A 128,805-nucleotide genomic window follows, 5' to 3' on the forward strand; every position below is an offset into this window, starting at 1 on the left:
ATTTTTACATTGTAACCGTTTCACACAAAAAAGATATAGATTGTGAGCAGCACTTTTTTCAATTTTTACTGTCACTTTATCTTGTTGCCTTCTCATTTCATTGTATTTTTTTTTTTCTATTTCTTTGAAAAAAAATTTCTGACAATTGCAGTCAAAACTCTCTTTACGGTTTTGTGCATCTTTATTCACAACCAGTCTTGGGATCAATTTTATAAACCATAAATAGAAAAACAATTTTTAGGGAACCAACATGATTGTTTTTTTTTTTTGAAAAACCACAAAGACCGAGTGGAGCATTCGGTCTCCACTTTTTTTTTTCTCCAGACCGAATGCTCCACTCGGTCTCACCATTTTTTTCAATTTTTCACAGATTCGGCCACATAAGATCCGAATAATCCTTTTATGTATATGTATAGAGAGTGACTTGAAATTTTAAAATCCAAAAAGTCGATCCGAACCGTTCATCTTGTTTTCCATATTAATATGTGCTTGGAGACCAAATTTTACATTTTTCTGAATTTTTTTACTATTTATTAAGCCACTTTGAAAATTGTTGATCCAACGGTGGCTGCTAATTTTACTGTTTTGTTAAGCCACCGTTGGATCAACAATTTTCAAAATGACTTAATAAATAGTAAAAAATTTCAGAAAAATATAAAATTTAGTCTCCAAGCACATATTAATATGGAAAACAAGATGAACGGTTCGGATCGACTTTTTGGATTTTAAAATTTCAAGTCACTCTCTATACATATACATAAAACATATGCCACACCGTTTGCCCATGGAAAAGTTGAAAAAAGTTGAAAAAAGAGTGAGACAGAGTGGAGCATTCGGTCTGGAGAAAAAAAAAAGTGGAGACCGAATGCTCCACTCGGTCTTTGTGGTTTTTCAAAAAAAAAAAACAATCATGCCGGTTCCCTAAAAATTGTTTTTCTATTTATGGTTTATAAAAAAATTCCCCAGTCTTGGTAACACTTCATCCCATTTAATAAAATAAAGTAGGGGCTTCGAACTCTATTTTCACTCAAAAACAAAATAAAACGCGTACGCACAACATATATAGTAAGGGTGTCAATGGCATCCTTTTACTCGTTTATCCAATCCGTCCAATCCGTATTCGTATCGTATCCGAAAATACAGATAGAGATCTTGTTGTTCGTACAATAAATTTTCGTCTATTTGACTAATTTGCAAAAACATACAATTATTGAATTTTACGATTTCTTCTATTTTAAGATTATGTAGGTTCAAGAAGAGTTGGAATTGCGATGTAATATGTTTGGACAGAAGAAATCATGAAGACCTTTATTAAGAATATAAATTGTAAAATCAAAAGCTTGGTAAAGTAAGTTTGAGGCTGTTTTTACAGAGGGAAAACGTTGGTAACGTTTATAAAACGTTGGTAACGTTTATAAAACGTTGCAACATTTTAAACCTGTCAAAAACGCTGAAGTAAAAGGTTGATCAAACTCAGAAATAACCTAAAACGGTGTAACGTTTTCATAAAACGTTGTAACGTTTTAGGAATAGTAAAAATGCTGGAGCACAGGCTTTCTGGACGACCTAAAACGTTACAACGTTTTTACAAAACGTTATAACGTTTTAGGATTGTCTGTATCAATGTTAAAGTCAAATATAAAACGTTGTAACGTTTTAATTAAATCTGAGCTTCAAACAATTCCTTCTTTTGATCAAGATTTTACAGAGCAAAACGTTATGTAACGTTTTGGATGAGTTAGCTGAGCTGTCAGAAAAGTGTAAACCTAAAATCGCATTATAAGCTAAAACGTTGTAACGTTTTTGGGAAATGTTGTAACGTTTTAGCTCAATTTGCTCAGTTTTGAGCTGTCTCTATAAATAGAGCAGTGGGGTTTCTTCCCCACTAATCTTAGCCGACCCTAATTAATTCAAAAGCGATTTTCTGAGAGCTTAGCCTACTCCATTGTTGTGAGAGCTTAAAACTTCAAAATCCCTCAAACAACCTCAAACCCACTTCACTAATCTCAACTTAGATTAGGTTAGATTGATCTATTGAGTGTTTTTCTTGAGTAGCTTGAACTAAGAGACCTTGTTCTCATCTCTTTGAGTTGGCCGTTTGACTTCCCGTTTGGTGTGTAAGGGCTCAACGGTTCACAAGTTGTAATCCTTTCGTATTGGGTAATAGAAAGGCGCATCACTCAAGGTTGCGAAGCCCCGGAGACGTAGGCCTTTGTTTTGCCGAACTCCGTTAACATCTCGCGTGTCAAATTTCTCTAAACTCATCTATTTACTTTCAATTGCAATTTAATTTCAGTTTTTGAGCAATTAGAGGTGCCCATTACATACAACAGATCTATCTGATGATTTTCATTCCGTTAACTAATCGGATACGGATAATAATTTTTTTCGTTATCTTATCCGTTTTAATATAAAGATCATTTAAAAAAAAAAATTATATATATATATATTTGTACAAAGATGAGATATAATAAAAATTTTATATTTTATTAAATTTTCATAATATAAATTAGTTATATTTATTATTACTTTTTTATTTTAAAAATTATTTTATCAAAAACACAAGAAAATACAAATAAAAATAAAAACTGTTTTTATTATCATAAAAGATACGGATATAAAAATGTAGACCCGTATTCCACCCAACCCATATCGTACCCGTTGACACCCCTAATATATAGCAGGTAGATACCAAGCTTTTCTACTACCAAAATTCGCAAAAGCGTTGATCATTTTACAACATAACAATGTGAAACGAAATATATAGATAGAAATGAAATATATAACATTTACCCCATCACATTACTCACACTCGGGTGGAGATAATTTAAATATAAATTACCATATCTTAATTAGAATCTAAAGCCAAGTAAAAGACCTTCCGACAACACGAAAGGAAAGCATTAAACAGCAAAAAGGACATCGAATATATCACATGTTTACATCGAAGGGGAAAACAAGAACTGTCTAAGCAGATTAAGGTCCCATGCCAGGGCCCGCGGGGTAACCGGTCTCGACTGTCGGTTGGTGTGCGGCACTGGGCCTAGCAGTACCGGTTGTCAATCCGATTGGGCCGGTGTGGGCCACCCCTTCCTCAGCAGGGCCATGCGACGAGTGAGTGCTGCGTGCATGCTCTCTGACGGCTGCATTGTGCTCCATTGCTTCATGTTTTGCCAGCTCAGCCTCATGGATCCTTGCTTGCTTCTTGTGCTCTGCCATCTGCTTCTCTGCTGGGTGCTGGGCCGTCGCTTTCTCTACCTGTTTCAAGAGTTTGATAATTGTTGGTGATTAAATACAATTATTTGATTATGATAAATGATAAATAATTAAACAACTTAATTTGTGGTTTTGGATTCCAATTTGTCTAAATCAATATGTAAGGAAGAAAGGCAGAAAGCTCTTGAACTATGCAATCATTAGTAAGACAGAGAGTGACCTTTTCTTCTACGGTGGCTTTGGTTTTCTCCATACCGGCCTTGGCGGAGGCGCCTACATTGGCGGCCTTCTCCTTCATCGTCTCCGTTGCATTTTTTCCAGCCTGCATCTTTCCTCTATTTCTTCTCTCTGTTTTGCTCTCTCCGTGCCTCGCTCCCTCTTTGCTTCTGAATTATATTTTGATTTATTTTCCCTAATTAGATCTTCTGAGCCTTGGGCGAAATGAGAACGAGCCGTTTGGATTTCCGAGTCCCGAGTTGTCTTCTCTATCTTGGGAACGATAAGTACGGATATCGAAAGGTATCGCAGTGAGGACACGTGGAGAACCCCACGGTGGACGTGGCAACAGATTCTCGGCGTCTCGGGTCCCTCGCTTAGGGGCACGTGTAGAATCAATGCTTTTTTTTTTTTTCTCTTTTAAAAGAGAATGAGTTTAGATATATGCTAAAATTCAAGTCGGCCGGCCTGGTGAGGAGTAAGGAGTGAGGCCTCAGACAGCCCATAAATATTGGCACAACAGCCGACAATACAATTTTGGACCTGCCAAGTGCCAACTCGTGATTGTTGTGCTACTAGTCGGTTAGACGGTGCAAGCTAAACAAACAGATCACGCTAACTGCATAATAAATAATGTTTGCATTTGATTTAATAAAGATAATCTATATATGCGGGACAGATGATAGAGATTTTAGCAGTTACTTGTCATGTCAGATCACTAATATTTGTTTTAAATCATTTAAAGACATGAATTGGCACACATAATATAAATATATTCTAATAGAAAGAAACTTGAGAAAAATATTCAATGTATCTATATATGATTTAGTATAAATAAAATTTATATACAAGTAAAAAAATAGAAGTTAGAGATACCTGGTACGTTTTGATGATGTTGGGATGATTATATGCTCACAGCGCACTTTGTAAGGGCGTGTTTGGTGGACATATGAGATTGGGAACGGGTTTGAGATATGAGCCAAAAATAAATTATCGGTTACTGTACACATAGGAAAAAAAAATTCAGTTCCCACGCGAACAATAACGCGAGCAAACACACCCTAAATGTATTCTAGCAGTTTTTATGGATGCCAATATACCGTCCTTATCGGCCTGTCGCAATGCCGCCCTTCGCTTCTAGCATAGATGCGATTTGGGAGTGCAGCAGGGATGGCATGCACTATAATCGGTAAACCAAACAAGGTCAAAACTGAAATTTTGCTAAATCGGTAAATCAAAAAATTTAGATTGTTAACTTCAAGCTTTTTACTATGTACGTACAATGATTTTTTTTTTTTAAGAACCATAACATCTATGTACTTAATAATAATTATGATACGTAACATAATTTTAAGAACCAGTACAAATGTAGCAGTTGAAATTTTAATGACAAGGTCATTTTTTCTTATATTGAATGTAAACTGAGTAACTGACATGTCTCTCTTTTTATATGAAGTACATAGATGTCCTGGTTCATTAATGGTTGTGATTAGTATAGATGTATGTTTTATGTTTGGATGGTATCAAAGTAGGTTGTTGATGACATGTGCGTAGGATGATGAAAATCAATTGCTTTCATTGACTAGGCAATGCTGGGAAACAATCCTGGGAAAATCAATTGCTTTCATTGACTCTCGAATATGTATATAATTTAGGCCTATCAGTTTTAAGCTTCAAAAACCTTCAAAGTTCACATATAAATAGTCCCCTACATCCCCACTGCATCTTCATGGTTGGTTAGAGCCTTCAAAGCACAAAAGAGAGCAAAAACGTCCATAATTCAGCCCACAGAAAAAAAAAAAGCAAGGAAGAAACATAGTTTTCCACAAATATCCTCATGAAACCGTAATATAATGAGCTTCAAAAAATTATGAGTGACAACCTTGTTATGCTATTCCATTAACCAAGTTCTCAAAATACTAAAACCATCCATCCAAGCCATCGAAGAAGTTATCATGACGTTCTAATAACGAGAATGAAGAGCAATGTGGCTTGAAATTTTTTGATTAATTTTCATTCTCTTTTAGTTGCTTTATTTCTGTTTTTTTCTTCCTTCTTTTTATTGTTGCTGTCAAGCTTTCTTATCCCATTTTGTAACATATATTATCGTTGAAATAAAATTTTGAAAGCTAAAATTAGTAGAGACCAATTTATCGGATGAATGTGGTGCCTAACACCTTCCACCTTTATAACCAAGACACGAACCTAGCTTATCCATGGGCATATATAAATTAGATTGTGTATTTTCCGTTGTATAACGGGTGGCGACTCCGAATAAAATTTAAATCACATTTAAAAGGTTGAGTCGAGCGTTGGTTTCGTAGCACGGTAGCTACAGCGTATCAACAAATCTCTGGCCATAACTGCGATTCCTTACGGTAGGGTACATGAGGTGTATAAGGTCATGGTGAGGGGTGAAAAATTTTCTGTAAGGCTTGATCAGCCTAAGACTGGAGTATACTCGTAGGGATTTCAACTATAAGGTTGTTGTTAAGAATAACAACAGGGTTGAATGTGAATGCTAGAAACACCAATTGACTGGTGTACCATGTTCTCAATTCATGCGGTGGTCCGAAAAATGAAATATGATGAGAATTTGTACATCAACCCCATCTATAGTTTTTCAATGCTGACACAAAAATAAGGTGCCTGCTTCGAGCCCAAAGACAACCAACATGACTAGACTCGATACACGGTCCGAGGATCATCCCGGAGCGAAGACTGATAAAAAAGAGAAGGAGACGACACAACGACATACCAATGAAAATGAACTGTATGCAAGGTTAGAGACTCGGACATCAAGCTCGTCGTGAGACCATTAATAGGAATGCAGCAAGTAAAATGCATGATTTAATTATTTACATATACTAATTTTATTGTTCTCTCTTGAACAAATACTCATTAATTTATATTTGTTTTACTTGTAACGTAGAGGAAGCAGCAAAACAAGCAGACACAAGACTATCTTTCTAAAAAAGAGCAGCAAGAGATTATTTTTCAAACAAACGCCTACGTTAATGTTTTTTAATTTTTATGTTGTTGTAATTTTAATTTGTAGTGACAATTCCGATTTTTATTTTTGCGTTTATGTTGTTTTTCAATTTTAATATATGACACCTACTATTAGTTGTTTAATTAATATATCGTGCGACATTTGAAAAAAAATTAGAATTTCAATATTCTTACTTTCCATTTGACAGCATATTCTTATTAAATAAACAATTGCCAAATAAAATTTCACATAACTAAAACAAACAATTATAATAAATAATTTCAAACAATTAAAATAAATAATTTCAAACAATTTAGAATATAAAGCACTCAAATAATATTAAATACGAACTATTAATTCATATGAAATAATAATAACTAAAAAACAAACACTAAAACACACCAAAAAAAAAAAACAAAAGTCGCCAGAAAAGTAACCTGAAAATGAGTGCAAATTGCTAAATTTTATAAATTTTTTAATATTACTAAAAATTTCGGATTTTATTGAGAGGAAAAGGAGAGAATATATTACGCCTTCATTATAAAAAAAAAAAAAAACTATTACCTCTGATTTGATGATTTTTTTTCCTCATCAGTTAAGGCAGGAAAGGTAAAAATAGAAAAAAGAACTCAAATCTAATTTCATAGAACCTTTTTCGGTTAGTCCAATATCCTATCAGTTTTTTATAGAAATATTATTAAAATAATACGTGATATTACATGCATGAGGGGTGAAATTTGATTTGATGGAAAGAATCATAAATTGAATTCGGTGCCTCAAGGGAGAGAATTTTCGATTCGAATTCTTTAGGATCACTTATCACACACTTACAATTTTTCCTTCACAAAGATCTGTTTTCCAACCTAATTTCAAATCTCACCCATGTGAGATATATCAGACTCAGATGATGCGAATTAAACCCATGTGCACTCTCTCCTCCCTATTGTAGCACTATTCTCCTTTTCTCTCTCTAAGTCCTACCCCAATTGACAATTTTTGTGTAGCCATTCATGTGGCTGTGATGCTGAAAGTATTTCCAAATATTCAAATTGAAAATCCGGTTTTTTAAAAAGACACCGAAATGAATTCAATTTCCGGTTCTTTCCACCAATTAAAATTCAATCCCAATTCATCTATAATTTTATATTATTTTAATAATATTTCTATGAATAAAATATTCTAAAATCTTTTTCTTTTCTTTTTTTAGGGAAATTTTGGACTTCGAATCCTCTGTTACTCTGGGCGAAGAAATTTTCTGCTCTCTCAGTCACTGTTTATGAAACCGGACACTATTAAAAAGGCCGATCACTTTTAAATTTTAAATTAAGAGTTCATTTCAAATTCACACACAATAACTCTAGGAGCGGAAAATTCTGGACTCAGCAGGGCAGAGGCAGAGGATTCGGTTCAGAAATTTTGAGTATCGAAACGAGCAGCGCCGGACAGTAGAAACTAAAAGAAACGTTTGCAATGACGTCATCTGTCCGCCCTTTTTTGCAATGACCAGGACAGAAAAGTATCCGTCGTTTTTGTACTTTGCAGGACCAACACTTTTCGTGGAATATCTAGGAATTCGTATCCTCTGAGATATCTCAAACTTTGCGTGACTTTTTGGAAAATCCCAACCGTTTAAATACTCTCTGCACGAATCTCAAAGCACACATAATACTGACCCCTACATCACCCCCGAATAGGCACCGGACACGTCGGTCACGCAAAAGTTGAGATATCTCAGAGGATACGCACCCGAATATCTAGGCGACTAGGCGTATGTACTATCACATCCTCTCCATTACCTGAAAAGTGAATCTTTTACAATTAGTGAATCCGAATCGTTCTTTTTAACTTGTCACGAATATCAAAGCTCAATATAGTCCGAATTCCAAACGGTTGAGATTAAATCTAACACCGCAAAGTGAGCTGGATCCTATATGGTACCTGGGTGGAGCTGGATCCATGATATGTAACCTAATGGACAGCAAATCTCAAATTTAATATTTCTGGTTTTTATGATTTTTTTTTTTTTAAATCTTGACAGTGGTATAAATTTTTTATGATTTTGTCAGTTGGCAGGAAAGACACTTCAACAGCAGAGTCGTGCGTATTGACGAAAACATTAAATTTTTTAATAAATAAAGTTTAGGATTAGGTTGAGCTAACTAGAAAAATAGATCTGCGCAATTATTTTGCGAAATGGGTCTATCCAGCCTGCAAATAATTTTGGACTTCTAGTATAAAGTGTGATTTCCTCATACATATTTAACTTTTTATTTAATTCTATAAATTAAAAACTCGAAAATAAAAGGTTAGCCATTGGCCGTTGAGAGCTGGGAGGGTCGGATTTGACAGACCTATCAGATTTAATCCAAAAGAAAACAACTCGATATCGCTTAAATTAATACAAACTATCCAGAAAAATAGAAGTTTGAGCTGCACGCTGCAAGAGTAGACACGAAATTGTTCCAAACGGGTCGAAATTTCCGTGTACGGGTTTTCAACCGAAACAAGCCGCCCCCGCATCTCGCAGGTCAAAGGTCTTATTGAAATTTTAGTTTTATTACCCCAACAAAGAAAATTGAAAGCGAATTAAAAAGAGAGAATAAATAAACCAAAACAGAGCTACTGCAGCCTTGCTACCGGTAGCAGTAGTCAGTCGACAAATCCCCACGACCTGTCGCACTGGCAAGAGCTTCGCCTGTGTTGAAGACGACCTTTTGAATTGAGAACGATAAGTGGTTTGATTTCGCTCAAGTTGTATCGAATCTGATTCTCAGTTTGTCGCGTCTTAAGACGAGTGGAGATGATGCGCCGATACGCTTCAGATGTTTATCGGCTTCCTGATTTTCTGGTATGAATCCTATGCTGAATCATCTATTTTCCTTTTTTTTTAGCGACATTAATTGTGTGAAAGTTGGTGAAGTTTTTTTTTTTTATTTGAAAATGAGTTTTCCCTTACCTTAAGTTTAACATCCTTACTTTATTTTCTGATCTTGTCAAATAATTTTTCATCTATTTGTTTAAACTTGATTTGCTCTTGCTACATGCTGATTACTGAATTGTTACTCAAGCTAATTCGTACTATTTACTGTTTTGAAATATTTTGAACTGGACCATCGTCTCAGATTCACTCGCTGCGTCTGACTTAGTGAAGAAGCTTGGATTCTGCTAGAAAGATCTGTTTTATGTTAATTGAACCAAATCAAGTGAAATAACCAATTGTCCTTTATTTGTTTCATTATTCAATTAAAGCCATCCACTGTTTATTTGATTATGAGACATACTCTGTATAACCTGCAAATGAAATGATTGCTTCATTACTATTTTGTTTAACAGGAAAGGTATATTTGTATTTAAGCAATCAGATGACGAAACACGAAAGGTTCTTTTACCCTTTATAGCGAATCCATAGCAAGACTCATTTCATAGGGGTCGTGATCTATATTTCAATTTTTGTAGGGTTATAATGCACCGACATAAGGTTTTTATTTGTTGCACTTGCAAACATTAGTTTCCCTTTCCCTCTAGAAGCTATTAGAGACAAAAAGTTGGGATTGTTATCACTTTCATATACAGTTTCATGACCATCTCAAACTTTCTCTGTCAGGCTAGCACTTGTAAACTTGTCAGAGCATTTTCCACTTCATATGCTACCTTGCAGTCCTCTTCAGAAGAAACTATACAAACTGAAAACACCGACAGCAAAAGCAACAGTGACAGCATTTTAACTGATTCTTTCGGGAGGTTTCACAACTACCTGCGAATCTCTCTAACAGAGCGGTGCAACCTTCGGTGCCACTACTGCATGCCAGCTGAGGGAGTCGAGCTCACCCCAACTTCTCACCTTCTCTCCCAAGAGGAGATCATCCGCCTCGGGGCTATTTTTGTCAGCTCAGGGGTGAGTAAGATTAGGCTTACGGGAGGTGAGCCTACTGTCAGAAAGGACTTAGAGGACATATGCTTGAGGCTATCAGGCCTCAATGGGGTTGAAACAATTGCTATGACAAGTAATGGGGTGGTTTTGGCAAAAAAGCTGCCAAGGCTGAAGGAATGCGGTTTGAATGCTTTGAACATAAGTTTGGATACTCTAGTACCGGCCAAATTTGAATTTATGACAAGGAGGAAGGGGATGGAGCGGGTCCTAGAGTCAATCTATGCAGCTGTTGATATTGGGTTTGATCCAGTGAAGGTATTTTTTGGGTTCTGTTACTATAAACCAGCACAGTTCTGTTGTATAAAATATCTCTTTAAGGTTATTGTGGATAATTCCCAGCTGTTAAGGTGGTGTGATGAGCAGGTTGTTTTTTGTTTAATAATTATGCACCAATAAACTAAGACAAGCAAATTAGATGATATGTACCTGTTCGTATGGTGTTAACACTACGGGCATTTAGTTTTTATTTTCCTTTTTTTTTGGTTTCATCTCATGTTTGACTATTTTGTAAATAAGTTATAAGATTGAGAATTAATTGCAAACATGAGAAATGTTTGTGTCATTGCAAATAAGGGGAAATATGCACCCATAGCTGCAGTTAGCTATATTAATAGAAAGCCAATCATAAATTTATTGTCTAATTTTTTAAGTTAGAGCTGGTAAAACATCGAGAATTCTGCAAATAACAAATATGTAACTGATTTTTATGAATAGGTGAATTGTGTGGTGATGCGAGGGATAAATGATGATGAGATATGTGATTTTGTGGAGTTGACGAGAAACAAGCCAATTAATGTTCGCTTTATTGAGTTTATGCCGTTTGATGGAAATGTTTGGAATTTCAAAAAGCTGGTACCCTACGCTGAGATGATGGATAAAGTGGTAAGGTACAATTAAGCTTTTTTATTTTTATTTTTTAAACTGTCTACCATTTCTTCATGTGGTTCTTACTTCATACAAGTGTTCGTACCAAATATAATATACTTGTTACAAAGAAAAAGAAGAATTGATTAATCCCAAGAAGAAAAAAAATGAAAAGGTATTGAATTGAGATATCAGTGGTACTAGCCTGTATAACACCTGTGGCAGACTTTGTCCATATATTCATTTACTTATTTCTCTTGCTCGGCAGTGCAGCCAAATGTGTTTGGTCAGGAGGTTCTTGGTGTAATTAAGTCAGTTGTATAACAGATCATATTTAAGTCCAAATTAGGTTTATAGTGAACAAGATTTTTGTTTTTTTGCTTTTGTTTTTTCTTTTATGATAAAAGTGGTACCGTGCATTAGCAGTTTCTCATTAATTGAAACCAAAATTTACAGCCGCAATTTACGAGTCTAAATTCCCCTATTTTTACCCTTTTCGATATAATCAGGACCCCATCTCGTTCTCATCCTTTTTTAACTAACCCATATCCCTTTATTTGCTCCCTATATTACACATTTATAACTAGTTCACATCAAAGCCCCTCCAATTCTTTGTATGTACACTACTATGTACAACACCTTTGTTATATCCTATTCTACGGTGAATGTCTAACCCCTGGATTCCTTCCCCTTACAATTACTAACACTGCTGAAAATGCTCAGATTCTTTGTATGTACACTGCTGAAATTGTTCAGATTCTTGTTAGTTTTAGTATCATATTAACAGTAGTTTGAACGCATTGATTTCAATTAGATTTTTAATTGATCTGTTGCCAAAAGTAGGGTTCTTTTTGTTTTAATTAGTAACCTCACTTTCATTTCTGTTAGCATGAATCATGTAAATACAATGTTTTAGTTAAGTGTTTAACAGAACATATAGAATATACAATACAACCCAAAATACAACCACAATAATTAAGTGTAACAGCAAATATTGAATAGTCAATACAACACCAAAATACAACTACATTGTCCTACTCTGTACCCACCAAGTCTGAGAATTTTCTCTCTACTTGGTTGAACTGCTGTGGTTATCCTTTGTGTTTTCAATGTTGATCTCAGTTCTTGTGGTCCATTCATTCCAGTGGCACATTAACAAGTGATAATCTTCAACCATATCTGAGTTTGCCATTAGCTAAGTTGATCAAGAATGGTTGTATTTTCTATTTGTAATCTTTTTTCTGAACTCAAAAGGTTTAGGAAGTTTGTTGGGCAAAAAGATCGACTATTTCTTTGTTGGGAAATTCTCTGCATCCTTCTCTTTCTTCTTTTATTTTATCTTTTCTCCATTTAAAAAATTTAAACACCCCACTTATTGTACTTGGTTATGCATTACATTTTTATATATTCTTTTTGTTTTGTACAGAAGCAAAGGTACAAGGACATAAGGAGACTGAGAGACCACCCATCTGACACAGCCAAAAATTTCAAGATAGAGGGGCATTGTGGTAAAATTTCATTCATCACATCCATGACTGAGCATTTTTGTGCTGGTTGCACCCGGTTGAGGCTGTTGGCAGATGGAAATTTCAAAGTGTGCTTATTTGGCACTTCTGAGGTAACTTACCTTTGCCCTGGATCATTTTTTTGTTTTAAAAATGTAAATTGAACCTATTTGCTAGTAGTCATTTTGCTACAAAATGAAAGAAAAAAAAACATAGATAAAACCAATGACATCGTTAACACCTATCACAATGATCACCTGTTTGCTTTTCCGAAATGTCCAACAGAAATGTCTCTCCCTGATCAAAAAAATAGTAAAAGCAATTAAAAAAAATATATATCTATAATTTGCTGTCCTACAATATTTTTATATGTAGATCAAATTGAGTAGCTCAGATTGACTGATTGAATATTGGAAGTTGAGATTTAGACTTTAGAGCTGTAGCACCGGTAGATCGGTGCTATGCATAGTACCATAGCCTCACTTGAAATGAATCCTTATTTCTAAGTTCATATGATCTAATTGACAAGAAAAAATCTAGAATAATCTGAGGAGAAAAGGGACAGCCATTCGTTCATTTTTATAATGCCCAAGCCTCCTTTGTCACAAATATTTGTACTAAAAAAAATTATGAAAGGGGTTATTTTCTGTGTTTTGCAATGTTAATACATTACTTGAAACAATGTCAATTTTCTTAATTTGATATTTTTGCAATAACAATTCTCTCTTTAAAGAAATATGGATAAATATATTTTTTTCTTTTGACAAATTGTGATCTTCATGTTTGCATTGAGAAATTATTTTTGAAATCTTTATGATCTGTGTCTGTGACCATCTTTGGCAGGTTAGTTTGAGAGAGCCAATTCGAGCTGGTGTTGATGATCTTGGTCTAAAGCAAATTATTGGTGATGCAGTATGTGCATACGCTTGTCCTTTTCTTTAGTTATTCATTGTTGTTTGATTGACATTTCATACACATACCCACACTTAAATATTTTAATTATGAAAAATCAAAAGCTCTTTTTAACTAATGCCAAACAGTCATTTTGTCTCCCTTAGTCTCTCTTTAGACATATGAAGGTGCCTGTACTGGGTCTTTAGCAGAAACTAAGAAGGCAGCATTTGTTATAGGCCCACTCAATGTTTAAGGCGTAACTAAGTACCATTACTGCAACTAAGCAAACAAAAATTCTAAAAAAGCAGAAATATAAAACAGTGAGTTGTTAGATTCAAGGACCTCATGACACCAGATCTCACCATATCCCTGCTACTTGATTCAACAGAAAAAGATAATTTGAATCTGGGAGTCCTGTACTGTTACTCTCCAGCCATGCCCACTTATGTTGTCCCAAATGTGATTCTTGGGTCAAAAGAGAGAAGATTCTAGAGAGAAAAAAATGAAAAATGGAAAAACAAGAAAGAAAGTTGAGGTCATACCTGTAGTGCTGATACTTTGGTACGTGCTGGCTGTAATTGCAATCATTGATTCTTCGTAGTTTGCATGTTTAAGCTAAAATAGGAACTTCTATTTTTTTATTTTAGGTGAAGAGGAAGAAAGCAAAACATGCGGATATGTTTGACATAGCCAAGACAGCAAATCGACCCATGATCCACATTGGTGGCTAACTTTACGGTACCTGTTTTTTTTTTTTTCTCATCACTTTTCCTTTGTTTTATTTTGATATTGCTGTTGAAATTGCCCAGCTAAGGTCCCAGAAATGCTCAAGTTAAAGCTTAGCTAGCTACAGCGGGCTAGAGAAAGCACCTTAGATTGTTCTGTACCGGTAGTTCCCCAAAACTGGCTAATTGGAAGCTTAGACCTGTTCCTTAGAGCATCTCTCTTCTTCAAACCTACCTTATCCTCAATGGAAGAGAAAACATGAGAACTGTTTACAACAGGAAAATAAAAATAAAAATTAGAAGCTAAAACTTATATGCAAGTTTTTCCTTTTAACTTCTTTATTTCTTGATTAAACGAGACCTTAGCATTCGAGCATGGCAACTTGATTGCAGTTTTATTTAAAACTATTTTTGCTTCCAGGGGATAATTTATCAGAGACAACTCATGTACTAGATGGAATCTTCACGTGAAGTTTATTTAAACCGGGATATGATTATATGATCCTGCCAAGGTGGGAATAGAAATCATTTTTGTGAAATATTCTGATCGTGTCTTAAATCTTAATGTACGTGCTTGTATGCAAATAATGAGAGTATTGACATGAAGTTTGTATATAGCTCAATGTTGATACAAAGTATCAAATGCGCGTTGAAATAAAAAGTAATTGTCACTTTTTTGAAAGGTCATTTGAAGAAAAGATATTATTTTTGTTAAATAATGTAATCGTGTCTTAATATATGTGCTTATATGCAAATAATTATAAGAGATAATTTCTTATATAGCTTTATAACTTATGTATTTTCTTATTTATCCTAAAGATTTGAAATATTTATGAGTAATAATTGCAGGTCAAGTCACCTAACTATTTAATATTTATATAAGATTTTTTTATTCGAGTTTTGAACATGTAACATTTCACGCAGAGGACATTGTCTTTGTCACTAGATGAAATGCCAATTCTTTTTCTTACAAGAATAAATGCAGAAGCGAATCCAAAGAGGTCTAGGAATAAGCAAGTGTCTACCCTAAATTATAAAACTTTTTGGAAATCCACTAGCATTATATGTTAGTGTTTACCCGTGGTCTAGTAGAAAAAAAATGGTTCACTGAGATCCCCACCATGAATAGGAAATCATGGGGAAAATTTGAGAAAAATGAAGAAGGATATGTTATCTTGTTCATAGAAAGAAAGGAGACAAAAAAAGAGACAAATGTGACATATGAGATCAACATTTACAATTTAATTAAATGTGCCAGCTTTTGATTTGGAGTGCAAGTCCCGTAGGGCTCTATCAATCTAGAGCTTAACACATTGCAATGGGATTGTAGTTTATTTTTAATTCTATATTATTAATATTAGTGAATATTTGAATCTTGTCTTTTGTCTTATTAAAAATTTCTTACAAATTAATTATATAATACATTTCTTATTTTTCTAAAACAAAACATATTATTTTCGAAAAATTTGAGACAGTCAATTAGTATAAGAGAATAACCACACGACACTACCTCAGAGAATAAACCAATTTCTTGATTGTAATAATTTGTCTTAACATAATTTTTTATCAATTTTTTTTTCTATTTTTTTAGTTCAAAACAAGCTTCTGCAAAACCATACCTATAATATCTTGTGTGCTAAAAAGAAAAAAAAAAAAAAAACTTGTTTTAAACTCTGGATTTTAAATAAAAATTTCAACATAAATAATCACGTTATGTTTTTAAAACTAAAGATATATAATTGTGTCTAATTTTTTTCACACCAGTTTCGCAGAGATTGCTATGTTTTATGTATAAATTTTAAATTTGAAAATGTGTGCATTTTGTGTCTACCTTTGATCAAAATTCTGAATCTGTGCAGTTGCTATATTTTTTTTTCGCACTGTTCTAATTTGCATATCCGCCCCTAATCATTCAATTTAAATGATAATACATAAAATTTATCATTAGAAAGTAATTTACCGTTTGCTTTATATAGTCCATTAAGTTTTACATATTTTAGTTTTTTAGTCTTTTAATTTTAGTTCGTACATCATCTATTATATAAAGTTGCTCATTTTTATTTCTTAACTCTCTAATTATGTAAATATATATATAAGAATAAAATAAGTTTATTAATTTAGTCAAGCAATCCTAGTCTGATAAGTAGAGACTTAGACCATCTAAAAAACTCAATTGAGTTTATAAATAACTGTTAATCACTTTTTAGAAGCAATCAGGAAGAACGGAGGAAGGCACGCCTATTCAATGCCAAATTGCGCACCTGGAGGTTGAGAATAGGCTCAATCCAGACTTCTTTATCGCCTAATTTTGTGTCTGGAACAAAAAGGGACTTGGAGAGGTGAGACGGAGGCTTCCCATTTTTTACTGGTAAAACAAGTTGCTGTCAGAAGATAAGAGAAGATGTTACAGAGAGGTCCCCATAAGTTCGTTATTTGCGAAAGAGAGAAGCGAACGCGCTTTATATTTCAGTATTTAAATTAGATCTTGTTATAAAATAAATATAAACAATCATAAGAAGAATAAACAAAATAGAGAGGAAAAGATGATAATCTCTTTATTCATACATTTCTCATGTGTGTACAATATAAGATTACAAAGCCTCTATTTATAGGCTACAAATTGTAAATGAAAAATTCCATCTAAATAAATGGAGAAATAAATTCCAATAATAGTGGCCATCAATTCCAATTGTAGTGCATGGAGTAGTGGGAATAGTGGAGAATGAATGTTGGGAGTTATGGACATCCACATTAACATTTTATTCATAACACTCCTCCTTGGATGTCTATTACATAAGAATATGCCTCATTAAAACCTTACTAGGAAAAACCCTATGGGATAAAAACCTAGTGAAGGAAAAAGAGTACAATATTCTTCTAAATACGCAACTACATCCTTACCAGGAAAACCCAGTGGGAAAAACCATGGTTAAGGAAAATATAGTGCATATTAACTCCCCCTCATGACAACATCAATCAAGATCTTTAAGTCGGCGAACTCCAATATTACGAACTAGTTTTTCGAATATTCCAGTATGGTGTGCCTTAGTGAATAAATCTGCTGGATTTTTCACTTGAATGGATTTGCTGAACATTAATAACATTATTCTTTTCGAGATAGTATGTGAAAAAGAATTTTGGTGAAATATGTTTTGTTCTATCTCCTTTAATGTATCATTCCTTTCATTGAGCAATACATATAATATTATATTCATATATGATCTTCGGGATCATTTCTCTAAAAGACAATTTACATGTCTGACGAATGTGTTGAATCACAGATCTTAACCAAACACATACTTGACTTGCTTTTGTGTATTGCTAAATTTTCTCATAGGTAGCAAAATATATGTTTATTTATATGTCAATATCTTCGCGTGAGAGAAGAACTATATCTTGCTAATAAATTTACTATAAATGGTATATCATATATTGTATGCCCATCAAGATAAGTGCTCATATTGCACTAAGATATGGTACTTCAGGACCAAATAGTTATTCATCATTTTCTCGAGGTCTAAATGATCTTTATTCACATCTAATGATCTTACAACCATCGGAGTGCTTAATGAATGTTATTTATCCTTATAAAATTATTTCAGCACTCTTGCAATATAATTTTCTTGATGCAAAAAAAATATCATTTTTAAATGTTCAATTTGCAATCCAATGCAAAATTTTGTTCTTCCAAGATCTTTCATCTCAAATTCTTCATTTAAATAATTTATTCTTTTGGAAGCTCTTCAGGAGTTCCAATGATACTTAGATCGTCAACATAAACTGCAGTTATAATAAAATCATTTATATATCTTTTCATGGAAATACATGGACAGGTCGTATCATTCTTATATCCATGTTTCAATAAATATTCACTTAAATGATTATAGCATATGCGTCCATATTGCTTTAATCGATATACAAATTTATTCAATTTAACTGAATAATGTTCTCGAGAACCTAAATTACATGCTTTAGGCATCTTAAATCTTTCAGAGATTTTCATATAAATATCATTATCAAGCGAGCCATTTAAATAGGCTGTAACAATATCCATTAGGTGCAAATTAAGTCTTTCATGGACTGCCAGACTAATTATATATCAAAAAGTTGTTGCATCCACCACATATGAGTATATCTCAAAATTCCACCTTTCTCATTTTATTTTCTCTTAAATATTCATTTATATCCTACTGGTTTTATACCTTGAGGTACAAGGACTACAGGTCCAAAAACTTCTCATTTTTCAAGAGAGTTTACCTCTACCTCAATTGCACATTTCTATTTTGGCCAATCATTCTTTTGTCGACATTCTTTAATAGACTTCTAGTCATGATCCTCAATATTTATTATGTTTAGCGCTATATTATATACAAAAATATTATTGATATCAATTTTATCTCGGTTCCATCTTATTTCATTCATGATATAATTTATCGAGATCTCTTTATTTTCATGAATTTCAGATACTTGAGTTTCTGCTGGAACTCCAATATTACTTATAATTTTATTCTCTTCTGGAGTTTTATCTGAAATTATCATATCCTCGACTTGACCATTTTCATTCTTTGCTCCTTTTCTTTTTCGAGGATTTTTATATTTTTAATCTTTGGAATCGATTGCTTTTCCACGCTTCATCCGTGTTATAATTAGTCTGTCCAACAGGGACACCGACTTTAATTGGAGCATTAGCAGCTGGTACATGTGATTTGGTCACGTTCTTTGAGTTTGTGAATGTGTCTGGCAATTGATTCACTAACCTTTGCAAATGAATTATCTTTTGAACATTTAGTTCACATTCTTTAGTACGAGGATCAAAATAAGACAATGAAAATTCATACTAATATATTTTTTTTCCAGCTGATAGTTTTCTCCCCCTAAGGTTGGAAATTTTTATTCATCAAAATCACAACCGGCAAAATTAGCCATGAATAAATCTACCACTCTATTATATATGGAGATTCAAATTCAATATAAATTCTCAATTTTCTTTGATATCCCATTTTAGTGCATTGTGGTGGAGCAATTATAACATATACCGCACATTCAAAAAATTATTATATGAGAAATATTAGGTATGTGACCAAAAACCAATTATAAGGGGAAAACTTTATAATAGCTAGTTGGCATGATGCGAATATCATATCTTCTTTTTATATACGAACATCTACAGGATGTTCAACATTAATTTCGATATTGTCTAGACGTATTTTCATAATTGAATTATGCTCTTTAATCAAATCTATTGAGCAAGTAATTTCGCAAACGCTAGGTTGCGATTTGATAATAAACATACATGTAACCATCTTATTGATGCATCAATTAAAATCATAAAATATTCAAATGGTTCACATGTTGGATATATTGTTCCACAAATATCATATTGTATATGTTCTAGAAATAAAACCAACACAAAAAAAAATTATCAGATTAAAGAATCTTCTAGTTCTTTGATGAATGTTCATAATTATCTATTATTTTTCGCATCACTATTGATCCGGAATGGTCCAACCGGACATGCCAAACTATAAACATATTCTTGTATGTAAACTTCTGGTTTACAATAACATGTATTTCAATTGCACTAATATATGTGTAGTACAAGTCAGAGAAAAAACATATGCAATTTATTTTCAATATGCATTGTTTTTCATATATTCAATATTTTTTCATTAGTTGTCTCAATATGATATCCATTTCGGCAGATATTCTTAAAACTTAACAAATTTATTTGAGACTTACAATAATATAATACATCATCATCAATATAAATTTGTATTCCTCCATGTAACAACAAAATAACTCTTCTGGAGCTTTCAATCAATTTTTTTTTTATAAAAATAAATAAACACCATTTCAACAATAATCAATAATAAAAAGAATAAATAAGTAGTATTTAAAAAAAAATTAAACATAAATAAGCAAATTTTATCATACATTTACATTTTTTTATGCACTACAATCAATATAAATAATAAATAAGTATTAATTCATTTTTCAAAATAAAGAATGAACAACTATTCATTTTTTATCTTACAATTTTCCGTAACAACATAAAAGATAAAAATTAAAATTCCACCTTATATTTTAATACCTCTAATGAAATAGATAAGCTTCTTTAAGGCATTGTATGAATAGAAACGAACAAGCTTCTTTTAGGGCATTGTATTAATAGAAAATTAAATGATTTATGAAAATAAATCATCTCTTTTCAAATAATTTTGTATAAGTTTGATATACTATTTTTTTTTTCAAACAGTGAGGGCTCAATTTTTCATAAATGTCACCTATTTTATATATCTCTTTTTCATCATTCAAATAATGTTAAATCATTTGAATAAATTGAGTTTGTCCATAATAGTTCAATATAATGTTTTGACGTATTACAGGTACATTGGCGTACGACAGGTACATGACTAATAACAGCATGAATTTTCTTATTTGTCATTCTCTTCATTTTCTAATTATTTCTCCACTTCTAGTGGTAATTCTTTTTGTTCATTTATTTTTCCACTTCTAGTGGAATGATGCGCTTTTTCTTCATTATCACGTCCATATCTAATAGTTTGTCCATCATATTTTTTCCACTTCATGTGTAATTATTATTTTGTTCAACCAGAACAAGACATGTGGCTTCAATAATTTATTATAATTGAACTTCAGGTCAATTGATAAAATTGATGAAATAGCTTCAGGCCAATTTCATTAATATAATTTATATTCATATGGCTTCGGGCCATTTCATTATCATAATATAATGTAAAAGATAATGTATAAACTCGAAATATTTCTTGAATCTTCTTCGGGAAGAGTACATCAAAAAAAAATCCACATCATATAAATCTTATTGAAATCTTCTTCAAGAAGATATATTGAAATATTCTCATATTAATTTTTGTGAGCCACATAAATCTTCTTCACGAAGATTAAATTATTAAAAAAAAATATGAACATCACATTAATTTTTCCATATTATTTAAATTTTCTTCATTATCTTTCCACTTCAGGTGAAAATATGTGTTTTTGTAATAATCACCATGATAATAAACTCATTCTTGTCCACGTCCACAAGTTTTTTTTTTCAAATTTATTATTATATATTGCTACATTTACTTCAGGAAATGAAGCAGAACCAATTGAATTATTTTGTCCAACAACTCGTTATAATCTCTTCAACCATAAAGAGATAATAATTCAACTTAGAATATCTTTAACTTCTTCAAGAAGATTAAATTATTGAAAAAAAAATATATGAACATCATGTTAAATTTGTGCATCATATAATTTTTCTTTATATCTTCTTCAGGAAGATCTTCTTAATATCTTTTGAAATCTTCTTCAAGAAGATTCAATTATTAAAGCAAAAAAAAAAATATGAACCACTATACAATATTTGTACATCATATAAATCTTCTTCAAGAAGATTTTTCTTTTAAATCTTCTTCGGAAAGATTAAATAAAAAAATGCACTTCATATAAAATTATATGAATCATACTAAACATCTCAAAATAAATATAAATAAATTGATAACTTATTTCATTTAGCAATTACTAGGAAGTATTATTTATATAAATGAAATTGAAATAAAAGTTATTAAAATTACCTCGAATCTTCAACTAGTAGAGCTCTCGTGCTGATAACGTGTTATAAAATAAATATAAACAATCATAAGAAGAATAAACAAGATAGAGAGGAAAAGATGATAATATCTTTATTCATACATTTTTCATGTGTGTACAATACAAGATCTGTTATTTTCGTAAGTTTGTTTTAGATTTAAATGTACCTTTTTGGGCCAACCGCTTAGGCCCATGTAATAGATCTTTTATTAATATAAAATGCCTACGGGATTCTCCTTCATAAAAATTAAAATAGTTTCAGCCTTTTAGGGATACAGACGCTCTTACAGGCTTACAGCAGTGAAATATTAAACAAACGTTTCCCAGCGAATCTAGTCTCCGTCGTCCACAGCCCAAAATGTAGTGGATCACTAAAACTGCTGTCATTTACCCGCCAGACAGAAACGCTGTTCGTACCGGTCTCGAGAATTCGGCGAACTTTAAACCCTAAATCGCCTCCTCATTCTCTCGGCCGCGCCATATTCTCTCCTCCTCTTCGGGCTCCAATTGTTGTACCCTATTTTTGCTCTTTCTTTGCTCCGAGCGACATCTTTCATTTATTGCTAACTGTGAAGAGAAAGGGGCAGAGGATCTTCAGAGAGAACGGATGGTCGAACACGTGGCGGCCGGAGAGGAGGAATATGCCAGTGACTCCGAGGCCTTTTCTTCCGTTTATTATGTGCTCGACTCTGTTCGCAAGGCAAGTTTTTACTTCAAAGTTCCTGTTAAATTTTGGAAACAAACAGCAGCTTGTGGTATTGTTTGTTATCGTTTTCAATTTATCGGGGATAAGCTTATTGAGGCGTGCACCGAGATTAATGGGCTCTGCGTTATTTCAATATCTGTACAATTTTTACGAGCTTTTTTTTTTTTTTTTTTTTTAGAAGGCATATGCCCGTTTCATATATATGAAACTGGTAAATTACAAGCAAAGATCAATGTTTAAACGTGCCCAACGAAGCATCCCTATTAAGCAGATAATAAGGCCTAACAAAAGCAATATTATAGTGCACACAGGCACTCAAAATAACCCAAGTAGAAATAGGCAGCAAGCTTAATATATCACAACAAAAAGCAAGCTTGCAGATAAGTTTGATAAGAACATAAAAAGTAAAACAGCCTTTAGACTTCATCTTCAGTGCCAGTAACCCATTCCAGCATCAAGACATCATCTGGATCCACCACCTGCAAAGGTATTGCATCAATATCCTGTGGAACCCAGTCCTGCACTGCTGTTCGGATCTCTTCCTTAGTATTACCTGTCCAATAATCCACAAGAGATAGAATTTGTAAGATCAAATTGCGTGCTGTGTAAATTCTGGTGTTATTGAAACACAAATCATTACGATGTTTCCAAATACTCCAAACAACTGCACAAGCTACTATAAGAAAAGCAATTTTCAAACATTTGGGTAGATTAGATGCAAAGTTTATGAGATCCTCTATTGATTCCCATTGCTGATAAAACTGGCGGCAAGATCCCATCCAAGCCCACACCTGTTTAGCATAAAAACGTCTAAAGAAGAGATGATTAGAGGTCTCATTACAAGTACAGAATTGGCATATAATATCTCCTGTCCACCCTTTGTTTTGCAAAAAAATTTTAGTGAGAATTCTATGTTTGGTAACTTACCACATGAATGCTTTAATTTTTGGGGGAACCGGGAGATTCCACTAGGTCAGAGTATGAGGTGGCAGCACCCCTCGAAAATTGAGAAAATGGTACATGGATTGAACGGTAAATCTACCAGTGGATTCCCAACTCCAGGATATACTATCCTGTTCATGTGTGAAGGATACATTACTGATGGTATGCAGCAATTGAGACCAATCGTGTAAGAGAACACCTCCCAATTCTCGTCTAAATATGATAAGAGATCCTTGAGACAGGACAGTTTCTTGAAGTGTAATCATAGGAGTAACACATATGTCAAAAAGTAAAGGGAAAGTATTTTTCAGTGCACAGTTGGCATGCCAAACATCATGCCACAGACTAACCTGCCCCTGACTACCAGGTTCTACCGTAATGCTCAATTGACTTAGCTGTTCTTTCTGAGTGATGGCTTGCCAAAAAGAGGAGTAAGGCATTGGATGGGGGGAATCGTAGTATTTTTCCTTAACCACATCCTTCCACAAGCTATGATATGTGGGATCTTTAAATCTCACAATTTTTACGAGCTAAGTGACCTAATTGAGCTCTTAGTTTTTTTTACTTTTTTTTTTTCATTTTGCAATAAAACGGGCACCATTAAAAATTCGTACGTAACGTCAAATAGATTTTCCGTGCTATATCATGTCAATGCAGTCCTGTTAGTTAAATTCAGTCTTAGACAGCTTTGTTAAAGGGAGCTAATATAACTCCCTTATTTTAATTTGCTACAAAGCAACTGAATATCTTTTTGAGGATCTTTTTAAATCGAGTCAGTCCCAAAATAAATGTTCCGTTCTGGGTTATAAGCTCCTTAATTTGAAATTTGCAAAAATATATTTATTCTCTCTACAATGCAACCTCTAAACCTTAAAATTTCCTGTTATTATTGAATTTGTTTTTCTCTCTTATGTTGATCCATCTTCCCATGTTTTGATTATCATTTTTCCTGTTATTATCGAGTTCGTTTTTCTCATCTATATTGATTTAACTTGCTATGTATTGACATTTCTTTTGATTATGTAGGAACCCAAACTCGTGGATACCGATGACAAAGCGCAGTACGACTACTTACGAAGTATTGTGGACCCCTCTGCCAGATTTGGACCTGATGAGGAGGCCTTGCTTACGGTAATTTTCATTTTATCTAGTCTTTTTGTGGCTCCAGTTGGGTCCGTGTATAATGGTCTGTACTCGTAGTACTGATCTATATATTATTTGTGCAAGCTTACGGATTTAAATGCAATTGATGCTTAACTGTGCAAAACTGTGTAACGATTAACTAACCGACCTGCCTTGTAGAGCATAAGGCTATATTTCAGTAACAAATGTTCCTTACAGTATCATTTAATTCTTTTTATTTTTTTATTTTCAAATTTTGCAGACAGCATTGAAGGCGATGGCTCGAGCTGTGTCAAGAATTGATACCACATACCATGACTCTCTTCTTAGTAATGTAAAAGATTTTGGAAACTTTCTTATGCACTCTAATTTTACTCAGAATATTATTGATAATTATGCAAAGCATGTGAGAGAATGTACTCAAAGAACCCTTATTTTTATATCATTCATGTAAAGAAATGGTTAGGTACCAAGTAGTCTTGCTATCTGTTATGCATATGGAGGGTTATGATTGATACTTCATACTTCTAACTTGAAGTGAAATTTAAAGCAATTCATTTTATCCTAAACTGAAGTTCATTTACTTCGTAGGTATTTCAAATGCGCATATGGTTCTTTGGATTTGATACAAGGACTGCTTTATTGGAGTTGATTATTACCTTGGTACGTTATTCATGCATGGTGACATCATTTAACCTACCTTCAGTATCACCAGCTGGTAAAGTCCCAATCAAACAAGTTCAGCCACCGAATAGTAATTTATTACTAGGTGGCTGCAGGGACTGGTATAAACCTAGTGCTGGTCAGTTCTTGGCTGGTACATTATCAATGATTCTGCAAGACACCAACTAGAATATGAACCAGGTGACACCAGACTAGTTCATTAGTGGGTCAATTCTTATTTTCCATTTTTGTTTGTGCACTTTTGGCTCTTCTGGTTTGTCAGCATTAAGTATGAACCCGGTAATGCCAGACCAGCTCGTTGATGGGTCAATTGTCACAATTGATGTTTCTTTTATGCAAAATGGGCTTGGTCTGTTTTAATTTTTTATTTACCTCTGGCATACTAAAATTGGAATGCGCACAAGATGTGTGCTTCTGTTCTGGAGTTAAGAACATTAAAAGTTGCTCATGGACAAATTATTTAGTTTCTGTGAGCAGAAGTGCAAGAAAAGGAAAACACTCTTCCATTTTATGTACATTTACCTGATGTTTCATGCTGCACTAATGTTTAGAATTGTTGTTTCTTGTGACTGATATTTGAGTATTGTCTGTACCAGGCAGCGGTGCCGGACAAGTACCTGGAGGGGTGCTTGCACATGCTTGTGAGCAACTTTGCACCGCCTGAGAGGGTTCTGAGGTGGCTAGATCAGCCTAAATGGGTTATTAGGAAGAGGGAGATTCACCAAGAATTGCATACATGTTTGCAATATATTTTCCAATATGTTCCTCTAGCGGCTTTCAAATTATCTCATGCCCTTGATAAGACCATGCCACGGCCTTTTGACTCGAAGGCCGTAAGTTCTTTTACTCTCACCACTAAGTTGTATTCACCTTTTGTGGTTACTTGCACTTGAGGTTAATGTTGAGGCTTAAGTTGGAATAAATTGAATTATGCACAAATTTGGAGTTAAATGGGGCAACAGAATCGCCAATTGACTAATTGAGGGTTAATGATGGCAAAATTCTATTTAGTTGAGGGTTCACTGAGCAATCAACGGTTTTGGTGGAGAATTAGTAGTTAATTGAGGTTCAGTTGGGTTTGTGTGCAAAGCATTTTATCCAGTTCTGATTTTTAATTTAGTGAGGATAACTTCAGCAACTTTATCGTGTATGTGTGCATTTAAGGTGTGTGCTTCTGTGTATGTTGGTTGGAGGATGGGTGCTCCGACACATTTCTATTTTCTGTTGTTTCTAATGGAATAAAGTAATTCTGTTATGCAGAAAATGAATGCCTATGTTGAGTGCATGCTGGGTTTACAGAGAGAGGAAATAGGAGACGTCCTCAGTGCCACTTTACTTTCAAAGGTCATCAATTTGCTCTCTGATTTGGATGTAAGTTTCCGCCTCTCTATAATAAACTGTTTTGCATCTTCTATGAAAAACATGATGCAAAATTACATTTGTAGTTTCACTGTAGGTACAGAACTATAACCTGAGCCTACAGGGGGGAGAGAGAAAAGAAATGGGGACAATATTCAGTTTGTTTATTTATTTGATTAATTTGGTTTGAACAAAGTAAAACTTCAATATCTTGTGAGAAGGGGTTGCAAATTGAATTGCTTGAGCAATTTGGGGTCTAGTTTGGTATTCTTACATTAAATTTATCAAAATTATATGTACTTGAAATCTGCTTTGTATTACAAACAATCATGGAAATTTGTCCTGATCCTCCATTAGTTTTCTATTCGAGAAGGGTTCAATTGCCTGCATAATGCCACCAGCATTTGAATCCTTAATAACAATAATGTTAATCCTAAAATAAAAAATAAAACCACTAGATGTGATATATATTACTTTCTCTACATGCGCATAAAAACTTGTGGCATTTCAACTCTGTTTTGATCAGAGCCAAGATTTGAAAAATCAATGTCTTGTCAGCATCAGTGGATTTTCTACAAACTCTTGGTGCCAATCAAAACGAAGTCGAAATATCGTAATTCTTTATGTGCGTAGAAAAAGACAGATCACATATGAACTTCTAATTCGATATATGAATTATGTTTTTTGAGATATTAAAATTTTAAATTTGAGGCATAGTGGTGGGGCACCAAAAGTGAAGGCATTTGAACCCTCCTTCCTTCTTCATTTGTACTTCCGAGGTTCTTGATCTCCTTACTGGTTTAAAATAAGATAAAAGCTTGTTCTTGCATACATTTTATGTTGAATGATCATCACGAACCAAGAAGTAACATCATTTTTGTTTGGAAAGGTAAATATAACTTGGAATGATGTACTTCAAGAAGATCAAACCATAGGCATATTTGACATGGAGCTTGAAGATCTTGACAATCATTGTTTACAATTTGCTGAAGATGATTCAAAGGTGTTGAAGCTATGGAAAATAATTTTTCTTTTACATGTTTTGTCTATCTTTGTAGAGTTTGTGTACTGTATTCAAGTTTATGATTGGATATATATATACCATGCTTTGCAAATTAAAGTGGGTGTTTTAATTTGCGCTCATATCTCTAGTTTCAAATTTCAAATAGTCAATCCGAACTTCTCAACATGTTCTTCATATTGAAATGTGCTTGGAGACCAAATTTTACATTTTTTGGAAATTTTTTACTTTTTTTAAGAATTTTTCAAAATCAGTGTTTTTCAAAAATTCAGAAAAACACTGATTTTGAAAAATTCTAAAAAAATAGTAAAAAATTTCCAAAAAATGTAAAATTTGGTCTCCAAGCACATTTCAATATGAAGAACATGTTGAGAAGTTCGGATTGACTATTTGAACTTTGAAACTAGAGATATGAGCGCAAATTAAAACGCCCACTTTAATTTGCAAAGCATGGTAGCCTTACTATATATATATAAGCTAACTACCTATATACTTTTTATACATTCTATAGGTTGGTGCTCCATTTAATAATAGGGGTTTTAATAACAATAGTGCCTTTGTGGAAAAGTTGGATGGCTTGATGGTGGTTGTCTGTGAGCATCTCAAATCACGTGTTGAAAGCGGCCGCTTGTTAACGGTACTTTTCTTTCTTAAACTTCTCCATATAAACACAATTTTTAGTTAGCATACCATCTCAAACAACTAGAATTGGGTCGACATATCACAAATATTTGCAAGCCCTATTTCCTTTTTTTAATTATTTCACTAATATATTTACTTCTTGTTATGTCTGATTATAAGTTGGTGTTTTAGCCCATGTTTGGTTAAGGCATAAGCATGGCATATCCCAAATTTCTCACTTGCGCTTTGCTCCCAAACATGGTAAATATGAAATTGCATAACTTGGCAGAAGGGATAGAAATGATGACAAATTAAAAACAGCGACACCAGATACGCCCCATTTTTGTATTTAGGTTGAGGCATAATTATCTGTGAAATGAAATGTCAATATAATTTTCTGGTCATGCCCTTAGAAACCAAGTGCCTTCTCAATTTCAACTTTCTTGCACACCCCATTTATAAGAGTGTTATAGGTTATGACATTTTTATCTTTTAATAAAGGGTAAAATGGCTAATTTATAAATTTAAAATGAGTTTCAATAGAAAAGTCAATGAATTGTGTAAATTTGTGAATTTTGTAACTTTAGAAGGGTCAATATGATATTATGAATTTTAGAGGGGGGAAATACGTAATTTTAAGGTTTTTGAGCTGATACATGAAATCCCCCTTTATTCAAATAATGATTAAAATTAATAGCTAATTGGCTGGATTATCGATGTCAAGCAAACTAATGCAAAAAGAACTATTATTTATTCTTAAATCTTTTAAAAATATACTTTTACAACTGGAATACATATCGTCTTATGCCACCTATAGTGGAATAAGTTACGCCCCAATTGTGTATAGTGTGGGACAAGAAAATTATCACTTCAAATATTGGATTATTTTTTTGTCATATTTCAAATATTGATCAAAATTAATAATATTAAATTATTAATAGCTAACGGACTGGACCAAAACTAAGACAAAAAATATTTATTACTCTAATCATTGTTAAATTTAGTGCTTATTCAACTGAAATGCATTATGGTGTTGACTTGGTATCGTTATGGTAAATTGCTGATTATACTATTTACTTTTATATAGCCGTAAAGGTATTTATCTATATATTTTGCATTTTCATGTGCACTTAGCACACAATAACAATGTGTCATGAGATTTATCACTCTATTGCAATTATTATGTGCTCATAAGTTTAAGCCAAGTAGTTAGCCATTTCCATTATCCAACTAACATTTAATGTCAAGCTAGTCTTCTTATGTATTTCATTTTTTTTATTTGAATGCAAGTCAACATTCAAATGACCAAACATGGTGAAATTTTGCAACATAACATTCCGTAGTTGCTCATCCTAGAAAACTGGTTTGTGCAATACCAGAACCGATTGGTAAATAATATGATTATTTTTTTGTATTTGTTAGATTGATTTATTATTTACCTGAGGCAGGATTATAACATGTTTATGGACATATTTCGGACTTCAGTGCTGAGGCTTCATAAATCCAAGTTCACTCAGGTTCTGATGTACTTATTCTATTCTTTCCTTGGGAGGATGAACCATTATATATTTGCAGTTGGTCTGGTCTTCTTTGGTCAAGTCAACCAACTTAACTGCTCTTCTTAATTTATCAAATAATAAAACATTGGTAGTGAGTTCTATATACATGTTGGGTACTTGTTAAACTTGGTTTTTTGTCAAGTCCTGAACTGACCTGGCCTGCCAATGGAACAAGAAATCCCAACTTCTATATGCCACTGACCCAGTGGGTTGGTTTAAATTGAGCATGATCTTGATGATCTCAATTGCCAGCCTTTGTATTGTTATATTAAACAGCTTTTTATTTGGATTGGTTATTGGGTGCAGTTTGTGATGTTTTATGCATGTTCACTGGATCCTGAGATCTGGGGCATAAAGTTTGCTGTTGACCTTACTGAGATTTTCCTTTCAACATCTGAGGATCCAATCTCGAGGTATGTAAATGGAATTGTAATTTGAACTAGTCAAACTCAATTCTCTGTAATACGGTGCCATCTCAATTTTATGCCAAGCACAAGATATCTAGCAATAAGAACTATATACCTTCTAAATCTCCTTTGTCGGTGCAGGATGAGTGCTGTTTCATACCTGGCAAGCTACCTCTCACGAGCTAAGTTCATCTCTTCGTCAATAGTTGCTAGCATTTTAACAAGGTTACTTCTATCTCTTTTCTTTCTTTTTTAATATTGATATCTCTTTATTTGTATAATCATCTAATGAAAGACATTGAAATACAGACTAGTTAATTGGTGTTCCGATTATTCCAATCCAGACTGGGAGAGAATATTCAATCCAGAAGCCCATCAAATCTATTACTCTGCTTGTCAGGTAAAAGTGCACCTTTTATTTCTTGAACACTAATTTTTAGCAGGCTCCTTTTTTCTGATATTATTGCTGTTGTTTTATTGTGGTTGTGGGAGTAGGCAGTGATGTATATACTCTGCTTTAGAATGAGAGAGCTGCTGGATGTACCTACTAAATTACCTGCCAAGTCCTTTCTCTTTGATCTTCCCTTGGGCTCTATTCTCTGTAATCGCTTGGATCCTCTTATGGTACTTTTGATTTTTATTATTTTTAATTATTTGCCAATAACACCTGCACATTTGTTATTTCCATGCGATGCAAAATTAATTCATTTGTTTTTGTTGGACTGTAGAGGTACTAGCCTTTTGTTTACAAATCGTTATCCAGTTGTTAAAACCAAGTTTAAAATTTTCGAATTACCTCTGAGGTTATATCGATTTTCATCCAGTCCTTTTCAAAACCAGCATATGACACCTTTATTTAAACCAAAATTAAAATTGCTTGATTTGTTTTTATTTTGTTTGGGCTTAAAAAAGAAAATGGGATTGAGGCCTTCTGCAGATAGAAGTGCCGTGAAAATTGGATGACTGGTTTTGTCCAAGCCCCTTCATTTCGCTTAGCAGTTGAAGTTTTACTTGGGTAGGGGAATGGAAGGGAGGGGAGAGGTTTCTAAATCCTAAACAAAACAAATTCTTAAGCTTTTACAAACCCTAAACTAGAATTTGTAACTTGCAACGTTCGCGTAACCTGCCCCATATGTTTCCCCTTTTACCTCTTCTCTCTAAGGAGTCCTTTATTGGTGTTTAGTTTGGAATTGTCAGCATTTTATGAAGTATGCATTTTCTATTACCTAGAAATTTTGATTTTTGTCTGAGATCACAGTACCTTTTGATCTATACATTGTAGATCATTTTTAACATAATCATTAGATTTGTTACATTTTGCCCCATGCTGTCTGTACTAGGTGTGTTTGCCTTCAATAGTTCAGGAGTTTCGACAACAGGCAAAAGCAGCTCGCCTGTTTCAGGCATCATTTACTATTGATGAAAATGCCATTGATTCCGCTTTTTCCAAGGCCTTTGGTGGGACTCAACGATTGGACATTTTCTTTCCGTTCGAACCCTATTTATTAAAGGAATCTGACAGGTTTGTTTCTTTCGTAGTTCAAAACATATTATTGTAGTTAATCTTTTAATTTATCTATATCATAGTTAATTTTCCTGTTCCTCATATCAAGGCATGTCCCTTTAAAAATGTCTAAATTTCTTAGCTTCAAATAGCCGCAGTAAGCAAATGAAACAGTTATTCTTGAAGATCCAAGGCGGCGGTGTGTGTGTGGGGGGGGGGATCAAACCGAATGTTTTTGCTAAAAATTAGATTCTTTTTTAGTTTAGTATATTAGATGCCATCCCTGCTCAGCTAAATCTAAACGGTGCTTCATCAGTTTTGCTTTATCACATTATATTGGGCAGGTTCATCAGGCCAAATTTTGTGTATTGGTCAAGGGCGAAGACAACATACAGCTACTGCAATAGTGAGGAAGACGATGATGAAGACGAAGAACTCCAGGATCTTGATGCACCAAGGATATCCTCTGATCCAATCAGCAGCTTTAAAGGTCACTATGATGATGATTACAATAATAGTGACGGAGAAGGTGATGACCTAGAATATTCCTTGAATAAGATGTCTATAACACCTAAGCAAACCTTTAATCTGCATATGCCAGCCAAGATTCGACCTTCTGTAAGCCCTCCGCTGTGAACTCTCTCCATTATTAAGGTCGATACTTATTTTTGTAGTGGCATGCTTTAATTATGTAACTTTTGGAGCCTGTTAGTTGATTAAATGTACTTGCATTACTATAGTTGTTATTTCAGTAGTCTTTTACTTGGTGGTCTTTTGGGAGCTTTGCGGTTTCTGCTTGTACTAATTAATTTTTGGATGAAAATCTATACAGGGAGTGTAATTATTCTTATATGGATGGTAATTAAATTGTGTTCGTCTCTCCTTGGGTTTGAGCAATTTTTTGGGAATAATTTGGCTGCTTAGACCTTGCATGTAACAATATGCTTGGTTGGGAGTAATTGGGTTTCATTTCTAGTCTATCCCAACTTGTTTGGGACTAAAGGCTTGGTTGTTGTTGTTGTTTATCCCTTGCATACATGTCAGCAAGTAATAGGATGTGTAGGTTATACTGCAACCAACTCTGGTGTTTTTTATTTTTTTTAAATTTTTTTTAATTTATAGTTGTTTTTTTTGGTATTTAAAATAACTTGAAACTTTTTCAATGAACAGCTAAAGGGAAATGAAAACTAGCTAGTTTTACATATTGGATTAGTTGTTATAGAGTTTTTGACAAGGTGAATTGCAATCATCAGCCGAGGTGGTTGAATTTATGTCAATGCATGTACCAGCCAACCAGGTAGTCTGTATGGGAGCACATGGAATTTGCATTTACTGGGATTGTTGCTCTATTTGTTGAGAATTATATTGGAACGACCATTTCCTTGACTTCCAATCTGAGATGATTTCATTCCTTCTAGTAATCCTAGTTGTTTGTGAAAGCCAGTGAATAAAGCAAAATCGATTTAATTACTATGCACATGGAATAAGCTGTTGATGTATTTGAAATGGTAAAGGTTCTAGTGGCAGCAGGGCTTAAATTCTGTTTAATTACAACAAAAATAAAGAAAGAAAACAGTAGTCTAGAGAAACTAAAGGTTAACGAGAACACACCAATCCTATAAACAAAATCTATTTTTGTAGAACCAGAAATTTGGACAATGAGCAACATCTCATGGAAACTGGAAGCCGCCTCCGTTAGCTGCAGAAGATCCAGATCCGGAGCTGGTGGGAGGGCTGATAGCAGTCCACAAAAGAGATATCGTAATGGCCATGAGTCCCGACCACACAAAAACTATGGTTGGTGTCTTTCCTCTCCTGCCCATAAGTCCCTTGGCGAAAGGGTAGAGATGTGCCAGCACCCAAAAGCTAAAAAAGACACCACCAATCAACTTGCTCCATTGCGGCACCTCACTGTATATTGTCCTGGCGAAGGCAAATGCAATGGCAATTATGTTGACCATCATAATGGTTATGGGAGGAATCATGAGCGAACTCCACTTGACGATGTAGAGGTCTGCATAAATATCTTCATTTTCATCTCCTGCTGACTTTGATGTAAGCGTGAATGAGATCTCAATCCCGGCTATAACTTTTAGGAGGCCTTGAATAACAGCATATAGATGAGCACTGGTGCCTGAGATTAGCCAAAATTGCTCATTACGCCACCACTCCTCTAATCCTACGCCTGACCACTTCACCTCGAGTATGGCAAGTCCAATAAGGGCAATTGTGATGGTCAGAAGGTACAACAAAAATGCCACGTTTAGAGTTTGCACAATAAAGGAGCCCGAAAAGAGCGAAAGTGCTGGCAAAAAACAGTACACTATGAGGAAGAAAGATGTGAACGGATATATGCCAACATTGAGGTAGGCAATACGTTGTAGGAATTTGAGGCGGGAGGTCGCGAGGACTGCATTGTTACGGGAGAAGAAAATCTCAACCGAGCCAGTAGCCCAACGAAGCACCTGATGCAAACGATCTGTTAAGTTGATTGGTGCTGAGCCTCTGAAAGCATCGCGCTTTGTTACACAGTATATAGATCTCCATCCACGATTATGCATGCGATACCCTGTGACGACATCCTCTGTCACAGAACCGTAGATCCACCCCACACGGTCACCCCATTCAGTCTTATCCTCGTACCAACATGATATAACTGATACTGCCTCTCCAACTGTTTCTGCACTCAATGGTGGTCGTGGATTGGTAAGAACGCCGGGAGGCCGTCCATGCCTTACTCCTGGATGGTCGGCAAGCGGTCGACCTTGGAATTCAGCAATTGGTATAGAGTCAGCTAGTGCTGCAGAGTTCCCAAAACGTTTTGGAAGAAGGGCAGAGTCAAGTGAAGTATCAAAATCGCTTGCTCGAAGGGATTGAGTTTCTGATTCGGCATCTTTATCCTTGTACATATTTTTCTTGTTCTTCTTCATGAACCATCCAGAGTACTCTGTTGCTCGTGGAGGATCAAAACCATATAGTGCAAATCTCCTAAATAGACATCCTGTACCGACATATACAGGACCCTGTGTTAAAATAAAACATAATCAGCCAATGAAAACAAATTAACAGTATTGTTGCCGAGCTGAACTCTAATGGGAGAACTTGTTTTATTTTTGTAAGGACAATTGAAGAATTTAAAGACAAGGTATCATGTTACAGACCTGTAATCCATCAAGGGCTCTCATGTTTCCATCAAAGAAGACTGTGTTGTGGTTGGCATAACGATCGGAGGGGTCAATGCCCTCGAACCGCTGAGGGAATTGGACATAGCAGATCCGGTCCCCATTTCGGTCCAACATGAAGCACATACCTTCCCTCATGGCCTTGCAGTTGTATATGTAGTGGTCGCAATCCAGATTCAGGATGAATGGACCATTTGACATGATGGCAGAGGCACGCACTAATGCATTCATTGCTCCTGCTTTCTTATTGTGATCATACCCACGTCTCTTCTCTCGTGAGACATATACCAGCATTGGTAACCTGATATCCACTCCGGTGAAGTCTATTGCTGATTCTTCTTCATAACCTCCCTCAAGGGGTTCTGGAGATGGGGGCTTCAACATTACCTGTGATTCATGGCGTTAATTAAGGGTTTAATATATCCACAATTTTCATATTGAAAGAACTAGTTAACAATGGACTGTGTATTCTTTTAAGCACATGTACCTGTAGAATGCTAGCATGGTCGCCTCTGCCATGATCAGCTGATGAAACTGCCCATGTACCAGGCCAATGGGATCCATCAGCCATCCAAGTGGCTTTAGGGACCTTGGGGTGCTCAGAAGGGTCGATACCACTTTCTCTAACCATCTTCAGGACCTTCATCTCCTCTCTTGCATTAAAAGCATCAGACCGACGACGAATGGCGTCAGGGAGGCCATTGATCCTCACTTTGAATTCATCATACTCCCGCTTCACTTTTCTCCGGTCCTTTACAAAATCAGGTCGCCGCTTGTTCTTGGTGGGGTCACCTTTCATGCTAAAGTAGCTGTCTGGATTTCTTGGTTCGATGTCATGTTTTTTACAGAAAGGAACCCAAATATTGGCAAAACTTGCTGCCTCTGCCATGGCCTCAAATGTTAGTAATGCACCGCCATCATCTGATATGTAGCAGGAAAGTTTCTCGACTGGGTAATCCACAGATAGGATGGAGAGAATGGTGTTGGCAGTGACGAGTGGAGGCTCCTTCTCTGGATCAGCAGTTGACACAAACACGTCCATGCCAGGAAGGTCGGAACGGCCTGTGGGGTTGGAGGGGGTGACAGTTTCAAACTTTTCCTTAAGCACAGCAAGGTCAGTCGCACGGTTAATTGGATTAAGCTTGGGAAGCATGTCTAACAGCCAGGAAAAGGCAAACCAGATTTCACACACAATTGACATTCCCCATAACCATGGTGCATCGACATTTGGGTGCTTTACTCGCCATGTTAGAAAGAAGAAGAGTGTGACCAACCGAACAAGCATTAGTAGCCTGGACATATCAGTCGTAAACATAAAAAAAAATGTTAGATTCAAAATATGTTGCATTGTTAAGAATTTATTAACGACTTATACTTTCTATATAACAACCTATAAGGGCTGATGATACCGGCTTTCATACGGACTTTCCGTGTAAGGGGCTTCCATGGCTTCTCAGAATTTAAGGGAACACTAATATCATCTTCATCAGCATCACCATCATCTGAATTTGGATGAAATGCGTTACCATATCCATACGTACCCTTGCTTTCAAAAAGCCATCGACTGTGGTCAAAATCGCCTGTCCGTGCTACAATTGACTTGTTATTAGCCATGACAGCCTTAGAGCTGCCTGATGGAGCAGGAAGTGGAGGCAGCTTGGCCCCAGAATTCAAGGGTTCATCATCGAAATCATCAGTTTTATATGGTTCCTTGCATCCTGGACAGATACCTCCGGACTTTTGTGCATCCATGTAACAGTCCCTGCATATCTTGAACCTGCAACGCGTTCATTCAATGTATATTATTAGTGTTACGTCAATAAAACTCAAATCACACATGACAATTAAGGTTTCCAACTGATTCTGTAATTGAGTCACCGTTGCCATATACTCAAATTGGTGTATGTACTATATATAGAGAGAGAGATTTCTAATGTAGATATATTTGCTATAATTGTTTAAATTTTTATTTTTTTTATTATATGGGAGAAAACATCAGTTGAGTTTCATTTGAACAGTCTTTGATTTAGTGTGCATACTTTTCTTTTCTTCATAAAAAAGGAGCAAAACCACTTCTCATCGCAACAAGTCATGGAACAAAATGTACCACCTTTTCTTAAGAAAAAAAATGGGTTAAATGTGGCTAAAATGCCAATGAAATATTTTCAAGGTTGTTGAGAAAAATGAGGATCAACTGACCGGCACTCGCAGGGATCAATATCAAGACCGCGCTCGTCAACCATAGCACTTCCATCACAAGAGGGCATGCCACAGACAGAACCAACCTTATTCCCTACCATTTGGGGGTGGTTCACATTGGACTCTATAACGCGGTCCATTAGGTGGGCCCGGGTGACACTGTTGAATCCCCCGGTGAAGAGAGAATTCGACACATATTGTTCCTCCGCCTTCATGGCCACCGACCCCTCATCCATTGGCTGGTTGTCTGGAGTCGGTGGAATATGCACCGTGTAATTCATGTAATCTCCTGATATTTCTCCAGACATGGAGATTTCATCTTGAGACATGTTCACATATCTGCCGCTAGAGGTGCGCCTCGCAAACTTGACTTTCTGGTCAGACATGCTGCCCCTCGACGAACCAGCGCCCTGAGACCCACCCGCACCGCTCCTGAGCGCCTTCTTGGAGGGTGCGTTGTTGGATGACATTTTTTAAAATAATTTATTTGATTTTGTGTTCAGCTTTAGAAATTGTTGTTTATACCTTTATACATATAAAAAACACATTCCATATTTAGTGTGAAGCCTAACTGTACAACTCCTCGCCCTTCCTCTCGCCTTTCTCTCTCTCTCTCTTTCCGTTGAAACCTGAGAGTATATATCAACCACCTAGATCTTTAGCATAGATAGAAAATTCCATATTTGGGCAGCATCAAGCTTTGAGCAGTTACAAGAATTGCTGCTTCATATTTTATCATTGGTCATATTAATTTAAAAATCCAGTCAAATAACAAATATGGCAAATTTAATAACTACATTCACATTGTTGCATATTTTCCAAATCCAAATAATAGATTTAGCTCAGAATGTCAAGCAATAAACGGGGCCACATCGGCATGCTGCTCTTAGCTCGAAATAATAATTAATAAGCATAAATGGGGCTACATCTCCATGCAACAGAGAAAACAGGTTAATCTACTATACTAGTACTGTTATACAACTGTAGAACGATTGCATCATGGAGTTCTTCAGAATTTCAAGTCCTCTATGGCGGACATAAATTTAACACTTTACTAATATCACATTTGAATCAAAGAGAATTTAATTTAAGAAATTCTTCCTTCAAAAGAAGAAAAGTTGAAATTCAAGAACTCGGAGAAGCCCTGGAATTGGAATGCCTGGTCAACCCTCTCTAACTAAAATATATTAAAAAAGTGTGAGGTCGGCTACTTTCGATTTGAAACGAGTCGGTTTTCTACTTCATTGGGCTCAACTGTATATGGGCCCATTAAGGCCCAATGAGAAAATGATTTCAGATGCGCGACTTCAACGGAATATATTATAGAGTTAGGCTAATATGACACTAGTGTTATATCAAACTAAATAACACCACATCTTAAACTCTTAGATCTGCTTTAAAATTCGTACTATCCGCTTTTACTATTCAAGCACTTCATTTTGTACGAATCTTAAAGCAGATCTAAGAGTTTAAAATGTGGTGTTATTTAGTTTGATATAACACTAGTGTCATATTAGCCTAACTCTATATTATATATCTAGTCAAACGGTAGGGACAACCGGACCAATAGTGGCCGAGGGGCACGGACTAGAACAAGTGTGTCGAGTCACTGACATCATATCGGGTGTCTTATTGGATGATGGGTTATGATGATCCGGTAATCAGGATTAATGAAGGGAAAACTTATTGGCTCTCAAATCAGGCATCTGTTTATTTTGGAGAAAATTAATTACATGTCCATTGAAACTTCTAATTTTAGATAGAAACCCATTGAAATATTATAATTAACTGTTTACTCATTCAAACTCAAAACGTTATTTTCTTAATGTAAACACATTGAAGGGTTACTTCTCAGAACTCTTCAACTTTTATAAACCAATCACGGTTAAACAAAACATGAGCTTAACTCTTGTATCTTACTAAAAAAAAACTCAAAACGTTATTAATAACCCCATTTCTCACTTCATTGAATTAAATTATATATTTAGTGTTAATTACAAAGGAAAATAATTCTTTCCTTCTCTTTTGTTTTTTCTGTATCTCTACGTGCATGTAGATATCGTAAATACGCATGGCTAAAGGCTCTCAAGAATCATCTTCTCAAGAATCACTGTTTTTATTAAAATTCTGCACCATTAAAAAACAGCGATTTTCAAACCATCTTCATAAATAATAAAATAGTTCCAAAAAATGTAAAATTTGGTCTCCAAGCACATTTTAATATAGATTAAACATCTAACGGTTTGAATCGGCTATTTGGACTTCGAAACTAGAGATATGAGCGCGAATTAAAACAGCCCTTTTAATTCGCGAAGTAGCGTGGCCTTGCTCTATATATATATATATATATATTACATTTTAGACATTTATAATGGAGATAAGTTGGAAGATACAGGTAAAAAATAATTCTTTCCTTCTCTTTTGTTTTTTCCGTATCTTTACGTGCATGTAGATATCGTAAATACGCATGGCTAAAGGCTCTCAAGAATCGTTGTTTTTATTAAAATTCTGCACCATTAAAAAACAGCGATTTTCAAACCATCTTCATAAATAATAAAATAGTTCCAAAAAATGTAAAATTTGGTCTCCAAGCACATTTTAATATAGATTAAACATCTAATGGTTTGAATCGGCTATTTGGACTTCGAAACTAGAGATATGAGTGCGAATTAAAACAGCCTGTTTAATTCGCGAAGTAGCGTGGCCTTACTATATATATATATATATATTACATTTTAGACATTTATAATGGAGATAAGTTGGAAGATACAAGAAAGATATGATATATATTTCGCTCAAATTTACTATTTGATAATAATCGGATAATATAAGAGGAATTGCGGGTAGATTATTTAAAAAAAATATCTGAAGATTCTAAAATAGAAACAAAAGTTGCAAGATGTTGGGTACTGAAAACAGGGACCTATGTATAACTATCATTCTTTTTAACCAAATGTTTGGAAAAATTGCCACTCTACCTAGGGTTGGCAATGAATCAAACCGAATAGAACTTATTCTAGTTTGAGTTTGAGTTTGAATTTGAATAAGATTCGAATCGAACTGGTTTGATTTGTTTTGAATCGAACTAATTTCGAATCGAATTAATTGCGAACTACAAATTTTTTTAGCAGCCCTAGTTATGCAGATAGTTTATGCATTAATTTTCTTCTCGCGGAACAAAATTTACACGGTTTTCTTTTACTTTTCACTAATTCACACTAATGGATTATGGGTCAGTTTAAGATTTTTTTACCTTTTACACTGTTGGATTGATTAAAATCACGGCATGAACCTAGTCAAATGTAACTTATTCCGTTGTTAATTTGTTATGTTGGTGAAACATTTTTCTATTAGAAGTTATCATTATGTTAACAATTTTGAACTGTGATGTAAGTTTGATTCATGCATTGTTAAAGATTAACAGCTGAATCCATTAGTGTGAATTGAATTAAACTCAAATCGAATCACGAACTATGAATTTTTTTTGCCACTCCTGCCCGCAAAATTCCTTAGATTTAATAATAGAATTAAAATATTTGTTGTTTATCATTCATTTTTTATGGGCATGCAATTCTAATAAACAAACATTTTTTGTATATTAATTGGATTCTAGAAAAACCAAACTATGCATTTTCTATTATATATTTTGTATATCTACGCTTCCGAAGTTGTTTGCTTGATATTAATAAATAATCTCAAGGGAAAAAAATATAATAATGGAACTAATTTTTTTTCTTTTCTGAATACTGCAATGAAATCACAACCAACAAGATTGCCAAACATACTTTATTATACATCTGTACCTGGTATTATTATCGATCCTCTGCCTCGTGCAATGTTGGAGGATATAACCAATGCTGGTTGACCCCGTTTGTAATCCGTTTAACTGTTGTCCCCGTCTTGAATCCAATGTTATCAGAACCGGACCGGACATTGACCCGATAAAACTTCGGGTTAACGGTTCATTGGTCCAGAGTTGTCCGGTTCAACCGCTGTTTTTTTTGGCTAACAGCCCGTAGGCATAACTTCATTTCATGCTTGAAATTACATAAGCTCAAAGATAGCTTGTGAGTTCGCATGCATTACAAGAGTAGTGTCCCATTTCCCGGTACCTATAAGAGCCCTGACAAGGGGTCCAAGCCATAAAAGTAATATTTGCATCTAGGCCCCTCAGTTTGTCTTTTCTAACAGAAAAACAGTAAAAGACGACCAGGAAAATTACCAGTACAGCTAAAAAACAGAATAAGGACAAATAAAATAAAGAGTCACCTTTGTAATTCATTTCAAAAACCAGAGATCAAAATATCATATACATTAGGAATCTGGAAAACTGAGAAACATGTTTTTTATCAGTAAAATTAGAAATCTTGTTTCGTTTACCACAAAAACTGAGTAACATGTTTCGTTGTACCAATATTTAGTATATTCCAATTCTCCTTTTGTTTGAAATGTATGTTGAGATCACCAAGTTGCAAAATTTAAATGGATCAACTCGAGTACACATGTTTGATCTTTGTTTTAATCCTTCTACACAGAAATGACATTGTTAGTGCTTGTTGTACCAACTTGGAACTACCAAACAGTAACATGGATAAAAAATATCGAGAAGTACTTAAACAAGCAAACAAACAATAATTTACTGATTTTTTTAACTTCGGTTTTTCATTTGAGCAATCATTGGCAACTCCACTGCTCTCATCTAAAATTCTATTTTCATTTGAGTATTTCATCAAACACTTAACATGCATGCATCAATTCAATAAAGCTTACTAAATAATTCAACCTTTTCACGTATGTTACAGATTTGAATTTATTAATTGAATGAGATTACTTACAATATAGGATGTAGACAACTTCTCTCGCGATTTCGTTTCAACTTTCAAGCTACTTGTGCCACCGTGAAATACACATAAATAGATGAGCAATATTGAAGAACACGATCAGAATGAGATTTGGGAGGTTGTAGGAGGAAGGAGATCCAATTTCCTGATGCTTTCTATCTTGGCGATTTGAGAAAAAGGAATAAAATTTTATGATCTGAGAGAAAGTAGCAATATTGGCTAGATTTATGAAAAGTTGAAAACTCTATTGAACTGGGGTTTAACATCGGTTTTTATCGGTAGTTTTTTAAAAACCCAGCTGGTTAATTGGGTTTTAACCGAGTTAGATGCTTAAGAGGTCTTAAACAGAACCGAACCGGACAGGAGACCGGTTCCGATTTTTTTCGGTTAAATCAGTGGTCCCGTCTAGTTCTGATAACACTGCTTGAATCTTGAATCTAGGGTTGCAAACGGTTAGATATTATCCGACTGTATTTGAATTCATATTTAAAAATAAGATACATATATCCAATATCCAAATATCCGTACAGATACGGATATGATTTTAAATTTTAATTATCTGTATCCGTATAGTAAATATATAATATATAGTTTAATATATATTATGAAAAAAATTATGTTATTCATTATTATAAAAAGCCGATATTTATATCCATATATCTGTATCTGTCTAATATTTGATTCTTATCCGTATCCGAAAAATAAAAGCGGATACAGATATAATTTTACCACTATGCGATTCGTATCCGATCCGTTTGCACTCCTAATCTCGATGGTGTTGTCCAAATTTAAGGATATTTTGAATGTAATTAATAGATCATGAATAGCATTTTGATATTTGTTGGTCGAAATTTTTTCGCAATCAGATAATAACTGTAGGTAATAGAAAGAAAATTCTCTCTAAAATGTTATCCTTTTCATTTCTTCTGATTAAATTCTTTCCGTTTTACATTGAGCGGTTGATATAAAAAAAGAGGGACAAATCACAAATGGGACCCACCCTTTTAGGAGGATTTGCATATTCCAAAATCCCAAAAAACATTTGTTTTGTTAACTTTGTAATTGAAAAATTATGTTCAGGACAATTTAGAATCGAAGGAATATAGAAGGTAATATAATTTTTTTTTTGTAACTCATATTTTTGTAATACAAATATTGTTTCTTGGTTTTGATTATATACCACAATAAATATAGGTTAGGCGTGATTTATTATATACTAGTATCACGCCTATGCTTTGCAATGGAAACATATTATAAAAGAACAAAAAATTCTCATAAAAATAACATATTTTCATAAATAGATAGACTAATGAAAAGAATAATTATTCAATAATATTTATGAATGATATTAAAATATATTGGAACATAGACATATTATAAGAGAACAAATGCATACAAAATTCATTATTTTATAAAATTAAGTTGGACGACTTTTATTTCATAAGTACGTTGATTTTGTGTGGTATTTTAAAATGAATTTCCATTTTTTTCATCATGCCCTTTTTGTTATATATCTCATTATATGAACGTCAGTTATGTATGTACATATAACATAATATTTATTACCAGGTATAAAATTTTGATTCATTTAAATTTTAAGGTACTTTATTACGAAGTTTTGACTGTCTTTCACGTAATGATTAATTACAGTGTCTCAATTTTAATTTAAAAAAAAAACTTATTGGGCACATAATAATAATATAAGAACCAAACAAATTAAGAAATTTCTTAATGATAATGTGGTATCTTTTCTTACATCACGAGAAAGAATTAAATCTTTACACAATTTTATTTGGTTTTGATTGTTTGTTCAGGAATCTACAAAATTCTTGCTAAAATTGGCATTCCAACTCGGCAATTAAGATTACCTAATAATTATAAATTGAATTTTTATTTAATTGTTTTCATAGATACTCAATATTAGTAATTATTTTACGACTTAATATTAGTAATTATTTTTTTGTATCCACCAATCTGATCTCATTAATTACGATTTACACAGGTTGGGATTTAATAAAGATACCAAATGTAGATAATTGGTTAGAATATATGTATTGTTGGCAGTTAGTTATAATTGTCTGATTTGCATATTTATAAAAGTTTTTGGTAAAAAAATGGAGTAATTATTACATCTGTATGTGGCCAATACATATCTAAATAAATTTAGACTTCTATACATAGAAAAACATCAAAAAAAATGTATAGAATAAAAAATCTGATTGATTGAAGGGTTGAAATTCAATATGAAATTCTATTGTTTAATCACAGCCGTTAACAGATTAGGACATCTATGTGCTTAATATAGGAATAAAGATTTATACACTTGGAAAAACTAAAACCAGACAACTTTTGTTAAAAAGATATTACTCTTGTTAATTACCAAAACCAGACAACTTTTGTTGGCAACAAATTAAAGAAAGCCATTAACAGATTGAATAAAAAACATTTCATCTGTTTGATTGAAGGGTTGAAATTCAATATGAAATTCTATTGTTTAATCACAGCCGTTAACAGATTAGGACATCTATGTGCTTAATATAAGAATAAAGATTTATACACTTGGAGAAACCAAAACCAGATAACTTTTGTTACTCTTAGCAAAAAAAAAGATATTACTCTTGTTAATTACCAAAAGCAGACAACTTTTGTTGGCAGCAAATTAAAGAAAGCCAAATTTAAGGTTATTGTACATGCACGTTGCTTGGGAGACGAAGCCGGAGAAAAACCAAAATATAAGAAGATCTAGAAGGTATTTTTTTTATTATTATTTTTATTTAGGTAACATGTTGACTACTTTCTTTCTTCCTTTTTTCCGATTAAAGTTTGAAGATTCCAAGTCGCAACTCGAACAACATTAAAACCGATTCCAGAAGCTGTCTTTTCTTTTTTTCTGAGATGAAGAAGCTGTCTTACAAAGGAATACATAAACAAAGAAATCTCTTGCTTCGGAGGAAAAGGGGAAAAAGAAAGTCGGAGAAAGTGATAAATGATTTTGGTCTATTTTGAAATGCTTCTAGAGAACAGAACTACACGAGCAATTCATTATTCCAACGGTACCTCGAAGATTATTACTTATTATTGTGTGGATGCCGAATGATATCTGACTGAGTGCAATACTTTCAACCGGATCAAAATTGATACGGAATCTATTCTAATAAAATATTTAATTTGAAATTTGTATCAGACTGAAACTGATGACTCAAAAGTCAAATCTCATTCTACTCGGCCAGTTATTGCACTGGATCTGAATTCGTGAATGCTTACTAATAAAGAGCATTTGCATTGCATTGCATTGAGATTCTTAATTTTATTTTTAAAAGCACGCTAACACCTTGTATTCTATTCTATGTAGCGTGATTTCTAATTTATAAATAAATTTTAAAAGAAATTGTTTCCTAACTATTTTTTAGTAAAAATTGCTGATGTGAGTGTTCAAAAGAATTAAAAGTTAATTGCAACGAGTATAAAATTTAATAATTAAAATATTTCTCTAAAACAATAATAATTTATTTTTATTTAATATTTGACAATTGTTTTTCTTCTTCTTAATTTTATCAAAGATTAAGATTTAAATAGTGTTTATCATTTTCGAAAAGTCAAGTATCTTTTTTCAAATGCTTCTAGAATACTACAAGAACTATCTCTTTTATTTTTCTTATCCTTCTGCCAATTATAATCCTTAGATCTAAATAAAAAGAAGCTAAAATTTATTATGGCCTTTTTAGAAAAAAAAAATTAAGTACTTACAAAAAACTTGCGTATGAAATTACTTCGAAATTGATGACATTTGATATAATACTATAAATAAATTATTTAAAATTTTTATATTATGTAATCAACAATCACATGTCATTGTCTCCCTCATACGTAACACGATAACTCAAATGAGAATATTTTGAGTTAATGAATCTCAACGTTCAATCTATTTTAAAATTTATGCAAATTAAATATGCACTAATATTGAAAGACTTCTCATGTTATAGGCAGGTGTCGGATTAGCTTCGTTTAAAATCAGACGGTTCATATTTATTAACTCAGAAGATTCTTTTTTAAGTTAATGTAGAGGATACGCATTCAGCATAGACTGGTCTATAAGGTGATATAGTGGGAAAATAAAGTAAAAAAATAAAAAATAAAAAATATTAAGTCTTATATAGTTATTTTATTAAAAAGTTATGGTACACCTTAGTAGAATTGAATCTGTAATATCTCTATAGATAGATGTGATTCGTACCACTGTATTAAATTCGCAGTTCTCAAATAAAAGTTGGAGATCAAACATCAAATTATCTAATATCTCTGAAATATTATCCAATATGATAATTTTCACTGTTGAAGATTATATGTTGAAAATTGAGCGTTTGGGAATAATTTGAAAATTTTGTCATTCATGATCATGTTATAAAAAATAGAAAAAATAGAAAATGAGAAAATAAACAGGGAAGTAATAAAAATGTGCGGAGAAATATAAGATAATTCTTTCTTTTCTTTTTTTTTCTCGAGAACCTTCTTTGCTCTTTTGAGACCTTTCCTCTTCTACTAGCAAATATTTGATTAAATTGAGAGAAAAAAAAAGGAGACCGGCGGACAATTAAGACTTCACTTTTGGTCCCAAATATCACAGTTTTTGACTGGAAAGTACAACAAATCAGAATTTAATATTGAGTTATTTTTCAGTACACCGCTGTTTATTAAAAAAAATGATTATTAATTTTGACCATCAAATTAAATAAAACTACAAAAGTAAGCAGGAAGTTTTTGTTTTGTTTTTAAACTGGTTTTTTAATATTAGTTAAGAAGATATTCGTTAGGGTATGTTTGGATGAAATGAGAATAGCTAGAATATACAGCTATTTTAGAATAGGGGTTATTCGGAATAATAACGTTCATCCAAACAATATTTTTACTATTTGAAATAGTTATAATAACTGCTATTATTTATTCCTTACAAATGTTGGAATAGCTACTATTCGAAAGTATAAAGAGAGAGGAAAAAAATATTTTTTTCTCAGATTTCCGCTAACATAATTTCGAAATTATAAAATTGACATTACTTCTGTTATCTCCACACCGTGACAATTCATTTGAAACCTCACTTGCCTACATTTCATCTTAATTAGCACCTTATTAACACTATCATTTATCGGTTACAGCTATTCACTATTCCAAATTTACAATCCAAACAACATTTCACTAATCAAAATAACACTATTTTAATAACAATCTGAAAATCACTATTTATTTTCTATTTTCATTTGCTATTTTTAAATTTTACTATTCTAGCTATTCTATCTTCCATCCAAAGTCCAAACGTATCCTAATAAAGTTATGACAAGGGTTCAAATGCCTCCATGTTCGTGTGCCTCCATCATGCCTCCATCTTTCTCCATCATTTTCAAAGTTCAAACAGTCGATCCGAACCGCTCAACCTAACCTCCATACTAAAATATGTTTGGAGACCAAATTTTATATTTTTAGGAATTGTTTTACTATTTTTTTAGATAGGTACAAAAATACTGTTTTTAGATGGTTCAGATTTACTGATTTTGTGCCTATCTAAAAAAATAGTAAAAAAATTTCTAAAAATATAAAATTTGGTCTCCAAACATATTTTAGTATGGAGGTTAGGTTGACCGGTTCGAATCATCTGTTTGAACTTTAAAAATGATGGAGAGAGATGGAGGCATAATGGAGGCACAAAAACATGAACGCATTTGAACCCTCCTCTAAAGTTATTGATATGTTCTTGTCATTGGATAGTCTAAAATGGATTTTTTTTTTTTTTGAGTATTTTATTTACATCTTTGTCTAGAGACTAGATCTGTATAAAATCTTTACTTTTTAGAAAATAATGCATCGTTGTGCCCGTATTAGTGTGTGGGATATGTGCATTTCTTTACGAATTCACATCCCCTCAGGTTACTGAGTACAATTAAATCGGACGGTTCAAAATTAAAATGTTTAACTTGGCACAAATTTCAAAGCACAATAATACTGCCACCTCCATCATCCCGAACAGACATCGGCTGATATTAAATCTGAGTCGTCCGTTTCAATTTTGTTGAGTCAGGTACCTATGGATCCTTTGTTTGCCGGAGTTCGGCTTCTATAAAGAAACATTTATAGAAGAAAATAATAATTTTTTACACGTAACAATTTATTATAAAAAATATTGCATTCAATAAATTCTAAACACAAATAAGTATCTATATGAAATACCAAAAATCTGCAAAAATAAAAAAATAACATGATAAGTTGTGTGAAAATTCTTGTGGAAGAACACAGAAAAAGTTATTATTTAAAAGTTTTTATACATCTCGAACACACTAAACTAAAGACATCATCTTCAAACGAGAAAAGTACGAAAACAAATTAACCGTCCCGATTATAATAAATAAAAGAATAATTATACTAATCCCCCCACCCCTGTCCCCCCATTTATCACCGCGCTCTCTCTCTCTCCAAATTAACTTCCTTAACTGCCTTTTATCCCCCCATTAATTCCGCTAACAATTTTCATTTATCCCCGCATTAATTACTATGAATTAATAACAATTTCCGCATTAATTATACTGTCATTTTATTAACAATCCTCTCATTAATTATACTTTCCTTTAATAACAATCCCCGCATTAATTATACTTTCATTTAATAACAATCCCCGCTAACAATTATTTATCTGTTTGCTGATATTCAATAAAGTATTTATTATTGTTCTGACAAGTATTTATCTTTATGTCTGAGAAGTATTTATCATTGTCCCTGACATGTTAATACTTTGATTTGATTAAAAAGTTTAAGAACAAAGTTCAAGAAAATATTTATCATTATGTCTGAAAAGTATCTATCCATATAACATAAATTATTTATCATTATGTCTGAGAAGTATTTTACTGTAAGTTGCAATTATGTCTGAGAAATATTTATCCATGTAATAGAAAGTATTTATCAATTTAACATAAAGTATTTATCATTATGTCTGAGAAGTATTTATTATTGATGTTTTACTGAAAGTTGCAATTATGTCTGAGAAGTATTTATCCATGTAATATAGAGTATTTATCCATGTAGCATAAAGTATTTTATCATTGGGTGAGGGGGTTGTTTATTTAATGGTCCCTAGTTGTGCGGGGACAATAAAAAAAAAAATTGTGCGGGAATAACTGACAAGTATTTATGAGGGGATTGTTTATTTAATTGTCCCTAGTTGTGCGGGGACAATTAAAAAAAAAAGAAATTTTGTGCGGGGACAATTGATAGATTGATTTGTTCAGTTATAAATAGAGATAATTATATAGGGATTAATACTTTGCAAATCCAGGATAAATACTTTGATGCTTTAAGTTAAATACTAACAGTTTCTGTGGAGTATTAATGATTGAGCGGTCCCCCCATGACTTTTTTGACAGTTTGTGCGGGATTGAGATTGCGGGGATTGCTCTCAGGATCCTAAATAAAAAGATAAAAATAAGATTGAACAAATGAAAAATTAGTAATGTGGCATATTTAAGGAGTTAGAATACTTAACCCCACTCGTGTATTTATATTTAAGAATTTAACACCATTAAATTCCATAAATTCAGATCTAACATTATAATTTATTCTTGACCAATATTCAAATTGCAAGTAAAATCTATTGTTGATTGTGTTCAGATTTTTTAACATTAATTTGAATTTAAATTTTGGTATAAGTTTTTAGTTCGTCATAGAATTATTATGTCACTATCATACTAATAAACAAGAAAGAAGAAAAACAAAACATGATTCCTTCGTTGTCTGATTTTCAAGTCAAAATGACTTTTTTAATTATTAATCTTTTATTAAAGCCGTAGGCATGACGTTTTAATAACCAATGCTATGATCATTGTATAATAAAAATCAGCCAACTCTAGTAAGTTACCAATATACCCACCTCCAATAATTCACAAATCGAGGTCTCGATTTCCCATCTGCGTTCAAGCATCTCCATTTCGCATGAACCGGAGGCCTTTTAAATTCACGCATAGTGCTTTTCGAGAAACAAGCAGTCTCAGTACAAACGACAAGGACGCAGGATCTAACGGTATCTATGCTAAGAATATATTCATTAGAGCATCTTCAACGGTGATTGTTTATGGATTGCTTATACTAATGTGTCAATTGTTTTTGTAATTACTGGATTGTATGGCTATTGTTTATTTAACAATTGTTGGAAAAAATTACTTAATGAGAAATTCTTTTTTAAAGATGAGTTGACAAAATATTTAATTCTTATTGGTCAAGTATTTAATTCTCAATTGTTTAGTTTATTGTACCAATGTAAATGAATTGCTTAATTTTTTAATTTTTTATAATTATTATTTAGTAATTAATTTTAATTACTGAATTAGAGATGTTCTGAGGCTTAAACCACTAACTTTACCAAACGGTCCAAATCAAAGAATGAAAAAAAAAATATAGTGGGTCAAGTTTGCAGGACAAAAGTGGACAGAAAGCCAGAAAACAGGTGGCGCCTGGGTTTACATTTCGTACGCGGGTTATGTTACCGCAGGCTTTCATTATTTTTAGCGTCTTCTTTATAAGGTGCACCTGGTGTATATTTACTTGCCAACTTGGTATCAATCAATAATGGATCCCACTTCATTTTTTCCTCGTAAATAGTTTACTCGTAGCTCTGCCGAAATCAAGAGTTTCCGCCCCGTTCGCTCTAATTATTAGGTATGAACCATGCGTAACTTCCATATATAGACCATTTCACTGAAATAGCGACCCCTAATACGATTGGTTCAACTCATTTGAAAGCACGAGCCTATTTGCATATAATGCGTCACGATGCGCCTCATTCAGTCGCACAATAAGAAGTCTATTTTACACTCCCGGTGAGAAACAAAGAGCAGAGAAAGCTTTCCCCTCCGTGGCTCCTCCCTCCCTAACAGTGATCCGAGAGGAAGAGATTTGATTTGAGAGAGACAGAGATGGCGGATTTTGGTGCACCTCGAGAGTTATCGGAGCTTCAAAAAAAGAGAACAGAGTACCAGCCTCAACTCCCTCCCTGCCTCCAGGTGCCTCTTGGTTTCTTTTCCTATATTTTTTTTATTTAGTATTTTCGTCATTCTAGTAAAGGTTTTTCTATCTCGGCTGACCAAAACCGCCTTCCTTTTCTATCTTCTGTTGATGTCTTGAAAAAGTTGGTAGATCTCCCTCTGTCACCCCTTTTCTGAGGTTTGGTCCCCATTTCTATCTTGTATCGATGTGAAGTTCGTAGAACTCAGTCTATTTTGGCCTAATATTTTCCAATTTTTCTATTCTAATCATGTTTACTAAAAAAAGTTCCACAATGTCTGATTTGCTGGAAGAAAATGTTTTTTTTTTTTTCGGTTACATTTCCCTCATATTGTATAAGAGTTTACAGTTACCAGGAAAATGAAATATATTTTCTATTTATAAATATCTTTCTAATAGGGCTGCCAATTTGAAATTATGGAAAAATTGTGCCTAGCAATATGCATTGTTGCTAGAATTTAAATAAAAAAAGAGTACAACTATTATGATTATGGAACTATTATGATTCAAATTACTATCATTTGATATATTTATACCATGCATATATTGTAAATTTAGTACTTTGTTCTAATAGAGGGGATCTGAATAAAATTTTACAAATGTTATGTCTCTGAGGTGGAGTGGGGTTCTAAATTTCATTCCGAAAACTTTTTGGCCCAGATAATGTGCGGCATTTTTGGTAAATTTCTGTTTGCCTGGTGCAGACAAATTTAAGAGTAATTGCAATCAAGTACTAACTATGCGTGTTGGGGTGGGAGGGGGGAGGGTCTATTCACAGTTCATCTGTGATTCTTATTTTAATTGTGCTTGTAACAATATTTATAGGGGAATACAGTCAGGGTGGAGTTTGGCGACTTGACAACAACAGCTGATACAGCCAGTGCGCATGCAATAAGCCAGGCCTTCCCCCGCACATTTGGGCAGCCCTTGGCCCATTTCTTGAGGGCCACTACTCTAGCCCCTGAAGCCCAAACCATACACCTACCACACCCAATTAGGTAACAACTTTGATGCTCCTAATTGTTTGTCTCCTTCCAGCTTTTATTTAGAGGTATATCAGGTTATTAATTTACCCACCTTGCTAAATTATGAATCACACGTCTTGAAATTTGTTGAACTATAAAGCTGGAAAGAATTCAAAATCTGAAGATTGTTGTTCCTGCCTGTAAGAAGAAATTTTGGCTGGTACTATGTGAATATGGAATGATTTTATCTACAGTTTTGTTGGTAATTCTCTCTTAAATTGCTTCAATTAGCACTGAGTAAATAAGCAAGCACAATAAAAATCAAGATAAGTTAGTAGGAAAATACAAAATCATATCAGAACCAAGCTTCTAAAGTGGTGATATAGCATTTTATCATGTTCTAAATTCCTATAGATTGTGTGATTCAGCGGATTTGGAAATTGTACCTGTTGAATGTAGCGTTATTTATTGTCCGCTGAATTTGATATGCTAGTTGTTTAATTTTAAGGCTAATAGTTGTTTGGTTTTAAGATGTTGTAGCATTTGAACCAAGTTAGTGCTTGCCTATTTTCAGATGTTGTTGTATTTTAACCATAGGGCTTTGTTTGGTAGATGATAAGAAGTGGGGATAAGGGGATAACTCTCATCCACCACTCTTTCACAAGGGATTGGAGTTATCAGCTTATTCCTTCTAACACAGGGTACTTAGTTTCTACTTTCTATTTTACTATATGAAGTATGGACTATACGGTATCCTACTTTTAGCATACAAGGAACTATTTATAGTGATAGAATTGATACTATGTTTTTAATGCTTATATATGTGTTATAATATTTTAGGTGTTTTAAAGTTGGAAATTAGTTTCAACTTTCAAGGAATGTATCAGTTTCAGGGTTTATTGGCTGCTCTATTACTTTTAAATGTTAAACACTAAGCTACCTCCCTGCCACTATGGACTTGGCTGCTCTATTACTTTTAAATGTTAAACACTAAGCTACCTCCCTGCCACTATGGACTGTCAAAAGCTAATTAGAACCCTTGATAAGGTCTAACATTTCCTCAGCAATACTGACTGATGGCCTGTAGGCATATACTTCTATGCATAGATATAGAATGGCTCTGGAACCTTGTATTATTATCTTCAGTGAAATTGTACCTTAGATTTTTTTTATTTAAACCTGATATTGTGGTCTGAACTTGTGATATTTACAAATTTTTATGACCCCATGCATAGTGTTATTATATTCGAGACTTTAGGGTTTATGATCTGGTTTACAATAGGCATATATGAAGTTGCATAGTTTAATATAAATTTGAATCTTTTTCCTTTGAAACAAACCAAATATAGGGTAGGAGTAGTATTTTCTGGGAGGCAGTCACCAGGTGGACACAACGTCATTTGGGGACTTCATGATGCCTTGAAAAAACACAACCCTGGCAGTGCCTTGCTTGGTTTTCTTGGTTAGTTTATTTTATTTTTTCTCTCTGTTCTCTTTTTCTTTTTTCTTTTCTTTTTTAATGCTGGTGACTTTAACATCTTTTAAATAAGACACATCATTCCAAGATGTTGTATTAGCAAGCAATTACTAATTACTCAGCTTCTTGTCTCAGAGTTTCATTAATATAGAGTTGCTATTGTGTATTTAGTTTCTGGGTAATTAAGTTATCTTTTGTATTGCATTAAGGTGGAAGTGAAGGCATGTTTGCAAAGAAAACCCTGGAAATCACAGATGAGGTTCTTTCTTCGTACAAGAACCAAGGTATGCCATTCTCTTTTGTATATTAGTTAATTTTCTATGGCCTATAAGTTATATATGAAAAACTAAATTTATATGAAGGTGGCTATGATTTGATTGGGAGAAGTGTTGATCAAATAAGGACAACAGAACAAGTTAACGCCACCATTGCAACATGCAATGATCTTAAGTTGGATGGCCTTGTTATTATTGGAGGTAGCTTATTTACCTTTTGTCACAATTTAATACTTGGGGGTTTCCGTCTATCTATCTATTTATTCATTGACAATATTTCACTTGCTTTTGATTGAAGGTGCCACGTCAAACTCAGATGCAGCTCAGCTAGCTGAGACCTTTGCTGAATGTAATTGTAGTACTAAGGTACAATGCTGCTTTTTTTTCTCTCCGATTTTCTTTTTGGAGATTATCGAAAATTACATAATCACCGTTGTGTCAAATAATGTAAAACATTACCTAATTGAATACTGAATAGGTGGTGGGCGTGCCGGTAACGTTCTATGGAGATCTGAAGAATCAATTTGTTGAGACCAATGTTGGGTTTGACACAGTTTGCAAGGTTCTACTTTGCTTTTTTTTATTCCATTTTTCCTTGTACCTTGGTTCAGTTCAACTCATCTTGCTTGTTTGCACGACTTCATTTTTAATTTAATAAATAATCGGGCATGATGGTTGAAACATAGTGACAAGTGGCGTCTTTAAACTGTTAATTGGAATAAACAATTAAATTTGGATATAAGAATCCAAAGCTGCTGGAGGGTCAGAAATAGTGTACAGCTAAATTAGCTTAGGTGCATGTTGACCAAGTCTAGTTCTGTTTTGTTTGTTCTTTGCATTGGTGAGAGCAGTAATCAATTTTTTTTAGAAAAATGGAAAATCTACCAGAAATTTCCACTTTCTTATGAGTTTAAATGTTGAAATTCTTCTTTCAGGTCAATTCACAACTAATTAGCAACATATGCACTGACGCCCTTTCCGCAGGAAAGGTATTATTACTATTCATCTTCCATTACATATGCTTAATGCCAGACATGCATGCTTGTATGTTGCTGTTCCATTTGTGCGAGTCCTTGTGAAATCTTAAACTTTGAAATATTTTCAACTTACCATGTGGCAATTTTGTGTGCACCCTCAGATAAAACATACTGTTCACCTTAGGCGTCTTTATTCCCCATTTCTTGAAAGGTTACCAAACAGCTCTCCTTGCTTATTGCTTTAACAAGGGTGTTTTAGGCATTTTCTTTTTAAAGAACTTGGCAATGAGGGCTGTGAGCAGTATTCCTTATTGTTTGTCAATGCACCCTTTCTAGCGTGATATGAATTTTTCCTAATACTGATTGTTCTATTTATAACTAAATAATGTACGAATGTAAATTGGTATCCAGTACTACTACTTTGTTCGGTTGATGGGTCGTCAGGCTTCCAATGTGGCCTTGGAATGTGCTCTACAGTCTCACCCTAACATGGTGTGTTCTATTCTCTCTGTTTATTATTTCAAATATTCTATTTTTGACTTGAGAAAAAAGAAAAGTGGGCTAGTACATGTATTTTTTTTCATTTATTGACGAAAATTCTATTTGAACGGGTGCTTTGCGGATAATTGTGAATGAATTAGACATGAGAAGAGCATCAAGTTATTTTTGTCTCCTGGGAATCTATATGACATTTTTCATTTTGGAGGGGCTTGTGGTGTTTGATATTTTTAGAAAAGTACACATCTTGACAATATTGGAGGGGCTTTCTATTATTGATGGAAGTATCTATTTGAACGAGAGGGCCTCATCGGGCGTTCAATAATTTTGATTACGTGCAACATCAAGTTGTTTAACTACATGATTCTATTTGCTTGCCCTTGGCATTCAAGGCAGAATGATAAGTATCATGTTTACCTTTGCATGATGATATGCTATATCTCAGAGTTAATGACATGTTTATGTTTAATAGTTTCTCACTTTTAGAGGGCTTATCTGATTAACTTTACCCTTTTGTATTTATTGGGTTTCAGCTGATATTGGGTGAGGAAGTGGCACTGTCAAAACTCACCCTTTTTGACATAACTAAGCAAATCTGTGATGCTGTTCAAGCACGTGCTGCTCAAGGTACTCGCTCTACCCTCTCCTGTTGTATCTAGCTATACCATACTATTGCAGTGACTCAAAGCTGGCATATTCATGACAGTTGGATGGTCCATAATAGTAGTGTTTAAACAAGGTTTTGTGAACTAAAGTTGTCTGGTATGACGTAATCAGGATAAGATACTACTTAACTTTCTGGTATATAATTTTTTATTTTTTTATTTTATGCCCAGATAAGTATCATGGTGTTATTCTCATACCAGAAGGAATTGTTGAAAGTATTCCAGAGATGTATGCCCTCCTTCAGGTAGAAGCACTTTTCTGTTTAATTTTTCAATTTATTTTCTGTGACTATCACCAGTTTCTGAAGAAATCTTTTAGATTATAGCGCTTTGTCTGCCAAAAATCATGTTTATTATAGTTTCTTTCTTAGGAGATGCTCAAACTGTACTCTTTTTGTAGGTTGATTATTTAGACTACTCAGAAGCTCTGTTCAGAAATGCTTGCTTTATCAGCGAGCTTTTATATACTTTCGTGCCATTAAGTCTTATTTTAAGTGACTGACAATTGTAACTGCAGCTTTATGATATTTTCTTATTTGTCCAAGTTCTTGAAAAGGACTGTGTATTTGTTTTCATTGACCGTCTCCCTTGATACTTATCTTTTTGTTATGAAGGAAATACATGGGCTTCATAGGAACGGCATTCCTGCAGAGAAAATATCATTGCATCTGTCACCGTGGGCTAGTGCCTTGTTTGAGTTCCTCCCTCGCTTCATCAGAAAAGAGGTCTTCTCTAGTTCTGTTTATATATATTGTTTCCTTTATATCTTATGCACAAAGCTCCAAGTTTCACAACCAATCACTACATCAGAAATCCATCAATATCGTCATCAAGTGTTTATTTGGGTTTGTAAGGTTCCGTTTTTGTTCATTTATTTGGTGGTTTATGTTCATGTTTGGGGTGAGGGGGGAGTGTTGGTTTCTTTATGTAAAGAAGTTATACATTTTTGTAGTAATATCCTGATAAACACAGTTCTGATCATATTTCCTTTGCTGCACAGTTACTACTACTCCCAGAGTCTGATAACTCAGCACAACTCTCTCAGGTATATATCTCTTCCTGTTATTCCTTATGTTTTCCTTGGTTTATTTTTTATAAGAGCATGATCCATATGACTGCATTTGTCAGATTGAGACGGAGAAACTTCTAGCCCATCTGGTCGAAGAAGAAATGGAGAAGAGAACTGTATTTTTCTTTTATCTTTCCCTCCTTTTTGTTCTATTCAGTATTTTGTAGTTTTTAATTCTCACTTAAACAACGCCTCCTGCTGAGGCTATCAATTTTTTTTTTCAGAAAGACGGAACTTATAAAGGGAAGAAATTCAATGCAGTGTGTCACTTTTTCGGCTACCAGGCTCGTGGCTCCTTGCCTTCAAAATTTGATTGTGATTATGCCTATGTATGTCCAAACCTCCCTCTCTACCTCGTCCTTGCTTCTTCAATAAAAAATAGAAAATTAATATGAAAGAACTGATAATGGCCATATAACAAATCCTCAAGGAATGTCAGTATGCAAAATATATACTAGTTTAAAAGCCACATCAAAATGGCATAATACAAATGTGGATTGTATAAATCAGAGTATGTTAGACAAACAAAAGTGTTATACTGAGTAAAATGGACATAATTGCAGGTAATTCATGTTTTTTTATTAAAATTCTTGATATTATCTGCTGAAATAAGTATACAAAATGGAAAAGAGATTAGTCTAGTGTCTCCTGACAGGTTGTCACCCATAATATGCTACTCAGATCCAATTTAAAATTCATTTGTATTAATTGCCCTTTTATCATAATACAAAACAGGTACTGGGTAATATATGCCGTCACATACTAGCGGCAGGTTTAAATGGATACATAGCAACTGTAACTAACTTGAAGAATTCAGTCAATCATTGGAAATGTGGTGCTGCTCCGTTTACAGTAAGTTTCAACCTTACCACCTTGAAATAGCTTAAGCATATTTTCTATTCTCTAAAGTTAAAATTTTGGTAAAAATGTAGGCTATGTTGAGTGTGAAGAAGTACACTCGTGGTCCTGGAGGCATTCCAGTCGGAAAACCTGCAATTCATCCTGCTTCTGTTGATCTAAGGGGAAAAGCTTACGAGTCCGTATTATTTTCCGTTTTTTCATTTATTTAATGTTTTATTGTTGGCTTGCTGTTGCTGCTGGTTAGTTAAAGAATATATTAAATCACAAAATCTTTAGTCTCTATCAGCTAGAGTTTTTAGTAAACGGCTGGTTTTTTTTGTCAGTGCTAGAGTTTCAAATTAATCCTGCTAGTCTTCTGTTAAAGAAATTCCATCCCATTAATATTCGCACAACACGGTCTATGGACAAACCTCCATACTCGAGGAGATTAGCAAATCTTGGAAATTATTTGAGAAGATAAAATTATGTTAAAATAAGCAACAATGTATAAAATATTATCCAATATTTATAAAGTTAGTTTGTGTTGAGTTTTCAACTGCAGTTTATGGCAGGAATTATCCTACCATTGTCCCTAAAATGGAAACTACTGGTATGGTGTTGCCCACATAATCTAATAATATAATAGATTAATTTCTAGCAGTAGATATTTATAATGGACATAATGTTTGATATGAAAATGACAGACTTTGAAAAGATAAACCATAGTTTTCAAAGGTTTTATACTTCTCAAAGAAGTGATTCATATATTTATAATGAAATGATATGAAATATATTCTCATTAGAGTATGGAGAGAGAAGGCTGCAACCCTACTGCTCGAGGACATGTACAGAAATCCGGGTCCACTTCAGTTTGAGGGGCCAGGTGTAGATCAGCCAACGATTTCACTCTCAGTAGAGGATCAGGATTATATGGGCCGCATCAAGAAGCTTCAACAATATCTCGAACAAGTAAGTTGTTCCTTCTATTGTTGGGCTCATTCAGCAATTTCATAGCACTTTGTTCCTTGTAATTTTTTTTTTTTAAAAACCATTACCAAACAAGACCTCAGATTTGCCAGAAACCAAAACCAAAGGGGGCAAGTTGATCTAGTGCCTTTAAACAGAGTTCCCTTTGCAAATTTCTTATACTAAATAAAGCCCCAACAATACCATCTTAAGGACACAAGATCAACTAGTGCCATTTGGTGCTGATCAAGCATGTATCATTTTCTATAGAGAAGTTATATTTAGTGGTGGTTTATACAGAAATTCCTTCCGTATAGTATCTGATACCTCTTGGACTAGAGGCTCCTCATTGATTGGTGGAGATATGAAGGCAAAAATAAGGCTGGAAATATTTTTTTACAGCCCTGGAAAGCATTAACCAGAAATTTGATACCCTACTTTATAAATTACCTTTAAATCTCGTCCTTATTAATTATCCAGTCCACATAAATGCATTAGAAATGACATATAGCTCCATGCTTTTTCTTAGATTTTTCATTATTGGAGAAATTAGATAAAGAGGAGCTAAGGTGATATTGATCATGTTTGGTATTGTTGCATGCCAAATAATACTGGCTTGTAGATGATGGATCTTTATCATGAGGAAGTATTAGGAACTACTAAAGCTACCTCTCTACCTGCTAATCAGAGAAGTTTTGAATTGCAAAATCCTATGAGAACAGTTTTGAATAAAAAATCCTATTAGATTAGTTACCACTTGGTTCCCCAATTAATAGTTTGTTGAAGGATGAGTTAGCAAATAAAATCCTAACACTGTAATAAGCATTGAGAAATATGGGGTCTTGCTAACATAGGGTGGTGCGATAATTAAAAATGTACCTTGTACCTTTTTGCTCAATCTTAAGCTGAAAATTTTAATATATATATATATATATAGAGTAAGGCTACCATGCTTTGCAAATTAAAGTAAGTGTTTTAATTAAAATTCTGCACCATTAAAAAACAGCGATGTTCAAACGATCTTAATAAATAGTAAAAAAATTCAAAAAAATGTAAAATTTGGTCTCCAAGCACATTTTAATATAGATTAAACATCTAACGGTTTTGATCGACTATTTGGACTTCGAAACTAGAGATATGAGCGCAAATTAAAACATTCACTTTAATTTGCAAAGCATGGTAGCCTTACTCTATATATATATAGAGGTTGGCTGAGATTAAAGTGGTAGTTCCTGAGCTTTGGTGCTACCAATTCGTTTTTTAATCTTTAAAGTTCAAAACGTCGATCCGAACCGTTCAAGTTGTTCTCCATATTAAATTGTACTTGGAGACCAAATTTTATATTTTTCTGAATTTTTTTACTATTTATTAAGCCACTTTGAAAACAACTGATCCAACGGTGGCTTCTGATTTTACTGTTTTGTTAAGCCACCCGTTGGATCAGCGATTTTCAAAGTGGCTTAATAAATAATAAAAAAAATTCAGAAAAATGTAAAATTTGGTCTCCAAGCACAATTTCATATGGAGAACCACTTGAACGGTTCGGATCGACGTTTTGAACTTTGAAAATTGAAAAACGAATTGATAGCACCAAAGCTCAGGAACTACCACTTTGATCTTAGCCAACCTCTATATATATATGTATGTATGATAAAAATTGTCTTTTTCCGAGCTTAAGCTTCAGGCATAATTGGGTTGTTAATAAGACAACAATTGTTTTTGTTAATTACAGGTGAAAAGCATAGTCAAGCCAGGGTGCTCGCAGGATATTCTAAAGGCAGCTCTGAGTTGCATGGCATCTGTCACCGAGGTCTTAACTGTTATGGCTTCCCCGTCTTTCAAAAGCCAGTCCTAAAGCTTGAACTGGAAAGAAGAAATTTCTGCCTAAGACTTGAAAAAAGAGACCCCTTTTGCAATAGTTTGCTCACTCCTTGTCAGCTTGATTATGGAGTTGTTAGTTTTTGTAGTGGTGGTGTGTTTGTGCTTTCTTAGAGGTGTAGTGCTATTTTGCAGAGCATGGTAGTAAATAATGCAGATCCTGTCGTATAGGATTTTGTTTTCCATTAAATAACGGGATTTAGAGAAAGAAATTATTGCTATGAGATCTTAAATAAATAATGATGTTTATTTTACAGGTTCTTTTTTGGAGTCCATATGCTCCCAGCTGCTTTACAAGCTGTCCTTTTTCCATGAGATCTGCTGTCCTTTTTCCATGAGATCTCCAGAATTTCTTTATAAGGTTTAATCTATAGGATCTTCCTAAAGGGGAAAAAGGGCATTAGTTTCTATTTCCGTAATAGGCATTTCCAGTGATTTTTCATCCATTCTGAAAACTGTTATAATGGATATTCAACCATATAGTGTGTGTTTCGCTTGCTTAGGTATGTGATCTTTGTTGAGTTGGCATCTTGACTGGTATCTTACCTCTCTTATCGGTTTGAAAATGCTGCTATCAAGTGGTCTGAAATGAAGAAAGATAAAACACCACAAGGTGTCAGTATCTTGCACTGTCTTAGACTTGAGTGGGGTATTTAAATTGATAACAATCACCATCTCTGTGTTTGGATAGCGGTGACCTTCATTGAAAGAAAATGACAGAGCAACATCCCACATGGTAAAGAAATTTCTACATTAATGGAGAAAAGTTCAAAAATAAGCCATCCGACAGGATATGAGACATTATAAACCCGGGGTACTAGCCAGCAAACTTTTCTTTTCCTTTTTACTGAAGTCCGTAGCCAGTTATCCACCATATTTATCTCTCAACTTTCAACTCCCATTCGATTCAGTCCGTGCTAAATTTTGATTCTTAATTAGTAGAACAGAAGACATGTAAGTCTGTAAACTTGGTCTGTGAAAAATATGCAAATCATTCTATAAACCATTGTCGACAAAAACGCGTCTGAGATAAATCATTCACTAATTACAGAGTACAGTGTCCTGTTAGTGTTAAAATATTTCAATAATCTCTTAACTATCAAAATATAAATTATAATATTTATTATTGAAGAATTTTATAAATGAAGAATGAATTTTATTACTTTTTTCTGATCTATACAAAACTCTGTACATGAGTATTTATCACCTAATTCTCTATTAGTCGCTGGCTATTTTCCTAAAATACATACTTGTAGATTCTTGCCTAATTACCGAAATAATAATAGATACTAAATATAACTTACCATTTATATAATTTATGCCAGCTGATTTCTTTCCTAAATGTGCCTATGATGATTTTCTGAGGCCAAACTTCTACATCTCAACAATTATAAAATGGGTAACCATATATTTAGTTTTTAATATTTTTATTGGTATATCGGATGGTCAAATTAATCTTAAAATTTATTCACTAAAATATAGTGCATTGGAGCACATCTAAGAAACTATTATAATTTATTATTATTATATTTGAGTAACTTCTGTAGAACAGTCTATATCCGCTACCTTGGACCATCCGATCAACAACAAATGAACTAGATCGACCCACTGTTGTTATTCAGAGAAGTTTTTCAACGAAAATTTGATCCGTTTATTTTCGGTCAAAATATTCCCTTTGAGATAATAATAAAAAATTAAGGGAATTGAAGTCTATGTGATGGCTACACTGTACACTCATTATCTCAGATCTCTGTCCAGTATAAAATAACAAGAGTGAGTCTATGGTACTATGCATATTACGATTTGGCACCGTACTACGGTTCTATATTCGAGTTTTCAAATTTTAACGGTCGATCCGAACCGTTCATCTTGTTCTCCATATTAATATGTGTTTGGAGACCAAATTTTACATTTTTTGAAATTTTTTTACTATTTTTTTAGATTTATTGAAAATCACTGTTTTTGGATGGTCCAGAATTTTCAGATCAAGTGATGTTCTAAATATCTAAAAAAATAGTAAAACAATTTCAAAAAAATGTAAAATTTGGTCTCCAAACACATATTAATATGGAGAACAAGATGAACGGTTCGGATCGACCGTTAGGATTTGAAAACTCGAATATAGAGCCGTAACACGGTAACAACCCGTGATATGCATAGTACCATAGACTCACTCAAATAACAATTAACAAAATTGCGAAGGAAAGCTTGAAACTGGTCCCATGTAACAATGGAATTTTGTTTTACGACGCACGAGGAGCATTTAATGTATAGGATTATAAGATATATATTCAAGGCTCAAGCCTAGAACTACGAGTCTGTAAGATGATAATGATAATGATAATAATAATTATTGATTCAAGTGGCTATTAAAATTAATTAAATCATGTTCTTTAGCTGGTCTGCGCGTAAAATTATAACCAGGATACTATGGGGAAACTTCCTGTTCCATAAAAAATAAGAGCCTTTATGTGGTTAATGCATCATAACAAAATTCTTATTAAAACATAACTCAGAATTAGAGGGTAGTCAGGGGATGTTACATGCGAGTTTTGTCAAATGGTGGTGTGGCTCTGATGATTCTACTTAACTGTCTTGCTATATTTTGTTCCTAGCCTTGATAGTTGATGTGGCTTAGCTTAGGATGTATACTTTGTTATTATGCTATTATTCTTTTGGTGCCTGGACTGAGTAATGTTGAAAACAATTTTCCCTTTACTTTTTCAGCAATTTTTCTTTTTCCTTTTTGTAAAACTCTTATGTTTCGTTCTCAATGAAACGGATCGACTATGGCCTTCTTAAAAAAATATATATATATATATATATTAAAACCAGGATCTTACCTTCAGATGTAACCATTTGATCTAATTAAGATGATTGATATATAGATTGGATTCACATCATCAATATCTAATTGTGGGCTTTAATTAATTACAGAGTGAAGTATCTGGCAGTCACTGTCAAGTTTTCAACAAAAAGAAAATAATAAATTTTTAGAGTGAAGTAAACGAAGCTACATGGTATATTGGTTTTACTTTTTAGAATAGGTTAGGTTGCTCGTCTTGTCACGGTTAAGAAAAACAAACGCTAGCTAGGTTACTGTGTAGTTAATTTGGTGGGCATTGACTTATATTTCATGTCCTAGCTTTAAAGAAAGAAGGAATTTTATATTTCTAGCGGAGGTGAGAATTTGTTGCTTTTCTTCAAGAAAAAGCTGTTTTTATTTCTTTTGCCATATTTTTTGGAGTTCTTTTCTCCTTTATTTGATCTGATCTTTTGGTGTACAAAGTCGCTCAATTTTAAATAGCTTAGCAAAACTCTATAGTTTAGGGTGTTAATAGTATAGAAAAATGTATAAAAATATGTTTTGAACAAACTTTAATATAAATTATATATGTCTCATATAATAGAAACTAAGTTTTTATTTTGCCCAAAAAGTCATCCTTGATTTTGACATGAATAGCAACTAAAATAAATCCATTCATTGATCTGCTTATTGTGGTTTTTCATCCTTTCTGCTCAGAGGAGGCGCTATTGAATAGTTTGCTCTAAATAGATGGATTGGTACACAATAATTTAATTAACAAATCAATTAATTTGCAAACAAGTAACACCTAAGTGAATATTTTACTCCTACCTGTAAATAAAACAAAACTGTCAATCTTGACATTTTCAGTTGGTAGGTGGTCTGTTAAAGGGGTCCATAATTGCTTTAAATTTTGGCAATCCTTTCTTATTTTAATTTTCCCTTTGTTTATAGCGAAAGCCTTCACTATTTAGTTTGCACCAACAAGGAAAAAAAAAATCATACATATATAATTTTTTCAACGGTGTTTCTAAGTTCTTTCGAGGGGACAGGAGGATTACTATTGAAGAGTAGAACTAGGTGTTTTTTTAAATTCTCTTGTAAACTCAATTTTAAAATTTATTGAATTGATTTCAAATAATGAATCCAAACCGTTAATATTCTTTTACTTTATGAGTAATGTGTCTACGTGTGAAAATTTTAAATTTTGAATTAATTTAGTATAGAGTCAAGCAGTCAAAATTAGAAAGTTTATAAATTAATTTTAATGCATTCATTTTTTAGACGTCTTTTGAACACTTGACTCTATACTAAATTAATTTAAAAGTTTAAAATTTTCATATGTAGACACATCACTCGTAATGTAAAATGATTTCAACGGTTTGGATTCATCGTTTGAAATCAATCCAATAGATTTTTTTAGAGTTAAGTTCACAAAAAAACTTGATGAAATTAGGAATTCTACTCTACTATCGAATATTAGAAAAAACATACAAAACGTAAAAAAAAAAAAAAAAAATGTAATTTTATAAAACAAATTGGAATATATATTAGACTAAAAGATAGTTTGGGAGACAAAATTTATCCAGACTTATTGCAAATAATAAAGGAGAAGGTATTAATTTTATTGATTGAATTGATTCATTTATTATAATAGTATTTTAGTGACAGGCAATGCTTAATTTTGACAGGGAAAGGTAGTTTTTCATTTATTAAAGAATAAGGTGCAATGTCTTATATTATTTAAGAATTGGGATAAATTTATCTTGAAGTTACTCTGATTAATTTATACATCTAATTTAAGAAAAGCACCGTAATTAGTTTGTTTGTTTACATTTAAGTGTGTATCCACTGCCACTGGTCATGTTCGATTGTCACATAATTATGCGGATTAGATTTTATGATTACGAAAACCCACAAATTTAATTTGTGTAATTCTGTACTCATGAATATGCACTATAATATTTATGGGTGTGTGCTGAAATAAATATTTAGTGAAAATAATTGTAGAAAATCTTATTTCTTTTCTAAAATACTTAATGTCAATACAATTATTCTTATTAATAATTATTAATATAATTAAATAAAACAAATTAAACAATAGCATAACAATACTTAGTAATTTTTATTTCATAACGAGTTTTTTGCTTGTAAACTATTATTAATTTTATTTCATAATGAGTTTTTTTGCTTGTAAACTTGTTATCCAATTAACAAAAAAAATATTAAAAAATAAATTCACAAACTGATTATCACTTATGCTTAATTTGCTTGAATTAAAATATGAATTGTATATTTTTTTTTATAATTTTTATACTTAAAATTATTGATGTTTATCAAACATGCTGAATTTCATTTTATAATATAACATCAAATAATATAAAATTAATTGCAATTAAAAAATATGTTAATTACGTTGTAACAAAATTCCGAAACTGACATTAAAGGAGTCAACACAAATATAGAAGCTTGATGCCGAATGTATTAGAGCATATGAATTTACAATGACACAACTCAAAATGATTGAATGTAATTTTATAATATCTCAAACAATAATTTTCTTTAATTGCTAATAGGGTCAAATTCTGACACTTCTTATAGATAACATAAAATGGGGATAAAGTGAAAAAAAAAAAATTAGAAGAGAGAATACCATTGCTTCTGTCATGGAAAAAATTAGACCCAACTTGATATTTTTTTTCCCCAATTAATTTATACTTAGAATGAGAAAAAAAATGTAAAAAAATAAAACTAATCCCATTTCTCATACAAAATATATACATCCGAACGGATCATGAAAATTTTATATATCCTAGATAGTCCGAGAATACATTAATTTTCATGAAATTTTCAACATCTGAACAGGACCTTAAATAAAATTTTGTTGTAAAATTACATTTAACAGCGAATATGTTGCGTTCTTTGAAAGTAATATTTATGATTTTATTCCTGATTATCGCTTAAAGTGGAATGCCAACGTGGAGGTCGAGGATAAGGTTACCTACAAAAGAAATATTCATTATAAGAGAGACCTCATAACAACTTCCATTGGATCTAGATGCCTAGCAACAAACAATTAATGTATTCGGGCCTTGTTTCAAAAGAAAAATAAAAAAAATTAGAAAAGACAATGCCTTTGTTTTATACCCTGGTGAAGCTTCCATCGAATTGGGCATTATTTAAAGCTTCCATTCGAGTTAAAAAGAAAATATTTACAAGTGTATATCTTTTATTTATAAAATCAAGGTTTATGAATTATGACCTGGAGCTGGAGATATATCCACCAAAACAGTAAAATCTGAAATTCCCATGGTAATAAATAGCGGTTGAGTAGCCAAAGTAATAATTCCTACTTCCTTGTCTCCTACTAAATGCATCCTTCGAGCACATAAAAATGCCATTTATTATATCTGTGATTCCGCGTGACTTGTGTTTTGGTTTCTTAAATTTTGTTCGCACCTTCCCGTTCCTCATTAATTCAGTATAAACGCCAAGCCTCGTGCTTTGTACATCGTAGCAGATTTATTTCTTGTTACATACCCATATCAGTGTTGTAAATAACTGTATGAGTTCGTCGGATTAATAGGGTTGGAAATAATAAAAATAATCGGCTCATTAATCAGAAAATTCATAATTATTTGATCACTGTCAACGACTAATCGGACTAAATAAATATTTTTTACAACACCTAATCCATACAAGAATTTCAGACAAATATGAACTGTTTAATATGTACCTTTTAATTTAAAATATTTATTTTAAAAGCCTGGCAGCAGCTGCCTTTAATTTATAATAAATAGCTCAAAATCAATATGTCTGAAATCTATAATAAAGTATGTCCCCACAATTAGAGGACATCACCTGTCTTTATTCACCTTAAATAATGCGACATCATTTGTCATGAAAAATCAAAACCCATCAGCGTTAAGTTCGCCTTATTTAATAATTTTCAGGAAATAATAAGTATCATATATTTCTTTTTCCTTTCACAGAGAACTCTCACTATTATTAAAAAGTTAACAGTCATAAACAAGTTCTCTGTGAAAGGAAAATAAAAAAACTGAAACTTTAATTTAGACATTGATTGATTGTAGATATTTTTGTTCTAATCAAACTTGATTTGACAATCTCAAAATAATATTGTGTAAATTTGATTTTTTTTGTTTGAAGTGTTATTTTAGATTAGTAAAATTGTGAAGAACTTCAAAGCTAAAATTGTAAAAATCCAAGACAAAAAAAGTTCAAGATTTCAAGATTGTGCAAATATGCTTCAGGTTAAGTTTTAAATACTTCTGAATGATTATTTGAGGCTATTACTCTTTAATTACTTATCAAATATAAATGTTAAAAGCTCACTTGTATAAAGATCAACTTTTACCTTTCTCAGAGCAATTTGCATTTTCCCCAAAATAATTGAATATACATCGTTTGATAACCGTAAAACGATTATTGACTATTATGTAAAGTTTTTGCTCCCCGTGATTTTTAGAAAAAATAAATCAATTTATAACAATTATTGATAGCGTAGCATTATGGACCACCACAAATTATTTTGCTCTCTGTATTCGTCGAAGAAAATTAAATATATAACGAGTACCACTTATCAACATAACTTTTTTGCTCTGCATAATTTTCAGAAGAAAAAAAATCAACTTGTAACAATTTTTTTATTGTGCAGCAGTTATGGTCCATGACAACTTACCGACATAACTACTGTGGATTGTACCTATCTAAAAAAATAGTAAAAAAATTCCTAAAAATATAAAATTTGGTCTCCAAACATATTTTAGTATGGAGGTTAGGTTGAGCGGTTCGGATCGACTGTTTGAACTTTTAAAATGATGAAGAGAGATGGAGACATTTGAACCCTCCTCTTAATAATAACAACAAATATAATATATAGCTAAATCTGACTATTACAACGGTTAGATATTTAGCAGCTATTAATTATATCATAATTGTTATAACTATTGGGTTCATTAAATAATCATTACCCACTTTCCTTGGGCCATATATTATACATTGTTTTATAACCGTTGTGTTGTTCTTTAACTGTTATTACTATGGAAGAATCCTCGCAAAAATTTCTCCTTTCAAAATATACTCGTTTTTTGTGCATTATTTTTAGGATCCCGATAACAATCTTCGCAGTCTCAATTCCGTAAAAAACTTCGCACAAACTGTTAAAAAAGTCATGAGGGGACTACTCAATCATTAATACTCTGCAGAAACTGTTAGTATTTAACTTGAAGCATCAAAATATTTATCTTGAATTTGCAAAGTATTAATACCTATGCAATGATCTCTATTTATAACTGAATAAATCAATCCATCAATTGTCCCCGCACAATTTTTTTTTTTTAATTGTCCCCACACAACTGGGGACCATTAAATAAACAATCTCCTGACCCAATGATAAATACTTCTCAAATATAATGATAAATATTTTATGTTACATGGATAAATATTTCATAGACATAACTGCAACTTTTAGTAAAACATCAATGATAAATATTTTATGCTATATGGATAAATATTTTTGAGACGTAACTGCAACTTTTAGTAAAACATCAATGATAAATACTTCTCAAGCATAATGATAAATATTTTATGTTACATGGATAAATACTTCTCAGACATAATTGCAACTTTCAGTAAAACATCAATAATAAATATTTCTAAGACATAATGATAAATATTTTATGTTACATGGATAAATATTTCACAGGCATAACTGCAGCTTTTAGTAAACATTAATGATAAATACTTCTCAAGCATAATGATAAATAATTTATGTTATATGAATAAATATTTTATGTTACATGCATAAATATTTTGGACGCAGATAACAATCCCCGCAGCCTCCACCCCGCATTTATCCCCACAGATACTGCCAAAAAAAACATGGGGGACCGCTCAATCATTAATGAGCGTTTAAAAAACTGCGGGTATTTAACTTGAAGCATCAAAGTATATACCTTGATTTTTTCAGGTATTAAACCCTCTGCAATGATCTCTATTTATGAAAGAATAAATCAATCCATTAATTGTTCCCGCACAAAATTTTCTTTTTTATTGAATCGTCCCCGCACAACTGGGGACCATTAAACATGGGGGGACCGCTCAATCATTAATGAGCGTCTAAAAAACTGCGGGTATTTAACTTGAAGCATCAAAGTATTTAACTTGAATTTGTCAGGTATTAAACCATATGCAATGATCTCTATTTATGAAAGAATAAATCAATCCATTAATTGTCCCCGCACAAAATTTCTTTTTTTTTTGAATCGTCCCCGCATAACTGGAGACCATTAAATAAACAATCCCCTCACCTAATGATAAATACTTTGAGACATAATGATAAATACTTTATGTTACATAGGTAAATAATTTACATTATATGGATAAATACTTTATGTTACATAGATAAATACTTCTCAGGCATACTTGCAACTTTCAGTAAAACATCAATGATAAATACTCTCAGACATAATGATAAATACTCTATGTTACATGAATAAATACTCTACGTTATAAGGGTAAATACTTCTCAGAAATAATGATAAATACTTTTTTTAACATCAATTAACATATAAGCATTTATTAACGGGGATTGTTATTAGATAACAGTATAATTAATGCGGAGATTGTTTTTAAAGGAATAATTAATACGGGAATTGTTATTAGAGGAAGGCATAATTAATGCGGAAATTGGTATTAAATGACAGTCTAATTTAATGCGGGGATAAAATGAAACTTTTAACGAAATTAGTGGGGGGATATATGGCAATTAAGGAAGAGAGAGAGTGAGGGGAAAATGGGAGGATGGGAGTGGGGGGTTTTATATAATTATTCAAATATTTTATGTTACATGGATAAATATTTTATGTTAGCGGGAATTGTTATTAAAGGAAAGTATAATTAATGCAGGGATTGTTATTTTAGGACAATATAATTAATGCGGGTATTGTTATTAGAGGACATCATAATTAATGTAGGGATTGTTATTAAATGATAGTCTAATTTAATGCGGGGATAAATGAAAATTATTAGTAGAATAAATGGGGGGATAAAGGTTGTTAAGGAAGTTAATATTGATAAGAGAGAGTGCGGGGAAAAAAGGAAGACGGGTGAGAGAATTAGTATAATTATTCTTGCTTTTAACATTCCAAACACTTTCGTAATCTTTCTAATCTTTCTGTTAATCGAGGATTCTAAAGCTCTTTGGAAAGTAAAAAAACATATCCCTTAATTTTTTGAGCTTTCCATAACCAAAGTTTACAAATTTAATCTCAAATATCATCATACATATAAGTATCGATGCTTGTTTATTATAGTTAAAGACATAATTATTGACAGTTATTACGTAGTTCTGGTCAAGTCGAAACATGTTTTGACAGTTGTTTTAATCTTCGAGACTTGTTTTTTTAATCCTTAAAAATGCAAGTTTGACTTTTCCTTAATTCACATGATCTGAGTATTACACTAATGTACACTTATTTATTACCTAAACGGACATTTATTTATTTTTTAAAATGATAAAAACAATCGGAGATTGTTTATGGAAAATGGTAAGAAGCCTTTTAGAAAAATTCAAAAAGTCATCATATTCATACGAGTGAGTCTATGGTACTATGCATATCACGGCTTGGCTCGTGCTACGGCTCAATATTTGAGTTTTCCAAATCCTAACTATCGATCCGAACCGCTCATCTTGTTCTCCATATTAATATGTGTTTGGAGACCAAATTTTATATTTTTTGAAATTTTTTTACTATTTTTTTAGATATTTAGAAAATTACTTGATCTGAAAATTCTGGACCATCCAAAAACAGTGATTTTCAATAAATCTAAAAAAATAGTACAAAAATTTCAAAAAATGTAAAATTTGGTCTCCAAATACATATTAATATGGAGAACAAGATGAACGGTTCGGATCAACCGTTAGAATTTTGAAAAGTCAAATATTGAGCCGTATTACGGGCCAAATCGTAATATGCATAGTACCATAGACTCACTCTATTCATACATAGGCGGAATTAGAAGATTTTGATATAAACTTAAAATGTAAAATATGTTGTAGTGAAATTTGAACTTAAGTCTTCAAAATAGAGATCTACTACTATACTAAAAGCAAACATTTAATATTTTATAAGAAAAACTGTACTATATATTAAAAAAAATTCAACCAATTTTTAATATGAAGGGGACGGATACAAACGGAGGCGGACCGGCGGAGGCTTGCACAATTATTGATCTCTAGTTTTTATTTTTTGTATTTGTGTATAAATTTTAAGAGTGAGTCTATGGTACTATGCATATCACGGGTTGTTACTGTGCTACGGCTCTATATTTGAGTTTTCAAATCCTAACGGTCGATCCGAACCGTTCATCTTGTTCTCCATATTAATATGTGTTTGGAGACCAAATTTTACATTTTTTGAAATTTGTTTACTATTTTTTTAGATATTTAGAAAATCACTTGATCTGAAAATTCTGGACCATCCAAAAACAGTGATTTTCAATAAATCTAAAAAAATAGTAAAAAAATTTCAAAAAATGTAAAATTTGGCCTCCAAACACATATTAATATGGAGAACAAGATGAACGGTTCGGATCGACCGTTAGAATTTGAAAACTCGAATATAGAGCAGTAACACGGTGCCAAATCGTAATATGCATAGTACCATAGACTCACTCTAAATTTTAATACATAATTTTATGTTAAAATAAGATATAGAATTGATAAAATTAGACGTAAATTTTTATGGCATGATGGTAATTCTACTAGAAGAAAATATTCTCTCGTTTCTTGGGATATTGTATGTTGGGATGTTGTATATAGGTGATGTGGATTGGGACTTATTAGATTACTGATAGTTGTTATTATGTGTTTGAACTATATGTTTTTGTGCAGGTGTATGTTGTTTTTGGTAATTTGTGGATATTCTGTAACAAACAATTTGGCTGAGTTTTAAGTACTTGTTTTAGGTATTTGAACTTAGTTTTTATGGTTTCTAATGAAATCGGTGGATCTTGAATTCACTACTAAAAAAAATTATGTATGATTTTCTATATAATTTATAGCAAAATGTCATGAATAATATAAAATTAATTCACATTCTCAGCATAAAAGTTTTATATAATCGATTCTTATTCACATTTGATCCTCATAAAAGTCTAGTTCCTTCTCTGAATACAAACATTATTAAGATGTAACCAAGCATTATATTATGCTTAAATTGAATCAATTGACCACATTTTTCTTACATGTCCAATTGCATCAGGATTATGGACTTGGATGGCGGATCACAACAAATTTAATTGTAGCATTACAACAATAAATGATCAATGCCTGTATATGACTTAAGATAAATTATTAGTGGAACTTATTAAGGGGAGTAAAACTATGGGGTAATTTGGCTTCAACATAAATAGATTATGTTTTAAAAATGGTACAAGTAATCTTTGATTTCATTTTGGTGCAAAAATATAGGCGATGAATCATATTTTAAGCTTAGTCTAATTTTACCATTTGATGTTAAAGGTTTAGCAAGTCAGTTGCCAGTAGGTACAACATCCTTGAAAAAAAAAAAAGAGGTGGCTCCAATGTTTGAGCCTGGACCCGTTATGATTGACAATATGACATCCGCTAAGGAGATGGGAAGAGATTCTGGAAAAGATTTTTATAGATATATCTAGTTAGGAATCTCTTTATGTTTTTTACTTTTTAGGAATTATGTTGAGATTTGTTGGCTGTATGTTGATGTTGTCTTCTTGTTTGATTCCGTAAAAGTTACCAGATGGTTGGTATTGGTACCAAACAATACTGTTCTGTGATTTCAATAAAAAATCTAAAATATCGGTGAGTTTGTTCCCACTATTATAAAAAAGAGGAGGGTTCAAATGCAATCAAATTTTTGTGCACCCAAATGCATCATATTTTTCAAATTCGTTTTTTTTTTTTTCATTTTCCAAGTCCGAATAGTCAATCCGAACAATTAGATGCGATCTATATATTAAGATGTGCTTGGAGACCAAATTTTACATTTTTGGAAAATTTTTTTTACTATTTATTAAGCCACTTTGAAAATCGCTGATCCAATGGTCCAGAAAATGTAAAATCAGAGATTTTCAAAGTGGCTTAATAAATAGTAAAAAAATTTCCAAAAATGTAAAATTTGGTCTCCAAGCACATCTTAATATATAGATCGCATCTAACGGTTCAGATTGACTATTCGGACTTTGAAAACGGAGAAAAAGAATAGGGTGCATTTGGGTGCACAAAAATTTGGGTGCATTTGAACCCTCTCTATAAAAAAATATACTTGGTTCATTTATTGATTTACATACCCCACATTCACAGGCACAGCCCAGAATTCATATCGCCTAAGGTAACAGAATATTTCTGTTTAGATCCGAACGCGTACAAACGACTATTATAGGAACTCCGTACAAATACGCACGAAGGTAACAGAACATTCACCGGCACAGCCCAGAATCCGCACGAATATTAAAGGAACTCCGTACAAACGACTTCGGTCCGGATTGACCGGACTATGATAGACGGTCCGGATCATAAACAAAAATATTCTGTTACCTCAGATGATGCGGACTCCACAGCCTGTCAACCCAACAAGGCAAAAAATGGTTTGCGAGGAAGGTGTAATTTAGGATGTTTTTGGAGGCAATACGCAAAATGCCGAATATTTCAAAAAAGACAATGTGAGAGAAAATCACGGTGACATGGAGAAAATTACCTTTTACTCGACGTTCTACCCTGCACCAAGCTTGCTTTTTAATCCAAGTCTCTACTCTATAGTCTCTACTGCCGTTGGCTCCAAACCTTACTACCCGTTTTTTTGTTTTAAACCCTGGGAAGCAAACAATTGCAAAAGAACCCCCACCGGTTCTTGCTGCGAGATTACCCAGGTGACCGTTCTCAACTCTTTACTTCTTGAATGAAGTTCTTTATTTGCAAATTTATGTCGGATTGTGAATTTTGTTCCTCAACTTTGTGCTTTGTTGATTGAGAAACGTACAATTAGTTCTACATTGCAATAGAGTGCCTTTTACAAATAAGGACCCTGATTTTAATCTTTTATGTTTTAAGTTATTTTCTTTTTTATTCTTTCTGGCACATACTAGAGAATATAGGGCGGATGGTCAGGTGTCCGTGTCAAGCTTCTAAATTGTATATATTGATAATGATTAAGATGTCTTGTTTCTCCTCTTTTAGCTAAAAATTTGAACTTTTCAGCTGTGTTCTGGTCTAACATTCTTTGGGAAGAGGTCGGTATCAGCATTATTTCTCAGACCATTTCTCTCTCTAGGGAATTTATCTGAAATATTGTGGGACCTAATCAATAATTAGATTCATTGCTCTTAACAAACAAGATAGGTGAGCTACTTATTACTCTTTGCTAGTTTCGTTTTGCTATTTGGGAATGTGTGAGCGTGAGAGAGGGAGAGTTCCTTTATTTCAAATGGCGGTATGCATTTCGTGTTCTCTTCATTAAAACTTTGTTGTTTACTTTGTTATTGATTTCTTTTTACAGATTTGGCTTAGTTTCTGAGATTTGTATAGCATTGAGGCTTGAAGATTGAGTGTTTTTTTTTTGTATAAGATCTTAATTAGAGAGAGCCTAATCATGTTTCATGCACCCGTCACTATTTTCTTTTCTGTTGAAATCATAATCACATGCTTCTGTGAGCTAATTAGTATATTCATTTTAAAAAATTGTATTATTGTTTCTTAATGTGACAACTGTTGGTATAACCACTCTTTACAAAAAAAAAAAAATCGCATTGTTTATTGTGCATCTTACTTTGTACTGATTATTTATCTTGTTTTCTCTTTCTTTGATTTGTGGATGTTGACTTAGATGGCCACAGGCAATAAGCTAATGGGAGTATTTTTCAAATATAATAAATGGTGATATTGCCCTTATGCTTTGCACGTATTTATTTATTTTTAGTGAGATTAGCTTTTTATTTAATAAATAAAGTGTACAGGTCTCTTTTCCCTAAATATCATATGTTCTTTTCTGACACTTTTTTTATTTTTTTAAATTTGCAAGGTGGTGTTACGTTGCTTAGTCTTTCAGGGTCTTTTTTTCTCATCCCTGCGTCTCTAGCAAGATTTAAGTTCTGAGAGAGTTTTTTAATTACTATCCATATTTTTTATAATAAAATGTGCCAATATGGAAAATTTCAATTTATCTCTTTTGCTGTTTTTCAGGATGTATAGGGCATGCCAGATGACAGATACTTGATATGCAGGTTTGTAATGGTTTAAACACCTATGAAGCAACATGGATCTTCATCTTAAAGTAGCCCTAATTTCTGTCAGCTGCATTTTTGGGCTAATTTTTCTTCCCACAGGTCTGTACTTCATTTTCCATCTTTCTAATTTATCAATTTACATACCACTGTCCAGTTCAATATTCTAGTATTTCAGCATTACATATCCATGGAGAAACAGAAAAGTAACATACAAAATACAAAAGTGCTATCTTGTACACTTTCTGGTATGCAATTGGAAATTACTATTGTGAAAATATAATGCTCAACTTGGCAGCCACTGCCAAGCTTTTCAAAAAAGAGAAAATATAATGCAAGTAAAAGTAAGTTTTCAGAATATGGAATTAGTAGCAAGAAACCAAGGAGACACAAATTGAGCAAAAAGGTTGTTGACACCATTGATGCCATTTTGTGCCGCATTTACTTTTCTGTAACATAAATGATGTACTATTCAACAAATAAGGGTTTGTGCAGGTTGCGCAGATGCATTAAATTGGGCATGTACATGTACCGGTGTTTCTACATCTAACAATAACTGTTCTTCCTCTTGTCAATGCATTCATGGTATGCAACTTACAACTCTTATGACTACCAAAAGCTAAATGTAGTAATCAACATCCCTTTTTTTTTATAAAGATCAAACACGGAAAATGTTAGTCTAGCAGCAGAAACACCAACATTCCAATGTAACTTTGACAGATTTTGGTGACCATTCTTTTTTTAATCAAAATTCAATCATTTTCTGGATGACGTGAATCTAAACTCGCATTGCTGATGTAGTAGATTATTGAGAAATATTAATTTGGTTCCTTTTCACTCAATAAGAAAAGAATACTGATCTATATTTTTTTTTCATTTTCATCCTCACGAAGTAAATATTGTATTTATTTGTTTTTAAATTTGTTTATTGGGGTGTAGATGAAGGAAATGGAGTATGGAACTGCACCTGTGGATCACAACCAACAAGTAATATGCATGATCTCAACTGCTTCAGTTCCTGCAACTGCACTTCTGGTAACTCTCGCAGAAATATCTATAACATTACACTCTTGCCTGATTTTTAGGACTGATGACTCCACATAACCACCCAACTCAGTTCATTAATTGTTAACTTCTTTAAACCATGAGCCAGATTATCTAGGGCTAAGTATGCAATTTAATTTACCATGCACTTTACCAATTCTATGTGGTTGGATGACTTGAGTTGAACATTTAAAAAAAAAATTAGGATTGACACAACCCAGGCCTGACTTATTATCCTGAACCCTTAAGCTTTGGCTAAGCCAGGTCAATGAATGTGTTTTATAATCTTGCTTTCATATTTTGATGAAAAACAAAATAAAGTGGCCCCTGATATTGCCAAGTCCAGACCTGACTCACTAACTTGGCATAATAGTCTATGCTTGGTCTTACAAATTGGGCTGATGCATTGCTACAATTTCTTCTGCCATAAATATGACCCTTTCTAAATCACAATGATTTACAAAACAGTACTTTTAATTCTGGTCCAGTTACAAGTGGAGGCAGCGAAACCAGCGGCATTAAGGAGCAGTTATCAAACAAAGGAATTCTTATAATTGTTATCCTGTGTGCAACTCTGACAGCCATTATAGCTGTGCTGGGATCCGTCACTTTCTACTTGTACAGAAAGGATCGGTTGCCACCACACTCCCAGCTGAATTCCCGTGTCCATACTTTTGACAAGTACACCAGTTCGAATAGCCGCTCCAACTTGATTAGCCACCATTCGTCTTCTCTCTCAGGCTCTGCTGTTAAAACTGGCTTCCACTTCAGTTTATTCAAAAGTAGGTAGTTTATTGTATTTTCTTTTTATGCTATTTTTTAGACTCAAAATTTAGGCTGAATTAATACCTCACCATGCAAAGTGCCTCGAGTAATTTTGGACACTGCTAAGTGATATGCTCTTGGAGGCAAAATTCTACCTTATCTAAGTCTCAATTCCCTCTGTTACTTCATATGCCTCAATTAATGCTCAGTTCAGCATCCATTTATCCTTCATTAAGAATCAGTTTACACTAGAATAAACCTTTCTAATGCAACTTTGTCCGTAATAAAGACTCAGCGTGGCCTCAGTTTTTTTACCCTGAATGGTGTGATTGAGCCTCAATTAAAACTCATAACTGTGCAATTTTGACTCAAGTTGGTCCAAGTTTGGGGGCATCCGTTCACAACTCAATATAAAGCACTCCAACTAGAAAACTTTTACAGTGGGAATCTTGTGTTTGGATATTTGATATGGTGTATACCTCCATTCACGATGTATCTTGCATTGTGATTGAGAAAAATGTTTTAATATTTCTGCTACAATGTAGCACTGATACGACAGGTATCAAGAATGTTTGGGGACATACGAGGAGGCTTGCCTGGGGTAATTGTTCGATTTTCATATGGAGAACTGGACCAGGCAACAAACAAGTTCTCAGATGAAAATGTAATAGGTGTTGGCGGTACCAGTACCGTGTACCGTGGCCAACTCTCTGATGGTAGAATGGTGGCAATTAAGAAACTCATACCTGTAGGAAGCGAGGCTGATTTTGAGTTCTTGTCTGAGGTAGGATTTAGGGTTTCTGGTAGTATGCCTGCCTTTCCTTAACTAATTTATTATTTGTCTAGAGGACTTTAACAAATACTATGAATAAAGGATTATTTTTTCCAATTATGTACCTCTTTCGAATAAGAAAACAATTGTGCGATTCATTTTTCGCAAAAAGATACACCAAAATATGTTAATCAGATCTCATTCTACAGATAGAGTTAATATCACGACTAAATCACCGACACGTAGTGCCGTTGCTGGGATACTGCTCAGAGAATCACGGCCGTCAGTCAGAGAGACTCTTGGTGCTTGAATACATGTCGAACGGGAACCTAAGGGAATGTCTTAACAAAGCACAAGGGATGATCAACAAAGAAGAGGGGGACAGGGGAATTGGAATGAGAATGATGGAATGGAAAACAAGGGTGGCCATTGCATTGGGTGCTGCCAGGGGATTGGAATATCTGCATGAAGCAGCCGCACCAAGAATTCTACACCGTGATATCAAGTCAACCAATATTCTTCTGGATGAAATGCTTCATGCTAAGGTATTATTAGAATTACTATTCTTAGTTTCATGCTTTTGCTGTTATATTCATCGGTTAAGATAAATTTATTCATTAAAATATGTGAACTATTTAAATGCCTCCTTTTCTTTTTTCCTAAAATACCCCTTTATTAAGAAATGAAAAATTAAGTCCCTACTGCAATCCATGTCTTTTAGACTGTCCGAATTTTGTAATATTGGGGTCCATTAGGATTCATGCAATGTTATAATTGGTCCTAAACTCATATATTGTTTAAATTAGTCCTGTATACCAGCAATGCTGTTACTTTGCAACGTGGTTGTTGGCTTGATGAAATTTTGATAACATAGCAGCTAACTGGTGGCTTTCAACTTTAGTACCCTCTCTTCCCTAGACCATGGGTGTACTTTTTTCTTTTCTTAAACTGTAGTTAAACTGAGCCCCTTCTCCCCCTTGGTCCTCCTAAATTTTACAACTTGGACCCTGAAGTAAGGACTATTTATGATCACCTAAGATGAATTGTCAATATTTAACTTAGTAAGTAATTGAAGCTTTATGAACCAACAGATACAATCATACAAGCTAGATAAGAACTTTGTAAGGGGCCATTTTTATTTCTGTCATAAGCTATGAACTCTATATGATATTGCAGATAACAGATCTTGGCATGGCTAAGCGGCTTTTAAATGATGAAAATATGGCTAGCTGTTCAAGTTCACCAGCAAGGATGCTGGGCACATTTGGTTACTTTGCGCCAGAGTATGCCATTGTGGGGAAGGCCTCCCTCAAATCTGATGTTTTTAGTTTTGGGGTAGTCTTGCTTGAGTTGATCACTGGCCGACCTCCTGTTCACAGATCTCCTAATAAAGCTGATGAGAGCCTAGTCCTCTGGGTAATAATGAAAAATGAAAGCAATTTCTTTCTCTACCCAAGTATTTTACTTTTCACTTGTCTTTGGTCTTGATGCTTTAGGAAGGTTTCTTTGTGTCGGAGCAAATATTTAGTACCTTTTGGGTACTATCTAAAGAAAACCATATAGAAAATCTGAAATAAAAAAAAAAAAACAATATATCAATCAAAATTGGTCCTAGAATGTTGGAACACTTAGTAATGGGAAAAAAAAATTGGGTACTGGTGTTCAAAGATGAGATATATCTCTGAGCCATTTTGGTAACACCTGACGTGTTGAAGGGTAACTAGTACGAACTTTTGCGATCCGTGATTTACTTCACTTTCAAAGCCAATCGAAAGAAATTGTGACATTAACATTCTAAATTGCTTGGGATAAATAATTGTAGGCAACTCCACGATTGCGTGATAGAAAGCTAGTGTTGACAGAATTACCAGACCCCCTCTTGAAAGGAAATTTTTCTGAAGAAGAAATGCAAATAATGGCACACCTAGCTAGAGAATGCTTACAGTGGGACCCAGAGTCGAGACCAACTATGTCAGAAGTTGTTCAGATCCTTTCCACAATCGACCCCGACAGAACCAATAGGGGAAAGCTAATCACTAGCTTTTTCATGGTAAATTGCTATATATTTTTTTCTTCTATTGCTTTATCTTGTCCTATATTGGTACAGGTGTCAGAAACATGAGCTTCATCAGTTTTATATTGACCTGATGTTTCTATATTGCATGAGAAAAAAAATTAAATCACTTGTGTGGATATTTCCAATGATTTAAAAATACAGAACACGCCACATGGCAACAGGAGGAGCATAACAGGCGCAAACACACCACGGGTGGATTCACTCGCGAGAAGAGAAATGCTGATCCAAGCAGCTTCTGCTGTTACATCTGGAAGATGGAGTAACCAAATGCAAATACAGACGCATCTGCAGTGCCCCCCTTCCCCTGTGACCTCTTCCTCTGCAAGGGAGGACCAAAATGACTCAGAGTTTGACCCCCATCTTGCCACCGATCTTCCCTCACAGTTTGTTGAGAGGTTGATCAATCTGAGTTTGGATTCACACATCTGGCATTCCCCGGAAGATGAGGCGGTTGACTTGACCGAACCCAGGCTTGAGACTTTTCCAGCCTAATTTCACTTGAGAGAAATCTTTTAATGGCTGTCAACTGATCAGGCGCTCTTTTGTGCGATTGTTTTTGTCATTACAAAGATCTGGGCTGTTATATTAAATGTCGATAACTTAAGATGGATAGTGTAATGCATAGACTTTTAGTATACAGAAGTGGTTTAGATTATCAGGACCTCTAGTTCAGATTGACTACCGTAGAAATTGTCAAAGGTGTACTGTTTCATACACCTTTCTTAAACCTCGAATAAATGATAGCTCAATTACAGAAAAGAAAATTATTATGGAAACATCAGTGCTTCAAACAAGATTTGTTCTTCTGATCACTCTCACCTCATGCAGTTTTTGACCGTTTGATTTAGTTAATATTCGGGCGATCTTTCACTTGAACAGATCAAATATCTTACACTTTTCAACTCAACTTTTTCTACAGGTAGAGATATGCAGTTTTAGGTGCAGCCAATAGGGGTGAATTTTCTAAAAAATTTAACCCAACCTGACTAGTGACTATACTGGGTTAGAAATTCTTTAAATGGATTATAATTTGATTGAAATATCTAGAAAGTTTGTTTTTTGTTATTTTTAATAATATTTAACAAATTAACAATTTTGCTACTATAAATAGCATGATGATTGTTGAGCACTAAGTTAAGATGGATTTTTGAAGATCAAATTTATAATCTAACATAAACTAAAAGGTTAGTCAAGTTCAAATCTGTATTTAAACCAATCACATTCTAATTTGGTAAAAAAAAAAAAAATAGATTGGATTGAACATATTGTAAAATATACTCTGCAGTATCTGACCGTGTAAAGTATTCTTAAACGAACCAAAATCACTGTAGAACCTATTTGAAATATGAGACCCGCTCTGAAATTTGTGTCATGATAAATCAGAACTTAATTAGATCTAAATCCTTCGGTTTCTATTTAGGCCGCATTGCGCGTATATTGGCCGGTCGTCTTAGATGCACGCAACCCGAATTTTTTATTAATAGAAATAAAATAAATAAAATATTTAAAAAGAACACTACTGTTGAGTTTTTTCGAAAACTAAGTAGACCGGGCCCTGTAAACCCGTCCCACCGGACGGGTCCAATTGACCCGTCCCGGATTGGACCCGTCCCGGTTAATTGGATTAGCCGTTAACTAACATCACGGAAAAAAAAAAAAAAAAAATATTCCCGGACGGGTTTAAGCATCCCGTCCCGAGTCTGTTAAAAAAAAAAAAAAAAAAATTTCCGGACGGGTTTAAGTATCCCGTCCCGAGTCTGTTAAAAAAAAAAAAAAAAAAAAAAAAAAATCTGGACGGGTTAAGTAAACCCGTCCAGAATTTGAAATATTATATTTATATTATATTATTATATTATATTATATTATATTATATTATATTATATTATTATATTATATTCTATTATATTATATTATTATATTATATTATATTATATTATTATATTATATTATATTATGATTTTATATATATTATATTTTTTGTTTTTTATATTATATTATTATATTATTATATTATGATTTTAAACATTTGAATTAATTTAGTATAAAGTCAATCGGTCAAGATTAAAAGATTAATAAATTAATTTTAGTGCATTTATTTTTTGAACGTTTTCTTACCGCTTGACTTTATACTAAATTAATTTGAACGTTTAAAATTTTCACATGTAGATGCATCACTCGCAAGATAGGCAGGTTCTAACGGTTTGGATTCGTCATTTGAAAACAATTTAATAAGTTTTGGAGTTAAGCTCACCAAATACTTTGGTGAACTTAAGCACAACTAAACTAGTTATATTCATAATATAATATATATATATAAGTATATTAATATAATAATATAATATAAAAAACAAAAAAATATAATATATATAAAATCATAATATAATATAATATAATATAATAATATAATATAATATAATATAATATAATAATATAATATAATATAATAATATAATATAATAGAATATAATAATATAATATAATATAATAATATATAATATAATAATATAATATAATAATATAATATAAATATAATATTTCAAATTCTGGACGGGTTTACTTAACCCGTCCAGATTTTTTTTTTTTAACAGACTCGGGACGGGATGCTTAAACCCGTCCGGAATTTTTTTTTTTTTTTTTTTTTTTACAGACTCGGGACGGGATGCTTAAACCCGTCCGGGAATTTTTTTTTTTTTTTTTTCCGTGATGTTAGTTAACGGCTAATCCGATTAACCGGGACGGGTCAATTGGACCCGTCAGGTGGGACGGGTTTACAGGACCCGGTCTACTTAGTTTTCGAAAAAACTCAACAGTAGTGTTCTTTTTAAATATTTTATTTATTTTATTTCTATTAATAAAAAATTCGGTGCACGCAACAGCTTTACTTTTTTTTTTTTTTTTTTTAAGGTTAAACAATCAAACAAGTTGTCAGTTGATTTTTTATTTATTAATTAAAATCTAATGTCCGAACAATCCCAACAGAGAAAAAAGAAACTGTCATTGATTTGAAATGCTTATGTCAGTTTGCATGACGGTGTTTGTAAAAATGTCAAAAAGAAAAAAAATTTAAGTTGCCAACGGTAGTTCTTTTCTGTTTAATTCTTGACAAGCTCAGTACACGTACGTGTTAATTATATTAGTACTTTAGTTTTATAAAACAAGGCTCGTAGAATATTTAATTATTATCATTTACCAATTACCTATAGTAATACGTCAATGCAGTAAGCCTTTACGAGTAATTGCCTTACAAATTGAAATCGATGCTGATCACAAATTCACAATAATCAAAAGTTTTGAGCAATCCAACAATTAAAGAAGAAAATATGTATATGTTTTGTCTCAGTTGATCAATTAATACGTTCGGTTGAAACACTGAGATGTTGATGGCTAATGCAAAAATTGGTAGCATCTGCCAAGGATTTTCAAAAAAGAAACACTGAGATGAGAATACGGTCCATATATATAAATTTTATATATAATCAAGGCGATATGATAGTGACAGCAATTAATTGCATCTAGAAGCACAAGAAACAAATTGAAATTCGAGCTATATTGATTATTTTTTCTTTTTTTTTTATTCGAGAGCTATATTGATTCTACTCTTCGCACCTTAGCAGCTCTCTCTTTTGAGACCAAGTTTTGAAGTGCTTTTAGGGTATCCTGAAAACACAGAACAAGAAAATAAAAATAAAAATATTAGTATTTCTAAAGCGATAATTACTAAAAAAATTCAACGTCCCATTAATTCTTACTATTTTTATAGACTGCAAATATTCACTAAAATCAAAGTATATGTACATTACTTTTCAGGTCTTCTTATTTTAATCATGTTTTGTCTTTCTTTCTTTTTTCAGTTCATGTTGGCTGGGAAATGTTGAAGCCAAACAGTTTACACAATAATGTATCTATTTGCACGTGTTGTAAAGATGATGATCCAAATATTAATTACCTGGAACATTTTCACATGTTTTTTTTTTATTTATCTCGGTACTGTCTATTTGATTTTATATTTTATGTTTTATATGATTAAGAGATAGAGAGACAACAAGTTGCAGTTGTAAGTAGCGCTGATGGGGATGTTGAGATCGAGTTTGCACATGGATAGGAGCTTGCGTGCTTGCTCGGGATTGACACCGAATGAGGGACCAGCCTGCTCAAGGCAACGACACAATGAACGGCGTGTGGCAGTCGTGGTTGCCATACGCTTCAACTCCTGTGCACTCTGGCAGCATCTTTCGCCCGGCTGTGCTTGTCCTGCCCCGATCAGAAATGGCCCGCATGGAATTAGAGAATTGACAGCATCACCACATGATACTTCAACCGCCGCAACCTGAAGTGTGAACGTCAGCATTAACAGCCCGGCTAAGTGAAGGTACTTAATGCCTTTAACTGACATTGCTTACAATGCTAAATGCTTTTTGGTGGTAAGTCTAATTAAACGTAACTGTTTTGTTTTCTGGAAGTTTGTATCAGCGTGAGGTATTTGTACCGGAGAGGAGTCAATAAGGTTGGTGTGGTTTTAATGAGTTTGAACTGGTTTAGTGGCTTTGGTTGTTCTGGGTTGTGTATTATAGATAGAGAGCACCACCGAAAGTGAGGATTAAATTGGTTCTATTTAATTTGCTTTCTAAATATGTACAGAGAAGAGGAGCACAGGTTTAATTCTAGTTTTTCGGTACTTGCACTTTGTTACCCAACAATTAATTCATGGCATTATTTACTCCAGTACCTATATTGATAACAGTTTCTAATATGCCATGACTTCAGTCTCCCTGCACAATTTTATCTCCCACCTAATTTTATCTGGTGCTTATGTCCTTTGATGTCCAGCAAGCATTAGCAGATTCAAGTATAATGAATTGACATGTATTTATTTTCAAAAATTTTGTATTGATCATACATGATTTTGTATACAGTTTAGAATAAAAAAAAAATACTATGAATACTGTAAAATTGATCTTCTTACACAGCATAAAACTTTTATATGATTAACCTTCGTTCACATTTACCCAAAATAACGTGAAATTATGACTGTCCCTGCCAACAAGCATCTTTTCTCGTCCTTCCTCTTATCTTTAATGAAGTTCGTTTGGTACTTTCTATGAGATTTTTTTTTCATATTCATAATTGATTTTTTTTTTCATATTCATAATTGATGTCCGACACTTGGACTGGTGTTAAGCCTCGGCTCCAAAGCCGAGGTCAAGTCTTTCCAACTAGCCATGTAGGGGAGGAGTTTTATCCACTATCTTATCATTTAACTCTGTTTAATCTTACTTTCGTTACTCACATTTATGCAAATAAAGAAAAGCAAAATTACAGAAGAAAAAAACCTACTATCGATGTGGGCATTTCATTCATTCAACACCTGCTAGAGGCGACCATAGCCTTTGACCACCTTTCTTCCCCCCACAAACAATGTAGCAAATTCGGAGTCTCAATTCTGAAATTATCCAAACTAATTTCAGAAGGATAATAAATAACGGAAAAACCAGGGTAATTGCTGATATGAAACAAGCCATCTATACGCAATAACTCCAGAAAATTATCATTCCAAATATCGTGCAAAGTATGACTTTAAATAAATGATGGTGATGCCAAAGCAATACTCATGTACAAATTCAGGAGCTGAGCTTTACAGGGAAGGGACAGGGAGGGCTACAGTCCAGCCCCCCACCCACCCAAAAAAGAAAGAAGAAAGATTTCAAATCTAATTAAATTTCTTAGTTGTTTGAAGAATTATACCTATATTCATACTACAAATTATAATTTCAACCTCCCAAATTTCAATGTGCTTTGGTTTAATTAAGAATAAGATTATATTCCAGCCCACTAATTTACATCCTCAAACGTGCCAGGTTGCAATAAATTCTGATAGGAAAAAAAAAAATCAGCCAATCATCCAAAACTCACTATTTCTTTCATAATTCCAACTATGTAAAAGTAAATTCTTCAATCCTCAACAAACATTCATTCCTTAGATTTGAATCTGCAAAAATTGCTTTGACGAAACTCTCTACCTGCACATTGTTCAAGATTTAAAAAAATATTATCAGCCACGAGAACAAGTAAAAAAAGGAGACAAAAGATCAATAAAAGAACTTGGAAATCATCAATAAGAACAAAGATACAATTTCAAATTGTCCTGCTACAAATGATTCCTTCGAGACAAGTTATAACAAGTGAGTTTCAACAGCAAACAGGAACCCACACCAGACTTCAAAGAGATTGTGGTCTTAGAAAAAAATTCTATCCAATTCAGGATTGGCATATCTGGTTCCGACTTTTTATTACTGTTTTGCCCAAAGTACAGTAGCAGCATGAACTGGCATCACCATTGTAAGGTGCATGTTCATTATCTTTCCTGCTATTTCTTTTCTTTCATTTTTCTGAAGTCATCAACTAAGGCTTGTTGGGCTAGGCATACAGGACATAAGCCAGCTAATACAGATAACAAAACAAATGACTCCGAAAATGTACCTCAGAGGATGTAAAGCCACACAGAAACAGTTCACCATTTTCCCATGCCGAAGTGATGGATTTCAGTGACATATCAAACAAGTCTACAACAAAAGAAGAAGAAAATTTCAAATGAGTCCAAATCTTCATTAATAAAATGGTCAAGAATCACAGGCCAAGGATTGCAACACCTGTACCAGCTTCAACAAAAGCAAAAGTGACCATAAAACAAATGATCCTTACATGTTCAGACAATTGCTGCAAAATGTATTAAATTTTACTAAAATTTTGGTCCTGTAAATAATAACTGTCTGATGCATTAGTAATTGAATCTGGTACAAGTTTTGGTCCTCACATAGCAAATAAGTATCTATTTGTAAATGAAGTGCCCATATGCTTTCTAAAGAGAAAAACATCACATCTATTCATGCTAAAAGTTTTTTAAGAAATATGTAATAATATATTATCAGACATTTGTTGGTTCTAAAAAATCCTAAAGGACCAAAATCACAAAAATGGCTTGTAAGGACCATACCGAATAATTCTAACCTCAAGATACAGGACTGCTTGTAACTTGGAAGGACCATACATGTATATATTTTTTAAGAAAGCAACAAATGTCTTTTTACTCAACTAGAACCGTCCCAACCTTCCTCCACACACACAAACATCAAAAAGATAAGGTACATTGAAGCATGAACCATACAATAATAGCACCGGTATATCCACCAATTACAGTTCATTGATGGTGCCAGATTGGCAGTGGACCTTCTGAGAACGCACCTGCTAATTTGCGCAGCTTCCTTAGAGATGGTATCATCTCATCAACTGCTGTGGTGAGAGATCCAAACAAAGAGGTCATGTTTTCAAGCGCCAAGTGAATCAAACTTTGTAACTGCAATGGCACGTAATAATAGTTGATCATCACAAGCTTCCAATTCAAAACTATAGACCACACCTCCTATTCAGCTATTACTATTCTGATTCCAGGTAGAGAAACAGAGACAAACCATAAAATATGATCAAGTTAGCTGAAATACAGCTCCCAATATTCCGCCATATTAATAATGAATAATTCTGATAAAGATCTGCTGATTTTGCAAGGTTTCATCGGTAGATATATAGAAAAAAGTATGGTACTTCTTTTACAAATAAAATTCAAAAAAAGAAAATAAAGACCTGAAATGTTTCTTCTGCAGCAATATCATCCAGTGCAAGCATGTCAGCTGTGATTTTAGAGAACACAAAATCCAATATTGTATGCATACATCTCCTGTAGGTAGACGCAGCCATGCATGGTTCCCACATTATACGCACCTTCTCTAAGTTGAACACAATCTAAAGAGAAAGAGCATCAGACATAACGCAAACAGATCGGCTTAAAGATTATATTGCAACTTAATAAGAATAATCAAGACACCTGCTCTATGCTGAACTTCGCCGATTCGTACTGTAGTGATAGGTGTGTGTTCTGAAAGCCGCCAGCACAATCTATAGCCTGTAATAACATCAACCTGAATGTCATTCAATCTATTCAAGAACAGTCCCAGTCTCCCAGGGAAACAAGCACACAACTAAGTTATGCAAATGATGTAAAATGTTATCACAAGAGGAGAAATTCAATTACTAATGCATTAGACAGACAAAAATATAGATTAGGCCTGGTTTATATAAGACCAGGATACACTCTTGGGTACGGAACTGTATAAGAACAGCAGGCAACGACTAATTTCAGCATCCATTTAGTTGGACTTAAATCTCTATTGTACCTGAGTAGGGTTAGGTGTGTCAGGACTACAGGTGTTTTGATAAAAAGAGAAGGAATTCTAGATAGCAGATAACCAAAAGTTAAAAGGGAAAATACCTCTTTTAAGAAAGAAAGAACAAGTTGAATCTGCCTTTCCAATATGTCCTCTGAAACCTCATACAAATTTGGGGCCAGGTCAACAAATGTGGCATGGTTTTGGAGGCCGCTTGGAAAATCTGCACGGTACTGAACCAAAGAATATAACATCAGTTGATTATTTTCTAAGTTCTCTCTCATTCATAGTTAGTTTTGGTTGTTCTAGTTCAGTTAGGACATTGACTGCCTCATTTTGGGGCTGTGTTCGCTTCAGTTCATATTCTTGAAATTAAAGCACAACTAACATTTTCTTGGAAAAATATTAGTCTCCTTGTTTCTTATCTTGGGATTTTTTCCGCTAAATTTTGGCCAAAAAATATTGAGAACTTAGAAAAATAATAAATAAAAATGTACCTGAAAAGCAAGTCCAAGAACTTCCTGGGACAAATAGTAGAAGTCGTTATGAACAATGATTGCCACTTGGGTGATGCTACTTAGCTGCTTCTCTAGCTTCAAGCATACAATTAAAAGAGAAAAATTGTTGCGCTATATTAGATGTCCCAACAAAATAACACTGCAGCTAATTTGCATTGCTGTTATTAAAATTTCTTTTTAATACTGTACAACAAGTAGAATGTATTGTCAGTACCAACAAGTAGAACGTATTATTGTCAGTACCTTCTGCAGTAAATTTTATGGTAGTTTATTATAAAAAAAAAAAAAAAAATCAGTGTTTAGTGGCATTAAAGGGCAGGGTAGTCATTTAACGGATTAATGTGCAAGTGAAATAAAGCAGAAGATAAATCAAATAGCAGTATTTTTTTTGGAAAATCTATTTTTCTAGTTTCACAAAGTCCAAATTATAAATACCACATCTCGATACCTAATAACATAACACAGTATAAATTTAGATTTCTTCCATTATAATGCAGCAAACTAGTACTTTAAATACTACAAAGTCTCAAATACAACAACAAACCAAGCCTTTATTGCCACACAAGTTGGGGTAGGCTAGAAATGAAACCCAACTGGAGTCACAAAGCCAAGGATGTAGGGCTTAGGACTTCGGCCCCTATGATCAGTAGTGTAGACATAATATAGTCTCAAATCTCAAAGAAAAATCGTTTTAGATGGTTAATACTACAAAACCTCAAATCAAAATCTGTTGTATATGTTTTTCAGAGAATTTTAATGCCGTCCAAAATTCAATTTGTCCAAGGAAATGTATCTTTGTGCTGCATACCTTAGCTGGTACAATAGCCTTGTACAAGTGTAAAACATCCCTGGAAGCATTGTAATATTCCTTTGAAACTCTTGCAGAAGACAAACAAGCATCCTGCACTGAAGTTTAAAAATTAAATCTTGAGAACTCGAGAACTAAAAAAGGAGAACTTTCAGATTACAACAAAGATATACTCTTTCTTGCAAATCAGCATACCCTTAGAGCCTCATGCACCAGGTTCATGAGCTGGAAGGCAGATTTGGACACAAAACACCGGTCTTGTTGCAAAAGTATATCCACCACATAATCAGATGTACCAGATTCCTACCATACAATTTTGTACTATTAAATTTTACAGTAATAGATGAAAAGATAACATTCAGACTAACCGAAGATAGCAACAACAATTCTGTATTAATCAAGAGCTCCAGCATTCTCATAATTAAGCATACAATGACCTAGTTCTAAAGTGCATCTGGAAGAGTCTAACCTAAAAAAAAAACCAAATAAGCCTGCTTAATCTGGACAAGGACTCGGCTTCTTTATATATTTGTGAAAATCAGTGACCCTAAACACAGCCAAAAGGAACCAAGATCAACTACCCATTAACTACATAGCAATTCTGAGCTAACTGAACTGAACCCAAGCAACCACTAAGCAGACTGACCTGACCCAAAACCCAATTCAACCTGATAAGTAACCTGATCATGCCCAAATAAAAAATGCCTCAACCTCGACTTCAAATCAATTTCATCAGAATCTAACATAATACCCAAAAATGACAGACAGGAACCCATAATCCGACTAACCCAAACCCGAATCACAAGAACATACAATAACTATAACAAAAAATTAATCCAACAAAATTGAGATACGGTAGGGACCCCAGACCCGAAATTGACGGACACCTTGAAAGACCCAAGACCAAAACTAAACCCAACCAGCTTCTTTGCGACATCTACAAATAAGCACAAGCTACAAAAAAAAAAGTGCTTTCGACATTTGACAAGAAACTGCTGCAGCATAATTAATGAATCTGAGAAACAATACAGTAAACTCACAGGAGGATCAGCATAGCTAAAGTCTTTGAGTATACTTCTAGCCTTAACCAAGAGCTCATTTCTCTTCTTAGAAGCAAAGTGTACTTCTACGTTATCTACATACTGGCTCAATTTTCGGTCTTTATTATCACCAGAGATGAAATGCATTTTTCTCAGAGCCTCCTCAAACCCAGCAGTATTTCTCATAATATCTTGAAAATCAATCATCTTTGATGGGACATCAGGAATAGCCTGAAAGAACAAGAATCTGGCTTATGCTTTCTTGAGGTGGCTTTTTTATATCAATTAAACATGTAATGAACTTTAAACAAACCTTTGAAAGGAAATTAGTTATGATAAGGTCGGTTATTGTTGACCATGTCATTTTAGCAAAGCACTGCATCCAAGTACCTTTATTAAGGCAGATGGATTTGTTAATAAATTTCAAGATGTTGATGATCCTTGAATACAAAACGGAACCATCCTCGTAATGCTACAAAAAGATTACCAAAAGAAGTGTTAGAATAGCTTTTTATCATCAAAAGAAAACATGAACTTAAATGAAGGTAGCTCACACGTTAAAAGTTTATAAAATAAAGGCACTCACTGCTTGTATATCAACCTTATTATGGGTTTGAGCTTTAAAAAATGAATCAAGGTAACAATCTTACAGCTTGTTCAAGTCTAAACATAACACAAATTATCTCATAAGTTTGCTGTTAGGTTTTCAATACACTTATACTTCAATAGGTCTGACAACAGACGGCATTATTTATACCATAGCTTGTGATAAATACATCTTACTTAGGTGATGTACTATGTTATTATGGGTGTTAAAGCTGCCCTGGGAGAAGCTGGTCTATCCCACCATCTCCTTGCACAGAGAGAACCTTGTTAAAATTAATGAACTGTTATTGGTGGAATCTTTCTTTCTGCTTTACAAGATTTAATGGATAGAGAATTTGGTCAGGCGAGCCAACATCAAACACAGATACCCTTAAGCTTAAAATGACCCTTTCTCATATAATTTCAGTCTGATGATGTTCAATACAAAAACGAGAGCCCGCGTCCCAGCTGGCAATTGAAATTTAAACCAAAGTTGTTGCCATTTTTGTTTCTTTGCACATTTCTTTTAGTTCCCTAGCCAAGCACAGATGACTAGGAGGTTGAATAAAAATAATTACCCTAGTTTCAGATGAAACAACTTGCAGTATGGACTCCCCTTTTTCAGTAGCATCCTCACTAACCACTTCAGTAACTGAAGTTGAGATGTTAGTTATCACCGGAGCAATAACATGCTTGATCGTCAAATCAGCAACTTTTGCCATTCCATAGTCCAACACATCAAGAATCTGTCGAAAACATCAATAGAGTAATTATCTAAAGCGATCGAGTCACTTTCAAATATTTATTATATGAAATCGAAAAGGCTCCGAAGGCACAAACCACATTTTACGTGTTCTTTTATATGAGGAGGGTTCAAATGCACCCAAATTTTTGTGCATCCAAATGCACTCTATCTTTTAAATCATTTTTCTCCATTTTCAAAGTCCAAATAGTCAATCCAAACCGTTAGATGCGATCTATATATTAAGATGTGCTTGGAGACCAAATTTTATATTTTTTGGAATTTTTTTACTATTTATTATACCACTTTGAAAATCGCTGATCCAATGGTCCAGAAAATGTAAAATCAGCGATTTTCAAAGTGGCTTAATAAATAGTAAAAAAATTCCAAAAAATGTAAAATTTGGTCTCCAAGCACATCTTAATATATATATCGCATCTAACGGTTCGGATTGACTATTCGGACTTTAAAAACGGAGAAAAATGATTTGAAAGATAGGGTGCATTTGGGTGCACAAAAATTTGGGTGCATTTGAACCCTCCTCCTTTTATATATATATACAATAATATCAAATATTCTGCAATTTTCAGGTGCAATGTGATAATGCCTCAAATGTCATCAAATTCAGACAAATGAAAATTTCAAATAATTCAATATAAACTATAAATAAATAACACTAATTTTCATTTGCATCATATATGTATCATACAGATATGAACAAAATGTTGGGTTTAAATTTAAATTATATATGCAGAGTTTTCAACAAAACCAACTCAAGTCTGGTACCAATATATACTAATGCTCACTGGAATTCAGAATAGTGAAAGAAAGGCCAACTCTGTTGTAACCAAATAAAGACAACTCCTTTCCTCAAAAGTTATGCCTTGCAAATGATAAAATTACAAATGGACCTTCTCTCAGAACCACATGCACAATACTCAAGTCTATTACTACCTTTTCATTGACTATCAGATATTTTTGGGCATAATCATCCTATATCTGAGCTTACTAAAAAGGCCAAAACACCAACGTTGGGGGGTGTAAAAATGCGATATGCAATGCTTGGCTTTAGGTTTGCCACCCATGAGCGGCGAGAGTTGTAAAGATCAGTTTCTTTTTAAAAAATGGTATAAACTATTTATAGGGACCCTGAGAATGATTCTACAACAAATTTCAGAGGAAGTTAACTTTGCTCGGCACTTTCGAGAAAGCCATTTTCACAACTAGTACACTAAGTAATTTATGATGGAGAAATGGGCATAAGAGCAACAGATTTAGGTAGCATATTTAGATATACCAGCTGTTATCAAAAAGGCCTCAGTACCTGGCTCAGCTGGCACAGTAATTTTTGTTTTTTATTTTGAATTTCTTTTGAACTAGCAGGCAAAAAAAAGTCTAAAAAACAGCTGGCACAGTCTTGTCAATCAAACACATATATTGCGTTTTCAGATGAAACAAAACGAAGCTAAGATAACCGCTATAAAGGAACTACAAATCAATAATGCCTAACTATGCAGAAAACCAATTAGGAAACCCAAATAAATAGACATGAAATCTATAATGTACATTTTAATCACTTCAACAGCTCAAATTATACCTGGTAAATGCATACACCTACACTGATACAATATATACAACCATAAAACTAACCTCGAGAGCTTGTAAAGCAACAGAGAGTTCTACTTTACAGCCACGTGAACTAATTATTAACTTCTTTTTCTCCTCATTGTACTTAACACAATCCTCCACATTCTTCGCAAGAACACCTTGTAACTACACCAATTCAAAAGTTTCAACTTAGAATTTAATAATTCACAATAAAATGAAAATATCACAAGAAGAATGGACATGCGTGAACAAATCAAATAACTGACCTCATCAAAGCACTCTCTCCATTCATTCCTGAGCATGTCAAAAACCAAAGGTTCGTCATCCCCTTTCTTATGAACAATGAATGTACTTCTCAACTCGCACACAGTTTTGGCCGCCTCAACCACTCTCTCTGATCGGGTCCCCTCCCGCACAAACCGGATCCGATCAAGAAACCGCGAGATCTCAGTCACTGTGGCAAGTGCCTCCTTTCTCTCCCGCAGCTCTCGCCTCGTGGCAACAATCTGATCAGCCAAGGCACGGATCTCGAGGTCCAGAGGGCGGTCGGTGAGGAGCTGGAGCGCAGTAGAGAGGGAATCGGAAAGTGAGGAAGTGGCGGACGACGCGTCTGCGGCGCGAGAAAGAGCGGAGGCGAGGTCGTGGCGATGAGACAGGAGGTAAGCGCGCGCTCGTGCCTTGATACGGGATGAATGGATTTGAAGGCGGTCAATGAGGAGGCGAAGGTCAGGCGCCGAGAGAGGCGATGACGGATCGAGATCACCGGCTGTAGAAAGGAGGTCACGCACGTCCAGGTTTGCGGTTCCCATGTCCATGGCGGGTTCAAGGATCTATCCGCTTGAGAATCATTTGCACGGGTTTTACACTTCTGCGAAGTACAGAGAGCAAGACGAGGAAGTATTTTGGGCTCTTGTTAGACATTTCCTGCAATACCTAGCCCAATCTGAGAATTCTAATTGGGCTGACCCAGTTGGGACAACCGGCTTGCCTGTATTATTCTCTTCAATTATTTTTTTAGAAAAAAAAAAAAAAAAAACTCTTTTATCATCATCCTATTCAATTTTTCAACAGAATCATGTGCGGTAAAAAATACACAGCTTAACGTGTAGCAAGGAAAATATTAAGTGCTAGTCAAAACTAAAAAAGTAACTCGGATTTAGTCGACGATAAGGCTATGCTCCACGAGAAAAGGGAGTGGAGGTGAAAAACAATCTGATCAGATCTGACTATGGTTGTTTACCTGGTTCAACAAAGAGCGCACTTGCGTGCATTCAACCTTTTAGGGGTGGGCAACTGCCGAAATTTTTATTAATAGGAAATATATTAAAAAAATATTCAGATTAGAGAACACTTTTGATTTTTTTCGAGATATAGGGAAAACGTTTTGATTTATCACGGCCTCTGGCCGTTATGGCTTATCACGGCCAGGATTAACACTAATTACCGCACTTATTAAAAAAAAAAAAAAAAAAAAGAGTTCCTGGCCGTGATTGATAATCACGGCCAGAATTCAAATCCAGTGCAATATCTGACCGTGTAGAATGAGATCTGAGTTTGACCGTGTAGAATGAGATCTGAGTTTGTCCATTTAATATGGCATATATGCTGGCCGTGATTATCAATCACGGCCATGAATTTTTTTTTTTTTTTTTTTTTTTTAAGTGCGGTAATTAGTGCTAATCTTGGCCGTGATAAGTCATAACGGCCAGAGGCCGTGATAAATTAAAACGTTTTCCCTATATCTCAAAAAAAATTAAAAGTGTTCTCTAATCTGAATATTTTTTTATTATATTTCCTATTAATAAAAATTTCGGGGGCAACTGCCATGTTCTGAATTTTCAAAACCAGTTGTCAGGGAACTGACGTTTGAGTTATTGCTCCATCTTTAAAAAAAAATGCCCTACTTTGAGATCACGGCCCATTCAATTTCTTTCTTTTTTTTATGTGCAACTCATTCCTAACTTCTTTTTTATATTGTCGCCTGCTCTATCAATGCAAAACTAAGAAAAATAAACATTACTCCGTCAACACAAACAAAAGAAAAAAGAAAAACAACTCTGCTTTGTTTAAAAACAGAATAATTATATTCATCCACACTCCTATATGATTATATCTGCTCCTGACTTTATAAGAGAGAAATCGAAAAAGAACAAGAGGGGAGAGAATGCAATTGTTATACAAACTTTTAATTGATTGATTGTAAATAGATAAATATTATTTCTTCTGTTTGATAGTGTATACCGTGTGTATATCATCTTATATTTGACTCTATAAAAATCATTTTTTATGTTGCTCAAGAGTAGAATTAGGGTGTTTTTAAGTTCATTAAGCTTTTGGTTAACTCAAATCTAAAACTCATCAAATCAGCTTTAAATGATGAATTCGAATTGTTGAAACCCGTCTACTTTACGAGTGATGCGTCTACATGTGAAAATTTTAAACATTCAAATTAATTTAGTATAAAGTCAAGCGATCAAAATTAAAAGGTTAATAAATTAATTTTAATGCATTCATTTTTTGAACATTTTTTTTATCACTTGACTCTAAGTAAAATTAATTTCAAAATTAAAATTCTTTACATGTAGACGCATCACTAGTAAAGTAGACAGGTTTCAACGGTTCGAATTCATCGTTTAAAGCTGAGTCGATGGATTTTAGACTTAAGTTTACCAAAAAAAAATTGGTGAACTTAAGAACATCGTAGTTCTACTCGTTGCTCAAATATTGGATAGTAAAATTTATGTGCATGTTTATTTATGAATTTTGCAACAGTCATAAAAGCATCTTCATTTATGGTATTATTAGAGTTTCTAATATGAGGTGACCGTTTCCATTACGATTTCAGAGATGTGGGAGAATTACTTATTTAAAAACTATAAAAGAAAGTTTCTTATTAAGATAAACATGCTAGTTAAATGATTGGCTCAAATTGTTAATCTTTTTTAATTTATTACTGATGTGATTTAATAGAAGCTCTGAGATTAATTTCAGTAATGTGAAAATTGAGAAACTTTAAAGGCTTTAGTCTTTTAAAAAATTATCTGCAATTATTTAAAAGCTCATTTGAGTTGTCGTATGGAGATGCTCTAAGAATGTTGTGACCATTTCATATCAATTGAATGGTTCGACAAAAGTAGACTGTGTATGGCTAAAGAACTTATTGTTTAAGTGAAGTATCTTTTTTTTAAAGTATTAAAACTCATGAATTAAGTTTGCAACACTCATAAAGCTACAACACACTGACTTTTGATTTTTCTTTTTAATCGAAATATTAGTTTATGATTTTGTTTTGTTAAGGAGCGGATCTATGAAGACTCAAAGACAGATAAGTGTTTACTAATGGATTTGAATTCTTTTTTAAGATTAGTACTAATTGCAGGGCCGGTCCTGAAGATTTTGGGGTCCGGGGCGGAATAAATTTTTGGACCCTTTATATATACCCGTGTTGTAAAAAAACGGACTTAACGGCCTATTATATGCATGTTTAATTGTTAATGACTGTCAAACAGTTATGAATACACTTATCGAAGGTCTATTAGTGAATTTTTCTGATTCATTGGCCGATTATTCTCGATTATTCCCAATTATTTCGTTTATTCTCGTTTGATCGTCCGTTTTTTTCCCGTTTATTCCCATTTATTTTCGTTTATTCCAGTGATTATTTATGTTTACATTGTTTTTTTTTCCTGTAACTGTATGATAATAAATTTCATAAACATGTATTGCAATTTTATTTGTACTTGGCTATACATTCAATTTTTTTATATATGTTTTTTCTTCTTGTTTTGAATTAATTGATTAATTCATTTATTATATATATATCATATATTTTTCTTACTTACTGATGTAATTTTTTCAATTAGTACATCATGTTCATATATTAAATTAAGTTGTTATTACAAACTAACTTTAATGATTTTATGTTTGAATGTTTCATGTCTTTCAAATAATATATTGTTAGTGTTTGAAAATGCTTAATTCTCGAATTTATTTTTTAATTAAATAAATGTGTTACTTACTGATAAGCCAAAATTGTATTTATTTAAACCTAGGGTTAGGTATGTAAATTAAGCCAAGTTTTGGTTAAATTAGTTTAAATTAGGTTTAATTAGGTTAGAAATGTCCAAAAGTTCAAGTTACTGCCCTAGTTATGTTTGTTCTACAGGTAATCAAGTTTATGGAGCTTAACGACTCAAAACAGGTGAGTTAGCACGAAGAAATGAGCTTCTGCCAACATTTATTGCGGCCCGGAATGGAGTTATTGCGGCCTGCAACCAAACAAGTCAGAGCCCCTTTTATTCCAGCAAAGTTATTGCGGCCCGCAATAAAGTTATTGCGGTCCGCAATACACTGTAGCAGTCAGCCAAAAATTGAGTCTGAACTTAAAACGGCCATAACTTTTGACTCGTAACTCCGATTTAGGATTGCGACCACTTTTTGGAAAGCTAACGAGAAGATCTACAACCTGAGAATATAAAAGGAATGTATTGCGGCCCGCAAGGACTTTTATTGCGGCCCGCAAGGACCTGTTCAGAATTTTTCTGCGCAGTCTGTTAACTGCTACAGTACATTGCGGCCCGCAATGAAGGTTATTGCGGCCCGCAATGAAGGTTATTGCGGCCCGCAATGAAGGTTATTGCGGCCCGCAATGAAGGTTATTGCGGCCCGCAATGAAGGTTATTGCGGCCCGCAATAAACAGTTCCAGAAGCGATTTTTGCTATTTATTGGTTGTTTTTATTTCTGGAAGGATAACTGTTTTAGGGACGAATTTTAGACATTAGAAAGAGAGAAAAGCACAGGAGAATAAGGAGAAAAAGGAGAGACAAAAGAAGGGAGAAGAAGATAGCGAATTCTTCGAGCGGTTACATTGATTTCTTTCTCTTAGAACTCTTTTACTTGTTATTTCTCTTGTGTGCTGCAGCCATGATTGGCTAAGGCTATTTCTAGGGTTGATTAGGGTTAGAACTTGAAACTTATGTCATGGATTAGTTGATTTTATATTATATTTACTTGTTCCTTGGTATGATCTTTTCTTTATATTACTTGTTTGTGATGACTTAAGCGAAATTGCATGAAACCCTAGGATTCGGTATTTACAATTGAGAAATTGAATATTTAGTCCTGACCATAAAGAAAAGAGTATTTGATAGGCTAAGTACCGAGAGGAGACGCTCATCTTATACGGGCTTAACCCGATAGGTTAGAAAATTGTACCAAGTACCGAGAGGTGACGAATAACTTTCTATACCAATTGGGACAGTTAAAGACTTAATAACTTTGGGTTAGTGTAACCAAGTACCGAGAGGTGACATTTATACTAATTTAAAGACGGTATTAACATAGAAATATCACTTTATACCGATAACATTAGACTGTGCCTTCATATTTATAAGAACAACCTTAATAAATCAATTAATCGTGACATTAGTGGATAGGAACCCTAAGAGACCCTAATTTCTCATTCTTGTTTAAAACCACATTTAGACCTAGAATTTAGTTAATTCAATTTGATCAGCAACAAACCAAACCATCATAGAAAACAAACAAATTCCTTTATTTCCTTTTACTAAATTAAATTAGTTAGGTTAGGTTTAATATTCCGAATTGTCCCTGTGGAGACGATCCCTAAATACTACTTGACAAGGTTGTACACTTGCAACCGAATTGAGGGTAAATTAGGATTTATTACTTGTGTAGTAGTAAAATTCACATCACTTACACATGTAAAGTGCGTGTGTATTGTTATTCGTAGTTTCATGTTATAATAATAGAACTAAGTTAAATTAAGTTTATTTGATAAGTTTGATGAGTTAAATAAATTATTTTTTTAATAAATTATGAATATATACACATAATTTTAATGAAAATACAAAATTATCCGCATAATTCTGATTAATCGACCGCATACCGATTAATTGCTTGATAGTATCCCGTTCATTCGACAAGCGCATACCGTTATTTACAATACTGATATACACAATTTTTTATTGATATATAAATAGATCATACCTATTTATAGAAAAGTTTGAACCCTTTGAATATTCAAAGTTTAAGCTCTAATATTTTATTTATTTTTAATATATACAAATTAATTTTTTTTTTAATATATGCAAAATATTTTTGTTTCTTTTGGGGCCCGGGGCGGTCGCCCTGGCTGCCTAGCACCAGGGCCGGCCCTGACTAATTGTTTCATGTGTCTACCTTTGATCCGATGGAGTGCATATCCCTGATTCAGATCTATTTTTTGGTTTTCTTTCGTCCGGTTGATATTATGAGAAAAAAATATAGTTTAAAACAAATTTGAGATTTGAACAAAATATGTTAGAGAATAAAAATCATAAAAAGAAGAAGGAGAAATTGAAGAAGACATTTCTGACAGTGGAACCCATTCATTTATTGCATACCGATAAATTAATGAGTTTTAATCCGATTAGTTATTTAAATCCGATTAGTATCATATTCTGACATAAATTCTAAATCTGTTTCTAAGGCTGTGCTCCACAAACACTAAGCTCAAAGGAAGGGGATGGAAGAGGAAAGAAGAGCTCCAGCGCTTTTCTCCTCGCTACAGTAAATTATACACCCCAAATCGGTGGTTACAAATTTTGTAGTTTGCACATCGGTTTACCCTCGCTACAGTAGCGCCTTCCTCTCCTTCCTCTTCGATTACCTTCCTCCGGAGCAGGATCATGACGCGAGTAGCCCGCTATCTTTTCTTCTTCCCTTTCATTTTCGTTCCTTTTCTTTAATGAAGGGATTTCTACCCCGTCTGGAGCACGACCTAAATATATTTTCTATATTTTTTTCTTAAAGAAGTAAATAGTCCAATTAGTACCATAAAGTCTACGAAATATCTCAGAAAATCACTAAAAGGGTGGAAAAGAGCAAAGACGTGAAGAGAAAAATGCTCGAAAGAAGTTTCTAGATCGAAACGCAAAATATCTCCTGCCTCTTTTGTGTTTATCGTGTTCGCAATACAAACCAACAAGGAAACAACCCTCACACACGACACGTCGACACATCATATCTCCTGCCCCTTTCGTGTACAGTGTTCTCCTTAACAAACCAACACCTCTCACACATCAAGCATGAAGCATTCCTCCAAAGTCATTCGTTCGTACACGGAAGCTCTCAGCGCTAGGCTCCTAGCCAAGGAAACTGCAGAGGACCAAATCACCAAATCCTCATTTAAAAATAAAATAATAAAACAAGACAAATCTACAGTCCACTTGTAATGCTCGTGGCTGGAAGCATAGTGGACCATAGTGCCGTAGTTCCATGGTTCCAGTTAGTGGTTTGCAACTCGGGCGGGTACGGGTACCCCGGGTATACCCGTCTCGGGTACGGGTACGTCTCGGGTACAAAGGTATTCGGGTACGGGTATGGCGGGTATAATTTTCAAAACCCATACCCTACCCGTCCTATACCCTTACCCGTGTACCCTTGACGGGTAAGGCGGGTACGGGTACGGATAGGGCGGGTACGGGTATTTTTTTTTTTTTTTGCTGTTTTTTTTCTGGTTTTTTCTGATTTTTTTGGGGGGAAAAATCAAATTTTTTGAATTTTGAACTGTGATGAACAGTACTCGGGTATACGGGTATGGGTTTAGTCGGGTACGGGTTAACTCGGGTAGGGTAAACTCGGGTATTGGTCTAAAATAACGGGTCCGGTCCGGTTTTTGTCCGTACCCGCGTACCCGAGTACCCGACCCATACCCGGGCTCGGGCACGGGTACCCTAGCTGGCGGGTACGAACGGGTACGGGCGGGTATACCCGTTAAGGGTATTATTCAACCTCTAGTTCCAGTACAAAGGGTCGCTTCCTCTAGAATTTTCTAGAATCCTTCTGGAAACGTGAAGTTCAGTCAGTACTTTGGGGTTTTACTATTTTATAAGTTGGGGAATTGAGTGAACCAGTACTATTGATTTCCTAGCCGAGTCGTTCTCTACTTCCAGGCTTCCACTGCTAACAGACCAGAAACCCTTGATTTCAGTAATTCAGCTCTCAGGTCAAAGGAAACCATGTCCGGATCCGCCTCTCTTAACTCCCTCTCCCTAAGACTGCCCACTTCTCCTCTGACCTCTGGGGCCCACCGTCACCGGTCATCCCTGATCTCTTCCTTCTCCACCTCTCAACCTCCGTCCTTCCCATCCTTGACCATCCAATTCAAGCGCTCAACTCCACTGTTCGTCCCCTTCGCGACGACAGATGATGACGAGTGGGGGAAGGAACCAACTACAGGCGGCGGTGACGTGGCCGTGGCGGAGCCAGAGGAGGCGGCAGTGGTGACTGAGACTGATGAGCTGAAGAATAAATTGAAGGAGTTGCTGTACGGGACTGATAGGGGCCTGAATGCATCAAGCGAGACAAGAGCTGAGATAGTGGAGCTGATCACTCAGCTCGAGGCAAAGAATCCGACCCCTGCACCTACTGAGGCTCTCCCCCTCCTCAACGGGAAATGGATCCTTGCGTAAGCACATAACTTTCCATTTTTGTTTGTTCTATTTTTTTTCCCCTTTAAGAGGAATTGTTGAATCGGAGAGACCTCTGTCCATGGAGGGCAAACAAGTAGATTTGGACAGTTTCCTTTCAGATTTCTGTTTGGAACTCAAAACATTGGAGAGTAGCTAAATCAGAATGAACAAAGTTGTTGTCTAGTGACAAGAGATAGTTTTATTGTTTGCCCCTGAGTTTATTGTTTCCAGAATCCAGAGTAACCTATATTTCAATCAGAAGGACAGTTATCAAACATTCAAATTATGGGGAGTAGAACTAGAGTGTTCTTGAGCTCATCAAGTTTTTTTGGTGAGCTTAAACTCAAAATCTAACAAATTGATTTCAAACAACGATTCAAACCATTGAAATCGATCTACTTTACGAGTGATGCGTTTACATGCAAAATTTATAAATCTTTGAATTAGTTTATTATGAAGTTCAATGGTAAAAAAAAAATGAAACATAATATATTAAAATTAATATATAAATCTTTTTTTTTTTCTATAGCTTGACTTTATACTAAATTAATTCAAAAATTTATAAATTTTGCATGTAAACATATCGTTCGTGAAGTACATTGGTTTCAATTGTTTGGATTTGTCGTTTGAAATCTAATAGGTTTTGGAGTTAAGCTCACAAGAGCTTGGTGAGCTCAAGAACGCTCTAGTTTTACTCAATTATGGTTCAACACTGGATTTTAGTTATTCTTGGTTTACAGTAATGTTTATTCGCCCAATAGAACTTGTTGTACAGTGCTTTTTGTGCAATTTGTATCAAAGCTAGCATGTTGAAACTTTTGCTTCAACTTCAATCACGCTCTAACTTTATTATGCCTCGACATAGAAGTATCAAAACACCACAATCAGGCTCACAAAAGGGATTCAAATTTCTCTTAGGTCCCTGCAAGATTTCTTATTAAAAATATTTAAATCAATATTTGCAGGTATACATCATTCTCACAGCTATTAACATTATTTGGGTCGAGAAGGCTCCCCCAATTGGTGAAGGTAGAAGAGATTTCACAAACTATCGATTCGGAGGCATTCACAGTTCAAAACTCGGTATCATTTGCTGGACCGCTTGCCACAACCTCGGTCACAACCAATGCCAAGTTTGAAATTCGAAGCCCTAAGCGAGTTCAGGTACTGCTTCCTCTTTAAGTACCCAGTACATAGAAGTACCAGCCATGGACGGTATGTATGACGCTGGTACAGTGCTGACAGGGTTTTTAACTTCTATAAGAAGGGCGAGGCAATATTGTTTTATTATAAAAAGAAGATGGCAAAGATTATTGCGAAAGTAGCAACCTGTATAGGTTTCAACGTATCATTACATTACCTGCTAGTAGACAATTGTGCTTAATAGTTATTGGGTACTTTCAGTACTGCAACTTGAAACAGATTTGAGGGTTTCAGGAATAGGTCCTGGAACTATATCCATAACAACGATATTCTTGAGTTTTATGTTGCAATATTTTCTTAAATCAAATTGGCTAACTTAAGTTATATACAACTCAGTACTGCATGAATCTACTGTTTCACTTTTTTTAAATTTTCAAACTAAGTTGTCCGTTCGAATTTTTTTTCAGATCAAGTTTGAAGAGGGTATCGTAGGCACCCCTCAGCTAACAGACTCTATTGTACTTCCTGAAAAGTTTGAGTTCTTGGGACAAAACATCGACCTCTCACCCTTCAAGGGAATATTCACCTCAATCCAGGATGCTGCCTCATCTGTTGCTAGGACTATTTCAGGACAACCACCATTGAAGATCCCAATTAACAACAATAATGCACAGTCGTGGCTGCTAACCACATACCTTGACGAGGAATTGCGGATCTCGAGAGGCGATGGCGGCAGTATTTTTGTGCTCATTAAGGAGGGTAGCTCTCTTTTAAGTTAAAGCTGTGTTCTGACCAATGTAATTGTTTTTATGTGTGCATATGTCCGTTATTGGGTACTACTACCAATTATAATGTATATATTTTATGATGCTAAATTTGTCACGGATTTATAAACTAGTCTGGTAATAAAGAGTGACTGTATTTTATACTTGTTCTTTTTGTAAGTGTATGTTTCAATATGATTGATAACCAAAGAGTAGAATTAGGGTGTTCTTAAGTGCATCAAATTCTTTTATGAACTCAACTTTAAAATCTATTGGATTGATTTCAAACGATGAATTCAAACTGTTTAAATCCTTCTAAATTATGAGTGATGTATCTACATGCAAAAAAAATTAAATTTTAAATTAATTTTATGGACTTGATAATTGTTCTCCCACTCTCATTCCTTCATTATCTCTTCAATTTTATTTGTTCAATCTCGTCCACATTTCTCACGATCTACAAAGAATTTTGCGAATCTAAAACCACGAACGTCTTCTACGCAATTTCATCTTTCAAATGAGATCCATGATGACATGCTTTCGAACTTGTTATTACACAAATATTTATACCTCATCATCTAAGTATTTATACCTAGTATTTTTCACATATGACACTGCTGATATTTAAAAGTATTAATATCAAGTATTACAAGTATTTATACCTATGCACTGAAATATTTATACCTACGTGGTCAACTATTTTTGTTAGATAAAGGTTGACGCATGGACTTCGACGATTAGGGAAGGTTGATGCGGAGATGCGGGGTCCACAATTGGGGATAAATACTTACAAGTATAGGTATAAATACTTGCACGATGAGGTATAAATACTTGTGTCACAATGAGTTCAAAAGTATGTCATTATGGATCTCATTTGAAAGATAAAATTGCGTAGAATACGTTCGTGGTTTTAGATTCGCAAAATTCCTCATAGATCGTGAAAAATGTGGACGACATTGAAAAAAAAAAAACTCATCTCTAAAATCTGTTTAAGAAATGAGCGAATGATGGGGGGATGGGAGTGGGGGAATTCATATAATTAATCTAATTTTATATAGCGTCAAGTGGTCAAAAGGCGTTCAAAAAATGAATGCACTAAAATTAATTTATAAACCTTATAAATTTTGACTACTCGACTTTATACTAAATTAATTCAAAACTTAAAATTTTCACATGTAAGTGCATCACTCATAAAGTAGAAAATTTTTAACGTTTCATCATTTGAAGTTAATTTAATATATTTTAGAATTTAGTTCACCCAGACTTTTGGTGAACTTAAGAACACCCTAGTTCTACTCAATAACCAAATATTGCAAAGCAGGAGCTCAGGTGCTGGCATCTTTAGAAGAGATGGCCGTAAGATTTCAAGTCTGCTTCTGTTAGTATTTGGATGGCACTATTATGTCGTCCAATCTCATCTGATTTACTCCGCTGTCCAATATGATAAGGAATTGAGTTTTAACCAAAGGATATGCATTGAGATTTGTGTGAACATATTGAAAATTTAATAAATTTAAATAATTATGTTGCAAACAGATTTAAAATTCAATAAATTTAAATAGTAATGTAAATTTAAACCGTCTGCAAGAATTTTAACACTGGTCTATGAAGTATGAACTATGATAATTATCATATTTTTTATTTCATAAAGAAGATAATTTATAACAAAACACTAATGATTAAAATTAGAAAAACAACAAAAATGAATGACATACATTTTTTCAAAAAAACTTGAAAGAATTTAAATCTTTCGGAAGCATCTTCTCTTCTGTTTATTTTCATCTTCTGTATTTCATTTGTAATCGACAAGTTTCTTTCAAAGAGTTCCTTCCTTCACTTAATTCCAAAAAATTCGGACACCAAACGGCCCTAACTTATCAATCAAAATCTAGTAGTGTTGGCAAAAATTCGGTGGAGTACATAAATTTTTAATTATTTTATAAAAAATGTATGTTAATATTAGTACAAATGTATTATGTATAGTTTACAGATTATTTGTGCTGTTAAGTTTTATTCCATAATTACTTGGGAATTCAAGCTTTTTTTACAATTTTTTTTTATATATAAATATACTTTGAAATATATTTATGAGGGACTCGTTTTATCTTTTTTTGTTGAGGCAATTAAATAAGTAATCACGACAAACAAGTAGATTACATTTATTGAATCCGGACAGCTTGATGTTACTTGGAATTTTATTGAATCTGGATAGATTTGTTTCCATACGGTATGTCGGTATGGCTCTTTTTCTGCTGGGCCTCTGGCTCTGGCCATAAATGCAGTCCCACTCCGAGCGAGAACACAGAAACACACAACCCCATTCCCCGGGGGGAATTCAGATCCAGTGAAGTAACTCAATCTTTGGGTTTTAAACTGGGACTGTCCGATTCGCACATATTCCGAGACATAAATTCAAATTCTGAAGCAATCTCGATCGACGGATTCAAATCGAACGGTCTTGATTCAAAACCCAAAGATTGGATTACTTTTCTGGCTATAAATGCAGTCCCACTCCGAGCGAGAACACAGAAACACACAGCCCCATTCCCCGGGGGGAATTCAGATCCAGTGAAGTAACTCAATCTTTGAGTTTTAAACTGGGACTGTCCGATTCGCACATATTCCGAGACATAAATTCAAATTCTGAAGCAATCTCGATCGACGGATTCAAATCGAACGGTCTTGATTCAAAACCCAAAGATTGGATTACTTTTCTGGCTATAAATGCAGTCTCACTCCGAGCGAGAACACAGAAACACACAACCCCATTCCTCGGGGGGAATTCAGATCTAGTGAAGTAACTCAATCTTTGGGTTTTAATCCGGGACTGTCTGATTCGCACATATTCCGAGATATGAATTCAAATTTTGAAGCAATCTCGATCGACTGATTCAAATCGAACGGTCTTAATCCAAAACCCAAAGATTGAGTTACTTTTAAGGGATCCGGACTCTTTCCCGGATGCGTATCCTCTGCAGTACCGCATGGTAGGGTTCACTATTTTACGACTTTAGATTAACTCAAAAAATATGCCTAATCGAGATAGCAGAGGGGGCAGTATTATTTGTGCTTTGAGATTCGTGCAAAGTTAAAAGAAAGGTCCAGATCATCTCATTCGACAGAACAGTGTCTCTACAGTACACAGAGGATACAAATTCCCCATCCTCCCTAATAATATTTATTTTATGATATATTGGTATATATCTATTTTATATTAAAAATATTATTCAAATTCTAAAATAAGATCGCAGAGGAGTACTTCATTATTAAGATAAAATGTGTATAGTATTTGAGTTTATTTGAAATTTAATTAGCCATGTAGCATAAAATTATTGAAGTTCTATTGTTAAACAGATTTAGATTCTCTCATGGAGTGAAAATTACACATGCTTTATTATGGTGGCAAATCTCAGTGCCTCACAAAATTCAAGTATTCATGTGGCTCATGACTAAAAACAAAATCTCGACTAAAATGAATCTTAGATAAAGAGGGTGGAAAGGTCCACTTCAGTGTCAGTTTTGTCAACAGTTATAATCTACTAACCATTTATTTTTACTGTGCCCTTTTACTCAACAAATGTGGTTTGGATGGATTTAAGTCAACAATTTTATAAAAACTGGCATACTATTACAGACATAGTCAATTTTGCTTATACTTTACCGAAACATTTACAAATAACATTCTTGTTAGTTTTTAGTGCACTCAATTGGACCATCTGGAAATTAAGGAATGAACTTTGCTTTCAAAAACATTCAAATAAGACATTTAGATCCATTATCCTAATGATTGTTCCTCTCACTAACTATTGGACAGCTCTGGTGAAACGTCAAGCAAAGGAGCTGATTCCACTTTGGCTGCCAGAGACTATTGAGGAGATTCCGCTCCGCATCTGGAACCCAGAAGACACACAAATGGTTTTGTACCAGCTACCAGAGGAGGAAACTACACCGTCTGCGGGGATTTGATACTTGCATTTACTTATCTAGCTTAGTATTTAGATTAGTCTAGTCTGTTATGCATATTTTGTGTTGAATGGTATGTGATATATTTTGGTAGTCAAGCAAGTCAATGACTCTCTAGGAATTAGGAGTAACAGACAGTAGTACTTGGTTTTTGCTTTTATCTCTACGACTTTTGGTTCTGTACTGGTTCGGGTTTCTTTAATGAAACGGGCATTAACATTTTATCAAAAAAAAAAATATTCTCTCATGACAGACTATCTTTTTAAGTCAATTAAAATTTGACACACGTGCTATTTAAGAAACGAATGACACATTTACAATTTTAATTTTCCAATTTGAAAAATTATTTCAAAATATTAAATGAATGTACTAAAAATTTAATTAATGCCAGGACTACCCGGTAAATAGATTGATCAATCAATCAGTTAACCAAAATGAGAGAATAGTGGAAAGTGAAAAGATGATTGTTTTTATATCTGGAGCTGCCGTAATATCTCGCCCAACTAGGGGTGGCAAAAAAAATCGTAGTTCGTGACTCGATTATGATTCGCACCTAACTCGCTGATTATTGAATCGAGTTGTTAACGAGTTAGTTCGCCACTAACTCGATTCAGAATTAACAAGTTCAAGTTGGGGCCTAACTTGCTTACCAGCTCGCGAGCTAGCTCGGCTAGAAATTAATTTATGAATTTGTATGCATTTTATACTGTTTAGCTCGGTTTAGTTCTATCCGGAAAGTTTGTAGAATTTAGTTTCTTCTTAAAACAAGATCCAACCAGACCTAACGAGCCAGCTCGTCAACTCGCGAGTTAGCTCGGGCTAGCTTGTCACGAGTTCAAGCTGAGGTTTTAGCTCAGATGTCCTAGGTCCAGCTCATTCGGTTGTAGCTCGGTTCAGAATTAACAAGCTGAGTTAGAGCCTAGCTTGGATCGAGCCAGATCGTTGACACCCCTACGCCCAACTCAGCAAATTCTTCAGTGTCCACAGGTTAATTAACCAGTTGAGAGAGACCTGAACCCGTTTTTCTGAGCCGGATTCGGGCCGAAAGCAAGAGAGAAGATAGAAGCTCGAAACAAGCATGGGTCTAATTCCATGGTTGTCTCGTGCCTCGTCGACCCCGCTTAGGCCCAAAGTTATTGTTTGTATTTAACCTAGCTAGATTCTGAAATCCATAGATGGGTCCCTTGGTTCCCAAAATCCCAGTTGCGAGCCACCTGTAGATAAAAAGGGATCGTAAAGACGATTTTGACAGTTGCAAATGTTGGGCGCCAACCACCGGTCACATGAATAATCACATTAGCTATGACAACTTTAATAAAACTAATCAACCTTTATCAATAAAAAAGAAAATGCTATTGTTTTCGTCGGTTAGACAAAATTAAGAAGTCTCAAACATATCCAAGCCGTTAACTTTTAGATCAATGGACCAAATCTGATTTGATTCTTGACTACAGAAAATCAGAAATAAAATATGTGGGGATCGGTATATAGAGGCAGATATCGATCAGATACAGTTGGAGAGGACCGCTTCATAATAGAGCATTTCAGCAGCAGTAGTAAAATTATTTATAATATCAGACGAATAACACACCAAATATCACTGACATGAATGTAGCAGATCAATTTTCCCAGCTTATGATGAAATACAGTCCTACCTGGCCCAGAGAAATAATTATCACTGGCAGGACTATGAGCAAAGTTGGTATAAATTATTAGCATAAGAAAAGCACCTATACGGACCCATAAAACTTAACCTCAGTAACTTTCACAGTTTACTGTGCAGTCGCTGACAAATGAGCCACCGAAACTAACAAGCATCAAATCAGACTTCCTTCAATGAAGCATTATGGGATCGCATGCTAATTTTAATTACCCAGGTAAGACAGAATCAGAGCTGCCTTTTCGTCTGAAATCCTTTGATGAGAAAGCTAACGCTACCATAAAATATGCTAAAAAAATAACAAGATTTAAAAAAAGATATACTGGTATACCGGACGAGAAGTTTATATCAAGTAAGACTGTATTTAGTGAGGTTAATTTATATCCTCAGAAAAAAAAAAAAAAAAACTTTTTAACAGCCTACACTGCTGAACAGCTGAAGCGCCAGCACAGTAAAAGGTACTTGGATCAACAAAAAAATAATTATACTCACAATTCGGCTATCAGGCTATATGCCTATTTTGGCAGCCATTGATCGTGAGGATAAATTAGAGTACCGAGACCATGAAAAAGCAAGTCACAGACTTACAATCTGTCAAAATCAGCAAGTAAATACAATTCAATCTTTTGACCAAACATAAATAGCGACCTCACAAGCAAAATAGTGGACAAGGCTCACATGAGCTCCGCCATGACTACGCCCCGCAACTACATGTGCATGGGGACATAGACTGTTTTCTTTTTAATACAAATAATAATTAATAAACTGAACAACGATCCAAAACACTGAATCAAATATTTGCTTCCCAAGCTAGCCCAAACAAACACTCTGAAATAAGACAGAAAAAAAAAAATTAACATTATACAAGGATACTTCCTAAAACTCCGCATCCATGCTTCTCTTTTGTCACGGTACCTAACTCATACCGTCTTTATCCTGTACTGGTAGTAGAGACTCTCCTTTTGTTGCTTCTTGCCACTTGAATCTAAATTATCCTTTGTTTACGAACAATTTTTCTCCTGGCATAATAATTACCATCAAACTTGATGTAATCTACAAACACAAATTTTTAAAAGGTTACTTTATATTCTTCATTTATGAAATTAAAAGCAAAACCTTTTAGACATGATACAGAAATTTTTACCCTTCGGTAGAAATTGAGATCAGTTCCGGCCAAGCAAGAACAAGTTTTTAAGCCGGCTACCAGAAAGTCTCTGCAAAGCCTTCTTAGCACCGGCCACCTCTGACTCTGCCAGCTGTTGTAAAAACTGGCTAGCTCCAGTCTCCATCAGTCTCTTTCTAGCCCCATTGCCTCCAATGCTAGTTAGAGCAAGCACCACTGCCACCACAGGCCGTTTTGATATTTGATCATTGCATGGGTCAAGCATCTTAACAAGTCTGGTTAAACTCTTCTCATCCTTAACAAGTTCCTTACGATTTGACTTGACATCTAGAAGCGAGACGAGAGCCTGTGAAGCTGTTTCTTGCATAACCACCGGCTTGGAAACCTCCAGCATCTTCACAAGAGGCGACATGCAAGGAACCATTGACTTTTTAATGTCATCACTAGGAGAGAGAACCGCAACTAGTGAAGTCGCTATTTGTTGGCAAGAGAAGTTATTAATACCACCACGGGAGATGAACTCTGTCAGGCGTGAAAAGAACAGAGGAGAGGAGGAGAGGGACTTGGCTGCAGAAGGGAGGACCGAGAGGGCATGGATTGCACGCAAGGCATTCTCTTGGAGCTCTTGATCAGAGGCCGAATAGAGCAACTGGAGCAGACGTGACAATCCAGATTCATGAATAATGGCAACACACATTTCATCACCTCCAGACGAAGCAAGGGACCAGAGGCAGAGAGCAGAACATTTCTGAGCATCCATGCTATCAGATGTTAAAAGACGAATAAGAACAGGAATACCTCCTTCCTCAAAAATGGCAATGCGAACATCTTCTAAAGAAGCTACATTTTTCAAGGAAGAAACAACGAGGGATTGGAGGGAGCTGGGAGATCCGGATCCAGACCGACATGCATTTATGAGCACAGTTATGCCACCATAAGCAGATATCGCCCATGCACGTGATGGATCGACAGTGATGGCCTCGACAGCAGAAGCAGCACGGTGACGTGCAGTGACAGAACCGGACTCAATAAGGCGTAGGAGAGGCCCGAGGCCACCTTCATTGAAAACTGCATGGCAGGAGGAGGCTGAGGAAGTGGTAAGGAGGGAAACCACCGAGGCAGCACGGTCAATTAAGTGGGAATGGGTGGAAAGGTCAAGGAGGCGAAGAAGCACTGTGACGTCCCCTTCTGCAGTGACAACTGGAGAAAGTTTGGCCGGATCGGACTGGAGAATATCAAGGAGGGAGTCTAGCGCCTTCAATTTGATGTCAAGGTTGCCGATCTGGAGGCGCGCAAAGGCGTCACGGATGAAGAGCGCAACGTCGGCTTTGGAGGCGGTGGGGCCTGGGACAGGCAGCACAATGGCGTGAGGTGAGTCTTGCTGGTGGGAAAGTAGGCCGGATTTGAGAAGTAAGGAGAGGTCTTGGAGGTGGAGAGTGAGGGAAGAGGTAGCAATGTCAAGATCGCTTTGTAACAAAAGGCGGCCAGAGGGGAGGGAAGGGTCTAGGCAGCGAGAGGAGAGAGTGTGAAGTTTTTGAAGAGTGGAGTGAAGGGAAAAGACAAGGTCTATGAAAAGAGGGTTGGAGAGAGAGTTTCGTGCGAGAGAAGCTTCGGAGAGGCTGGTTTGGAGAAGGACGAGCTTAGAATGGAGGAGGCGCCAGCGGCTGACGAGGGCCTTGACGGAGGTGGCGGCGGCGAGGAGAAGAGGGAGGAGGTGTACGAGAATTACGTCTAGGGTTTCGCCTGAGGAGGAAGATTGGGGAGTCATTGAGTGGAGAGTGGGTTGGCGGGCAGGAAAGGGTGGAGGGAGCACATGGAGGGAAGGAGAGAGGGAGGACAAAAGGGGGAAAAGTGATAAAGGATGGATGTGAGGGATCAGTGGTAATGGACGGAGAGGATCGCTTACGATGAAAGAAATGCTCTGGGGTAAAAAAGACTCTACGAGTGGGACTACGGTTTCTGACACTGGCCGGGGCATACTTCGGGTCGGACAAGGTTTTGTTTTGTTCTCCAGTTTTGTACTAAACAGGATTAGATGTGATGGTTCATGGATGGTGGTTCATAGCTCCCTTGACTAGTGCAGTTAATACTGGGAGTCAAAACGATCATAGATGGACGATTTAGACTGGAGAGGAACTGTCACTGTCCGGAAGAAATAACATGTGCTACAGTGCTAGTGCTACGATAGTACACAGAACGGTTGGTGATTACATGGACCAGCGGCGGCTGGCTTGTAAATGCGTACATTGAATTAGGAAGTGGATGTGTCTGCCTGAATGTTTCCGCTACGGTAGTATTTAAGTCTACATCTATTAATGAATTTTTCTGAGTGAGTCTATGGTACTATGCATATTACGATTTGTTACCGTGCTACGGCTCTATATTCAAGTTTTCAAATTCTAACGGTCGATCCGAACCGTTCATCTTGTTCTCCATATCAATATGTGTTTGGAGACCAAATTTTACATTTTTTGAAATTTTTTTACTATTTTTTTAGATTTATTGAAAATCACTGTTTTTGGATGGTCCAGAATTTTCAGATCAAGTGATTTTCTAAATATCTAAAAAAATAGTAAAAAATTTTCAAAAAATGTAAAATTTGGTCTCCAAACACATATTAATATGGAGAACAAGATGAACGGTTCGGATCGACCGTTAGGATTTGAAAACTCGAATATAGAGCCGTAGCACAGTAACAACCCGTGATATGCATAGTACCATAGACTCACTCAATTTTTCTAGTTTGCAGTTCGGACAGTGTATCTTTTTCATTGATGGGTTTCGAGTTGACTGTAAACACAAACCACGATATGAGATGCAGTAATCGTTACCACATCACTGTGCTATATTTCACTCTATTGTAAAATAGAGAAAAAGGGAGGGGGTTTAGTTGTGATTTGTGAAACTTTTTCTCTATTTTACTTTTTTCTACTCTCATCATCATTATGTTATATCTCACACTTCTCCGGTCATATTCTATCCACATTCTACTCAATTTTACTTCTTCCATCCAATTCTAACCTAATCGAAAATGCACTTCTTATATAATAAGTCATCGGACTTGGCTACGGTGCTATGGGTAGCTAAGAGGCCTCCCGTGCTACGGCTCAATATTCGACTTTTCAAAATCCTAACGGTCGATCCAAACCGTTCATCTTGTTCTCCATATTAATATGTGCTTGGAGACCAAATTTTACATTTTTTAGAAATTTTTTACTATTTTTTTAGATTTATTGAAAATCGCTGTTCTTCAGACAAATCTGGACCATAAAAAACAGCGATATTCAATAAATCTAAAAAAATAGTAAAAAATTTCCAAAAAATGTAAAATTTGGTCTCCAAGCACATATTAATATGGAGAACAAGATGAACGGTTCGGATTGACCGTTAGGATTTTGAAAAGTCGAATATTGAGCCGTAGCACGGGAGGCCTCTTAGCTACCCATAGCATATTAGCCAAATCCTAAGTCATCAGTGGAGCTCTAAATAAGACATGTTTGAGGGAGATGGTCTTGGCTCTAGCATGATTCGATTATTTTTTAGGGTTGGCGGCAAAGTGTCGCCAACAAGTGTTTTGATTAATAAAAAAAAAGTTATTTACAAATGCCATAATGGTCGAAAAAAATGAAAATACAATAACGCCTAGCTAGCCAAAATTGCCGCTAAGAAGGCACAACAAATCCCTTCATGATCTAAAATTCCCCTCCTAATCCTATCCGCTTTGAAGCCGAACAAGTATACCGAGCACTGTATCACTAATTAATATATATATTGGTTTCCGGCTTGATTCGATTCTTTTTTTTGAAAGAGAAACATGAGAGTCAAGCTCTCAAATTCCATATATGATCATACCAGTGGTATGATAAAAAAATCTTATACAAATTATTTACAAACCACGACAAGGAAAATAAAAGTAAAGGAAGATCAGTATGAAAATAAAGAAATCAAAGAAAAGAAAATAAAATGAAAAAACTATTGTAATTGCCACAATATCGATTTACTCCTCAGGAAACCAATTTCTAACCTCTTCTAAGCAAATCAAGTTCGAGTTGAAATTTAATCTAGTTATCGAGTTTAGACTAATTTGAGCTTTGTCTGAGCTCAATTATTACATGTTTTGGTACTTAATTTCATATTATTTAAAAATTAAAATATAAAAAAAATTCTGAACGAAAATTATTTAATTACTAATAATTTTATTGATTTTATAAATAAAAATACATAAAACTTTAATCGCTACATCCATCAATGCCAACAATATAATTGCATACCGAATTATTTCGAATCAAGCTCAAATGAGCAATTCTAATTTATTTTGAACTCAAGCTAACCAGAAATCGAGTTCAAACATTATTTGAACTGAACATGAGCGAGCCACCGAGCTATGAGCTAAAGTTGGGTTTGTCAGCTCTAGTCCCTCGTACATTTTGCTCCAAAGAGAGGTTACAATTTTTTTTTATTGATGATATAAAGCCAAGAAATAATAAAAAAAAAAATACATAAAACTGCAAACCTTTTCTGTGAAAAGGTCATCCAAGTTCCAACCTCATTTTTAATTTGACGATATTGTTTGTGAACCCGCCGTACAGGTACAAAACGATGTGTTTTTAGATGATACCTGTGAACTAAAAATGAGAGGTTAGTAACTAAAAAAGTTACAAATGCATTAAAAGAAATGGTACGAGAAAATAATGGGAAGAAAAAAGTATGGGGTGGGGAGCGACCAGAATCTGCCTGGAGGTATTTCAGTTCTATGCTTCTACCATCCATTCATTTTAAATCGCAATGAAATATACAACTTCAACAGTGTTATCAGATTCAATCTGTACAGAACAATCGGACCGAAAAATTTCATCCGGAGGCAAAACATATATATGTCAAATAAAGTGAACGACAATCGCCCATTTTGCAATAATACATACTTTGATTAATTAGAGATGGGGGGAGCGAATTTTTTTAACAGTAAAACCTACAATTTGATTTGAAGGTGTTCGCTAAAATCTACGTGACGTTCTTCTCCGAACAGTACTTGTTTCCTTCCATTTCTCTTCGCTCCCTCTCCGATATAGATAAGCTCGTCTGATCAGTCCTGATTTTACAGACTCTCATCTCCGCATAGTAATTTGTTGTTTCCTCTCTTCGTGTCTCTCTCTAATCTAAGGAGAAGAGAGAGCATAGCAAAAATGTATGCAGCCTCTAATACTCTAATTTAATTATATAGACTAAAATTCACAAACAAACAAACGAAAGTAAGGTTAGGGGAGGGATGATTGAATTGGCCGAATAAGTTTATTTGTTTTAGTAACTAAAATATTGAAGGAGAGTTAAAGAAAGAGCAGGGGAGAGAGAAAATTAAACACCATTTTCTTTCTATCTGTTATGTATGCCTCTCATTTCACCATATATTTTCATCAGACTTGATTTAGCAGAATGTTATGAATAGTAGGCCATGTTTGGCAGGCCATATTAAGGAGGAAGAATTAGTATTTTAGTATATGGTATTTTAGGATATGTCATTTATAGTATCTCTTTTTAGAGATTTATGTTGCTATAAATTATATCATTTGTACTCTATGTAAGAATGAAGTTCAAGGAATACAATTAAGTTTTCTCATAATATTGTTTCTCTTATTTCTTGTCTCTCCTTCGTCGAAACCCTAACACTATCTTTACCCAATCCCGATTTAAAATATAGTTCTTCTTATTACCCTTTTTTCTTTTCTAGATTGCAAAAAATTATTGTTTCGTGATTAACACGTCATGACTTTAGTCTCGTATCGTATCTAAGTTAATTTTTCATGTGTCATGATGTGTCGTGATTAAAATGTTAATAAGTTGTCACGGCATGCGAATGGTCACGCCGTGTCCAAACGTGTTATAACCAAGTGTGCCTCGCGTGATTTGCGTGATCATTTGATCATAATTTAAATTAGTTTATTCAAGATTTATCATTTGATCAATATCTAATGGTCATAATTATACGTGACTCGCGTGACCACGTGCCGTGCTGTGACTAAATCTTTCACGTGACGTGTCGTGTCAAAGTTTCAAAAAATGATCACCGCACGGAACACGCAAGTCACGGTACGTAATTGACACACATACCGTGTTGTTCTATGCCAAAATCGTACCGTGCCATTCCGTAACAGAACCGACTCCACCGTTCTATTTTTTTCACTCTATCCTCTTCCTCCCCCCTCTTTTTTTTTGAAGCACAATCTAAGACATTATGCCATCAGAGAATGAATAAATTATATGATAACAAAATTAAGAGAAATTTTATATATATCCTTCGAAAATCTCTAAAATACACATTTTCTGTTACGTATTGTCTTTTTTATTTATAAAAACTCATTTTAAATTTATAAAGTTTATGTTTTATTTTTTATTATAGCAATAAAAAATATGCAACATTTGTAAATGGTTCATTTACTCTAATTGAGATGCACACACAAACATATATCTAAATGTTGTTATGTATATATTATAAGTAGAGAAGGAAATTTGTCACGCTGAGATCAGTCACATGTGTCAATCACGTGACTGACTTACTTGTCGCGTGACATGCCCGCATTCAAAAAAAAATTACACGTCACGTGAACCAGACAAGTCACATCACGCCACGTCACGATATGAAATATATAGTATTCAGTTTTTTTTGATACGCATAGAGTATTCAACTTTTCTAGTTAATTGTCAATTTTTCTTTGGTACGCATAGAGTATCTGAGTTTCTTTTTTAGTATAGACTAAGTGATACTAGTACTCATGTATTACTGATTTTTTTTTGTTCTCTAGTTTAGTCTAATGAATATTTATAATTTGAATTTTTTAAATAATGTCAGATATCCAACTGCCTTTTCTAAAAAAAAAACACTTTACAATGTTATTTACTTATTTATAATTTTTATAATTTTTCATATTTTTTTGATATTTTTTTATGATTTTTCAATAATTTAAATTAAAATATAAAAAAAGTTTGACGTGACTAATTTACGTCACGTCACGTTTGATTACGAAGTGACCACACGTGACGTGACCATTCACTATTATTTTAGTCGTGTCACCTGAAAATAAAATTGATCACGTCACGGCATATTTTTCACATCACATCACGGTGTGTCACATATTTTCTTCTCTAATTATAAGCTTAAGAAATTAATTATTTGTCCTACAAACTAATCAATTAGTAGATCAAATATTTCTCTTACACATACTATGTAATTATAATTTTTTTAATAAGAGTAAATAGAATCTTTAAAATTTTAAAGAGGATATAAGTAGAAAAGACAATATTTTAGAGAAATTGTGAAATTTTAAATTCAGAAGGATAAATATAATATTAGTAATTTCAGAAGAAATACTTAATTTCGAGGTTCTTGAAAGATATACATGAAATGGTCCCCCAAAAAATTAAGTAATTTATTCATTATTTTGCTGTCGGTTAATAAGTATGTTTGGAGTCCTCAAAACTACTAGAAGGCCACTTTCTTATTATATGTATCCCAACTTTATGTACTACTATATGACGTGCCGATAAGAAAAAACAAACAAACAAACAAATGAAGTCACATCTACAACTGTCGATCTATATTATGGACTTTATCTCCTCTCCTTATCAGAACTCTAACATTCACAGGCAAAGAAGAAAAAGCAAGCAGGCTTGGAATAAAACTTAAGCCTTGAAGAGCTTTTACTTCTCCAGGCAGGTAAATGAAGTATTTAAGTGTTTCAAGGAGGAGACATCAAAGCGCTCAATAAACCTCTGGTCAGATATCCTGGCCTTAGCAGCAGCAAAACGTTGGTACTCATCAAAAATCGAAGTTAGGCACCATTTCTGCAATTTTCTTAGACAACCCACCACACAGCCGGTTCGATGCTGTATAAAAGAGACCCAAAGAAAAAGATTACACCTTTAGTAAAATTGCACAGATAAACATTTGACATACTGTAAAAATGTCACATAATTAAGACGCTGAAGTATTCTTTGTATGCCACCCGTTGTTTCCAAAGATTCAAAGTTGTCCTATATTGACATTTAAACCTTTGGATGGGCATGCAAGATGCTTCCAGTTTTGATTTTTCTTTCTAGTAATATGCAATAAGATAATTTTACAAGAGCGCCAAGACTTTTTTATTTTGCAAGCAAGCCAGATTGCAGCAGGCAACACAGCCTGATTCTTTTTGCAAACAGAATTGAAACCCAAATACCTCAATTAATCAAACAGAGCAAATGACCAATGCTGTTTTTTAAGCTCAGGAACAATTTGACAATAATAATATCTCTCAGGCAAAAAGGAACAGACCACCAGCTATTGCAATTTCTAATCGTAACGAGTAAGGACTCCATTGCAAAGCCTCAAATAGTTTTGGTGCCCCTAGCTAAATAATTAAGCGCATAAATAAGGGGCTGAAGGTAATTAAAAAAAATATATTACCTTTCCCCTCTTGCAATGAATGAGCACCGGATGGTTCCTAGTATCTGCAATGAAAGAAAATGTATATCATAGAAGTGGAACAACAACATAATTGATAAGTAAACAAACAAAATGGAGCACGGGTATTAAATTCTATATGCATACCAAGAACAACTTTGAGAGCTTCTCTTATAGTATCCTCTGGAATGTTAACAAATGGCTCCTATAAAGAAGTAAAATTAGGTAATCGATCAGTAACTTAGTAACTGGCTTATGGAAGAGTTAAATAAGATCAATTTATTTGGCATGCAATTCAGTACGGGTCTGTCCTAGAAGTCTAGAACTGCACAGAACAAATGCATGAATGAAACTATTAAATAAACAAGAAAAATAGTCTGATAAAATTGAAAAGAAAAAATGAAACAGGGATCCATCAGTATTTGTGAAAACCACTGGGAGGCTTTATAGTGCTAAGATCAGAGGTTTAAATACATTATTAATTTGCTACTAATCCTGGCTTCTAAAGTTAAATAAACAAAAATTCCAATATAAGCGTAGAACCAAAACGAAGCTGCAATTTTTTTCACATCACATACTGCTCGGTAGCCAGAAAATTAGGTTTAAATTAAGAATTTTCTACTTGCCAACACGCAACACAGCAAATGATGGTTATTATAGATTATGTACAAATTAAGAAGACTATAGTATGAGAAGCAACCTTCGGTTGAAGACTTGAAGCGATCATAAAAGAATCTGACAATGACGGTTTCACATTTATATATTTCAGGGAATTTTTTGAGATTTGAAGAATCACTTTCAAACAACTAGTCATTTTTTTTTTTATTTGAACTTGTTCCTTGTTCTGACACCTAGAGAATTTAGGCCTGAGTATTTGGTGATTTGTCATGTTATCCACTAGATCAAGTTGGATCAAGGAAAAAGTGGTGGTGGTGGCGGTGGAAAAAACTTTTGGGAGAAAAAGACACCAGAGATCAACCGAATCCAGTAGAAACAAATCCACATCATAATTAAACAAGCGGAGATAAGCAGTTCACCAAACAGCCCGGCAACGGCAAGTTAAGCTAAGCACGGAATTCAAGAAATATCTGTATGGTAGACTCGTATGGGGAGGATACACATTATTACTGGAATAATAAAAAAATTATCAGTATTTTTTTTTTTTTTACCTTGGAGCCATCGATCCCTAACTGAAAAAGCTTGATCCCATTAGTCCTCAGAAACTCCAAATTTTCCTCAGGGTATGGCTCTGGACAAAGACACCTGGTGAAGAAATAAGAAATGTATAATATCAAAATCAGAAACAAAATTTCTAAAAAAAACTCTACTCGAAATACTCGCTGACTTATCTTAAAAATTAGATCTTCCTCTTACAGTACAGAGCGGAGACCAAGCGATTGGAGAAAGGGAAAGTTGCTGGCTTCTGGAAATCCCGATCGAAACACGCCATGTTCTACCATCGCGAAATTGAGAGGTGGCACCAAAGGTTGATCCACACCTTCTCTGACGGCGCCGCCGCAGCCACCGGCGGCGAGGTGTGGAAGCGAGTAGGATGGAGGCATCGAATATGACTCTGAAATCACCTCCTTGTCTTCTTCGTCTACTTCTCGCTCTTGATTCCTTATACCTTGTGTCACTGAAGGGTAGGTCGAGGGAATATCCTCTCTTTGATTCGGTGCTGCGTCTCTCGCTGTCTTTCGCTGGGGTTCTGGGTCTCTCATTTTTTGAGAAGTATTTGGATTTTGGAGGGATGGATGGAAAGGAACAGTGGGAAGGAAAATGTACAGCACACTGATATATATAAAACTCAGTGGGTAGCGGGTCGGGTATCGCAGACATGGGTGGCGGATGGTACCCGTTTTCTGGGTACTCTGAATCCAAATCCTTTAGGAATTGATAAATTTTATGCACACGCGTATCGGTATGGTATTGTTCTGAGTGGTATGTTTGGATGTAACGAGAATAGCAGAAAGTGCTGTTCCGATCTATTTAAATATACTTAATTACTATTTGAAACAAAATCACTATTATCAAATAGTAGTTATTCTAGATATATGTATTGGACTTCCATTTTGAATTTTAAATTCAACGTGACAGAGTTTGTTTTAATTACTAATATTTTTACCAATGTATTTATTATTTATTTTGTAGATATGTATTATTAACAATTCAAGATTTGAAATATAAAAAAATAAAATTAGGAATGCGACTAAATTAGATGACTAAAGCCTCTCAGATAAAGTACAGATTATCTAATTTAACTAATAATAATGTCAATTCATAAAAATTCAACACCATTATTAAATTTTTATTTTTGGCATTCGGAAGAAAGATTTTTAGTTTTTTTTTGTTAATGAAATGGCTCCAGACTTATGAACGGATCTAAAAGTTCGTAAGCTATTATTTCAAATTTTTAATTATATCTATTGAAATTTAATTGAATTTATTTTTTTATAACATTTTATATAGCCTAACTCCTCACAAAATATCAAATGTTTATTTGTAGTCTAGTGGTTAAAGCTCTATTATATAAAATATGAGGGCTTGAGTTCAAATCTCACATACCATATATTCCGATTTTTTTATTTATATCCAAAATAAAATATAAATTTAAAAAACTAACCAACTAGCTAATGAAATTGCAAAACTACCCAAACCGGTTAACCATTAACCGGACTCAAATCAAATTTCCGGTTATTGGTTTCCCGGATCCATTGAAATAGTCCGGTTAACCATTAACCGGAAATTTGATTTGAGTCCGGTTAATGGTTAACCGGATTTGTGAATTTTCCTTTTTTTTTTTTTTTTTTTTTTTTGAAAACAGAAATTTTTTATTTTATTTTATTTTTGTATTAAAATATTAGAAATGTTGAATATATTTCTTTGAAAATAAATGGAATACAATATAATTTGATTTATTAGAAAGACTGCAACTAATAACCCGGATCAATATTTTTCAGGCCGGATTTTTCGCGGCTGTACGAAAAATTAATATATTTCTTTATGTGCTATTGGAAAAAAATAAAAATGCTTAGATTCTGAGTTATTGATCCCGGTTCAAAAGTCACTTCTATGCAATCTAGAAAATATTGTGATCCTTCTAGGACATTTAATTTATGAAAAGTTGTTTCTATTTTTGAAAAAAAACAAAAACTTTAATTTATTTAATAATTGTTTTTAAAAAGAATTCTCAAAATAGATACAACTTTTTATAAATTAAATGTCCTAGAAGGATCACAATATTTTCTAGATTGCATAGAAGTGACTTTTGAACCGGGATCAATAACTCAGAATCTAAGCATTTTTATTTTTTTCCAATAGCACATAAAGAAATATATTAATTTTTCGTACAGCTGCGAAAAATCCGGCCTGAAAAATATTGATCCGGGTTATTAGTTGCAGTCTTTCTAATAAATCATATTATATTGTATTCCATTTATTTTCAAAGAAATATATTCAACATTTCTAATATTTTAATACAAAAATAAAATAAAATAAAAAATTTCTGTTTTCAAAAAAAAAAAAAAAAAAAAAAAAGGAAAATTCACAAATCCGGTTAACCATTAACCGGACTCAAATCAAATTTCCGGTTAATGGTTAACCGGACTATTTCAATGGATCCGGGAAACCAATAACCGGAAATTTGATTTGAATCCGGTTAATGGTTAACCGGTTTGAATAGTTTTGCAATTTCATTAGCTAGTTGGTTAGTTTTTTATATTTATATTTTATTTTGGATATAAATAAAAAAATTGGCATATATTGTATATTTTAAATTTTAGTCACCTCTGTTATAATTTTATAGTTTCCCCCCGTAACATACTTGCTTTGTATACTTTACAATGTAAAGTACTAGCAGTTTATCTCCTTCCTTTTCACTCGGTTGAACTAAGAAAAGAAAGAGAAGTAAGATTAGGAGTGCTAAAAAAAAGTGATCTCAGGTCATCACCTTCATTTCTGTTTTTTCTCAACAATACATATTATTATTTGATAAAAGAGGAGGGTTCAAATGCCTCCATCTCTCTCCATCATTTTCAAAGTTCAAACAGTCGATCCGAACCGCTCAACTTAACCTCCATACTAAAATATGTTTGGAGATCAAATTTTATATTTTTAGGAATTTTTTTACTATTTTTTTAGATAGGTACAAAATCAGTAAATCTTAACCATCTAAAAACAGTATTTTTGTACCTATCTAAAAAAATAGTAAAAAAATTCCTAAAAATATAAAATTTGGTCTCCAAACATATTTTAGTATGGAGGTTAGGTTGAGCGGTTCGGATCGACTGTTTGAACTTTGAAAATAATGAAGAGAGATGGAGGCATGATGGAGGCACAAAAACATGGAGGCATTTGAACCCTCCTCTTGATAAAATAAATAAAACTAGGGCAGACTCAAGAATTGAGCCGGGTGGGCAAGAGAATGAGTTTGGCTGAGAGGAAAATAAATTTGTTTGGTACGGGTTAGACAATAGCCTAAAAATACATGGTTAATTTTTTTTTTTAATTCAGGATAGACAGTAAAAAATAGTCTACTTGCCTATGAGTTTATGCAACAAAAGATACAAAATATCGAGGTAAACATACAACCTCCCTAAAAATCGAAGAGAGAAAAAAACGATCAATCCGAGAAGTCATCAAGTAGATCCCACGTGTCTTCACTATCAAAAATCACACACGTAATTATGGGTGTGCAAAAAAAAAAAAATCCTAGCTCACGATTGAATTTGACGTGAAAAAAATTTGGTTCGAAACAAATTAAATCAGTTCGGTTTTGAAACAAATCAAATCGATCTAGTTTGATTTGAAATTGATTCGAATCAAACTCGAACTGAGTCTGGTGATCGGGATGAAATATATAATATTTTTCTCTATCACTTAACCTAAAATATTATCATATATCGAATCACAAATGCTCATTTTTTAGAATCACATTCTTTGTGTCATTTTACTTGATTGTGTAGAATTGCAAATTTTTAGTGTTATTGAGGCTAAAACATACATAAAACGAAGCATTTTGGACACTAAGTCACAGGCATACAGATGCCATCATCCGCATGCGAGTGGAGACAACCAACCGCACAGAGATGTGTTATACTGAATGCATCGCTAATTGCTAAAAATTAAAAAATAATTGCAATTAAAAGTAAATAGATGAGTTTAGAGAAATTTAACACGTGGGTGATAACGGAGTTCGGCAAAACAAAGACTTACGTCTCCGGGGCATCGCAAGCTCTTCTAGGTGTGTCTTTCTATTACCCAACGAGAAAGGTTTACAACTTATGAACCGATGAGCCCTTACAACCAAGGGAAATCACACTGCCAACTAGATATGAGAGCTGACGGGCCCTTACAACCAAGAGAAGTCACACGGACAACTCAAGAAGAGAACAAAGTCTCTAAATCAATGTTCGCAAGAGAAACACTCAAAATCTCACTCTAACATAATATAACTCAAGATTAGTGAAGTGGATTTGAAGTTGTTTGAGAGATATTGAAGTTTTAAGCTCTTACAACTAGGGGTGCACAAAAAATTCGAGATTCGTGATTCGATTCGAGTTTGATTTGAAAAAGTTCAAAAATAATTTGATTTGAAAGTAATTCGATTCGAAATTAATTCAATTTCGAATTCAAACTAGGCCCAATTCGATTCGTGTGGTTCGCGAATCTGGGCAAGTTCGATTCGTTTACGCTGTAGTGAGGAACCAGGCCCAATTCGTTTACGCTGTAGTTCAATTCGTGGGCCCAATTCGTTTACGCTGTAGCCATTTGTTATATAGATTTGTTTACGCTGTAGCTAATCTTGGCGCATTCAATGCGTACCAGCGAATCGTGGCCAAATTCCCTGTGAGCGCATTCAATACATGGGGCCCTCTTTCCTGAAGTTGGAAATAAATCTGCTGCGATTTCAAATCCCTCCCTTCAAATTTTAAAATGCCCAAATCTCAAGGAGGAGTTACCTTTTATGTACAAATCTCTAAACAAATGAAGGGAGGGATTTGGAATCACAGCAGAATTATTTCCCCTAAAGTTGCAAGCCCGAAAACCTCTTCTCCCCTCCCTCCTCGCTCTTCTTCCATGAATTCGAAGCTTTAAGCTTTCAATTTAAGCTTTAAAATTGCTCTTCTTTCATGAATTCGCAGCAGATTTATTTCCATTTAAGCTTTAAGCTTTCTCTTTCCCTTTAAGCTTTCAATTTCGAACTAATTTCGAATCAAATCGAACTAGTTCGAATTATACCGAACCAAATTCGAACTAGCCTTTTAGGTTTGAAATCTATTTCAATTTCGAACTGAGTTCGGTTCGAAATAATTTCGAATTCGAATTCGAACTAGGCCCAATTCGATTCGGTTCGGTTCGTTTGCAGCCCTACTTACAACAATGAAGGAACTTAAGCTCACAGAGATATGGCTTTTTGAAGTTTGGGGCTGCTGAGTTGGTTTGGGGAAGAAGCCCAAAGCCCTATTTATAGAGACAGCTCCAGAAAGAGCTTTTTGACTTAAAACATTACAACGTTTTATAAAACGTTACAACGTTTAGTTCAAAATTTGAAATTTAGGATTTTATTTTTCTGTGAACTTTTGTAAAACATTACCAACTTTTGTCAAACGTTACCAACGATTTCATTCTGTGAAAACTTGATCAAAAATATGAATTTCTGAAGTTTGAATTTATTTAAAACGTTACCAACTTTTTAAAACGTTATGGCAGCGTTTTTTATTCTTTTGACTTTGATTAAGTTGTTTCACAGCATTTTTTAAGGTATAATCGTTATAACATTTTACAAAGGTTAGTAACGTTTATATCATGTTAAAACAACATCAAAAACACTTTACCAAGTTTATAATATACAATTTAAATTCTTTATAAATGTCTTCATGATTTCTTCAGTTCAAGCAATCTACATTGTAATTCCAATTGACTTAAATCTGCATAACTCTAAAATAGAAGAAATCATAAAATTCAATAATCGTATGTTTTGCAAATTAGTCAAATAGATGAAAAAGATTATTGCTAGAAACAACAATCTCCCCCTTTTGACGATTTGCAAAACATACAATGCGAGTAAGTGCATAAATCGAATTTTTTTCCAATTTGATTTTCCCAATTGTCATTTTTGCATGTCTTGTAATTTCTTCCCCTTTTAGAAATCGACGAAATGGAGAAAAATAACACAATAATCAAGTGCTCCCACTCAAAATATGCACTCCCCCTCAATTTTGTAATATATGAATAACACAAGAAAAATTGAGGAATTCATGTGTGATTCCATAAGAAAATTGACAAATCCATTAACAATTGCAATTTTAATCAAGGATTGTCAATAAAGGCGTATAAAGCATGCAACAATTCATACATATCACTAAGCATGCAATAATTCATACATTACTAATACCATAGCAAAACAAGAATTTGTGAAAATTATTATAGCACTAGTGTTATCACACATAATTGGTACGTTGCGGAAGCGTATTTCATAATTATGTAGAGTTTGGATTATCCATAATATTTGTGTGCAACAACTATCAATGATCCAAGTATTTTCTTTATGAGTTGCAATCAAACACATCTACAATAGTATATATTAATTATTTTTGGGTTAATGACTAACATGTACCTTGTTTAATCTCCCCCTTTGTTTTTGACAATTTGAATAATTTTGCAGATATTATCTATGAAATTAAGATAGTTTAGCTTTAGGAACCCAAACAACATTTGAGTTCCTAAATCTACACTCTAAAGATGCACGACCAATTTTATAACAATAATTACAAAACATAATTGATTGTTTTCGAATAATCATTCGAATAATCAAAGCAAGTAGCAAGATAATTATATTTTACTTCTTGAAGTTTATTCTTTTGATTATCAAGAAGAGACCTCAATTTAATTTCATCCCTATGTGTTTGACCCTAATCAAAAGAGCTACTTGTATCATCAGTTTTTAAATCAAAATCATCATTTTCAAATTCTAGAGTTACCTCATTGGCAGAGCTTGTTGATGCTTTACTTGAATCATTCAAGTCCATCTTCTTATTATTAGTTGTGGCACTGTTTGTTAGGACATCAATGGTTTTAGTGTTGGTGATTCTCTTGCTTGCGATGATTGAGTTGACACCAATTGTTGAAGGACCTTTATCTACATTGCCACCAATGCAGGGTTGATCTCTTGTTCATTTTTAGACTTGGTGTCGGATTCCTCCACCTCGCTCTCGTCAAAAAACAAGGTTTGCATTGCTTTCGCCTTTTTCCTTCGTTTGTACCCATCATACTTATGTCTTGGTATTCGGTCTTGTTTCCCTTCACCGTCCATATTCTTCATGTGTGGAAATAGTTCTAAGCATGTTTGGATGGTGTGTCCCTTTCTATGACATGCAAAACATATTACTCGTTTGTTTTTCTCTTCACGTTCCTTGTTATACTTTCTTTCGAAATCAAGCATGCATTGGAACATTTTGGATATGAGAATGACATCTTTGGATGATTCATGGTCATTATTGTTGAGAAATGTGTCATTTGATAGATGAGTATTTGAGAAGCTAGGAAGGTTACGGTTTTGTGCCGGAAAGGCTACGAATTTTGATTTTTGCTTTAGCTCTCTGGATTGTCGAAGTTTCTCTTCAAAACTCCAAAAGTGTGCATAGAGATCATCCGGTGTAAATGATTCGTGTGTTCCTTGGATTGCTTCTAGGGCACTCACCAAGCCTTCCCACCTATGCCTTCTAAGCATGACTCTTAGTAGCTTTCCTACAATTTTATCATTAGAAAGCGGTTCTTCCAATTTGATAAATTCATCTTGGATATACATAAGTCTATTATACATATCTTCAACACTTTTACCGTCCTCTATCTTAAAGGTTTCAAATTTGACTTCCAAACCGGTTATCTTGGTCCGTTTAATTTGAGAATTTCTCTAATACCGGTTTACAAGGGCATCCCACATTTCTTTGGCACTTGAGGTACTACTAAATATCAAGGCAACCGATTCATTCACTAAATTATATATAGCATTGGTTGCAATATCATTTTATTTCTGGAGTATTTTGGATTCAATGGTTTCAACTTTAGTGTCATCGGTAGTGTTGGTATTGAATTTGGGTGTATATCTTTTTTGAACAATATTTCATACCTCAATAATACTCAAATAGTTAATCATGGTTTTCTTCCAATGACTAAAGTTTTTGGTTGTATTACCAAAAATTACGGGTTCTCTCACACAT

The 128,805-nt window shown here is 34.0% G+C and overlaps 10 protein-coding genes and 1 pseudogene across 20 annotated transcripts; 5 read left to right on the forward strand and 6 right to left on the reverse strand.

Annotated features, from left to right (window-relative positions):
- Positions 1-2,744: 2,744 nt before the first annotated feature.
- Positions 2,745-75,799, reverse strand: LOC144564921 (18 kDa seed maturation protein-like). 2 transcript variants are annotated; one of them, XM_078314505.1, is made up of 3 exons: positions 75,796-75,799; positions 3,437-3,553; positions 2,745-3,258 (listed from the first exon to the last, which is right to left on the reverse strand). In XM_078314505.1, exons 2-3 carry the CDS (start codon positions 3,542-3,544, stop codon positions 2,977-2,979), a joined length of 390 nt encoding a protein of 129 aa, XP_078170631.1. In that variant the 5' UTR covers positions 3,545-3,553; positions 75,796-75,799; the 3' UTR covers positions 2,745-2,976. The 2 variants fall into 2 exon arrangements, with proteins under 2 accessions (XP_078170631.1, XP_078170630.1); XM_078314504.1 differs by lacking the exon at positions 75,796-75,799 and having other exon boundaries at positions 3,437-3,636.
- CNX2 (cofactor of nitrate reductase and xanthine dehydrogenase 2) lies at positions 8,950-15,025 on the forward strand. Of its 6 annotated transcripts, XM_078314902.1 has the most exons (8): positions 9,005-9,070; positions 9,105-9,272; positions 10,029-10,610; positions 11,070-11,237; positions 12,646-12,837; positions 13,568-13,636; positions 14,266-14,356; positions 14,765-15,025. In XM_078314902.1, exons 2-7 carry the CDS (start codon positions 9,225-9,227, stop codon positions 14,347-14,349), a joined length of 1,143 nt encoding a protein of 380 aa, XP_078171028.1. In that variant the 5' UTR covers positions 9,005-9,070; positions 9,105-9,224; the 3' UTR covers positions 14,350-14,356; positions 14,765-15,025. The 6 variants fall into 6 exon arrangements, 5 of the variants coding, with proteins under 5 accessions (XP_078171031.1, XP_078171030.1, XP_078171029.1 ...); XR_013514857.1 differs by having other exon boundaries at positions 8,959-9,272; positions 13,573-13,636; XM_078314904.1 differs by having other exon boundaries at positions 8,971-9,272; positions 14,703-15,025.
- On the forward strand, positions 22,466-32,752 carry LOC144564918 (uncharacterized). Its single transcript, XM_078314498.1, has 15 exons — positions 22,466-22,660; positions 24,635-24,739; positions 24,993-25,064; positions 25,322-25,393; positions 26,011-26,247; positions 26,675-26,785; positions 27,663-27,776; positions 28,306-28,431; positions 29,864-29,932; positions 30,281-30,387; positions 30,523-30,606; positions 30,691-30,781; positions 30,877-31,005; positions 31,722-31,903; positions 32,230-32,752. Exons 1-15 carry the CDS (start codon positions 22,568-22,570, stop codon positions 32,519-32,521), a joined length of 1,884 nt encoding a protein of 627 aa, XP_078170624.1. The 5' UTR covers positions 22,466-22,567; the 3' UTR covers positions 32,522-32,752.
- Positions 33,412-37,785, reverse strand: CSLD4 (cellulose synthase like D4). The gene is made up of 5 exons (XM_078314493.1): positions 37,267-37,785; positions 36,458-36,844; positions 35,555-36,359; positions 35,047-35,454; positions 33,412-34,908 (listed from the first exon to the last, which is right to left on the reverse strand). The coding sequence occupies exons 1-5, from the start codon at positions 37,734-37,736 to the stop codon at positions 33,556-33,558; spliced, it is 3,423 nt and encodes a 1,140-aa protein (XP_078170619.1). The 5' UTR covers positions 37,737-37,785; the 3' UTR covers positions 33,412-33,555.
- LOC144564919 (pyrophosphate--fructose 6-phosphate 1-phosphotransferase subunit alpha-like) lies at positions 50,898-61,011 on the forward strand. Its single transcript, XM_078314500.1, has 19 exons — positions 50,898-51,148; positions 51,975-52,147; positions 53,464-53,576; positions 53,801-53,875; positions 53,954-54,067; positions 54,165-54,232; positions 54,345-54,428; positions 54,802-54,855; positions 55,255-55,335; positions 55,875-55,968; positions 56,178-56,251; positions 56,621-56,731; positions 57,007-57,051; positions 57,135-57,191; positions 57,300-57,404; positions 57,811-57,927; positions 58,008-58,111; positions 58,719-58,884; positions 60,614-61,011. Exons 1-19 carry the CDS (start codon positions 51,062-51,064, stop codon positions 60,734-60,736), a joined length of 1,845 nt encoding a protein of 614 aa, XP_078170626.1. The 5' UTR covers positions 50,898-51,061; the 3' UTR covers positions 60,737-61,011.
- On the forward strand, positions 74,346-81,163 carry LOC144564916 (receptor-like serine/threonine-protein kinase NCRK). Of its 3 annotated transcripts, none has more exons than XM_078314496.1 (10): positions 74,346-74,497; positions 75,807-75,949; positions 76,343-76,432; positions 76,787-76,882; positions 77,380-77,673; positions 78,202-78,440; positions 78,638-78,973; positions 79,605-79,844; positions 80,251-80,478; positions 80,647-81,163. In XM_078314496.1, the coding sequence occupies exons 2-10, from the start codon at positions 75,880-75,882 to the stop codon at positions 80,995-80,997; spliced, it is 1,944 nt and encodes a 647-aa protein (XP_078170622.1). In that variant the 5' UTR covers positions 74,346-74,497; positions 75,807-75,879; the 3' UTR covers positions 80,998-81,163. The 3 variants fall into 3 exon arrangements, with proteins under 3 accessions (XP_078170622.1, XP_078170621.1, XP_078170623.1); XM_078314495.1 differs by lacking the exon at positions 74,346-74,497 and adding an exon at positions 74,790-75,057; XM_078314497.1 differs by lacking the exon at positions 74,346-74,497 and adding an exon at positions 74,852-74,966.
- Positions 81,164-84,520: 3,357 nt separating this feature from the next.
- Positions 84,521-84,898, reverse strand: LOC144565015 (non-specific lipid-transfer protein A pseudogene; annotated as a pseudogene).
- Positions 84,899-86,232: 1,334 nt separating this feature from the next.
- On the reverse strand, positions 86,233-94,906 carry ATZW10 (centromere/kinetochore protein, putative (ZW10)). Its single transcript, XM_078314506.1, has 14 exons — positions 94,289-94,906; positions 94,065-94,187; positions 92,251-92,418; positions 91,401-91,559; positions 91,088-91,318; positions 90,243-90,350; positions 90,048-90,140; positions 89,219-89,314; positions 88,826-88,954; positions 88,382-88,459; positions 88,141-88,299; positions 87,745-87,856; positions 86,983-87,065; positions 86,233-86,522 (listed from the first exon to the last, which is right to left on the reverse strand). The coding sequence occupies exons 1-14, from the start codon at positions 94,835-94,837 to the stop codon at positions 86,436-86,438; spliced, it is 2,175 nt and encodes a 724-aa protein (XP_078170632.1). The 5' UTR covers positions 94,838-94,906; the 3' UTR covers positions 86,233-86,435.
- A 7,010-nt stretch (positions 94,907-101,916) lies between these two features.
- Positions 101,917-104,570, forward strand: LOC144565147 (putative plastid-lipid-associated protein 2, chloroplastic). The gene is made up of 3 exons (XM_078314812.1): positions 101,917-102,493; positions 103,463-103,661; positions 104,108-104,570. The coding sequence occupies exons 1-3, from the start codon at positions 102,045-102,047 to the stop codon at positions 104,417-104,419; spliced, it is 960 nt and encodes a 319-aa protein (XP_078170938.1). The 5' UTR covers positions 101,917-102,044; the 3' UTR covers positions 104,420-104,570.
- Positions 104,571-110,651: 6,081 nt separating this feature from the next.
- On the reverse strand, positions 110,652-113,121 carry LOC144565387 (ARM repeat superfamily protein). 3 transcript variants are annotated; one of them, XM_078315125.1, is made up of 2 exons: positions 111,172-113,121; positions 110,652-111,046 (listed from the first exon to the last, which is right to left on the reverse strand). In XM_078315125.1, the coding sequence occupies exon 1, from the start codon at positions 112,916-112,918 to the stop codon at positions 111,191-111,193; it is 1,728 nt and encodes a 575-aa protein (XP_078171251.1). In that variant the 5' UTR covers positions 112,919-113,121; the 3' UTR covers positions 110,652-111,046; positions 111,172-111,190. The 3 variants fall into 3 exon arrangements, with proteins under 3 accessions (XP_078171251.1, XP_078171250.1, XP_078171252.1); XM_078315124.1 differs by having other exon boundaries at positions 110,652-111,080; XM_078315126.1 differs by having other exon boundaries at positions 110,652-111,069; positions 111,160-113,121.
- A 5,496-nt stretch (positions 113,122-118,617) lies between these two features.
- Positions 118,618-121,412, reverse strand: LOC144565377 (inositol diphosphatase DSP1-like). Its single transcript, XM_078315114.1, has 5 exons — positions 120,959-121,412; positions 120,754-120,847; positions 119,732-119,789; positions 119,588-119,631; positions 118,618-119,028 (listed from the first exon to the last, which is right to left on the reverse strand). Exons 1-5 carry the CDS (start codon positions 121,303-121,305, stop codon positions 118,843-118,845), a joined length of 729 nt encoding a protein of 242 aa, XP_078171240.1. The 5' UTR covers positions 121,306-121,412; the 3' UTR covers positions 118,618-118,842.
- Between the last annotated feature and the right edge of the window lie 7,393 nt (positions 121,413-128,805).

Source organism: Carex rostrata, chromosome 14 (genome assembly GCF_964058835.1).
Source record: "Carex rostrata chromosome 14, lpCarRost1.2, whole genome shotgun sequence".
Classification (NCBI taxonomy): domain Eukaryota; kingdom Viridiplantae; phylum Streptophyta; class Magnoliopsida; order Poales; family Cyperaceae; genus Carex; species Carex rostrata.

What these genes read in the sequence shown, in the direction of transcription:
- LOC144564921 (XM_078314505.1), bottom strand. Translation starts at nt 3,544, where the DNA reads ATGCAGGCTGGAAAAAATGCAACGGAGACGATGAAGGAGAAGGCCGCC. An exon ending in AAGCCACCGTAGAAGAAAAG is followed by an intron (nt 3,259 to 3,436) that starts GTCACTCTCTGT and finishes CTCTTGAAACAG; the next exon opens with GTAGAGAAAGCGACGGCCCA.
- CNX2 (XM_078314904.1), top strand. Translation starts at nt 9,225, where the DNA reads ATGATGCGCCGATACGCTTCAGATGTTTATCGGCTTCCTGATTTTCTG. An exon ending in GCTTATTTGGCACTTCTGAG is followed by an intron (nt 12,838 to 13,567) that starts GTAACTTACCTT and finishes CATCTTTGGCAG; the next exon opens with GTTAGTTTGAGAGAGCCAAT. An exon ending in AGCAAATTATTGGTGATGCA is followed by an intron (nt 13,637 to 14,265) that starts GTATGTGCATAC and finishes TTTTTATTTTAG; the next exon opens with GTGAAGAGGAAGAAAGCAAA.
- LOC144564918 (XM_078314498.1), top strand. Translation starts at nt 22,568, where the DNA reads ATGGTCGAACACGTGGCGGCCGGAGAGGAGGAATATGCCAGTGACTCC. An exon ending in TTGCTGAAGATGATTCAAAG is followed by an intron (nt 27,777 to 28,305) that starts GTGTTGAAGCTA and finishes TACATTCTATAG; the next exon opens with GTTGGTGCTCCATTTAATAA. An exon ending in TCTATTACTCTGCTTGTCAG is followed by an intron (nt 30,782 to 30,876) that starts GTAAAAGTGCAC and finishes TTGTGGGAGTAG; the next exon opens with GCAGTGATGTATATACTCTG.
- CSLD4 (XM_078314493.1), bottom strand. Translation starts at nt 37,736, where the DNA reads ATGTCATCCAACAACGCACCCTCCAAGAAGGCGCTCAGGAGCGGTGCG. An exon ending in GGTATCATCAGCCCTTATAG is followed by an intron (nt 36,360 to 36,457) that starts GTTGTTATATAG and finishes TGATATGTCCAG; the next exon opens with GCTACTAATGCTTGTTCGGT. An exon ending in GAGCCCTTGATGGATTACAG is followed by an intron (nt 34,909 to 35,046) that starts GTCTGTAACATG and finishes ATTTTAACACAG; the next exon opens with GGTCCTGTATATGTCGGTAC.
- LOC144564919 (XM_078314500.1), top strand. Translation starts at nt 51,062, where the DNA reads ATGGCGGATTTTGGTGCACCTCGAGAGTTATCGGAGCTTCAAAAAAAG. An exon ending in AGATGTATGCCCTCCTTCAG is followed by an intron (nt 56,252 to 56,620) that starts GTAGAAGCACTT and finishes TTTGTTATGAAG; the next exon opens with GAAATACATGGGCTTCATAG. An exon ending in ACTCAGCACAACTCTCTCAG is followed by an intron (nt 57,052 to 57,134) that starts GTATATATCTCT and finishes TGCATTTGTCAG; the next exon opens with ATTGAGACGGAGAAACTTCT.
- LOC144564916 (XM_078314496.1), top strand. Translation starts at nt 75,880, where the DNA reads ATGGATCTTCATCTTAAAGTAGCCCTAATTTCTGTCAGCTGCATTTTT. An exon ending in GCTAATTTTTCTTCCCACAG is followed by an intron (nt 75,950 to 76,342) that starts GTCTGTACTTCA and finishes GGGTTTGTGCAG; the next exon opens with GTTGCGCAGATGCATTAAAT. An exon ending in ATTTTGAGTTCTTGTCTGAG is followed by an intron (nt 78,441 to 78,637) that starts GTAGGATTTAGG and finishes CTCATTCTACAG; the next exon opens with ATAGAGTTAATATCACGACT.
- ATZW10 (XM_078314506.1), bottom strand. Translation starts at nt 94,837, where the DNA reads ATGGACATGGGAACCGCAAACCTGGACGTGCGTGACCTCCTTTCTACA. An exon ending in TGGTGCATGAGGCTCTAAGG is followed by an intron (nt 90,141 to 90,242) that starts GTATGCTGATTT and finishes ACTTCAGTGCAG; the next exon opens with GATGCTTGTTTGTCTTCTGC. An exon ending in CTGCAGAAGAAACATTTCAG is followed by an intron (nt 87,857 to 88,140) that starts GTCTTTATTTTC and finishes GTGCCATTGCAG; the next exon opens with TTACAAAGTTTGATTCACTT.
- LOC144565147 (XM_078314812.1), top strand. Translation starts at nt 102,045, where the DNA reads ATGTCCGGATCCGCCTCTCTTAACTCCCTCTCCCTAAGACTGCCCACT. An exon ending in AACGGGAAATGGATCCTTGC is followed by an intron (nt 102,494 to 103,462) that starts GTAAGCACATAA and finishes CAATATTTGCAG; the next exon opens with GTATACATCATTCTCACAGC. An exon ending in GAAGCCCTAAGCGAGTTCAG is followed by an intron (nt 103,662 to 104,107) that starts GTACTGCTTCCT and finishes ATTTTTTTTCAG; the next exon opens with ATCAAGTTTGAAGAGGGTAT.
- LOC144565387 (XM_078315125.1), bottom strand. Translation starts at nt 112,918, where the DNA reads ATGACTCCCCAATCTTCCTCCTCAGGCGAAACCCTAGACGTAATTCTC.
- LOC144565377 (XM_078315114.1), bottom strand. Translation starts at nt 121,305, where the DNA reads ATGAGAGACCCAGAACCCCAGCGAAAGACAGCGAGAGACGCAGCACCG. An exon ending in TAGGGATCGATGGCTCCAAG is followed by an intron (nt 119,790 to 120,753) that starts GTAAAAAAAAAA and finishes ACTTCTTTATAG; the next exon opens with GAGCCATTTGTTAACATTCC. An exon ending in AGCTCTCAAAGTTGTTCTTG is followed by an intron (nt 119,632 to 119,731) that starts GTATGCATATAG and finishes CTTTCATTGCAG; the next exon opens with ATACTAGGAACCATCCGGTG.